We start from the raw sequence: 120639 nt of genomic DNA on the forward strand, positions 1-120639 counted from the left end.
ATGAATGTTGAATAAAGCCAATTAGATTTTCAAATTTACTCAGTTGCAGTGGAAACACACACACACCAATCCTAAGATATAGCCCCTGCCTTTGAGTTTACCAGAATTAATTCACAAGAGTGGAAAGTTAGGAGAGGAGGCCTCCTTGGCATTCAGAGTGGGGATGCGGTGGGGCCAGAGGGGTTGACCACGGGGTGTGGAGAAGAAGGGTTTTGTACTGAACTTAAAGGGAAGGTTTTTGTTGTTGTTGTTGTTGTTGTTGTTGTTGCTTTGTTTTGGGGCTTTTTCAGCTTTGTTTTTTAAACAGGAAAAAGGAGGGATGCCCGTGTGGCTCAGTCGGTTGAGCATCCAGACGACTTTGGCTCAGGTCATGATCTCATGGTTTGTGAGTTCGGGCCCTGTGTTGGGCTCTGTGCCGACAGCGTGGAGCCTGGAGCTTGCTTCAAGTTCTGTGTCTCCCTCTCTTGCTGCCCCTCCCCCCTCGTGCCCTCTCTCTCTCTCTCTCTCTCTCTCTCTCTCTCTCTCTCAAAAATAAATAAACATTAAAAAAATTTAAACAAGAAAGAGGAATGGGATTAAAGTCAGAAACTAGACTGGAGCTTGGTGTCCCGGTTCTGTCATGTGTGAACTTGATCTTGGGACAGAGCTGCTTGGGTTTGAGGGCAGTGGCCGAGCAGGGACAGCTCCAGCCCACCAGTCTCTCCACTGGGCAGCTTGGCTCTTTCCTCACTCGTGTCCAAATTTCGTGTCTCTAGAGTCCTGCCACCCTTATTGGACAGGGGCTCTCAGCCAGCAGCGTGGTGTAACCGGAGATTCTGGCAGACTCACAATTTTCATGCTTTCTGAGCTGAGTTGTTCTTGAACCTCCTTTGTAATCCCCCAGACATGGATCTACCTCCAGCCCGCCCCTCCCTTCCTTGTTCTACAGTCTTAGGCAAGTTGTTTTACCCTCTTGGGAACCTCGATCGCCTCACGTGTAAATGCGGATAATAATGCTTTACAGGGTTGTCACAAACCGTCAATCACTCAGTACAGTACTTCGGACATAGATATCCTCTGGTATGCTGTACCTGCAACATAGCTGCAAGCAACATAGGTTCCGAAATGTTATATTAGATTTATTTCTTTGTTTCAAGTTTTCAAATCCTCACAGAACCGGGTCATCATGGAAAGATTAAACAAAGAAATAGAAAAAAAATATGGCTGGTTGTGCGAAGTCGCCCCAGAGGGAGTGGAGAGAGAGAAGGAGAGGGAATAAGACCGTGTTTTCACTTTGTAAGTTACTCAGCATTTTTTTGACTGAAAGAAATAACTACAAATCCCTGTCTATACCTTTCTGATAGAGAATATAATCTTTGAGGATGAGTAACAGCTTGAATGTAGTGGTCTGTCTACTCAGGCACAGAAGGTGGCTCGTCAAAGAAGACCAATTATTGACTCCAGTCCCACACCCCTCCGACTCACATTTCTGCATCGCTACTTTCCCGAAAATGAAGGAAGGGAGGGAGATGGGGACAGAGACAAAGAGAGGGAGAGGGATTGGGCGAGGGAGAGGGACAGGAAGAAAGAGGAAAAAAGAAAGACTGCTTCGCAAGCACCTTCACCAGCCCTTGTGGCTGCTGTCAAGATGCCACCAACTCCATCACTTTGACAAGCTAATAATTAGTGTTGGTTTCTTTCCACCAAGTTTTTTCTTATGTGGGTCGGGAATCTCAAGCTAAGAGAAGTGATGGTTTGCAGGGTTTTTAAATTATTATTATTGAAGAGAGAGGAAGGACTTTCCAGTGGAATATGGGTGCCAAAGGCATGTATATATAGTCAACGTGACCAAGACTCAATGATGATTTGGGGGAGAAGTTCTTGGCAATTATTTTATTTTATTTTATTTTATTTTATTTATTTTATTTTATTTTATTTTATTTTATTTTATTTTATTTATTTTATTTTATTTTATTTTATTTATTTATTTTATTTTATTTATTTAATTTAATTTAATTTATTTTATTTTATTTTATTTATTTTATTTATTTTATTTTATTTATTTTATTTTATTTATTTTATTTTATTTATTTTATTTTATTTTATTTATTTGATTTCATTTATTTTATTTTATTTTATTTTATTTTATTTTATTTTATTGAGAGGGGGAGAGGGGCAAAGGGACAGGGAGAGAGAATCCCAAGCAGGCTCCACACTCAGCATGGAGCCCGATGCAGGGCTCAATCTCACAACCGTGAGATCGTGACCTGAACCAAAATCAAGAGTCAGACGTTTAACTGACTGAGCCACCCAGGTGCCCTGTGATTATTTCAAGATTACCAATATTCATATCGGCAGAGCTTTAAACTTACATGTCACAGTCACATACCTTGTCCCATTTAGATTCCATAAGTACCTTTGATTAAGTTTTCACTTGGGGTGACTTTAGCTGACATAACAGATGATCCAATTCAGAGTTAATAAAGAGAAGTTGGAAATTTCTTTAGCACGCGTGAAAAGGAATCTAGAGAAAGGCTTCTCTCTGCCATCCACGTTGTAAAATTGTTCCTAAGGCTGGTAGGATGGCCAATAGCGGCTAGTGGCCGCCAGTCAGCATCTTGTCTCTGACTAGGGTACAGAGCGGCTAGCTTTGTGCAGCATAATTTTTCTATGTGCAAGGATGGTGATTTCCCTGAAGCTTCCAGTAATCTTCTCCTCATATCTCGCTGGCACAGAATGGCTTCGGCATGCACCTGTCTGAACTCACATGGCCCAGGGGGTCAACACCTTAGATTAACATAGAAAACAATCAGCTGGGTTATAACAGACATCGAGCCCTCAACTATAATGGTTTTGTATGGATCATTTTCTACATTGGGGGTTGGCAGACAATAGTCCTTGGGACAAATCTGGCTGAGTGCCTGTTTTTGTAAATAAAGTTTTATTGGAACACAACCATGCTTCTTTGCTTGTATTTACAGCTGCTTTCATGATACAAAAGTAGGGTTGAATAGTTGGGACAGAGACTGTGTGGTCGATGAAACCTAAAATATTTACTATCTGGCCCTTAATAGGACCTTTGTTGACCCTTGCTCTAGAAGAAGAAAGTGGAGTTAAAGTTAGAAGACCTGTCCGAGGTCAAGGAGCTAACAAGAGGCAGAGGCTAGCTTCTAACCCATATGCCCAATCTCTCACCACCACCAGCTCTTCGGAGAGAATTTCTTGGGATAGACTTGCATTTTTTGTGATGTGTGCTATGTGGCCTTTTATACACAGCAACACTGACGACATAGGCCCAATGAAATAATGTGTTTATGATGACTAATGCAATTCTCAGAGACAATGAATGAGTTCACAGGCTACTAGATAGAGGAATAGTTTGGAGCACAAGAAAATTGAAGGCATATTTCATAATCCCATCATACTCATCTTGACACCCCACTTAAAAATACAGAAACAGTGACCGAAATCGGATGCAAAATTTTCAGTGACCATGGGTTAAAATGAACGATTTTCAAAAAATAACTTCACATGGATGAGATGTTGCTGTGTTTTTTGATGAGTTTTATTCAGAGAAGTTTTAAAATGAAGGAAAAACAGTGAAATGACTGAATAGAGTATTCCTAAGACACACCTATGATGGCTATTTTTCCTTTATTACGCCTTCAATGTCCCCTCTTCACCTTCCTCTCTGATTTTCCATAGTAACCAATCTCCAAGATGGCTCCCAGTCAACTTCACCTTCAGGCATTTGTGCTTTTTGTGTAGTTTCCATCTATAGTATATAAGGTCTGGGCACTGTGACCAAGAGAATATGGCCAGAGTGGCAGTGTGCAGCTCTAAAGCTTTGTCACAGAGGACACTGCAACATCTACCTTGGTTTCCTGCATTGCTTGTTCTGGGGGAGGACTCTTCACTGTGCCGGGAGGATGCTCAAGCAGCCCGGTGGGGAGGTCCCCATGGAGGGGAACTGGAGCCCCCCACCAATAGTCACACTGACTAGCCAGCCATGTGAGCGAACACCTTGGAAGCAGACCCACCTCGGTCAGACCTTCAGATGATGGCAACCTTAGGAGATGCTCAGCCAGAACCTCCCTGCCCACCCACAGAAAGCATGGGAGATCATAAACGCATGTTGCTATTTTAAGTTGTGAAGTTTGGGGATAATTCGCAAAGCTGCAGAAGATAACTAATATACATTTCTTCCATATTAGGTCAAAAGAGTGGTGGTGGATTGGGTACACAGGTCAGAATGAAGGATTAATCATGAAACAAAGGACAAAGAAGGAGGCAAGTAAGAAATCAAATGAAATAAAAAGAAGTATGTCCAAATTTATCGTGTGACTTTCTTTTTCTTTTCTTTCTTTCTTTCTTTCTTTCTTTCTTTCTTTCTTTCTTTCTTTCTTTCTTTCTTTCGTAATCTCTACACCCATCATGGGGCTCAAACTCACAATCCTGAGATCAAGAGTTGCATGCTCTACCGACTGAGCCAGCCAGGTGCCCCCAGGAGAAGATATGTCCAGATTTATCAGACAGGTACAAGTTCACTATTGGGATAACAACACTAGGTATTTTATGGAGCATTTAGTTGTGCCAAGCACTGTGGTGGAATCAGTAAGTACGCTTTCTCTAGGGGACCATGGGTTCTGATTCCTTGAGTTAGAAAATTTGCACCTTAGCATAAGGGAAGAGGAAAAGGGGTGGAATGGTACACAGGAGGGATAAAAAATGCGGACAATAGAGAACACTGAAAAGAAGGCTGCACAAAAATTATATTTATATGGAACTTGAAAAACTTGGTGGGGAAATGTCAAAAATGTCTATGTGTGTGTTGTAGATATAAAACAGATACCCTTCCCCTTTCGCCTATTTCATTAGGCTCCCCACCCATTCAGTAATTACCCGTTCTGGGTACTGAGCTGTCACTGTTCTGGACACTAGGAGTCACACTGCATAAAACACAGCTGCGGAGCTTGTATTCTGGGAGGATTTCCTCTTTTTCAGCAGATGGCACCACCAAATACCCTGTCATCCTACAGAAACTGGGGAGTTGTCCTAACCCTCTCTTCCACCCTCCACAAGGAGCCCCCAAATCTGATGAGTACTTCCTGCTGCCCTCTGTCCCCACAGTGGCTGCCTCACCCGAGTGGTCATTATTGTCTCCTGGTGGGTCAGTTTCCTAGGCCTCCACAGCAGACTACCACAAGGACTTGGGTGGCTTAGAGCAAATGAAGTTTTTTGTCTCCCAGTTCCGGGGGTTAGAAGTCCCAGATCAAGGTAGTGGCAGGGGTGTGCTCCCTCTGAAGGCTCTAGGCCTCTCTTCCATCCTCTGGCGGTCCCTTGGCCCATGACAGCATAACTCCAATCTTCACATGGCATTCTCCCTGTGTGCAGGTCTGCCTCCCTTTGATTCTTCCAGGTTGAGTTGGACTTAGAGGAAACTCTGTCTCCTTTTGTTTCCTGTAGGTAAGTACCTACCTACTTATTCCCCTGAGTAGGAAAATTGTTCACTTGTTCTGTTTCTTAAACCTGTGAGTCCCTTGATGCAGGAACTGTGCCTCCTTTGGCCTCTAGTGCTGAGTATCGTACCAATTATAAGTAGTCAATACAAAAATAAGTATTCAATACAAAAATACTTGAAACACAAGTATTAAGTACGTGTTTGTTGAATTCGCTTTACTGTCTTTTCTTACAATTATGCCTCTTGTAGAGAGTGAGAAGACAATGATGGTAGTCCAAAGAGTCCCCCGTTCCTGCTTATAGTTTTGTGAGAGAATGCACTCATATGGAGTCTTGCTAATATGGATCTAATGGTTTGTATATATTCATAAGCTCCTAACTCTCCTTGTAGGGGAACATTACAAACTAAAGGAATGACAGCCAGATAATGGTTTGTTTAAAAGGGCACTGTCTATTTTCCCATCTTTTCACTTCCATGAGGCTGTCTTGCTTCCTAGCAGGGGAACCTAAGGAATAGATATCTCTAATCTAAGGGCTTGACTCTTCAGCCACCAACCTAAAAGTGTCATCTTTGCGGGAGTTTCCCAGAACACAGCCACCACCATTCATTTTCATCTGAGCTTCTTGTAACTGAACTCCACACCGCTCTCAACTGGAATTTCACAGGAAATTTTCTTCCCTCTTGGTTCCTGTGAATCCCCTCTGTTCTCTTTCTACACCTCTGTTCCTTTTCTGGCATGTTCTCTCTTCCCCATAAATATGGTGCTCCCCAAGGATGGCAAGTAGCTCTATCCAAAGATGCCCACTGCTTGATATTTATCTCATTCCATTTTCCCTTCTTGTGGTGTGATTGATGCTCTCCCACTGAGAACTGGGGTCTAGGATCCCTCCCCTTGAAACTGCACAGGGGCTGGTGACTGCCCTGATCAATGGCGCATGCCCAAACCACTTTTAAATGACTCCCAAGTGGAGTCCACCTCTCTCCCTCTTCTCTCCCTTTCTTTCTCTCTGCTTGACTTGGAGCCAAGCCACCATATTTGAAAGCGCTCAGGCTGCATGTGGAGGCCACACACAGGCATTCCAGCTAAAGTCTCCGTTGACAGCCAGCACCACCCCTCAGACATGGGGATGAATGAGTGTTCAGATGACTTCAGCCTGAACCCTTGAAGCTTCCAGTTGAGGGCCAGAAGTCCTGGAGCAGAAAGGAGCCATCCCTACTGGCTCCTTCCTGACCCACAGAAAGTTGTGAGAATTAATAATGATTGTTATTTTTAGTCACTACATTGGAGGGTAATTTATCACATTTCAATAGATCTCTAATATGCCAAGAATCTCTTTTCTTTTTTGTTCTTTCCATGGGTGATTTCATTCACTTGGCTGATGTCCAGTTATCTCTCCTACCACCAATTCTCATGTCTTTGTAAGTGTCTCCCCCCCATGATTTCTTCCAGTTCCAGCTTCTTCTCCATGTTCAGTGTTGTACTTTCAGCTGCCTGCTGGGCACCTTTCTCTCTCTGGGTATTCCTCAGACTCGCTCTTGCACAGAAAGACACTTCGCATCTTTCTCCTCAAGTTCATGTCTCTTCTGTTCCCTCTTTCTGTTCTTGGAAGCACCAGCCTTCCCATCTAGAAACTTTAATCATCAGTGATGTCTTCTTCCTTGTCTGTCCTACCCAACCAGTTGCTAAATGTTGCATTGGGTCTGTTGGTATGTTTTGACTACAAGTAATACAAAAGCCAACTGAACATGGTATAGCAATCTGGGCCCAACCAGAAGACAGAAACAGGGATGTTTAATATAGAAAAATATTAGCTATGACAAGAGAGCAACTACAAGGTATGAAGAAAGTCTATAGAGTACACTAGGGCTGAGGGAGAGGACCCAAGGAAGGGCAGCCTTGAGAGGGGTTCAGATCTCATCAGAGAGGGTAGGATTCAGGTCATTGAAGAGTAGAGAAGTTCTCTGGGTTGGCCAGGCTGGTGCTGATCTGCAGCTGCAATAGGTCCCCCTTTGAAATGTGGTGGGGAGGGTAGCACATGATCAGCAACCAGTGGCATGGATGTTCTGGAAAGGATGGGAGAAGCTTGTCCCCTCGCCCAGTGCCGCTCCAGAGTTCATTCTACTCAGAAACCTGAACATTGTGCTCCCTTTCTTTCTTTCTTTCTTTCTTTCTTTCTTTCTTTCTTTCTTTCTTTCTTTCTTTCTTTCTTTCTCCTTTTTTAATTTCCTTTTTTAATTTTGAAAATTTACATCCAAATTAGTTAGCATCTAGTGCAACAATGATTTCAGGAGTAGATTCCTTAGTGCCCCTTACCCATTTAGCCTATCCCCCTCCCACAACCCCTCCAGCAGCCCTCAGTTTGTTCTCCATATTTATGAGTCTCTTCTGTTTTGTCCCCCCTCCCTGTTTTTATATTATTTTTGTTTCCCTTCCCTCATGTTCACCTGTTTTGTCTCTTAAAGTCCTCATATGAATGAAGTCATATGATTTTTGTCTTTCTCTAATTTCACTTAGCATAATACCCTCCAGTTCCATCCACATAGTTGCAAATGGCAAGATTTCATTCTTTTTGATTGCTGAGTAATACTCCATTGTGTGTATGTATATATATATATATATATGGATATATATATATCCATATATATATCCATATATATATATATATATATATATATATATATATCACACCTTCTTTATCCATTCGTCCATCAATGGACCTTTGGGCTCTTTCCATACTTTGGCTGTTGTCCATAGAGCTGCTATAAACATGGGGGTGCATATGCCCCTTCGAAACAGCACACCTGTATCCCTTGGATAAATGCCTAGTAGTGCAATTGCTGGGTCGTAGGGTAGTTCTATTTTTAGTTTTTTGAGGAACCTCTGGACTGTTTTCCAGAGTGGCTGCACCAGCTTGCATTTCCACATGCTCACTTTAAAAGGAACTTCTTTAAAAAAATTCTTTTATCACAGAACATATATTAGAGAGTGCATTTGGAGCTGAGAGGCAATAAATTATTAACTAACACACATGGCTTGAGCAAATTTATTTATTGTGTCACAAAGTAAATGATGAGATACTGGCCAGTTCCAGGGTTTCCTTGAAGTGGTCAATAATGTCATCAAAGCCCCTGATGTTTTCCATCTTTCTCCCGCTGTGTTGGCCATATATTCCCTCCAGGTAAAGCTACAGGTGCCTTATACAGAAAGTACTCCATCCAGCAAAAAAAGGGGGTGGTGAATTTCCTCCTTTGCTTCATTTTTTATTGGGGAGGAAAACATCTTGCAGAAGGTTCTAGGAGACTTCTCACCAATCTCCATTGTCAGGATTGGATCTTAGGCTCTCCCTCTGGTGGTAAGAATGGCTGGGATGCATGGTATTTAGCCTCAGTGGAAGGTGGGCTTTGCCAGCAGGGAAGGGAATGCCTACAGGAAGACAGCAACTCTACCTGCCTCACACCTCCTCCCCCACTCTCCCTCCCCCTGGGTAGTCTTAAGGAACCTAGGTGCCCTGATTAGTGACAAGTCCTGAGTTCTACTTTTGGCCAGGTGTTAACCAGTTCTTGCCAAAGGACAAAAGGGTTCCTGCTGTCCCTTTCGTCACCTTAATTTTGATGCTTTTATTGAAGTCAGTAAAACCAGACGGATTTCTTGAAGAGTTAAATGTGAACCTCTCTCTCTCAGGCTCCAAATATCTCACTGAGGAGGCAGTTTCTGAGTTAAAATCGTGGACTTTTGTACCAGATCATACAACTCACATTGAAGTTCTGTCTCTTACTAATTGCATGACCTTGGGCAAGGTATTTAATTTTTTATGCCTGAATTCCTCATATATTTTTTTAGGTTTTTTTTTGATGTTTATTTTTGAGAGAGAGAGAGAGAGAGAGAGAGAGAGAGAGAGAGAGAATCTGAAGCAGGCTCCAGGCTCTGGGCTGTCAGCACAGAGCCCGACGCGGGGCTCGAACTCACGAACCACGAGATCATGACCTGAGCTGAAGTCGGACGCTCAACTGACTGAGGCACCCAGGCACCCCATTGGGAAGGATTATATTTTATAAGGCCAGGGTCTAGCACAATCCTTGGCCAAAGTAGTTTCTCTCTATTCCCATGTGGTTTTCGCTCAAGCAAAAGGTCTTGCTCATTATAGAGCTTCTGTCTTTTTCCACCTGTGCCTTGTTCTTGCTCTCCTCCGTCTGCAATGCCCTTTCTCTATGTCCACTCTCCGTGCCGCCCCTACCACCCGCCGCCACCAACTTCCTTCCAGGCTCACCTCAGAAGCAATCGCTTCCCTGATGGGACCTCTTTCCCCACTTATGCTTGAAAAATGTCAAGCTTCCAGAAAAACTGAAAAAATAGTACAGAGCACTGATACCCCCTTCATCTACGTGCAGCAACTGTTAATATGTTGGACATCTCGTCTCTATCTATATACATATATATTTTCCTTTTGGAGCCATGTGAAAGTTGCTGACATCATGAGACTCTAGCATGTAGTTTAGCATGTGTCACGTAAGAACAAGGACATTCTTCTACAAAATGACAATATCATTATCTCACCCCCCAAAATTTAGCATTGATTCCTTAATACTATTTACCATACAATTTTTTTCTGGGAAAACAGATTACTTTGTTTATTGTTGTAGGGATCAGGAAACACCCAATAGAAATGACAACGTAACTTGAGGATCTCGTAGTACAATTTTGCCCTTTCCTGGGTATTCAGAAAAGTTTCTGGAGTTTTGTTGCATGCTTCTGCCTGAGTTTCAGAGAGACCTCTGAGCACCATCAGTTTGATAGCTTGTGGTTTATGTTCCAAAGGGGCCCCCACTGGCTTTACCTGCAGCTACTATTCTTTCAGACACCAAGCAGGGAAACCCACAGCAGTAGCATATGTTTTCCCATGGTCTGTCAGCTGAACTTGTGTTTCCAAAGCCAGGCCAAGTGTCAGGTGCAAGAAGATTGAGGCTTCATGATGGTGTCGTGTTTGGAACACCTGGATTCCAAGCCTGAATCTGTCCTGTTAGTTGCAAGGTGTATGTGTGTTCTAAGACTGCTGTGACAAACAAAACCTTAACGGAGTATATTTTTAAAGATGTTATTGGCTTTAGTTAATGATTCAGGAATTGCGTAGCATCTCTTCTGGCAGACAGAATGGAGTTCTGAGTACAAGGTGGAAGACTTTTATAGACAGAAGGGAGGAGGGGGAGTTATACTAGCAAAGAGGGAGTTACCTAGAGGGAAGTCATACTGGCAACAAGTAGGTTGGTGGTGTCAGTCAAGGTCACTTTCCTTCGGGAGACGGGAGACGGCAGGGGTCTCTCAAGCAGAGTACCTCACTCGTGTTGACCTGGTGATTCCTGACTGACGGGTTTAAGATTCCATTTCTGGGAGAGGCTCAGATTGTAATTAAGTCTCAGTTTGGTGGCATGGAGCTCAGCCCAAGTGATTCCATTTTGGGTCTGCTGTCTTGTTTTTAACACAAAGTACCGCAAAATGAAACAACAGAAATGCGTTGTCTTATAGTTCTGCAGGCTAGAAGCCCAAAATCAAGGCGTCAGCAGGGCCGTGCTCTCTCTGAAGGTTCTAGGGGAGAATGTGTTCCTTGTCTTTCTCCCAGCTTCTGGTGGTGCCACCAATTCCTGGTGTCGTTTGTTGTAGATGCTTCACTCCTCCATTTTTATGTGGCCTTCTTCCCCTCTGCGTGTCTCCATGTCTCTACTCTGCTTCTTTTTCTTTCTTTTTCTTTCTTTTTCTTTTCTTTTCTTTTCTTTTCTTTTCTTTTCTTTTCTTTTCCTTTTCTTTTCTTTTCTTTTCTTTTCTTTCTTTCTTTCCTTCTTTCTTCTTTCTTTCGCTCTCCCTTTCTTTTCTTTCTTTCTTTCTTTCTTTCTTTCTTTCTTTCTTTCTTTCTTTCTTTCTTTCCTTCCTTCCTTCCTTCCTTCCTTCCTTCCTTCCTTCCTTCCTTCCTTCCTTCTTTCTTTCTTTCTTTCTTTCTTTCTTTCTTTCTTTCTTATTCTTAGATTTTTGGGAGAGTGCAAGTGGGGGAGGAGCAGAGAGAGGGGGACAGAGGTAGCGAACCAGGCTCTGCTGACAGGCTGGCAGCAGCGAGCCCGATGCGGGGCTTGAACTCAGGAACTGCGGTATCATGACCTGAGCTGAAGTTGGACCCTCAACTGACTGAGTCACCCTGGTGCCCCTCTACTCCACTTCTTATAAGGATGCCAGTCTTAATTGATTGAGCCCACCCTACTCCGTTCTGATCTAAGGGCAACTAACTACATCTGCAAGGACTCTATTTTTAAATAAGGTCACATTCTGGAGTAATGGGGCTTAGGACTTCAACATATTTTTTCAGGGGACATAATTCAACTCATAACATGGGGTCTTGAGCTAACACCTTGGAGTTTCCATTTTCTCAAAGGTTTGCTGCTTAAACGAAATACAGGAGAATTATGCTCTATCCATTTGACTTTAGAGTTTCTAATATAAAATTTACGTTCAAGCTTTGCCAATTATCCTCAAGTGTCCCTTATGCTTTCCTTTTTTGGGGTCCAGTCTCCAATTAAGGGTCATGTATTGCATTTTGTTGTCTTGCCTCTTTATTCTCCTTTAATTCAGCACAGTGGTTCTCAAACCTTCATGTGTATGAGAATCTCCTGGAGAGCAATTATATGGGGGCCCATCAGCAAAGATTTTGAGTCAGTAGGTCAGAGTGGGGCCCATGAATTGGCATTTCTAACAAGCGGGAAGGTGATGTCCAAACTGCTGGTCCAAGGACCACACTTTTGTGAACCATTGATGTAGAATGGATATTGGAAAACTTTTCCATAGGGGGCCAGTTGGTAGAATAGGCTTTGTGGGCTCTGTTGCAACTGCTCGATGCTATTGTAGGCAAGAGCAGCTATAAACAGTATATAAACAAATGGGCATGGCTATATTCCAATAAAACTTTGTTTACGGAAGAGATCTCTGGACAGATTTGGCCCTCGGCTGTCATTCATAATCCTGATCTGGAATAGTAGTTTGACTTTTTTGGAGGGGGTTGTCTTTCAGAGCTTTGACATTTTTTAATTGTCTAGTTCAATTTTCTTACAGAATGTTCCACAATTTGGAGTCAATTGTTGTATTTTGATTAGATTTAAATTAAACATCTTAAGGGGCGCCTGGGTGGCTCAGTCGGTTAAGGGTCCAATTCTTGGTTTCGGCTCAGGTCATGATCTTGCGGTTTTGTGAGTTTGAGCCCTGTGTCAGGCTCTGTGCTGGCAGCACGGAGCCTGCTTGGGATTCTCTCTCTCTGCCCCCCCCCCCCACTCGCACTGTCTCTCTCTCTCTCTCAAAATAAATAAATAAACTTAAAACAAATTAAACACCTTGATAAGAATATCAAATAAGTGATATTGTTTACTATCAGGGAAAATTATGGAAGACCTTGAAATGGACCAAAAATAATATTGAGCAACTTCAATGGAAGGCTAGGCATCATCTAAAGCACCCTGCTGGACTTACCTGATTCTATAAGGGGTTTTGTGCCTTTCATTGTCATTGAGCTATTTCACAACTTGGAAGATTGTAGAATACCGATGGTAATATCTATGATTCTTGTCTTTAGAAATGCACATTGTGTCCATTGAATGTGCAACTGGTTTTTGCCTTATGGACATTGAACAATCCTCCACCCATTGGGCAACTTAACTTCAGCATTTCTGACAGCCTATCTATGCGTTGGACTCTCTTTGGATTCTCCTTTGAGCCAGCTGTAACACGCTATTAGTTCTCATGTTAATTAATGATTTAAATAATATCTTTGACACATGTTCATTTTATATCTGCATCTGAGTGATAATTATACTGTCTTTTAAATATCACCCTTTAGCGGTATTTTTCATCGCATCACTTTAGGACACAGAAAATGTTAGTTTCTCCAAACGTTGGTGACACTCATTTCAAGCACTCGATTAAGGTGGTTCTATCAGATCTTTCCACTGTAAAAAGAAGCTTTCCTTTTATTAGGGAAATACACTTTGAGGGTGATATTTTGAGACAAAGTGAATATTCCAGTTGTAATAATTTTTCACCTGATGGTTTTAGTATCCCCTGAAGATCTTTGCCTATATTGATCATAACACTGGAGTTGCAAAATATGAGCCCTTTCTAGATGCCCACAGTTGGATATCTGAGCTCTCCCAGATATCCACTGGAGCGTTGAGCCACTGCAACACTTTCCTTTCTTGGGTTATATTACTCTTCCAATAGTATGGTGACTAAATCACAGATTCTGGCACTCTCTGACCTGGCTCAAACCCAGGCCTGTTCTTACTAGCTGCATGACTGGCAGTTATTTAATCTCTCTCTGCCTCAGTCTCCTCATCTGTAAAATGGGTGCAATAAAAGCACCTTAAAAATAGGATTTCGTTGGGATTAATGAGCTAAATCAAAACACCAAAATGCTACTTCACACATAGTTACCCGCTTAATAAATGTTAGCTGTTATTGGGTCATGATTATTTGTATGTGTTTGAATCCCAGCGTTGCCACTTACCCAAAAGTGTTTTTGGATAAGTTACTTAACATCTTCATGCGTCTATTCCTCATGTACAACAAGGTGCCAATGTCACAATTTCCAGATTCATGCTTAAGTGCTAGCTAGCAGTGTTTGGCATGGAGTAAGCATTCAAGGAAAGACGAACGTCACCACTGTGGTTAGTCTGTAGCTTTTATTTGCTCTAAGAGGTCAGTTTTTTTAAGTTCAAATCTTCAGATTTCTTATTTTCACTGTGCACAGCTCAGAGCCATTCACAGTATGGGTTCAACAGATTACTTGAATAGAGGAATTAATAAAGTCTTGTTAAGTGGCACTCGCTTCAGTTACACTTTTGCGTCCTTCATATTCTTCGGGCCCATATTTGTGCTGCCTTCTTTAATGTAGGAAGCCCATGCTGGGGAAAAACATTGCCGGGGAAGGTCGTGTAACTCGCTCTGCCGGACAAACGCTGGAACCCCACGCAGGGCTCCGCGATCTGGCTCCGCAGAGCGGAAAAGTGCGTCTCCACTCAAGGATCCGAAGCAACGCTTGCCGAGCGATGGCATTTACGGCTGGGCACGAAAAGTCTGAGCCCTCTTACTTTCCCCTCCCCGGCCGTCGGTGGAGGTTGGGGTGCGGTGACTCCAAGTTGGGGAGCCCGCACAACGCGACCCAGAGTGTGCGCAGGGAGTTAAGGGAGGCCCGAGTCACCGGTCCCCGCCGCCACCGGGACGCAGGCCCAAGCCACGCACCTGCGCCCCGCGCCCCGCCGCGCCGCTTCCTGCCCCGCGCGTGCCGCGCTCACGTGACCGGGCCTGGGCGGAGCCGGGGCGGGCGGGGATCACCTGAACAAGGGAGTCATGTGAGCGGGGCGGGGGAGGGGGCGGTGCCGGGCGCGGTCACGTGACGCGGTTCCGGGGCCGCCGCCGCCGCCGCCGCCGCCGCCGCCGCCGAGCCCAGCCGAGCCGAGCCGTGCGCCCCTCGGGCTCCCGCTCCGCTCCCGCTCGTCTCGCGCCTCTCTCCGTCTCCACCTCAGTCTCCGCCCTGGCGGCGCGACCATGTCCCGGGCGCGGCCCCCGGCAGCCGCGCGCCGCTAGCCCCGCGCTCGCCGCGCAGCCAGGGCCGGGCGCGATGGGGGCCGCTGCCGGCCGGAGCGCCCACCTGGGGCCCGCGCCCGCCGGCTGCCCGCTGCTCTCCCTGCTCCTGCTGCAGCTTCTGCTGCTGGTGCTCCTCTTGGCCCCGGGAGCCGCGCGGGCCCAGGGCGCCGAGTTCCCCGAGCTGTGCAGGTGGGTGGCCCGCCCGGGCGCAGGCTTCGCTCGAGGTGCCCGGGGCGCGCAGCGGGGCTGGTGTGTGTGTGTGTGGGGGGGAGGGCTGGGGCGCTCTGCGGACGGGCTGGGCTTCCCGAGTCTCCTTTAGCCCGAGTTTGGGTTCCCTCGTCCCCGAGGGAAAGTTGCCCGCATAGTGGCGAAGGATGAGAGACCGAGGGGTCGCGCGGGCGGGGGGCGCGGGGTACTCGCCGTCCTGGCACTGGCCCAGGGTGGGGGGGGGGCGCTGTCTCGCCACTTGTGGCTGTCACTAAGTCCGGGCGGCTTTGTGTGCGAGCAGCCGGCCGCCCCGACTCAACCGGGTGACACGCTGCGGGCGCCCTCCGCCCAGCGCCTGCCCTCTCACAGCGGTGCGCCTGCGAAAGTTGGAGGACGCAGGAACTACAGCTTTGCTTTGTTCCCGCTGCACGTTTTTCTCAAAGTTCCACCAGCGGGACTTTGGAGAGGCCCCTTAGTGTGGAAGGACACCCACACGAATGGCCTTACTGGGGTGGGAGGGGTTGGTTTCATTTGCTGATTGATTTCCTGCTTGTAGGTTTTCCATGTTCTCTTTAAAGTAGCTTTTCTGCAGAAGGTGACTTTTTCTTTTTTTTTTTTTGATCGAGGGAATGGAGGGTGGTCATCCTGTATTGGCTTTCAAGACTTTACCCTTCACTTCTCCGAGCCTAACTTCCTGTCTAGTTGCTCACATGATGTCATTGTCTCTAGGGTGGATTATTCTAGTGGAGTCTTTTGCTCTGGGAATCATGATTGTATAATCACTAGACCCGTCGAGGGCTGTTAGTGCCCTGTGCTGGTTAGGACAGGAGTCCTGGGGGTGGGGAGCTGCCCGTTAGGAGGATTTTCTGACCAACCTTTTCTGAGCTGTTTAGGATGACAGAAAATCCAACTTTTGTTGATTTTTTAAACTTTGGTAAAAAGGGAGCAGGATGAAGAGCTCAGAAAGACCAGCAAACCGTCAAAGAGCTCCCAGTGGCACTAGGAGGTTCCTTCTCAGAATGAGTTGAACCTGCTTTCAACTGAACTTTGAGTTTGTGGTGTGGTTTATGGGATTCTGGTTTTTCCCCTGTGTCAGAGACGGTCTCATTCGTACCTCTGAGGTTAGAGCTTGTTCTAAGGAGAGTGAGGCTGAGCTCACAACAGGAATTCTGTGCAAGGGCCATGTTCTTTATTTCTCTTCCCTTTTTTTTGTGGGGTGGGGGGACAGTCGGATGGAGGGTTCACTGCACATTCATTTTCAGGCAGGCTGCCTCCTCACATACATATTACACATTAATACACATACACATTACATATTAATGAGCATGGTGCATGGTACACACAAAAGGGGGGCAGCTTCTTCAAGGTCAGGCTGCAGCTTGCGTTTAAAGAAGGTTTTGGAATAATGGCTGCTGTGAGCAGCCCTCTCCATAGGAAATTAACTCAGCTGGGCTAGTGGTATTGAAGTCTTGGACTTGTTAGCAAATTGGAATTTATCTTTTAAGAGCTAAGGTTAAAGTTGGCTTCAAGCGCAGACCCATACATAGTGGCTGAGGCAAGGGGCCCTTAGTTTTGCATTACGTTAGTCCTCACAGCCTCATCTGCGAGTGGAACATGGCCTCTGGGTCCAGTAGGCAATGGCCTTTGTATCTTTAACTTAGCAAATGCTAGAGAGTGCTCTTGGGTGATGTGCGCTGTTAGTGTGATAAATGTGTCCTCTGCAGTCTCAGAATGCCTTTAAAGTTGGCGTGTTTACTTTTTCTGCCAGAGTTCTGTAGGACAGCAAATCTCCCAGTTAATTCAGGGGTGTGCTTGCACACATTTCTTTTCCCTGTTACCGCTCTGTGGTTTTGCGTTGAGACTTCTCCAGAGCCCTGCATAATCTCAGCTTTAAACTCCATATTCTGCCAAATGAAAACGTTCCTATTTGTTCCTGTTTTAAATGAATATCTTGGCTTAAATGCTTGTTACAACTTTTGGGTGTGTGTGTGTGTGTGTAAAAAATCTGTGTATTTTTATGAGATAACACTGGCTAAAAGTTCCTTGACTCTAGCGTATATTTGAAGAGTACGAATGGGAGCTGATAATTTGTTTTTAATGTCTTTATTTTTGAGAGGGAGAGTGCTAGCAGGGGAAGGGCAGAGAGAGGACAGAGGATCTGAAGCCGGCTCTGTGCTGGCAGCAGAGAGCCCAACGCGGGGCTCCAATCCACAAGCTTTGAGATCATGACCTGAGCTGAAGTCGGACGCTTAACCGACTGAGCCACCCGGGTGCCCCAGAGCTGATGATTTTTTTAATCCAGTATGAAAAGTTCTGCTAAGTATCACCAAAGCAGAGTGTGTTCAACTGCCTTTTTATTCCATCTCTGATGTCCGTTGGCTGTCCATTGGCTGAAATGTGAATAACCCACCCAGATCTCCAGTAGGGAGTATGAAAACTAGACCGTTCCAAGTATTACTCTTTGCGTAGCTTGGTCAAGTGATAGCAGACCCTAGGTAGACGTCCCCAGTAGACTCAAGGATTACATTCCAAGTATTTGTAAATTGCTTGTTCACAACACAGAACACAGTTTTCCATTGGAAATTGTCTTGTTCGCAGTGGCTTGGTGCCTAGGGCAGTCCCCAGACACCCGCCATCCACGCCACAGGTGGGGAGTGCCCAGACACTGTACAGCTTTAACTAGAGCCCTGCAGTAAATTCTCATCATCTCGAAATAATAGAGTTGGATCCTGGGAAGCAACTTCTGTGAAGCCCAGCTCTCTAGAACCAGAGAAGGCACTTTTCATCTGCAGTCCCTTAGAACCAACACGAGGGAGGTCGAGTCTGCTTCAGGGCTGCCTGCAGGTCACCTGGTGAGGCCCCCGGGGTGAGGGCAGAGCTTGGGGCCAGCCGCGGCCCTGCTCTCTCCTGGGGTCAGGCGGTGGCAGGGGTCCTGTCCCTGGTGCAGTTAGTTACCGGGAGGGATGCCGGCAACACAGAGAGCTATTTCAGCAGGATCTGTAACTGCATCTGTGCACCTGGGGGACAGAACTGGTCTCTGTGAGTTGTGCACTAGAAAGCAGGGACGAAAAAGGCGATGTTCCCCAAGTGTGTCTGGCTCTACGCAGTGCTTAATGTGCTTCTCGTTAGAGCAAGTCAGTCGTGTGTTTCCTAAGACTCGAGAGCATTGCCGTGCCGGGTGAGTCCTGTGCTGTGGAAGAAGTTGGTGGTTTTTAGTCACTCAGCTGTTTTTTTGGGAGGCAGTGTGCTAGCAGAAAGAAGGCATTTCCCGAGGCCGGTGTGAGTGGCTGTGGGTCTGGCCATGTACAGAGGTCCTGAGGAAGGAGGAGTGTTAATGCCGGTGAGGAATGTTTGGAGGTCAGTAGGGCTGGAACAGTGAGAACAAGGGGGGGTAGGGCAGAAGCCAGGCCTTGCAGAGTCGCCAGAAGTCACCCAAAGTGACCAAAATGCTCTCTGCTCGTCAGTAGCTTTACTCATCGCTGTGGGATTTACACTTTGTAAAATGCCGTCTTGCATCGTAGGTAGTAGGTGAGTTTCCTGTTTGTTTAGGTGTTAACATCCTTAGTAAGTGAGGTCTTAATAGTTTGTACTAGTTATAAAATAATGCATTGGGTTGCATGATTTAAGTAAAATACTTTATAATTTATTCAGAACAAGTTTCCTCCCAGTTGTTTGGGTACAAATGCTGGAAAGTTTTTATTATATCAAGAACAAGAGAATAACGAGGCCAGCCGGGAGTTGGGGTTGGTTTAGTTGCTGTCTCTAAGGAGATTTTTTTTTTCCTGCGATTTTTCTGAAGGAACAATGCTTATATGCTTAATTTGGGCCACATGTTAAACCTGGACCACATGCATTTGTGTGTGTACATTTCTTGCAACAATAAGTGTGGGGAGAAGCCCAAGATGGTTAAATTATGGGTACATTAGACCTCATGCATTGATTCTTAGAGCAGCGCCCTGACAGATTCCCAGGAAATGAATTCCTGATTGGATTTCCCACCTTTTATCAGTGTTTCATAGAAAGAGTTTTAAAAGATGGGGCTGAGAAAAATGATTCAGATGTTCTCATCTGTATTTTGATCTTGGCATGTAAAACTGTATTGAGCTGGGCAGATGATTCAGTAGGGTATCAGAACTGGGACTTTGCGGCAGAAAGTACCTCATTACTTTGCTGGTTACTTCTTTTTTTGTTTTCTTCCTTTTTGTTGTCCTAGCCACAGAGGTCTACTTCTTGGTAATGCCCCCGCTGGCCAGTGATGGTGTATGCGAAGGTGGAATACCTGTGGCCCCTTTGTGCCTTCCTCATAGCTGACTCGTGACCAGTGAGGGACAGAGGCCTGGACTTATGCTGATTGTGTCTCCTCATGTTTGATCCTTGCAAGGTGACGCAGGATTCAGTTATTTTCCAGTAATTTCTTAAGCAGAGGGAAAATTAGGAGGAGCCAGAGCCGGAATGGAGACACCACAAATGGAGCGGCGCATCGGAATCCTAGAAGTTTGTGCTGGCCGCGACTGCTCTCCCTAGGGAGGCAGCAGCCATGCACACCCTTCTCTCCTTATTCTTGTGAATTTTAAATAGTGTAATCTTAGTTTTGATTTCTCTCTTTGGTTTAGGAAAAATCTAGGTGTTAACCAGTTTTTGGCTAGTATGAATACAGCTGCTGAGTATTTGCAAACGAGTCCGTGTGGACTTGTGCATTCATTTTTCTCTTGAGCAGATACACAGGCGTGGAATTGTTCAACGTATGGTGTTTCACTCTGAGAGCTGTCAAGCTGTATTCAGAAGTGAGTGTCCATTTTGCATTCCCACAAGCCACGTGTGAGAGTTCCAGTTCAGTGTCCTGGTCAACACTTGATCTTACCAGTTTTAGTTTTAGTCATTCTAGTGGGTTTGCAGTGTATCTCAGTGTGGTTTTAATTTCCGTGTCCCCGATTCATGGTGTCGGATATCTTTCCTCGTATTCATTGGAATGTCTAATGATGTTGAACATCTTCCTTGTGTTTATTGACCATTTGGACGGTCTTCAGCAATGTCTCTTTATTAAAACCAGTCTTTTGTCACCACCCTCCCCCCTGACAAAGTTTTGTGTGTGTGGGTGGGTGCGGGGGCAGTGGTCATCTTAATGAGTTTTAAGAGCTCTTTATGTATTCTGAGTACAAGTCCTTAGGTATGTGTACTGTGTACTATGAATATTTTTTCCAGTCTTTGGCTTACCTTTTCATTTTCTTAATGTACACTTTGTCAACAGATATTTTTTCATTTTGATGAACTTCAATTTATCTTTTTTGTTTGCTAATTTATTTTTATTTATTTTTTAATTCTATTTTTTATTTTTTTAAGTTTACACCCAAATTAGTTAGCATATAGTGCAACAATAATTTCAGGATTAGATTCCTTAGTGCCCCTTACCCATTTAGCCCATCCCCCCTCTCACAACGCCTCCCGTAACCCTCAGTTTGTTCTCCATATTTATGAGTCTCTTCTGTTTTGTTCCCCTCCCTGTTTTTATATTATTTTTGTTTCCCTTCCCTTATGTTCATCTGTTTTGTCTCTTAAAGTCCTCATATGAGTGAAGTCATATGATATTTGTCTTTCTCTGACTGACTAATTTCACTTAGCATAATACCCTCCAGTTCCATCCATGTAGTTGCAAATGGCAAGATTTCATTCTTTTTGATTGCTGAGTAATACTCCATTGTGTGTGTGTGTGTGTGTGTGTGTGTGTGTGTGTGTGTGTGTATGTATGTATATATATACCGCATCTTCTTTATCCATTCATCCATTGATGGACCTTTGGGCTCTTTCCATACTTTGGCTATTGTTGATAGTGCTGCTATAAGCATGGGGGTGCATGTGCCCCTTCGAAACAGCACACCTGTATCCCTTGGATAAATGCCTAGTAGTGCAGTTGCTGGGTTGTAGGGTAGTTCTATTTTTAGTTTTTTGAGGCACCTCCAGACTCGTTTCCAGAGCGGCTGCACCAGCTTGCATTCCCATTATCTTTTTTTTTTTTTTTTTAATGGTTTGTGTTTTTTGTTTTTTTTTTGCAGCTTAAGAAATTTTTACTTGCCCTAAAGTTTCGCAACCTTAACTGTATTGATGTTTAGGCTGGGTAATTCTCTGTCATGGGGGCTCTTGTACATTATAGGATGTTACATAGCATCCCTGACCTCTACTCGCTAGATGCCAGGAGGGACCCCCCTCCCTCCCCCGCCCTCCCAGTTATGACAGACAACATGTCATCAGACATTTTAAATGGCTGCTGGTGGCCAAAATTACTTCCAGTTGAGAACCATTGGTCTACTCAAAGGTCAAACAGATTTTCTCTTATGGTTGTCTGGAAGTTTTATAGTTTTAACTTCTATGTTTAGCCCTAGGATCAGTTTTTTTTTTTGGGGGGGGGTTAATTTTTATATATGATGTGAGGAGAAGGTGAACGTTTATTTCTTCCATGAATACATCTAGTTCTGTTTGCTAGTATTTTATATAGGATGCTTATAGCTGTGTTTTAGTGAGATTGGACTGTAATTTTCTTTGCCATGCTGTTCTTGGCTGAGTTTAGCATCGAGAGCATGTTTGCTTTGTGGAAAGAGCTAGGAAGCTTTTAGTATTTTATATGTTGTGGAGCAGTTTTGTGTAAGATGGGCATGTTCTCTTACTTAAATTTTGGTAGAACTCACCAGTAAAGCTCTCTGGGTCTGGTGTCTTTGAGGAGGTAGAGTACAGTGGGGGAGGAGTTTTGATTATGGTTTCAGTTTTATCCTCTTTATTTAGCTAGTTAGCTTTGCAACTTTTTCTTGAGCCAGTTGACCGAAACTCCATATTTTCTAGGAAGTTGTCATGTTAATTTCACATTCGTATATAAAAACGTAGCATGCTACCTCCTAGTTTTGACAATAACCCTTTGTATCTCTAGGTAAGTTAAAAAATATTCTGATTTTAATTGTGCACTTTTTTCTTCATACTTACTAAAGATTTGTTTACCCTTTTCAGTCTTTAAAAGAACTACCATTTTACATTCACCGTCTCTCTCACCATTTATTTTCAATTTTATTAATTTCTGCTCTCTTGGTAATTTCATTGAAAAGCTTAGATCTTTTATTTTAAATCATTTTACGTAACATGAGATGAATTTAAAGCTATATGTTTCTTTGTTCTGAGGACTGTACCACTCAGAGGTTTGTTACATAGTTTTTTTTTTATCCTTAAATTTTAAATATTTTCTTTCAGGATGCAAAAGTTTAACTATTTCAACTTCCTGGACCCACTAATTTTTTAGAATCTTTTTTCCCCTAGGTAAATGGCTCCCTCCCCCTTCCCGCCCTGCCTCCCCCTTCCCCTCCCTGTCCCCCCCTCCCTTCCCATCCCCCCCTCCCTTCCCCACTGTGGCTAGTAAACGTGGTGGAATTTAGTGACATTTCCCCTGTGGCCTAGCACCTAGTCAAGTTGGGAGTGTTCTGTGTGTTTGGAACAACTCTTCTCCCTTTGGGTCAAAGTGTCTTTTATTGTGCTGTTCAGTTTTTCTTTATTGTAACTTACTCTTTGTCTTGCTCCACTGGTCTTTTATACTTTGTATCTGGCTACTGCCATGAACAGAGTTCCAGAAGAATGTCTTGCTTCCTGTCTCCCAGTTTAGCCAATCTGTTGCTCATAGGTTCTTAAACTTTTTAATTTTTTAGTTCTTCATTTTAACAAGGTCTCCAGTTGGTATGTATCCAGAGCTGCCTGTGACCCCACCTGTCCTCACGGCCCCGCAGCTTTCATCATTTCTGGGAAGATGGGTTGGAAAGTTGTGCTTTCCTTGCTCTGTCCCTTCTCCTTCCTTGGGCCCTGGGTCTTCTGCTGGAGTTTGCCCTCTCGTCTTCATGGCGGTGCCCTTCTGATGACTGGTGATTCTTGACTGTGGTCTTTGCAGTACGTCTCCTTTGGGACATTTGTTGCTTGTCCTAGTGCAGCTGTGCAGGGTAGGGCTGGCAGCAGTTGTTGGATCTTGGCTCTGAGTGGTTTGGGGGGAGCTTGGGGGATGGGCAGGGCGGGCCTCTGGCTGCTGTATCTCCCTGTCTGCTCTTCAAATCTCGGGAATTTCTGCCTTCCCAGGTATCCCCCCCCCCCCCCCCCCCCCCCGCCCCAGCCTGAGCCTGCCAGGAGATAGCTGATAAACGCTGTGTTCACTGCAGTTGGCCAAGTGCAGTGTGTTCTCCTAGGAGCTGGATTACGGAGTTGGCTGTGGCAGATCTCTTTTCTCTGGATCTCAGTTTCCTTTGCAAGAGAGGGCCGTTCGTTCTGGAAGTGGCCATCCTGGTTTGGAAATTGGACTCCTCTCTTTACTAGTTATAAGGTCTCAGGCCAGTCACTGATCCTTACAGACCTTGATTTCCTTTTGTGCCAAATCAGGGTGCTGGACGAGTTTTCAGGGCTGGTTTGAGAATTAGAGAATTTCAGTGCCTGCCCCCTCCTCAGTGTTCAGAAACGGTGGCGGCGGTGATTACGTTTTGTCTGTTTAACGTTGCATTGTCTCCATGATGTTTTTAGCCTCTTACTCTGCACCCCCCCTCACCCCCCCACCCGCCCCGGGTTCTCCGTTAGTGCCGTGGGGTTTCTGCCTCAACCAGAGAGCATCTCTTCTGTAGCCGATTTCTACAGTGGCGCTCCACTGAAGAGTCCTTTTGAGAAAGAAATGTTTCCATCCTTTGAAGAAGTTGAAAAATCATCAGACTGTGTGATTCTCGGGGTCCATTTTGCATCCAGAATTCTGTGGTTGTGAAGTATGCATCCTTCAGGATTCCTTCAGTTGTGAGTTGGGGAAAAGCCCAACTCAGATTCCCTCGGACAAGGAGAAGCTTGATGATAGGAGGTGTGGGCTTTGGGCCGTTGCAGTTGCCATATGGCCTGCGGGCCCGGGTCCTCCCCTGCCGTTTCCTTGGCTGGTCTGCCTTCCCCGGGGGCGGCCGCAGCCGTGCAGAACCGGCCTCCCCGGCCATCTCCTGGAGGGGTGAGAGGCCCAGCTGACTCCCGCCCGCCCGGGGGGGGGGGGGGGTGTCAGCGGTCCGGAGCGGCTGGTCCTCACCCCTCCCCCAGCTCCCCCTGCAGGGGGAGTGGGCCCTGGGTCCCAGGCTGTGTGCTGTAGGTGGGGGCGGGGAGCCAGACTTCGGGCCGGGGTGGGGGAGGTGAGAGCACTTCCTGAAGTCCACTGTGCTGTACAGCTGGAAAAACGGCTGCTGCTGGCTGGGTCCTTGAGGTGCCCCGAGCCGTGTGTCATCTGCCTATTTTCGTCCTTGTGTTAGTGGGTGCGGGGGGCCACGGTGGCGGAAATGCCAGTCGCTCTCCTTCCTGCGAGCACAGAACCTACCCTTCAGATCAGCCAGAGATCTTTGGTGGGATTTTCCTGTTCACTTTTGTGTGCTTTTAGATCCCCTGGGGCAGCTGTGCCCTCGAGTAGACAGAGGGAGGGAGGGCGGCCTGCTTGGGCGGAGGGAGCAGATTCTTCTGAGTATTTCGGCTCACGGCGAGCGAGGGGACCTGTGGAAATTAGAGAGGCTGTGACCGTATCAACCTTAGTTTTGGTGCAGGGTATGGACGGAGAGATTACGAAATGTGGGAGCGGTGACAAGTGGCCTTTGAGATGTGGTTGCCGGTGGGCGGCCTGGGAGGAAGGTTGAGGAGGTGTCTTTTCAATCGGAGCCTTCGTGCTTGGGTGCCGTAAATACTCTCCGCACACACGTGCGTGTGTGGTACTAACCTGTGCGTGTGGAGAACCCACTGAGGTGTAGACGGGCCCGGCGGATTTGGACCGGGTGTGAATTTCATTTGTTGGCGTCAGACGTCAGCTTCGCTCTGAAACCAGCTCCGCCTTGTACACCGATGCCTTGTCCTGGAAACAGTCTGCCCCCCAAGACTTCCTGCTCTTCGCCCCCTGTCTGAAAACAGAAAACCAAACCACCAGAATGGAAGTCCTGAAGAAGTGAGTTCCTACGAGTGACAAGGGTGCGTCTCCACTGAGTCACCCTTGCTGTTCCTCTGACCCTCCTCCACCTGCCGCCTGCCCTGCCGCAGATGTTTACTCACCGCAGGCACAGTGGGAAGCCAGCGTGGCTTCTCTTTTCTGTCTTCTAGAGTTGGCCCTTTGGTTGTCACTTTGGTTGACACTGGGGGAGGGACGAGCTGTGGGTGGGGCCGTTTCCAAGAGGCTGTGCAAGTGGAGAGCACGGAGGAAGTGCCTTGAGCGGGGGACCCCGTGTCGGGTGCTCTGGAGGGGAGCACGGCTGACGTGGCTAGGGCGTGGCAGAGGGGCCGTTGGGGCCGGAGCAGCATGAGTGCTGGAGGCAGCAGGAGAGGACTGGAAGGAAGAAGTAGCTGGGGACCGGGTCCCATAGGCCCTTGTAGTGAGGGATGGGGGGGGGGGCTGGGAGGATTTTGAGCCCGGGAGTGACGTAGGGGATGGCCAAAAAGGGGAAGCTGGGATTTTTGATAGACCAGGTTAGAAGTTGTAGCAGGTCGGATGGGGGTTGTAGCAAAGGGTGTAGTGAGAAGTGGTGGGAGTTGGATATTTTGAAGGTGGGGCTGATGATGGCTTCAGGATGCGAAGAGAGAGAGAGAGAGGTTCGGTCTGTGCAGTTGGAAGTTGTGTTGCGGTGGAGTTGTGGAGTTGTGTTGCAGGGAAGACGGGGTGTTCGGCTTGGCCGTGTCGCTGTGGGGATGCCCCCTGGCATCCAGGGTGGAGCTCAAGTGGACCCCCGAGCTGTGCCTTCGGGGTGAGGGCAGTCCCTCGGGCTGGGGCTATCTGTTTGGGGGCCACTGCGTATCAGGAGCACTGTATCGGGAGCACTGGAGCGAGTACTTAGGCAGTGGTGGAGGCAGAGTCTGAGGTACAGATGCTGTGGGACCTGCCGGGGAGGCTGACGAAGAGATGCCAGGGGCCTGGGACGGGAACCAAGAGAGCGCAATGTCCCGGAAGGCCAGGGAAGACCGGGCTGGAGGAAGGAAGTGGTCAGGCGTGTCAGGTGGGAGCACCGACTACCACAAAGGCGGAAAAGTGACCGTTGGCTTTGGCAGCACAGAGAGAGGTCTTTGGTGGTGACGATGGAGGTGTTGGTGAAAGCCCGGTTGGCTTTGAGGGAATGTGAGAGCACAGGACATGGGGACAGTAGGTCTGGAGTTTGCTGTAAAGGGATCAGAGCGGTGGCTGGTGGCTGCTCTGGCTTGTGGGATCAAGGGAGAGTGTCATAAAAAGTGGGGTGTAGTGGTGCCTGGGTGGCTCAGTCGGTCAAGTGTCTGACTTCTGCTCAGGTCGTGATGTCACGGTGTGTGGGTTTGAGCCCCGCATCGGGCTCCCTGCTGTCAGCTCAGAGCCTGGAGCCTGCTTCGGATTCTGTGTCTCTCTTTCTCTCTCTCTGCCCCTCCCTGACTCATGCTCTGTCTCTCTCTGTCTCTCAAAAATAAATAAACATAAAAAATTTTTTTGAAAAAGTGGGGTGTAGCGCAGTAGGTTTGTACGCTGAAGGGAGTGGTCCAGCACGGAGAGGAAGGTTGGTGACCCAGGGTGAAGGGAGAGAAGGAAGGAGAAGACAGAGGAAGCAAAACTCGGGGTGCTGTCCCCAAGTAGGGGACGAGTCTGGTGGCCAGGGTGCCGTGAAGCATGGGCCTTAGTGAGGTGAGGGAAGGCACAATGTGTCCGAGGACCATGCAGGTAAGCCATCAAAGTAGACTTGATGGAAACACGGGAGTTTCCATCTTAACTTCCACAGCGAACTAAGAGCACGATCTCTGCCGAGGGTAGCAGTTAAGCAAACAGCGGCCTTTTCTCTTCAGGCCACATTTACGTTGGTGACGCTTTTACTGTGGCCCTGTGGCGGAGGTGGCCTGTGCTCCGAGGCCGGACAGGCCTCTTTGGAGGGCTGGCTCAGCCACTTCCTGAGCTGGTGATGGGAGGCAAGGTCATGGACCTCAAAGGGCCATCATGCCGTGTCTGCCGGGGGCACAGCACGGACAGGGGGCCCAGACGGATTGGGTGAAGTTGAGTGATGGTGTTTGCAGACCGGTCAGCAGAAGTGTGGGCCACAGACTTGCCCTTGTTCTTCTAAGAGCTAGTAAGGCCGAGATGAGCTAGCGTTGACCTACTTAAGTGATCTCACGGAGGCGATGCCCACCCCGGCACTGACTGAGCGCCCTGTGTGTGTGTGGTTCCTTTTCCCGGTCGGGTGTTAGGTCCTGCTGAGCTGTGTGTGCCAGTCTGACGTTGGAGCCCGACATCTTCAAAGCAGAGCCTTTTCTCCCGTGTGAACCTCACCGGCCTAGTGAAGAATGAGCGCCCGACAGTGGCCTCACTGCCGTCCCGCAGCTGAGTTGACTGCCCGGCACCCAGGAGGGCAGACCGTCCCTGTGGTTGGGGCTCAGAAGGAATGGCACGGGGTCTGGGAGGGTTTTCTGGGACACCGGTGACAGCTTACCAGGGGGCGGAACATTCGGGTTTGAATTCTATGCCATGCGCTGGTGGGTTGACTTTAAAAGCAGTCAAATTCAGATATCTGTATAATGAGGGAGGTTTAGCCCATAATCCAAGCCTCCTTTATGCATAGGAGCAACAAAGTATTCGAGCATCCAGGTGATTACTCTGATTTTTAAAGAAGTCCTCACAGAGCAGGGTTGAGGGTTGAAATACAGGCCCGCATCCTGCTACCATATGGAGTGGACCTGAGCAAAAAGGCCACAGGCGCAGCAGAGGAAAGACCGGCCGTCCTTTCTGGTAGCTTCGTGTTGCGAAGGGGCCCCTGCCAGTTTATTGAGAATCCCACACCTTGCACTGCCCTGGAACCTCCTTAGGAAGACTGTGTCCCGTCCTGTCCTTTGCCCCTGCTGCTCAGCCAGAGTTTCAGATGCATCAGGCTTCTGTTCTGGTGGCAGCTGGTGGCTCCGTGGCCTTAGCGTGAGTAGGCCCAAAGTGGCTGTCCCGTCCTGAGAGATCCTGGGAGGCAGCAGAGGGGTGTGTGTGTGTGTGTGTGTGTGTGTGTGTGTGTGCGCACGCGCGTCTTAAGGCCCCCACCCCCACCCCCCAGTCTCTGTCTTCAGCTCTGCCAGCTCTGTGGAGATGGCCCAAGACCAGGGCCTGCCCCTCTCACTTCCTGGCCAGTGTTACGTGACATTCCTTTAGGAGGGCTCCAAGCCAAAGTACCTTTTTTTGTAAACTCCATTTTTAAAGCTGCCCGAAGCCTTCTATTGACCAGATGAAAGCCTTAAATCTTCGTCTCTCAAAAGTTGTACGTTCCTCGTCATGATTTTCCTCACGGTGACTTTGTGTGGCAGCTGAGTTTTGCAGATGAGGAAGTTGGGGCTTCAGAGATCAAGCATGTCCCACACAGCTGGGCAGGGTGGGGCGGGAGTCGGAGCCAGGTCTGTGGGCTCTCTCCACTCGCCCTGGCACCTTTCCAAGTGCAGCTCACCTCCCTCCCTATTTCACATGACCTCTGTTAGTCACTCGTGGCGCTGTTTTAAAGCTCTGCCCCCCCCCCCCCCCCCCAGCCCATCCCGTGGCGCCTTAGGCTCTGGTGCCGTCTCAGAGCCTTGCTTCCAGCCGGGTGCCTCTCTAGCCAGCTGGCTTCTCGCTCCCAGACCCTGCGGAACTACCTGGGAAAACCAAAAGCTGACGTCTGGCACTTTCTTGCCTTTTTTTTTTTTTTTTTTTTTTTTTTTTTGGTGCAGGCCTCATATCTTTATCCACAGCTTTGTGGGTTTGTTAGAATAGGAAGTGAAGTACTTCCTATATAAGCTTTTGCCATGCTGTGTCAAACTCATGTGTCCCCTGGCCTTCAGACCGGGGTGCAGATTTATCGTGCCAAATCAGATCCTTCTCCCTCGGTGTCAGCCGCAGAGAGCTGTCGACGACAGTGGTTACAGCAAGCTCTTGTCCTTCTCCTGCAAATGTCCATTTTGGAAACCCTGCCTCTTTCTGCGCCCTCCTTTTCCCCTGCATCCTCCCCTCCCCCTTCTTAAATTTAGGAGACTGTTCCAGATTTTTGAAGGTTAGCGAGCTGGATATACGAGCTGAGAAACTATCTGGTAATGATAAGGGGCAGAAGTGAGCCAAACGATTTCCGGAATATTCTGCAAGAGGACTTGGATGCAGGCCAAAAGCAGGAAAATCTTTTTTTGATGTTCAGGTTGGAAAGACTTTCCCCCTCGTCCCCCAAATTTTAGATCTGCTGCTCACTCTAGATTCAGAGAAACATTCCTCAAGCCAGTTATTGTGTGCTGTGAATTTAGAACGTATATTACTGAGCTTTGTTGTTCTTTTTTAAAAAAGAAACCAAATTATAGATTTGCACATGCTTATTAATTTTATTACTGATTCCATCATACCTGTATACTGCTTTTTATACCAATAATTAATTGTAGGCCAGTAATAAAAAGTTTAATGGCTACATGACCATTACCATAACCCTGACTCATAGAGCGTGAGGGAACGAAGGTATATTTCAGGAGTGTGGCTGTGTGGCACTACGTGCGAAGAGTTGGTGAGGGTTCATGGACCTGTTTTGTGTTGGAGGGAAGGAACTCAGTTTCCTGAGATTTTTTGTTTTCTTTAAGACATTGGGCATAGCCTACATTTTATTTATTTATTAAAAAAATTTTTTAATGTTTATTTATTTTTGAAAGAGAGGGAGACAGAGTGTGAACAGGGGAGGGGCAGAGAGAGAGGAAGACACAGAATCCGAAACAGGCTCCAGGCTCCGAGCTGTCAGCACAGAGCCCGACGCGGGGCTCGAACTCACAGACCGTGAAGATTATGACCCGAGCCGAATTCGGACGGTTTACCGATTGAGCCACCCAGGCGCCACATATCCTACATTTCGTAACTGAATTTTATGTACTTGATTTTAAAATGTTAGTTGTTTTAACGTAAGGACCACGAATTCCGTTTTGCAAGATACCACGGTTTTGCAGGTATTCAGTGATGACAGATGTGAAAACTTACTTGTCCCAGTAAGATGCCAAATTCAAATAGTTTAAGCCTGCTGTCCAGGTGTACCTCTGTGGCTTTTCCTTTTGAATTTTCTTTCTTCTGGACAGACCTCAGTCAGTGGAGATGGTTCTGCGTTTGTTCATGAAGCTTCCTGAGCTCCAGGCGATTGTGTTTGGCCAGCTGGATTTGCTTCTTCGTCGCTGCCCCTAGATTGGTTTATTCTTGACCAGGATGGGCCCTGCGTGTGGCATTTGCTGGAGTGTTATTGGGAAAGTGGAAATGCCTTCCTGCTTCTGGCTTGGTTGACAGTATGCTACTTGTGTGCCTCCTTCTCACTGGTAATCTGCCAACACCTTTCAGGATATTATGAAATTCAAACCAAATGAGATTAAAATGGAGCCTCTGTCCACCGAACAGACACATGGCCTGACTGTGGTCGTCCAGGACACTTTCAGCAGGGGCGGTGGGATTGCAGTCAGGGGCAGCAGTTTGGAGCTTTCTTTAAGGGAAGGGCTTGGCCTGTGTGCTCGGTTTTTATGGTGAAATTGTCCATGTTCGCGGCACATTTCAGGAGCAGGATCCACTTTAAAATCAGAGCTGTCCAAAGTCATTTGCCTTGTGTGTGACTTCTGCCCCCTCCGCCATTCCCTGCTGGATACGAAGGAGTGATTGTAGGATATTTCCGAGTTCCTGGTGACACTGTGAGACACTTGGTTGGGGTTTCAAAGGGCAGCTCTCCGCTGAGCCAAGTACATGTTTTAAAGGAGAGTGAGTGTGAGATGCGTCTCCTTCTCAGTGGAGTCCTCACCCAGCTTGGATACGCAGGGGGGCGAGGGCAGCTGTGGGCAGGGGGCTCAGGGATCGATGCCCTTTCTTCAGGAACCACCGGGTGAGTGAGGAAAGAGGTTGCAGAAGGCACCTTTGGGGTTCGGCAGTTCAGACTGTGCAGAAGAGCAGCGGAAGCGGACGGGGGTCGAGAGCAGAAGTGCAAACCCTGGGGGGAGCTCGAGTTCGGCAAGCGCACGGTCTGTGGGCCACCGTGGCTGGGGCAGCCTGGGTCTTCCACGGGCTCACTGTGGCTTCGCTCAGTCTGGGAGCCCACGCAGTACGGACGGAATGTGTCGTTTTGGAGGCATTTATTGCGACAGGACTTCAACTAAAGTTTTGTGGAATAGTTTGTCAGTTTCAGTGTTGTAATTGAAACTATTTTCTGCGAAGTTAAAAACGCTTTTGAAAATTGAAACGAAATGAAGCAGTTCGCCGGAGTGGTTAAGCACTTGCCCTCGGAGCTCAGGTAGACCAGGCACATTTCATGGCTCTGTGGCTTTGGGCGGGGGACTTGGTCTTCTGAGCCTTGGGATCTTTGGCTCCCAGGCCAGGGTGCTCGGGACGGTGGGAGGACGGTGGCTTTGCTGGGAGAGGTGTGCAGAGCCACCGCCCTGGTCCCCCACGGCTTTGTTCCCGGTGGCCCTGGGCCTGCTCGTCATCGTTCTGGGAGGGGAGGCCGTGACCACCCTGAGGAGCCATGCGGCTGGGGACACCTACCGAGAGCCAGCGTTGCATGGTGGGCACTGCCAGTCCTGCTGGCGTCACAGCTGTGGATCGAGAGGACTTACTGTGCCTACGTGCGTATCTAGAGTCGTCAGGTTTGCATGGAAATGAATTTGGATTTTTGGAGAGTGGGAGGGGGACGTCGGCTGACTACGTTTCATGCTCTGGAAAGTGAGGTAGAACGGCAAGGGTCTTGCTTGCTTTTGCTAACTTTTCAAAGCCAAGGTTCTCGCACAGAAGACGTGTCCAGAAGAGCAGTTCTCACTGGGAATCGGCTGCGTCCTCTCCTCTGAGGATGTTGGCCGAGTGTCGCAAGGCTGGGACAGCGGGCAGGGCTGCTGGTGCTGTTTCCCATTGACCAACTGCTTCCTTGGGCCTTTGTGGTTCTCCCTTGTTACACCTCCTTGTGCCCCGTCCTTTCCCTCGGGGTGGGGGTGGGAGTGGTGTATAGGGTAGAAGCCACAGTGACCTGGAAGACTTGATGCAGATTGGGGTGTTAGAGATTCAAGGAGACGCCCACAGGCTTTCAGACCTGTCTCGTTGCGGGAGATGTTTGTATAGCAGACGTATTCAAGATGTGCGCGCAAGTGTATGTGTGTGTGTAGACTGCATTTCCGCTCAGCTTGCAAATATTTTCTTCCAGACGCTTGGTAGTGTAGATTAGAAACATGCCGTGGCCATTCCGTCATTTTTAAGTGGCGTGGCCAAGGAGTCTTCGAACCTGGGTGTTTCAGGTTGGGTTTGTGAGTGTCACTGAAGGTGCCAGCCTGGAGGGGCTGCCCTGTGGTAGGTGGCTCTGGCAACCCCCAGAAAGAAGCCAGCGCCCAAGAACTTTCATAGGGTCCTCATTGCCCCTCACTCCCATAGCCACTTACCATTTTGATAAATCTTGACAAAGCAAATAGGAAATGCAAATGGAGAAAAGAAATAAAATTGGACAGAGCCACAATTTTCTTGCTAGGGACACTGATTTCCAGATAATCAAGACAATCTTCCCCATTTTGCTTTCTCCCCCCCCCCCCATCTCTTTTCTGCTCCCTAAACACACACTTTTTACAACTACCTTATTTAAATATCACCTCTGCAAAACCAGCAGCGGAATTCTGTTTTTAAGAAAAGCGTAGCATTTTAGGCGCTGTGTGGATTGCTTTAGAGTTGATTCCTACTAGTTGATTCATTCTAAAATGATACCTTTATGTACCTCGCTCGTATACTCAGGATTGTGAAACACTTTCATGATACCACTATTAAGGTGTTAGATTTGATGTGTTAGTATCCCAGAAAAACATGGCCGTTGCTCTTGAATAAGAGATTAGCATTTTTTAAAAATCAACTGTAATTAATAGAAAAGTTTTGCTAATACTCTGCAAAATAAAAACACTAGCTTAAAATTTTAAGGAAAGATCCATAGTGTCTTTGAGTGGCCTTCCTTTGTTTCAAGTACTAGATCAAAACGACATTGTTTACTCTGCAAAGCAAAGCCCCCGTGTAGCCAGCCTCCCCATGTCCTTGACCTTACCTGCTGCTTGCTCTGCTTACCCGTCTCCCTCCAGCCTCATTGCCCTCTTTCCTTTTCTGTCGCGGTGCTAAATTCATTCCCTCCTCGGGGCCTAGCAGTGGTCCATCTGCCGGAATATTCTTCCCACCATATCTTCCCCTGAGTTGCTCCTTTTCGTTGTTCGGGTCCCAGGGAAAACACTATCTCAAGACTTTCCAGGCTCAAGTACGCCCTTGGTCATTTCCTATCCCACGCTGGTTTGTTTTGTCCTTGCACTTGGCGCACCAGCGTGTGAAATGGCTTACCTGTTCATTTTATTTTTGTTTACTGTGTATTTGTTTACCCATTTATGTTCTGTCCTCCCCTGGAGGGCAGGGGGCTTTTGGTCTCTGATCATCGCTGCACCCCTCAGTGCCTCTGCAGTGAGTACTTAAGAAATATTTGTGAAGCAAAGGAATAAAGAAAGGCTAGTGAAGGTCAAAGGAAACAGGCCTTTATTGATGACGGTCTCATGCCTGGTCATACTTGGGTTATTTTCTCTTGTCTTTAGCCCTCATGACTTTAGGAGATAACTCTAAGGGGTTACTGATAAAGACGCTGAGTTCAAAATTGGTGGATGCCAGAGGGAAGGGGGTGCCTGGGGGCGTAGATAACTTGGGTGGAGGAGAGAGGGAGGAAAAGGTTTCCAGTTACGGAATGAACAAGGCACGGGGATAAAAGGCACAGCACAGGGAATAAAGTCCACGGTATTGTAACAGGTTGTATGGTGGCCGATGGTAACTTCACTTGTGAGCACAGCCTGAGGAAGAGAGAGAATGAATTACCATGTTGCACACTTGAAACTAATTAACATTGCGTGTCAACTAAGCTTGAAAACATAAAAATACGAAATAAAAACAAGAAGCTTAGTTCAATGGTAACTGCTTCTGAGCCTGGCCTTACCTCCCGCCCGCCCAGCCTGTTTTTCAGGTTTCCAGTAGCTGGCTGTCAGAACCTCTAGGGGAGCACTCTGGGGTGTTCCTGTCCCTTTGCTTCTTGGCACGGAAATTTTGGTCAGTCCCCACACCTAGGTTCGGGAGAATGCTTGGTTCCTTGCCTGCCACCACCCCGCTCTTGGGGCTCGTCTGTTACTGGACAGGGCTGCTGGAGGTGGGGGGCGGGGAGAGGGGGCCCACATCCCTGCAGGGGAGGGCCATGTTGCCTGCTGGGTTGTGGAGTCTTTGTCCTGAGGCCCGGCGGAAGGGGGCTCTGGGAAGTGCATCGCCACTTCTGTGAGCAAGTGCCTTCTGTCATCAAGGTGCTGCTTTGGGGAGATCAGCTCTGGCTACACCTCAGTGGTCTCAGGGTTCAGCGACCTCCAGGTGTCCCCCCCCCACCCCCACCCCAACCCCAACCCCAACCCCAACAACTCCTAAGCCTTCTCTCCAGTGACTGTTGAATTAATACAGTATCTTTGCATTTTGCAAGGAACTTTTTCGTTGCTTTCCTCATTTCCTGTCTTTAGCCTTGCTGAGGAAATGACCCCTGTTTTACAAAAACGACAAAACATTCTCCCCAGGAAGAGTAGAGAATGGAGAATAATTGCTTTGACAGAACGGACAAGCCATCATTTTGTCCCACGTATGCAGATTGACTCCTTAACAAGTACTCGGTGTTTACTTGGCAGAGGTTTGAACGGAGAGTGTTTTAATGCCTGTGAAATGCTTGATGTAGTGGGTCCAGCTTAAGTAAAGTTTGTCTGATTTTGAAGCCAATAGTTGATTCATTGCACCACTTTGTCTTGTCCCTTTGGATGTGAACTGTAGCCGTAAAAGGTAAAACCCGAGACTGTCTTTCATGCCATCGCTAGTGTTTATATAGAATAACCAAAGTTTAAACCAATTCTTTGGCTCTTCAGCATTCCAGTGCTGATTGGAAAGGTTGCGATCTTATATTCAACATGATTCTGGGGCAGTTACTTATGTGAGTTGATACTGTTTAATGGTAGAGTTTTAAGTATTTTGATGATGGTCAGTCTGGTGGCAGCTTCAGGGCGGACTGAACCAGCGCGAGGTGGTATTTAGTGGTTTCTGCCCTGGCTTCTGTTCAACTTAACATAGTTTGACTTTAGTATTTTTTGGCTAACGAAAGTGTGTCTTTTAGGTTGTGGCAGTCTTAAGTAAATGTGGCTTGCATGTGAAGCCAGGGAGAAGCTTAATTATTGGCAGATCAGTGACAGTGACAAATTGTTTTTCTTCCTTTCTAGTTATACATGGGAAGCTGTTGATACCAAAAATAACATGCTTTATAAGATCAGCATCTGTGGAAATCTGGATATTGCCCAGTGTGGGCAAGCAAGTGCTGTTTGTATGTACGACTCCAAGACAAGCAGCTATCACTCTGTGGGTAAGTAGAAAGTTCTCCTTCTTTACTGGTTGTGTGGGATCCCAGTTTTGCAAAAATGACTATGTACATAGAGCTGTCTACACGTATGCTTATATGTGCTTATATACATTTTTTATCTTTTATAATAAAGTGGTAACAATTTTAGATGTCCAGTGTGAGATCAGATTAGCTTACTTCCATCTAGTGGATACTGTTGGCCAATCACGAAGAATTGTGCACATTTGTATCTATTGATACAGAAGGATGTTTCTTATATGGCTCTGCCTTCTTATGTTTTTCTTAAACCCCATCTTTACTTTCTCCCTGCTTCACACTTACTTCTTCCAGCTGGTGCCCAGCCCCTGACCCGCTTCTACCCTTCCGGTTGTCCGTATTCACATGGGACAAGAGGTGGTCACCAGTTTTCAGCTTCTATTAAAAATGAAATAGTCCTGAGAACCACCAATCCAGGAGAAAGGAGTGCAGACTTTTCTTTCCCAGGACTCATTTCATTTCCCCAAATGCCCTCCTCTGGGGTTAGGATCCCTTTCTTACTGGTGAGGATGAGGGGCCCAAGGTGGCCAACAGCAGCCGCCCTACCAAGTTACATGGAACAGCAAAGGGCGGGGGGGGGGGGGGCTTAAAGGAAGAGACGCAGGGCAGAGCTAAACATGGCAGCCCTTTCTCTCGGTTGGTCCACGGATGTCCGTAGTGACCTCCGACCAACACAGTTTGAACAGTGCAATGTGACCGTGAAGGACCGTCATGAAACGAAGGCCTGCATGTGACTGGGGACAGGGTGGTCGCTGGGAGAGGGCACTCAGGTGTTTACAGTTGGGAGCGTCAGCTTGCCATGGTAGCTCTGTCTGTCATTTTTAATGAAAACGCCTAAACACAGTTAAAAGGGCTTTTTAGAAAGTAATGGTTAGAGTGATAAGAGTAAGGTCTGTGAGGTCTACTGGTGGAGGCAGCTTCTCTTAGTTTCCTTCTCTTCCGACAGGGACACTGTCTAGATTGAAAACACTGGTAAGAGGGGGTTGAGGCTCAGGACAGAGGTCTGAGAAAGCGCCATGTTATTGTGAAGTCGTGGGTTGGACAAATTGCATTTTCTCATAGATTGAAGAACTTGCAAATGATATGGCCAACTTCCTGCTGTTCTGTTTTGATGCTTCATGAAGGAGGGCACTAGTGGGCCTGTTGGTCAGTGTTACTCAGGTTTCCAGAAAAAGGAAAGGTAGTTTTCCTCTTGACTTCACTATAATATTTGACTACAGTGTTTCCGACTGATGAAATACAGTGCAGCGGATGGATATTGGATACATACAAGTAAATCGCTAGAGGTATGATTTGTGAAGTTAGGTTGGCTGGACAGAATTTGACAATGACCAAGTTGAGTTGGCTTTGAAAACCAGGCGGGAGAGTCGATCTTTGCTGAGATGTTGGTAGTGGATCCATCATAGATTCTGTGTGACAGTAATGGGGGAGGTGATCTGATAAAATGCATTTTTAGGAAGCTGGGCCCAATGGAATAGGAGAGGTTGGTTAAAGGGGAGAAGCCAGAGGTAACTAGATGACTTGAAAGCCAAGTTACAGGTTGATTAAGAGACAAACTAGCAGTTTCTGGTCTCATTTTACTCCCATACACACACGACAGATACTTTCCCCTGAACTTCACACTCCCAGAAGGAGAGGACATATGCTGGATAATGGAGACTTTCAGCATCGCCCTGTCCTTCACCTCAAGAAAGCAAACTAGTAAAAGCGGGTGCAAATGACTTTCACACTAGCACAGAGATAATCTTGAGTCAGATCTAGTTCCGCTAATTTGTATTTTATAATAGAAATAACCGACTGTGTTATTATAAATTTGGTTTTGGGGCACCTGGGTGGCTCAGTCAGTTGAGTGTCCGACTTCTCAAGTCATGATCTCATGGTTCATGGGTTCAAGCCCCACATTGTGCTCTTTGCTGACAGCTCAGAGCCTGGAGCCTGCTTCCGATTCTCTGTCTCCTTTTTTCTCTCTGGCCCTCCCCCACTCACACTCTGTCTCTCTCAAAAATAAATATGAAAAAAATTTAAAAAAAATTTGGTTTCATAACTAAATAATAACTAAACTTGTTATGCGCTTATGTGCCAGGCATTATGTTTTTAAGTAAAATATCTTCTTTAGCTCTTTCAGCAACTTTTTGAAGTAGGTGACTCCATTTCCCTGATTTTATAAATGAAGAAACTGAAGCACAAAATAGATACAGGAGCTTGTCAGAGGTTGCATGATTATGGACGTGAATGCTGACAGGCAAGCTCCGGAGCCCGTGTCCTTATTTGAGGCCATGTTGCTTTGTGAGTTATAGGGTCACATCGGACGGTTCGAGAGGTAATATGCGGAACCACGGTGGGAAGTCTGAACTCCCGGCTCTGAGAGGGCAGCTGAGAAACTAACTCCCTATGAACTTGTTAGAAAGGAAAAAAAAAAAATGTGACTTCTGAAAACAGCTACAAAAACTGGAGCTCCCAATAGGTAGGAGAACAGAAAAGCTAGGAAAGCAATAGATCAAAATATATATGAGAAGTTAATGTATAACCAAAAGTTTGGGTGTAATTTAGCAATTTATCTGTTAGGAAACAGCTTTAGACCTCTCCTTCGTACCCTATAACAGAAATTACAGATCAGTTAAAATAAAACGATTAGAACATCGGGAAGAAATGTAGCAAAATAGATATATAATCTAGGGGTGGTAGGAGCTTCTCTTAATAAATGATTAGAAAAACATACAGCCTGGGGCACCTGGGTGGCTCAATCACCGAGGTGACTCTTGGTGTCCTGTCTGACTCTTGGTATTGGCTCAGGTCATGATTTCACAGTTTGTGAGATCAAGCCCCGTGTCAGGCTCTCCACTGATAGTGCAGAGCCCGCTTGGGATTCTCTCTCTCCCTCTCTCTGCCCCTCCCTGCCTCAAAATAAGTAAATAAACTTAAAAAAAGGTCAGGGGCGGGGGCGGGGTGCAGGCGAAGGACCAAGAACCCAAGGAAAAATGGCAGTCTGAAGACTGGCGGTTTACAATAGAAGAAATCCAAGATGCTCAGTACAACTTCATTCGTAAGCCAGGTATAAATGCAAATCAAAGCAATAATGAAATCTCATTTTTCTTCTATCAAATGTGCAGAAGTTTAAACGGGAAGATGGTGGTTCTGTAACCCTTTGGGAAGGTAACCATCGATGTGCGTTAGTGCCCACAAAGGCCGTTTCTGTTCTTAGAAACGGATAGTAAGACCTCAACTTTGGTTTAAACAACACTACATCAGTTTTGATTTAAAAAATCTTGAATTAGTTCTTTCTTAGGCAAACGGTACTGCTACGTATATAAATCTAGCAGAGTTCAGCAGCCATTTTTAGGGGACCCGTGAACAACATTTGGTTCTGTTTACGACCTAGTTGAACCACCTTCACCACAATTTAAAACGATGTATACGTTTCACCTATTTGATTTCCTTTTAAAGTACTTCAGATGTCTGATCTGAAAGTTAGAACTTAGACAGTAACAATAATTATAAATTTAATAGTTGAAACTTCTCATAAGCCTGAAATTCTCTTAGAATTTCTAAGTTCTAGTACTGTGTCACCCGTCTCAATCAGTTGCGACTCAGTTGTAACCTGTGGGTTGGAGTCATAACATTGAACATTGCAAGTAGGTAGAAATACTATGCTCACATTCCTCCTGACATCCCAAATGTTAATTCTTTGGCCTTAATTGAGTTAATCTTTCTGAGGGCTAAAAAACTATGTATATCTACTTCAGGAAACCTGTTAGCACATGTAGCTGAAGTAACATACCCACCAGGGAAGGGTGGTAATTGCGGTTACTTACCGTCAAAGCCTCGGATTCTGACCGGCTTCTTGCTGGTGACCTGGGTAGGACACAGTGAATCCGGTTGTAGTTGCCGCATCAAGTGACTTCCTTTACTCTCAGGAGGCTGGCCCCTGACTTCAGATGCTAGTTGGATGGTTTGATTCTTGTGCGCACTGGGGGAAATCTATGACAGTCATTCAGGTTGATCGCTGCACTGAATTTTGCATCTCTGACTCCTAAGATGTGAAAATCTCTTTTCCTCTTAAGCCCTGTATTCTTTCCTTTTTAAAAAAAAAAAACATATAATTCTACTGGATATTTAAGATGATATCTGGGAGAGTTTTAGATAGAACTCCTGTTTCTGTCTTATGGCCTCTCCTGAGAGTCTGGCAATAATATCTGTTAGACTTCAAAACCCAGATTCCCATAACCTACTTTTGTAAATCTTAACCAGTAGAGGAATTAGTACTGTATACAGATTTTTTGTACAAGTTTTTTTTTTTTTTTTTTTTTTTTGTAGCATTGTTAACTGTGGCAAATGTGCTGGCCCACCCTAACTATATGGGGATAGTTGAACAAGTTGTATATTTTATTCTGATTTACTTGGTTAAGTCACATCTGAAAAGATATATGTATAAATTATATTTTGAAACAGCCAACACTTAATATTCATTTATTTATTTGTAACAAATACTTGAATGACTCAGTCACTAAAACAGACAAAAATCCCTTTTTTTGTGGAGCTTACATACTAGTAGTTGAGTGGGAGACAAACACAAACACTGGCTAGGTAGCGTATTAGAGTATGATGGATGTAAAAAAGAAAAGGAGGGACAGTCAGGAGTGCTGGAGGTCTCGGGAGTGTGTGTGTTCAAGAATATTAAACGGGGTAAGTGTCGCTGAGAAGGTGACATTTAAGCAAAGACTTGGAGCTGAGGGAGTCAGGTGGCTCTGGGGGAGCAGCCAGTGCAAGGGATGGAGGGGGGAGTATTAGAGAGGGGAGGGTAATTGGTGGTAGCAAGAATAGAAATCTCTTTTGAAGAGTGTTAATACAAAGAGGGGCAGAAAAATGAGGCAGCAGCTGGAGGGACAAATTGGGCAGCTAGGAGGATTCTTCGTTTGGTGAAAGGACACGTGAATAGTACACGTTGAAGGACACGACACGATAAAGAAGGGAAAGTGGGTAACGGGGGAAGCCTTGCTGGAGCACATTGGTGACTAGCACGGGGAGGGCTGTCTGCCTGTCTGACAGGCCCTGATCGAGGTGTTGGGGAGGCCCGGTGGCCGTGCGGTGGGCCCTGAGGCTGCCTGCGAAGTTGGGACCGCTGGGGCTTGCGGCCTCAGCGAGGCCGAGTTGCGAGCTCGGCTGGGCTCGGCCGGGGGCGCCGAGGGTTGCAGGCGAGGCCTGGTAGGCCTGGAGCGCGGCCTGGTCTGGCGGGCTCTGGTGAGCGCGGCCTGGCGCGCAGGGTCTGCAGGACCCGGCGCGGCCTGGCCTGTAGAGCGTGGCCTGGTCTGGCGGGTACGGGCGAGCGTGGCCTGGCGGGCCTGGCGCGCAGGGTCTGCAGGACCCGGCGCGGCCTGGCCTGTAGAGCGTGGCCTGGTCTGGCGGGTACGGGCGAGCGTGGCCTGGCGGGCCCCCTGGTGCGCAGGGTCGGGAGGACCGGACGCGGCCTGGCCGGTAGAGCGTGGCCTGGTCTGGCGGGTCCGGGTGAGTGCGGCCTGGTCTGGCGGGCCCGGGCGAGCGCGGCCTGGAGGGCCCGGCCTGGAGAGCGCTGTCTGGCGGACCCAGCGCGTGGTCTGGCGGACCCGGCGCGGTCTGGGGGACCTGGCCTGGAGACCGAGGTCTGGCAGACTCGCCACGGCCTGGCGGGCCCGGCAAGCACGGTTTGGTCTGGCGGGCCCAGGCGAGCGCGGCCTGGTCTGGCGGGCCCGGCCTGGGGACCGCGGTCTGGCGGGCCTGGCGCGCGCAGCCTGGTCTGGAGGACCCGGCCTGGAGAGCGCGGCCTGGAGGACCCGGCGCGGTCTAGTCTGGTGGGGCCTCGCCAGCGCGGTCTGGTCTGGTGGGCCCGGGCGAGCTCGGCCTGGTCTGGCGGACCTGGCCTGGAGAGCGCGGTCTGGAGGACCCGGCGCGGTCTGGCGGGCCCTGGTGAGCGTGGCCTGGCGGGCCTGGTACGCAGGGTCTGTAGGACCCGGCGCGGCCTGGCCTGGAGAGCGCGGCCTGGTCTGGCGGACCCGGCTTGGAGAGCGCCGTCTGGTGGGCCTGGCGCGCGTGGCCTGGTTTGGAGGACCCGGCCTGGAGACCGTGGTCTGGAGGACCTGGCGCGCGCGGCCCGGCGCGGTCCGGAGGACCCGGCGCGATCTGGCGGGCCCGGCGAGCGCGGCCTGGTCTGGCGGGCCCAGCGAGCGCGGCCTGGTCTGGCGGACCCGGCTTGGAGAGCGCGGTCTGGAGGACCTGGCGCGCGCGGTCTGGCGGGCCTGGCGCGGTCCGGCGGGCCCAGCGCGCGGTCTGGAGGACCCAGCGCGCGGTCTGGCGGGCCCAGCGCGCGGTCTGGCGGACCCAGCGCGGTCTGGCGGACCCGGCCTGGAGAGCGCGGTCTGGAGGACCCGGCGCGGCCTGGCGGGCCCGGGCGAGCGCGGCCTGGTCTGGCGGGCCCGGCCTGGAGACCGCGGTCTGGCGGGCCTGGCGCGCGCAGCCTGGTCTGGAGGACCCGGCCTGGAGAGCGCGGCCTGGAGGACCCGGCGCGGTCTGGTCTGGTGGGGCCCCGCCAGTGCGGTCTGGTCTGGCGGACCCGGCCTGGAGAGCGTGGTCTGGCGGGCCCGGCGCGCGGTCTGGAGGACCCGGCGCGGTCTGGCGGGCCCGGCGAGCGCGGCCCAGCCCATTTGGCGCCGTCCTCGGGAGCTGGCCGTGGGCCTGGCGTGCTGGCCGCGGCCCCGCAGTCCTCACCCGGCTCTCGTCCGGGGAGGACGGCCAGGCTGGCCGGTTGCCGCGGTTGTCTGCCGCGGTTCGCTGCGGCCTCTCCCCGAGTGCCCCGGTTGGCAGCCGGTCCCGGCCACCGGGTGGAGTGGGCAGAGGAAGAAGGCGAGGTGGACAGGCGGGTGCGATGCTGATGGGGGCCTGGCGCTTAGGGATGCTGGTGCCCAGTGCCGCGGCGGCAGAGGTTGGCTGGATCCCTCCCAGCCCGAGGCCAGGGCCCTCCGCGTTTCCTTTTCAGGGCGGACCCAGCTGTTATGAGGAGCCCCCGGGAGCTCTGGGCACAGGGCCGGAAGGGGCCGCTGTGTGGGGGGACAGGAGGCGCGGGGGAGGGTCTTCAAGGTGGGGGGGCTGCGGCCTGTGAGCGCCCCCTTCTGGCCACAGAGCTTGCCGCTTCCTGTGGTCCTTGCCCGCCCTCCGTGTCTCCTGGAGCGCAGCGCTGCAGGGGCGCGTAGAAGCCCCGCCCCGTCTCCCGGCCCTAGGCCCGCCTGCCGTAGGCGGGGCTTACGGGCGCTGTCCACGGGGCGCTGTCCTCGGTCCCGGAGACGACTCTGGCCTTGTGTGCTCTTTTGGTCGAGGAAAAAGATTTTCGGACGGATCCCGGGAATTTTAGGGGAGAGAGCGATTCAGGTGGACCTTTGCACAAAGACAGGCGGGCAGGCAGTCAGGAGAAAGAACCAATATACTGTGAGCCTGGTGCTCTGGGGGCAGCTCTGAAATCCATTATCCTCTCTCCACTGGCATCTTAATTTTGACCCTCCCCCTCTTCTTCCTCCTTTATTTCTTTTCACAAAAAGATATCAGGTATTTGTATCGAAATGGACCAGTTATAATCCTGAGTTTATGATACGCAGTCATAACTAATCCGTGGGCTAACCTTTCTCTGTTTTTTAATTAATTAATTAATTTCTGTTTTGGATAATGTAATGAACCCCATCTCTAACAGAATCTAGGAACCTGAGAATAACCACTGTCTCTATGTTTTCCTCACCACCCCTCCCCCCCCGCCACCGTTTCCCTTCCCTGGGAGTAATAATTAGCCTATATTTAAATTTTTCTTCCTTTTCTTTGTCTCTGTGTCTCTGCCTCTCAAAAGTGTGTGTGTGTGTGTGTGTGTACGTGCCCAATATTTTTAACTCTATACAAAGCATAGATCATGCTATATGTAATTTTGGGGGCCTTAAAGTGGTAACAACAATATTATGTTTCTAAAGATGGAGCGTATTGTTATCTTTCACCATGGTTTGTTCCTACTAACACTTTTGTGATATTATGTGGCTCTCCCAAAGGTAAGTTATCCATGGTTCTATTGATGGGCATTTGGGTGGTTTCCACGGTTTTGCTAGTGTGAGGAACATGAGATGTTCTTTCATTTGTTTCTTGTTATACGTATATGTGTATGGTTTTCTTCTGTGTATATACATAAGAGTTGAATATGTAGGTCACAGGATACACGGATATTAGGACATAATGCCATGCGGAGGCAACAAAGGCATGCTAGGCCATCTCTTTTCCAACACTTGGTATTCAACTTTTGTCAATGGGATGGTTGTAATCAGTATGCCATGTGTTCTCAATATGTAATTCCTTGATCAGTAGGGGTGTTGTACATCTCTTCGTGTATTTACTGACATGGTTTTCTTCCCTTTGGTCATATCTGGTTCATTTTATATTGGGTTATTTATTGCATGTGACCTATTCTACCTTTCTAGAAGCTTTAGAATTTTTACGTTTGATATTAAAATTTACCACGACATGACTAGGTGTGGGTCTTTCCTCATTGTCTTCTTTTTGTATGTTCTTTCAGTTAGAGGTTATTTTGTTTCATTTTCTAGGATTATAAAATTTTTTTCCTTTCCTTTTTTTTGGGGGGGGGAGTGTGTGAATGTATATATTTTTGATGCCAATTCTTTGCCAGTTTGCCAGTTCTGTGTATCTCCCAGTTTAAAACTTGTTTCTGTTTTCCTTAAGCTATTTTTTTTTTTTTTGGTGAATGTAAACTTTTAAATTTACTAAGTCAAATATATTGACATTTTAGAGTTAATGCTTTTGAGTCTTACATATTTTTCCTACATTAAGATCTAAAAGGTAATTATGTTTTCTACCAAGAGTTCTATCTAAAGTTTGGTGTTTGATGTTATTTAATTCCTTTAGAGTTGATTTTCATGTACAGTGGTAGGTAGGGGTCCAGTTTTTATCTTTTTTCCATTTTGTTTTCAGTTCCATTTATTGAAAGTCTCTTCTTTGCCCACTGATCTATTACTCTGTCACATATCAAGGTTTGATTCACACATATCTGTCTGTGCTCTTTGTCCTAATCTGCTTATACCAATTATCAGTATTTGGTATGGAATAGACATTTTATTCTGGATTATTACAGTAATATACCAGGAAAACTGAAATGTAATCACTCCACTTGTTGGCCATTCTAAAGAATTTTGATTTTTGAGGCTGGCACTTGTGTTGAGCACTGGGTGTTCTGTGTAAGTAATGAACCGCTAAATTCTACTCCTGAACCCAATGTTACACTATACATTAACTAGCTAGAATTTAAATAAAAATTTGAAAGAAAAAAATTTTGTTTTGATAGTATATATGATGGGAATTTATTGAAGAACTTGAGCAGTTGAGTTATACGTATATTCTGACTTATGTTTTTGGAGATTGTATCTGTCGAGGTGGATGGGGAGGGAGGATGGTGAGGGTCAGGAGTGGAGCAAGGGGACCAATTCTATGCTGCTGCCAGAGTGTAGGTGAGGGATGGTAGTGATTTTAGTCGCAGCAGTAGTAGAGGTGGAGAGTAGCGGATGGATTTGAGATGGAGGGAAAACCATTAGAGTTTTTCAACTTATTCAATGTGATAGATGAGAGAAAGTTGGGACTCATGTAATGTATTTGGGTCTTGAACAGCTGGGTGGATGGAGATGCCATTCCTCAGCTGGAGAATTCTGGGGAAGGGACAGCCTGTAAGTTTATGAATTTTCAGATGAATTATGGTACCACTTTTAATTTGCTTATGCTCGGAAATGGCTTTATGGTCATGAATGTTTTATAGCTTGTTCATGCTCTTTCCTTTCCAAATAGGTGATTCTTCTTTGAAAACTGCAACCAGATCTCTTCTGGAATTCAATACAACAGAGACCTGTAAGCAAAACACAAATCACAAAATCCAGACTAGCATCACCTTCTTATGTGGGAAAACTTTGGTGAGTCCGCACAGTCACTTTATAATGTTCTTTCCTTTTGTTAAAAATGTTTGTCTGTTGGACATTCTCACCACAGTGTCATTCCAGGAAGAATAAGTGAGCAAAATTAAAAACTCAAACTGAAAACCCCAACCAAAACGCCATCGCCATTAAGAACCAATACATAAACAAACCCTAGCCTGTAGTTACAACTTTTAAGTGAAACTTGACCTACATCCTGTATAAAACTACAATTCAAGGTGATTAGCATGTTTAAACTCGAAACACTGTGGAACATTTACATTGCAGGCATAATTTTTTTTCTAAAACTTATTTTCATAGCATTTTATTATGGTAGTTTTTAGGGCAATGCACTTATTTTTTTAAAAAAGGTTTTTGTTTTCTCATTTACATTAAATTGGAGAGGCCAACATCTATCTAGGAGAAGCCTTGGCCAGCAGACAATGGCCACTAATATCACTTTTTCAAGTATTGCTAGTATCGAAAGGGGACATAAATAATTATTTAAAGCATGATGTTTGTTCTTATCCTCTGTATATTGCATGCGAGTTTTTGCTGTTAATCTCTAGTGTTCAGAAAGGGACTGTCAGTGAATAATTGCTAGCTTTTAGGAGAAGCAATTTATTTTTTATTTTTATTATTTATTTTTTTAAATGAAAGTTATTGTCAAATTGGTTTCTATACAACACCCAGTACTCATCCTAGGAGAAGCAATTTATATACAAGTCTTATGAATGTTCTCTGATCCGAGTAAGAATGCAAGTATTTAGAAAAATAAGGTTGAGTGAAACTCAATGTGGGTATCAGTTTGCTTTAAAGTATCATTTTAGAATTTGGTGCTGTGACTTCCTGCATCTTCAGACCTATAATGTCTCCTCTGAAGAACTTTAAAAATAGAACTTACATGGTTAATTTTGGACCAGCCTGTCAGTTGCACTGTTGTCTATGTTGAAACCTTGGAAAAAGATCTGTTTGCAGTGATATGAAATATGGAGGTCTGTGCTACAGAATAAGCTAGCTGCTGCTTTAATTTTAACTAACTTCCCTCAAGAATTCTGCGTTCACTGTACGAGAACCAGAATTGCGAAGAACTCCCTAGATTTGCATGTGGGCTTATGGAGGTAAATTCAGTATCGCGTATCACCCAGCAGCGCTGTGGTTGGCCATTTTGGAGTCCACCTTGGTTGCAGTCTGTTAGGAGGGGCTGCCCTTGAGTGTGGGGTGTCTGAAACGAGGCTGGTGTGTGAACTCAGTCGGGTCCAGATGGGCGTCCGTCCTCAGCTTACAGGAAGTATGAGGTCACATTTTCTGGCTTTGATTTTGTTGGCATTTGGTTAAGAGAACATTTGGAGTTTGAGAGTGGAAGGGCTCTGAGGATTGCATCCCATGAGTTTACTGTGCTTTGCATAGTTGGGGCAGTAGAACAGTTTTGGACCGATTATACCAAAATTCCAGCATGATTTCATGAAGCTTTTGTCTCATAATTTTTGCGTTTGGGAACTTCTTGATGACCTTGATTAACTAAAACAGTTGTGTCCTCCCTCCTCCCCTTCTTCTTTCTGCTTTCAAATTTTCATTAGCCTTTACTGTTTCTAACTTTAAGGGAGAAAAAAAAAACCCTTACATCATGCAGTATCGTAACTTATTTTTAATTTTTTTAAAAATAGGGAACTCCTGAATTTGTAACTGCGACAGACTGTGTGCATTACTTCGAGTGGAGGACCACTGCAGCCTGCAAGAAAGACATATTTAAAGCTAATAAAGAGGTAACGAGGGGGCTCAAGGTCACGTGCTTGACATTCTGGGGCCTTTAAGAGTTGAAATATTGGCGCAAACCTTTTGGGGTCAAAATCTTTTTTAGTTTTCAGATTCCATTTGAGCAAAGATAACCGTATGATTTAATTGTTAAAATGAGGCTGGGTGGTTCTTATTTTTAGAACGGGGCATTTAAAACATCACAGGATATGATTAGAAATGGACTGGCTCAGCGTCTACTCAGTTAGTTAGTTCTTGGTTTCTGGTGCTGCGCAACTTGGTGACTAACGTGGTTGAGCTTGTGTTCAGCGGATTCCCTCTTCCTACCGGCCCCATCTCTCCCCCACCGTGGGGCGGCTTCTGGACGCTTTCCGAGTCCAGGCCAGGCGTTCCTAGCCCCTCAGTTCTCTGCCAGTTCACCTCAGAGACTTAGATGGCTCCTGTCGCTCCCTCCACTCTTTTCCTGGTGTTTGCTCAAGTCATTTTTGGTGATTAATGAAACATCCTCTCCCTGAGCCCAGAGACTCTGAAGCTGGCTCCGCTGAGAGCAGACAGCACTCCCCTGCTGCTCCTCCCCTCTCACCATCCCGCGTCCGAAAGGTGGTGTCCTGTGCTCACCTAGACGACAGCCTTCGTGGGTTGTTACTCTCACGTGTCTCCGTTAGTTGTGTGTTCCAAAGGATTCGGTTCACAGACTCTCTCAGGTTCTAGGAACTGACAGATGGGGGGCCATCTGTTATTTTCTGTGATGGCCTAAGATAGTGCCGTTGAAGGAGGGTGAAAAGAGAGATGTTTGTTTTTTGAAAATAAAGCCAAATTAAGTTAAAGAGAATAAGTTATCAGTGGTCTTTCGAATATGGCAGTCTTTATTTTATTTTATTTTTTTTTAATTTTTTTTTCAACATTTATTTATTTTTGGGACAGAGAGAGACAGAGCATGAACGGGGGAGGGGCAGAGAGAGAGGGAGACACAGAATCGGAAACAGGCTCCAGGCTCCGAGCCATCAGCCCAGAGCCCGACGTGGGGCTCGAACTCACGGACCGCGAGATCCTGACCTGGCTGAAGTCGGACGCTTAACCGACTGCGCCACCCAGGCGCCCCTAAATATGGCAGTCTTTAAAAGAAAAGACAGTCTGATAGGAAAGTGGCAGAGGGAAAATGTTGCCTCCCGGAGAGGAGCGTAAGGAATACTCAACGAGAAAGCAGTTTCCATTGTGGAAAGAATGAATGCCTAAGAAAATGACACTGACGTTGAGGAGACCGGGTCACATTTAAACCTCGAACTTTAACACTTAGGTTAAGCTCTTTGCCAATATATATCGGTGAGTGGCAGGAAAAACGTCTCCGGGACACGGAGACACATGCCTCCTGCTCTCTTTGGGGCCTCAGACCTCTCTGGGCCCCGCACATGTCCTCTGGGGCTCCCATGTTTCCAGTGTTACCTGTGCGTCCTGTTACCTCGCCTTGCTGAGCTGACAGTTGTGTCTCCCACCACCTGGGGAAAAATCGCTTCTCAAAATAAATACATAAATAGCAACCTATTTTCTGTTTTCTTCATGGTGCAGGTCAGCAGTCACAGGCTGCAGACCCTGGACCAACTCCTGCCCCCTGGCCTGTGTTTGTGCAGCCCCAGAACTAAGAACAGGTTCTACATTTTTATAGGATTAAAAAAAAAAAAAAAAAAAAAAGCAAAGAACAACAGAGACCTACGTGACTTACGGAGCTTAAAATAACGTGCTCTGTCGCCCTTTATGGGAAATTGAGTGGGCCCCTGTTCTAAATTAGATTTTGGTATGTTAAGGGAGAGGTATAGCCCTCTTTTTTTCTCAAAACGGTGACATTTCATTTCTCTTGGAAGCTGACGTAAAGATCATGAGCACCATACAGTTTGTCCTCAGTGATACTCTCTTTAGGTCTGGTTGGTAGCTGGGGCTTTATTCGTTCAGTTTTCATTTATCGACGCCCTGTCATGGGCCAAGAAGTAAGAATTTCATTAAATTTTGAAAGGGTTCTTGCTTTCAGAGAACCCATAGACCTATGGTGCGGAGGGCGTGTCTTCATTCACGACCCGGGTTCATCCTGCCTCAGGTACAGGTAAACTGAGGCAGGAAGCATGGAAGAGGACGGTGGCCACCAAAAAGCAGTGCCGTTGCTGTTAGTAAATCATAATCAAGTAGATTTCCTCTTCTCTGTTTTTGGTAAGATTTGATTACACCTTACGGGCTGTGGTATCACTTCAAAAACTAGTAGATGTTTCATGTAAACAAACCAACCAGATTTGGTTTTCACATTTCATTTCTGCTGTCAGTTTTGCTTTGTCAAGTTTAGAAGAATTTGGTGGGCAAATATCATGGAGTTCCAGACACTGGCTCTACAGGCTGGCGGAATAATGCTTGTCTAGTGGATCCTGGTTGGTTTTTTTTTTTAAGATAATTTCTTTAAAATATCGCGGACGGACGTCCCCTTACCGTGGCACTCTTGGGAACACAGGAAATTCAGAACTGGCATGCCAGTGTTCTTACCAGAGTTACATAAATACAGCTAATATACGTATGGTGCTAACAAGGTTGATTCACTGTGTGGTGTTTGCAGCTGGCAAGCGACCTCCTTCCCGGCGGCTACATTCCTGCTCTTATGAATGTCTCCATTGCTCTGCTCAGTGGAGCAGGAAGTGGGGAGGACTTTCCCCAGGAGCCTTCACTGTTTTTCCGATGCACGCTCCAATTCTGTGGGGCGCTGTGTTAGGCGTGTCTTCTGTTCCTTCCTGGAGTAGCGAGCCGGCCAGAAGTTGCTAAAACTGCCTTGAGCTGGGTGTCTGTGGACCTCGCTTCCTGGAATCTCTCGAGTCTGTTGGTGAAACCGAGCTAGTTTGGAACTACGAGTTCTTTCACACGTGGCCCCGGCTTTCCTTCCCGCCGTGTTCCAGGCTGCTCCCTTCGTTCCCAGGCCTTCCTTTGGTCACTAGAGAGGTGCTCCCTGTCTCCCGTTCCCACCCACTCACCAGCCGGCTCGCTCCCTGCTCGAGTTCTGTTTCTGTGTTAACCTGCCGGAGGATGACGGGCTGTCGGTTTGTAGGATTCTGGACACCGTGGTCGCTCTCGCGGGAACCTAGTCCCTGTCTGCAGCAGTACCTTTCTTTTTGGCCGCTTTTGTGCAGGATGCAGCGTTAGGCTTGGCATCTGGCCTGCCGACCCTGCTGCTGGCTTGGTGTGCCTGTGTCCCCGGAGCGGAGGCGCCGGCCCCCTCAGTCATCAGAGAGACCCCCGATCAATGCTGTGGGCGTTGGGGGAGTTCGCTTTCGGGGTCTGGCTGAAGGGAATTCTTGTGTCCCCTGAGGTTGTTTGATTTGATCCATTAGATCTCCCTGAATCTCTGAGAACAGGACTGGGAAAAAGGGTTAGTAGGTCAGAGTATTCCTGCGGGTTTGATAGCATCTTTCTAAGAATAATTTTTTAGCTAAATAGTAAGCAGTTAGTTTTTGTTATAGAGATCTGCCTGTGAATAGCTTCAGTCTTTTTTTCAGTCAATTTTAGGAAAACCATCCTTTGAGAGTGATGCAGCAGATGACTTTGAAATGATCACCGAGGGGCACCTAGGTGGCTCAGTTGGTTGAGCATCCAACTTTGGCTTAGGTCGTAATCTTGTGGTTCGTTGAGTTCTAGGCCTGCACTGGGCTCACTGCTTTCAGCCTGGAGCCTGCTTCAGATTCTGTGTCTCCCTCTCCCCCTGCCCCTCTCCCTCCCCGCCCCCTCCCAGAAATAAACATTAGAAAAATGATTGCCAAGAATGTGAATTTTTGGGCATTCTTTGGCAGGGCGATTAAAGGGGTATTTCCGTAAAGACGACGTGGAGGTACATGATGTCAGTTAGATGACCAGGGCCTGTTTTATTCTTGGGCGCATCTCTGGGCTTGAATGCTCTGCCTTCAGAAATAGGTAGACCTTGTAAAGCGCAGGGTCTTCTAGTGGGTTCCTTGAAATTTTAAAAATAAGAGGACATTAGTTCCTAGAGATGAGCGAGAGGGCCTAGGTTAGAATCCAGGAAGCGTTGCATTAGATGCGCAGAGGAGGAACGTGTCTTCATACGTTCCTGAACAGGTGTTTCGGGAGGCCCCGTTAGGTTCCAGGCGTCATCCTAAGCCTCCCGCTTAGGACCACAGCAGTGACAGAGTCCCTGTCTTCAGGGAGCTTCCTCTCTCGTGGGAGAAAGCTGGCGAGTCAGCAGATGGCAGTGCCCGGAAATACACGTTAGCGTTAGGAAGAAAAAGGAAGCGGGAGGCTTCTGGCAGCGTGCTGCTGGGATTGGGCAGTAGTAGGGAAAGTTGGTGGTGCTAAATGTACAGCCGCTGAAGCTCTTGTCGACCTTTGCTCTGTTCCTGTTGTCGCCGGGGACCCCGACAGTGGAGACGTTGGCCACAGGCCCCACCCAGCCGGTAGCGGAAGAAGCTGTGTGTCCAAGACCCTTTCTCTTCCTCTCTTCTAGGTGCCGTGCTACGTTTTTGATGGAGAGTTCAAGAAGCACGATTTAAATCCACTGATCAAGATTAGCGGAGGTTACTTGGTGGATGACTCTGACCCGGACACTTCTCTGTTCATCAACGTTTGTAGAGACATAGGTAGGTTTGGGGGGGTGGTGGTGAAGGATTTCTCAGAAGGCCTCGGTATCTTTGCGCTTCTGCCGTTCTTCCTAGTTGGAATATCCGTGTCACTGAGTAGGCCCCCTGAGGAACCTACCGGAAAGATGTTGTGCATAACCTCACCCCCGGGCTCCCACTCGGTTCTGATTCCGTTGCAGATCTTGTCCAGACTGTTGGTCCATCCCAGTGTGTTCTCTCTGACAGACGTGTTGGTTCCAGGATTCTCCCATAGCTGACTTCCAGGGAGATGGTGGGGAGGGCGGATAGGGTGGGTGTGCCGGGCGCCCCGAGACCTGCTGGAGCAGGATGAGTCAGCCCTCCTGGGAGGGCTGTGGGGAGGAGGGTCTCTAGCCGGCTGTGTGTACCCCAGTCTGTCGGCTTTGTGTTGCAGGCTGGGCAAAAGGGACAGACGGACAGCCAAGTGACCTGGGGAACTTGCTCGTGACGCGTATCTTAGCCCAAGCCGGCTTCTTGCCCGGCTTTCTCTACAGGTGCCAGAAGCGCTGTGAGAAGCATGGGTGTCTTTGCTCAGTTAACTGAAGGCTGTAAATGGCCTTTATCTAACTGGGGCCCTGAGAACTGTTACTAATAAACCTTTGTTCTGTCAGCAATTTCTAAACTCCAGCTCTGTGCGTTCTTCAGGGGCGAGGAGGCGTTAGTCCCGAAGGCCGAGACTTGTCTTCCTGCTGTGCCAGCAGTAGTTGTGCCCCCGTAAATCTTGCTGGTAATTAGCTAATAAAATTAAGATCGTTTTTAGTGTTTTAAGTTCCTGTTTCTCACATAGTACGTGGGACTTTGACCTTAGGAAAGCTCGGGACAAAATTTTTAGTTGTTTTGAATTTTCGAAAAATGTTTTAAGTTTGAGAGAGAGAGAGAGAGAGAGAGAGCACGTGCGTGTATGGTGGAGGGGCAGAGAGAGGAGGAGAGAGAGAACCCCAGGCAGGCTCCGCACTGTCAGCACGGAGCCCGGTGTGGGACCCGATCCCACAAACTGAGATCCTGACTTGAGTTGAAACCAAGAGTCTTCCGCTTAACTTGACTGAGCCACCACTCAGGTGCCCCTACGTTTGGGAAAAAATTTAAAAATAAACTCCGAACATGAGGGTGTGGCTGGGTGGTCGGTACGTGAGTTTACAGTTATTCTTTGAAATGTACAAATACGTTATATACCATTTTGATTTTTTTTTAAGTTTATTTTGAAAGAGAGAGAGGGAGGGGGAGGAGGAGCAGAGAGAGAGGGAGAGAGAAAGAATTCAGCACTGTCAGCACAGAGCCGATGTGAGGGATCGAACTCACAAACCACGAGATCATGACCGGAGCCGAAATTAAAGAGTTGGACGCTTAACCGGCTGATCCTCCCAGGTGCCCCCCCCATTTTGATTATTTTCAAACAGTTTTAAAAAGTGAGTATACCACATACATGGTTCACTAGAAGTGACTAGTGATAATTTTAGATTTTTTTATGTCAGGCTCTTTACATCATTCTTTTGTTTTCTGAAGACAGCTTTTAATGTTCTTTTGGAAAAAGCCAGATAGACAGAGTCTTTGTCTTAAATGGATCTGTAACTCAAATTTGATTATAAAGCTGACGAGCCTTGCAGATTATTGAATTCTGAAATAATATGCCATCTTAGTTTAGAAAACATTTAGATTCCTGGTCTTTTTATCATTTTGAGGATTCTCTGAATTCGGTAGAGATATTCTTATGAAAGGGTTTTTTTTTTTTTTTTTTTTTTTTTTTTAAAGTTGGCTCCCCACTGGCCGTGGAGCCCAGCGTGGGTCTTGAACTCATGACCCTGAGATCAAGATCTGAGCTGAGATCAAGAGTCGGACACTTACTGACTGAGCCACCCAGGTGCCCCAAAAGTTTGTTTTTCTTTTTGATTACTGGCAGCTTGAATTGGCCTTCAGTGACTTTGACTCACAGTAGTTTTTTGAATTTAAAATTTAAAAATGAAAAAAAAAATTGATTTGCCAGTTATTGTCCAGACGCCCTCCATCCCCAGGAAGTTGCCCTGGGCCCCAAGCCTCGTTTGACAGTGACCCTGAAAAGCTCATGAGCAGCCGTAGCTTTGCTGCCGTGTGCCTGCCTGTGCACACTCAGGGTACCTGCGTCCCGTCTTGCCTTCAGTAGACCAGCGGGTCTGCTGATGCGGGGTGGGCAGGGAGCCCGCCACACCACGGGGACTTGACGTGGACTAAAACCGTCCCCTCGCCAGGTTTCATGGTACAGCCTGACGATGCGCTTACCTTTTCCTCAGCCGCCGCCACCTCCCGTCACGCTGGAGAAGAAGGGGCAAGGGCCCCCCCCTCTGGTTGATCAGGCTTTAGTTAAAGACCAGGCTGGGCCTTATTTACTCCTTCACGGGGGAAATTTGAACCCCTGTCCTGTGCTGGGCACTGAGTCCCAGCCTTGGATGGAGCTTATAGTCAGGGGCACGTGTGAGGTAAGCATGTAAACCCGATGCCGTGTGAGATGCCCGTGGCGGTGAAGGAAAAGCTGTAGGATGGGAAAGGGTGGTGGCAGTAGCCGCTGAAGTCTGGGCGGTGGTCTAGGTACATCGGGGCGTTTTTTAATCCTCCCCAGACCTGTGGGAGATGCCCCAGCAGTTGGACAGTTGTGTGATGAGAGCAAAGTTAGAGACAGCAAGTGGTGGATCTAAGAGTTGAACCAGAACTGTCTGTAGGTTCTTTCCACCAGTGTCCTCATCTTCCCACTGATCCTTGGGGTGTCTGCATTTTCTGCATTGTTTGTAGCTTGGAGGAGGGGATGACGCTGCAGTCGGTGTGTCTTTAGGAAAGGGTGGGGGTGGGGGGGTGTTCCTTAAGTACAGATTACACAATAGTCCCCGTTCCTCGGGCACCTCTTCCCTGCCAGGTGCAGCGTGAGTGCCTTCCCTGCACGTCCCGGCAGCCATGCCGGGCGGGCGATGCTGTTCTCACTCCACGTGTCCAGAGTGGTCAGTGGCACGCCCACGGTCTCCGGACGGGGTTCGGTCCTAGCTCTTTTTTGTTTCCAGACCTCTACTACTTTATGTTACTTTGGGGATTTTCAAAAATTTGATAATTTTTTTTTTAAAGGGACCCTGTGCCTAAGGTTAAGCGTGATCATCAGTCCTGACGCACAGCCTGATTCAGCGTCACGTGTGATGTTTTACAGACTCCCTACGGGACTCGAGTCCACAGTTGCGTGGCTGTCCCCGTGGCACTGCTGCCTGCCTGGTGAGGGGGGACCGGGCGTTTGATGTCGGCCAGCCCAAGGAGGGCCTGAAGCTCGTGAGCAAGGACAGGTGAGTGTGCTCTCGGTGCTCGTAACCCCCGCAGGTCCCTGCGAGATTGCTACTTCGTGTGTGCTCGTAGAGCCGTTGGTCATGGCTGTGCATCACGCAGGCTGGTCTGCTTGCCGATTTTCTGGTCATTTGTCTCTGTGGTCGTTCAAAACGTGTTTCACGATGCGGCACACATCCATACGTGTATTCAGTTCACGAAATAACCCCTACCTTAACGCATGTTCTGATGTTCCGGTATTCTCCATGTCACATCACTCATGACGTTGCTTTTGCGCCCACAGTCCTCTGTTCCCCAGAGAGGAGGTTTGCTGGTGTCCTTGTAGGGTGCGGAGCTTGCTTCCTGACCAGGGTGCGGCGAGCACCCTAGTTCCCGTGGGGGTGGTTTGTTTCTCGTAAGAAGCCGTGCTCTCTGCACGTGGGCTTCTACTGCCCTCGTAGCCTTGAATTAGCAGAGAGAGGCTTTTCTCCAGTGTGTCCCACATGACCACGGCTTAGATCACGTCTTGGCTTCCAGGGGCCTTTGGTAGATGGCTCATCGTGGCTGTTCTAGCATGGAACTGATGGTGCGTCAGGGCGGGCGCTTCTGTCCACAGAAAATGTCGGAGCATCACCTAAGTTTAAGAACATTTGGGAGGTTTCTGTACATGTGTCTGTGTTAGTTTGCCAGGGCTGCCATGACAGCGTGCCATAGGCTGGCTTCAACCACAGAAACCGGTTTCCTTTCAGTTCTGGAGGCTGGGAGATCCAAGGTGCAGGGAGGCCGGGTTTCTTCTGAGACCTTTCTCCTTGACTCGTAGACGGCCGCCTTCTCCCTGTGTCCTCACCTGGTCGTTTCCTCTTTGTGTCCGTGTTCTGGTCTCTCCTTCTGATACTGACACCAGTCGTGTCTGATTAGCTCCTCACATCCCCCCTGTGGCCTCGTTGTAACTTACTCACCCTGTCTTCAAATACAGTCACATGCCAAGGCACTGGGGGATTAGGGCTTCAGCATATGAATTTTAGAGGGACACAGTTCAGCCCGTCCCGTTGTCCTAAGTGACAGGTGGGTGACTCCTCATGCAGGAGAGGGGACTTTGTAAAACGTGGGCATCGAATGAAAGCTGGAACTTTTCAGAGAAGAGGAAGGTCAGGTTTTCGGGTGTTCTGTGACCATCAGCCCTGGAGCCGCGGGCACATCCCGCGGGGAGGCCAGCACGCAGACCGGTGGCCCAGGCTCGCCTGGCCACGGGAGGGCAGGACGGCTGTGGCACTTGGCCGTCTTCAGGTTAGAGGAGAAGAGACCTTGGCCTGCACTGACAAGCCGCTGTGTAGAGAAGTGGTCGTGCAGCCTCGTGGACAGAGATGCACTCGGCCGCTCCGCTGTGTTTGTTTTGTTTTCTCAGATCGTTTATAGTCTCGTCTTGTTTGTCTTACTCAAGCGGCTTTTCTTAGTATTTAAATTTACACGTCAGTCGTTTTATTTATTTTTAAAAAGAGAACAGTATTCACTGAAGTTTACTTAAGTAAAACAGTTTTTTAGAATGGAGATTGGAGTTATTTTGCGCTGCGGTTTCCTTTATATTTCAGTGTTTCTTCTGTTCCCCCCTCCCCCAAAGGAGCGTGCCGAATACTCAGGGAAGCAGATTAATGTGAATCTAATTCATACTTTCACAACCCTCTTTTCCAAACGTGTGTCATCCAGGCTTGTCCTGAGTTACATGAAAGAAGAGGCCGGGGAGCTAGACTTCTGTGATGGTCACAGCCCGGCGGTGACGATCACGTTTGTCTGCCCGTCGGAGCGCAGAGAGGTGAGTGGCTTGCCTCGGAGGGCTTCCTGGCAGCGCGCATCAGTGGGGACCGGCCGAGCGAGCACATCTCGGGGCGGGCCAGGGCGGCGGGTCCGGGGGCAGGAGACGGCCGGCCGGGAAAAGATGCATCAGTGGAATATCTGGGAAGACGCGCCTGTGGGGACAGACTCTCGTCTGCACGTGCGAGGGTCTCAGGGGGACAACGGCTTGGTGTTTGCTTTTTCTCGACAGCCCTGGAGGGGCCTATGCGTATGTCGACGTAGGATGGCATGTTGATGTAGGGAGGCGTCTTGTTCTAGTTTGTGTGAGATGATTTTAAGCGGTTCGTGGAGAGATTTCTTAAGTTTATATAGCAACGCTGATTGGAACGAGTATTTGAAAGGCCATATGTATGGTCTCAAACCTGTGACTCCCTGGCTATTATCTGTTAGGCTGAGACAAGGTGAAAGTAGCTAATTGGTTTGTAGAAACAGTCAAAGCATGAGAACAGATGCTCTGCAGACGTGGCGGAGGCCGTGCAGGCCAGAGGCTGGAGTTGCGGGGCTAAGGAGGTAGGAGGCTCGTGGCCAGAAGGAAGGTTCTTATTCCTAGGGCCTCGCAGCGAAGCCTTCCATCCCCTCCTCCCCCACTCTCACGCGGCCCATGACCCCGTCATCCGGTCCTCAATTCTGGCACACTCGTAAACTCCTTGAGGGTAGGGCCCGCGTCTGCTTGTCCTTGGGCCCGTGCCCGGTGGCGTTGCACGCGTCCGTTGCCGTTCAAGTGTCCTAGCAGGTGCGGGGTGCTGATGGAGGGAGATAGCCCCCGGGGAGGAAGGGTAGGGCTTTCCTCTCATTTATTTCTGTCTCCTCATAATAGAATGAAGGGGGAGGAGCTGAATTCTTTCGCGAGGGAACCGTACTCCCCCCCTCCCCACAAACGAACGTGGAATTTGGTCTGGTTTCGGGCTGGCAGCCGGCCCGTTTTGTGTGTGTGGGATTTGGAGACAAAAGTGGAGTCCGGGCCAGCTTTCCATTTTGTGTCCCCAGACTTCTAGGGCCACGTGGTGTCAGCTTGGGAGAGCCCTGCCTGGCCGGCAGCGGACCTTGGTGCTGGAGGCGAACGCTGGGGAATAGTGTGTGCGCTTTCCACTGGCGCCTGCGGGTGTGAAGTGGAGTCTAAGCTGGCAGGGGTCTTCGTGGTTCCCCTTCCTGCTGGGGCTTCCAGTGAGAAATGGTTCCCTCCACCATAGCGGAGGGAAGCGGGAGTGTCCCTCCTTTCTTCTCCGTGGATACGGATACGTGCCTCCATGGATACGAGGCACTCCGTGGCCTTCGGAAAGGAGGCCAATTTGTTATTAGTGGAGGGAGAGTCCGTTCCCGGCTGCACCGTTCACCGCACAGAACCGGGTGACATCTGACACCTTTGCTCTTGAAGGTCTCTTTAAGTGTTTACGCAGGCTCACGGAATGTACCTAGGAGCTGGACTTTTAGTAAATGTTCACCCTGTCATATGGATCTTTAAAAAAAAAAGGCTTTACTGAGTTTGCTTAGCATAAAATTAACCTGTTTCAAGGACAGCGTAACGGCTATTAGCACATTAACAGAATTGTGCAGTCTCTGGCACGGTGGGACGTGAGGACATCTCCGTCATCCCAGAAGAAAGCCTGGGCCTGGCGGGTGTTCAGTCCCCATTCCTCCCCCAGCCCTGGCAGCCGCTAGTCGACTTTCTGCCTCCGTGATTGGCCCTTTCTGCGCCTGTCCGATGCGCGAACCTTGCACGCTGGGGCCTTTTGCGTCCGTCTTCGTTCACTTAGCCCTCGGCACCCCGTCACGAGTGTCCGGCTTCCCCAGGCCAGGTGGTGGGAGCCTCGATTTTGAGTCGGACGGACAGAGCTGGACTCACAGCTCTCCGCGTCTGATGGAGTTGCGACCCGCGTGTGTAGCCCCAGCCCTTCGCGCGGTGCCTGGCACGTGACAGGCGCTCGGGAAACGTTCGTGGGGTGGTGTTGCCTGGAAGGAGCGTGGCAGCCTTCCGCGTCACTCCAAAGAGAGCGGCTGAGGTTACGCTTGTGAAAGCAGCTCTTGGGCTGCAAAGTGGCAGACTTCAGGCTTGTGGGGGTGATGCCCTGGCTTCCCCCCGGGGACGGGAGCCGACTCGTGTGCAGGTGAGGTGTGCCCAAGACCACTTGGACAACCTGAGGGCAGGGGTCACGGATCGTCTGCCCAGACACGCGCATCCACGGCGGTTTCCGCTCGGCTCGGGGGTTCCTCTGGCCTGCTCCTTTCAGCTCCGATCGAGAGGAGCGAACAGACCGCGTGCCTTCGCAAGTCACGGCCGCCTGTGGAGGTTGTGGCTGTCAGGCGACCTTGAGTTCGGGGCGGTCGCGGTGGCCGAACCTTGAGCGTGGCTCTGAGAGGGACAAGAATGGTCGCAGGTAGACAGTTATTACTCGCCAAGTGATCGGACTGTTCAGAAACAGTAACAGAAGAATGTAGAAACCCAACACCATAACATACGTTTGGGTTTTTGAGAAGCATGGGAAGTCGACATGTAAAAACGTTAATTTTGCTCTTTTCAAACCGTTCCTGATAGGGCACCATTCCCAAGCTCACAGCAAAATCCAATTGCCGCTACGAAGTCGAGTGGGTCACTGAGTACGCATGCCACAGAGATTATCTGGAAAGCAGAACGTGTTCTCTGAGCAGCGAGCAGCACGAGGTCACCGTCGACCTCCAGCCACTCAGACAGGACAGAGGTGAGGGTGCTCTGAAGAGAAGCCGGAGGGGGACCGTGAGCCGAGCGGCCGGGGTAGCCTCCGCCGCTGGGGTGGGTGTGTGAGGAAGGGATGAGGCCTGCCTCGGGTAGCGCCCCTGCTTTCTGGCACCTGCTCACGTAACAGCGTCTCTCCTCCTCTCGTCCCCTTTCCTTAGCTTCATCCTCCTCTTACTACGCTTCCGACGGCAAGGAATATATGTTTTACTTGAACGTCTGTGGAGAAGTTGAATTGTCTTTCTGTAGTAAGAAAGAAGCTGCCGTTTGCCAAGTGAAAAAGTCCGAATCCAGTCAAGTCAAAGTAGCAGGAAAATACCAGAATCAGACCCTCCGGTGTGTAAACAGCCTTCACGTCATTTTCGAGTGCATTGTGTCTACTCTTGTGAGACCGAGCTGACTCGCCTTATCTTCTTCCTCCTTCCATTTTCTGTAAAGTACACACAGGCCCGTTAAGCCAGCGTTCCTTCCCGTTTGACTTAGGAGAGCTGCCATCTGTCAGCGATCCTGGCTTTCCAATAAGGCCGTTTCTGTTAATGCTGTTCGATTTATCGTCTGTTGTTTGTAAGGGACCACCCTGTCGGAGAGGCGTTGAATTCGGTTACTGTTGCTCTGGCCTTTGCATTTTACAACGCGTGTTTCTGAGGAGTTCTGATTTTTCTCTCGCAGCTCGAGAGTCTGTAATGCCGTTAGCATTAGTAAAAGTTTGAAACCACTAAGAAAATGCATTCAGTACGATTCCCGTGGCCCTTAACTTGGTAGTTACCCTCGCAAAAGCATTACGAAAATGTAGCTCTCTGCAAAGAAGTATGGTCAAGGATCCCTCAGGTAAGACTGTGCCGTGGCAGTCGCTAGACAAACCGCGTGCTCCTCGGGCCTTATTTATTTTGTACAAAATCCGAAACAAGAGCGGAAGAGTTTTCGTGCTCACAGCAAAACCTTCAGTGCTTTCTTCCAGCCAGCTATTGCTTTGAAGTGAGAGGACAGGCCCATACATTTGGAACTCATTTCCTTTAGATGTTTTTTTCCCAGCTGCCCGGAGAGCTGGCTGTTCTGTCAGGACTGATTTGTTGATGGTGTGCAGAAGGCCTAACGTGGAAACGTGTAACGATTCAGGTTTCTTTCTTGGTTCTACCAAACCTGTGTGTGTTTCTCGCAAACCTCTAGATACTCCGATGGAGACCTCACCTTGATATATTTTGGAGGTGACGAATGCAGCTCAGGCTTCCAGCGGATGACTGTCATAAACTTTGAGTGCAATAAAACTGCAGGTGAGTGCCGGGGGCGGGGGCGGGGGCGGGGGGTCGTCCTTGCTCGTCGTAGTGCCTGGGACATATGTGTTCTTGGGAGCCGAATGCCGAACGGACCAGCCAGGCGTTCTCCTTCGGACGTGGCCACCGCTGGTCCCCGGACTGGGGTTTTCTGTTGTAGCGGGCAGGAGTACCCCTTCCATCCCATGCCGCCAGTGACACACACATCCTGTTTCCATTTTCCTCTGCTCTCTGTTTGTTTTGGGAATGGGCCCAGCACGGGGCCTGCTGGGAAGGCGTTTCTGTCCTGACTTCTGGCTCGCACCGAAGCGTGTGCAGGTCTGGCAGGGGTGGGTCTGCTCACCACCCTCGGGGGGTTGTCACAAAGAGCTCTTCTCTTGGGAAGTAAGATTCAAGGCGACCCTTTCTGCAAATAGTGGCTCTGCGGTAGAGGCTGGATGTGGGGGTGGCGAAAGGTCCCGGGGCGAGTTTAAACAGAATGTCTGGTTTTCCTGAGAGGTTAGGATGAGCTTTCTTTTTTTTTTTTTTTTTTTTTTTTTAATTTTTTTTTTAACATTTATTTATTTTTGAGACAGAGAGAGACAGAGCGTGAACGGGGGAGGGGCAGAGAGAGAGGGAGACACAGAATCGGAAGCAGGCTCCAGGCTCTGAGCCATCAGCCCAGAGCCTGACGCGGGGCTCAAACTCATGGACCGTGAGATCGTGACCTGAGCCGAAGTCGGACGCTCAACCGACTGAGCCACCCAGGCGCCCCAGGATGAGCTTTCTTGAAGTCACAATGGCATTGGCATTTCAAAAAGTTGTGCTCCTATCGGTTTTTTTTCTTAAATTAAAAAAAACGTTATTTTCCATTTTTTAAAAATGTGTATTTTGGAGAGAGCGAGTGAGAGCAAGAGAGCGCGCCCACGCAAGTGGGTGAGGGACAGACAGGGGACAGAGGATCCGAAACGGACTCCGTGCTGACAGCAGCAAGCCCGATGTGGGGCTCGAACTCATGAACTGCGAGATCATGACTTGAGCTGAAGTCAGATGCTCAACTGACCAAACCACCCAGGCGCCCCCCAAAATGTGCCTATTTTTGAGAGAGAGGGTGCGCACAAGGGAGGGGCAGAGAGAGAAGGGAACAGGGGATCCAAAACGGGCTCTGCACTGACAGCAGAGAGCCTGATGTGGGGCTCGAACTCACAAACTGTGAGATCATGACATGAGCTGATGTCAGATGCTTAACTGACTGAGCCACTGAGGCGCCCCTCTGCTGTCTATATCTTGGAGATCTTGGACATGGTTTGCATCTGTAGGGAGTTGATGGGATGCCATCACCATCGAAGAGCCGTCCTATCCATTGACCTCCGGGCTGTGACCCAGGTGCACGCAGGCAGACTGAGCCCCCGCACAGAGCTCTCATTCTGGACCTGGCCTGGTTCCAGTCGGCTTACAGCCGCAGAAGCTCTCGAGGCCGTTCCACCCCCAAGGGTCTTTCTGGCTCTTTGTTCTGTTTGTTTTGTGTGTTTCTATGGCAGAGTTGTGACCGTTGGTCACGAGGCAGGCTCCTGTGTGATTCAGCAAGGGCTCTGGGAGAGGCAGCTGTGCCCGACGTAAATTGTGCTCCAGAAGCTTGTGTCTGCAATGGTGATGGAGGTCGGCGGGGAGACTGTGATCGGCACCAGGCTCTCGCAGGCCGCCGCGGGCGCAGCGGAGAGGGAGCCCGGGGTAGAGCAGATGGGAAGGCTTCAAATCAAAGTGCCACCCTGTCCCCTCGCCGCGAACTCTCTTGTCTTCCCGTGCCCCTCGGTCTCGCCCAGGAATCTCTTTGCTGTCCCTTTTGAGAACTTCCATATTCAAGTGGATTTGTTCAACACACGTTTCGTCCTTATCATATGCCTAGACCCCGCGAGGCCTGCGGTGCCGTGATGGCCACACATTTGCCTGGCGTTGAGGCTGGAAATGCAGCGGGAGTGAGCACGGTGCCCATGGTACAGGTCGTGTAGGCTGGACCTGGGCTGCGTGCACGCACTGTGCCTGAGACCTTGTCAGAGCGGCCTGGGGTGCGGGCAGCTGTGAGGATCAGGGCGGCTAGGGAGAGAGGAGGCACTGCTTGGTGAGCCCCACAGGGTGCGCAGGAGGAGTCAGCCGGGCGCAGCAGTAGGGTGGCCGTGGGGACCAGAGAGAGAGGGAGCAGCTCTGCTGGGGGCTGGATGTGGGCAGGTGTAAGCAGGTCAGAGCTGCCGCCTCAGAACACCGCTACAGATGACCCCAGAGAGGAGAGTGAGAAGCTCATATGTCCTGCAGAGGAGTTGGGTTTTCTCCGGAAGTCAGCATGGAGTCCCAAGGACCGGAGGTGCGGGGTGGACGAGCCTGGTTTGGGTGTGGCCTGTGGGTACGTCTCCCGTGTGGTTTGAATGCCCCACTGCTCTCGCCGGATTCCCGACTTCCTTCCATTGTCTTCACCTCTCCACAGATTCCGGTCTTTCTTCCATCGTCTTTACCTCTTCCAAGCTCTTAGGACCTGTCTCTGAAGTCCAGCCCTCCTTACTCTGTGTCCCAGGGCCTGGAAACACATCCTGTTTCTTCCTCCGTGTCCCCAGGCCCGCAGGCCTCCAGGGCGCCCGCCCTCCCCGGCTGGCCGACTCCAGTAGTCCCAGCCTCCCTCCGACCTCGTTCTGTTCTGGGCTTTGTATAAACGACTTGGCTGAGATCTTTATGCGCGCACTGATGTCACTTGGGTGTGCTGGGAGGAGAGTCGTGATCTGAAAAGATCCCAGCAGGTGAGGAGGATGTTGAGAAGGGCACGTAGTCTGGAGCTGCTGGGGAGGGACTCGCGCCCGAGCGCCAGTGCCCCAACGAGTCGGGCTCGAAAAGAATACTAGTGGCCATTTTCTCCTCTCTGTCTTCTTCTTCTATTTTCTTCACTTCCAAATGTGAAAGTAGAAAGAATATTGCAGTGAGAACTCATACAGTCGCCACTTTTTATTGAACAGTTGCTAACATTTTGCCAAATTTGCTTTGTGCGTTGCTGATGGATCCTAGCATGCCACCCACCTCCCTCCCTTCGCGTGACCTCACAGCCTTTATCAGAGCCGACAGGGTCGACGGAGATGCCCTGATGCCCAAGACCCAGTGTCTTACGAGCCTGTGTTGGTTAGGCTGGTGGTGGAAAGACCAGAGGGGGAGATGCCAGATGTTTTGTGAGGGGTTTTGAGTCTGTTCTCGTGCTGGAGTTGGATTATAAAGTATTTCCGATTCCTTTCAGCTCTGTGATTCGGTGCTTCAAACTTCAGAGCAAACTGTGGACCGTATGGTTACTTCGTTATTGCTTCATTCAAATTTAAATGTGGAGTTTTCAGAGAAAAATTCCTTTGTGGATTTTATTTGGATAGATGTCACATCATTTTTGCATGCGAATGGGTGTTAATGGGTTACGTCTTACAATGTGGTTTCTGGTTTAACTGGGATCTCCAAGAATCGTTTATGCTCATGACACATGGGTGCATAAATTTATTCTTTTATCCTCTATGTGTGTACGCTCACACACACGCATACGCACAACCATTTGTTTTCGTAACTTACATCTCGTTTGCTGCAGTGTGCTCCTTATTATCAGTGATCTTGTCAGGTAAGAACATTACATCTTTTTTTTCGAAGGGCAATATCTTGGAATAGCTACTCACGAATTTAACTGACTCATTACAGTAAAGGTGGATTTTCTTCCGTTCAGAGCAGGTCATCGGAGGGGCTGGATGTGGGACTCTGCTCCACACGGTCGTCTTGTGTCTCCCATCCGGTTGTTGCTGTCTGTACACTTGGCCTTGAAGGACTCTGCAGAATGGGAGCAGCATTTGTTATGGGCCAGAACTAAGTGGCATGGCCCGACCTCAGAAGCAAGGGGGGGCTGGGAAATGTAGCTCAGTTGTGCACCTGGGAGGAAAACTAAGCCAGTTTGGTGAGCAGGTAGCTTTGTCTCTGCGATAGTGTGATGTGAAATGGAGCTGCAGGCAGAGCACAACTCGGCACCGCTGGAGAAATCCACTTTCCTTGAGCTGGGGAGTCGCAGCTTCCTGTTCTTCTGAAATTCACTGAGCAATTAATAAGAATACAGGTACGATGCAGGCCGGTGGTCGTGTAAAACTGACTCTCCCTCGTTATTAGTAAGTTTCAGAGGCAGAACCAGCTCCAGAGTAGGGATGGATACCGGAACCATTCCTAGTATTATTTAACGATTTGTAAACTTACCTGGTAAAAGAGAAATGTGGGAAACACGAATCTTTTCCAGACAGTGAAATACAAATCCCGTAGGAGTAAGCTGTGCGGCAGTCTTGTGGGTGGGGTGAAGAGACAAAGGAGTTTCACTGCTGGGTGGGCCGCACGATGGAGGGAGGGAAGGCACCGTGGTGCTGACTAGAGGGGGTGGGCTCCTCGTCGAAAGGGAAGCTGGGAGCGCTGCTGCTCAAAGTGTGTACGTTTCAAAGAGAAGGAAAAAAAAAAACCCACAGGAGTGTGGGGAAGTATTGCCTTGTGGTTATGGTTATGAGCCTGGCTCTGGGGCCAGACTGTCTGGGTTTGAATCCTGGCTCCTCTGCTTTCTAGCTATGAAACCATAGGCAAATTATTTAGCCCCCCTTAACCTGTAGAAACGGGGCTACAACCGTACCTGTGCCACAGGGTTTCAGGATTAAACATGCCGACGTATATAAAGTACTTAACCCGGAACTTGTTTTCTGCAGCCATCCCCCCGTAGCACTTAAATGCTCAGTGCCTGGCTCAGATTGTGCTCAGTACAGGTTAGCTGCTCCTGCTGGTATTATAATTATAATGTTTATAATAGTGAAGATTTAAGAGAAATTGCAATCAAAACATCATTTGCCCTTGGTACAAAATATTATTTCCCTTTCCTTTAGAACATTGTGCACTTCAGGGCACCCCAAACCTCAAGAAAGGCACATCATGTAGGAGGTCCAGAGGAAGATTATTAAACCATCAAGGGGTGGAAAACAGAGCTCTGTGCCAGCGGTTGACCAGCCTGGAAAGGCGAGGGGATAGTATTTCTAGTAAGGGAAAAATTACCAAAGTTCACCGAATCCCAGGCTACGTGGATCAGAGAAGTGGCCCACGGAGAGCCGGCTTTCAGACCGGAGCTGACCTGTCGGAGCTCCCTGGAGCTGTGGGGACCAGAGCACCGGTTAGGGTAGGGTGTTGGAGGCATACACATGTGATGGGGGCCTGAGGGCCGAGGATACTGGGGCGTCTGGACGCGTGCCTCTGAGCCGTGAGGCTGCGTAGGCCTCGCACGCTTCCGTGGGGCGGCTGTCCGTTGTGACTCTTTCCTTTCGGTCTAGGGCTGGATCGCAGGGAACTCCCCCTGCCCGAAACCACATCAGAAAGCCCGTGGTGCTCGTAGAGCCCGCAGGATGTTCATGAGCCCGTTGGGGGCTGACCACAGCCCGTGCGCAGCAAGCCCTGCCTGGTGGCTTACATGGTCCTCATCAGCACCCCTTTCATGTCCTTGGTGGATGTGCTGTCAACAGCCTACTGGCCCGTTGAGGGGCTGATGATGGAAACTCCAGAGAAGCCTCTCGAATCTCCGGCGCCTCTGATGTGTGGGCTTGGGGACTGGAGTTTAACTGCCCAGCTGGTGCTGGTGTCCTTGTCGGCTGACATCCCTGGGTTTTGGTCACGTAATCGGGTGGCTTTTCTTCCTTATCCAATGGCACAGGTAATGACGGGAAAGGAGCGCCCATCTTCACTGGGGAGGTAGACTGCACCTACTTCTTCACGTGGGACACCAAGTACGCCTGCATCAAGGAGAAGGAGGACCTCCTCTGCAGTGTGACCGAGGACAAGAAGCGCTATGACCTGTCTGCGCTGGCTCGGCACTCAGGTAGGGCTCCCGTGCGCCCTGGAGGCCAGTCCGCGTGCTGGCGGGGGCGTTCTCTCGTCTCTTAACCGTGAACGCATTCTGAGAGGCTCCTACTGTTTTCTTCAACGGTCAACTAATCGTATCCTGGCCTTTCTCCCCTTCTCGCGCAGCGGCACGAATTGTTAGATGTGACGCTGAACGAATGAGGAGGCAGACGATCTCAGCTCGAGGTTGGCATTGCTCCTCCAGTTGGGAGAGTTGAGGCAGAACCGCCAAGGGCCAGGCCTTGTGCTTTGTGATTAGAACGTCTTTTATTTTAGATTTCTATTCTTGTTGCTAAGGAAGTAGATGTTGAAAGTTGCCATCACACGTGCACGCGTCTGTGCGTGTGGTGCTGGATGTTAATGCAACGCAGTGATGCTCTCATAGCAGATGCACACTGTGTTCACGCAGAACAAGTACAAGGTTGTGTGTCGATTATGTCTCTGGAAAAAAAATAAAAGCAGAATTTAGAGTCTTAAAGCAGCCTTCAAGTAGGTAGTGTTTCCGCCTCGCACCTGGACTGTCGGGTTTGCGGGCTTGAACACCGCGTGTGAGGGCCGGTAGGGCCGGGGTCAGCTGTACTTTGACCATGCTTTCCTGTCTCTAAAGTGGGGTCGGCAATCCCCATCCACCCCCAGATGCTCTTGTAAGGCTGAAGGGAGAAAGGGTGCGGGAGCCTGTGGATGCCATGTCTCTTGCTCCATCAGTGTGATGAGCTTTGTCACCGAGGCCTGGCTTCACCGTAAACACCGGCCAAGATGGGTGTTACGAGTCTGCACAGCAGGTGTTGTTGAGCGTTAGTTACGTGGCAGGTGCCAGACAGGGTCCTGGGGTCACAGGAGCAAACCTGGTGAGCATGCCTCAGGCCTGCCCCAGGCCTTCTAACTTCCCATAACTTCCCAGAGGGCCGGGAGATTGAGGACTAAGAATGGGGGTTCCCATCAGGGAGACGGAGTCCAGTGGGGACATTTTTAGTTTTACCCTTTTAGCAGCCCTGGAATTCAGTATCTGTAGAAGCAAACAGCATAGAGAGAATACCTAACGGAGAGAGAACGGCTTGCCTCAAGTCCCAGAATCGCCCATGCAGTAGGAGCGATGACTCATGTGTTCCGAGTCCCCATCTGGTTTGGGCAGTATAATATTAGAAAAAGGGATTCCTCTCTTGTGGAGTGCCGGAGAGCTTCTTTTTGAACACGAGATGTCTATAAATGTTCAGTGTCGGCGCGTTTGCCTCGGAAGCAGACGTCCTTTGTGCGTTAGTAGCTCGGCACCCGTTAAGCTGGGAAGGGTGCCATGGGGAAGTTGTGGTGCGTGTGTGTTCGGGAAGAGACAGGCTTTGTGCGGTGGAAGGAGAGCATCCAGCTGTGTGTACGCGAGCGGTTTGCCTGCCTCCTCGGGCCTCACTTGTGTTGCGGTAAACTGAGCGGTGCCGTCAGATCCCTCTGTTCAGCCTTGTTGTTGTGTGCGGGATGCACATGGGGCCAGGGGCCTGTGCGGGACGCAGAGATACGTGCACTCTGGCCCCCAGCGTGGGCCGCCACGCGGGCTCTCCCGGGACACGGGTATTTCTGGGGAGTTCATGCAGACCGCTAAGGATTGCCTCGAGCAAGAGCCGAGCTCCTTCCTTGCCGGCTTCAAACTGTCCTCCCGTCTTCTGGCTTGTCAGCCCACTTCGCTCCCTGTGTCCTTGTCCTCATTTGTGTTTTTGCAAGCATCTGTGGGTTCTTCTGGGTTGTCGACAGCGGCACGTAGAGCTTCAGAGTAACTGTGTTACTTCCGACCGGCGGCGGGCTTCCCCCTCTGAACCCCGGTGTCTGTACGCCCTTCACACGCAGCTCTCCTTCACCCCTTCGGCGGCTGTTCTGGGAACACCGTCGGTTTGTGGTCTTGCTCTCAGCACTCACGTGTGCTCCCTCGACCTTCCGTGGAGTCCTGATCCTGCTCATAAAGGATCCTGCTCCTGTTTGAGCTCCGGGACCTCGGTGTCCTGTGATCTCCCAGAAGGCAAGCATGCCCCACGCTCGGTCCGCTGGTGTGGGAGACGTGGCAGCTTTCTTGAGCCTTCCTGGGGGTCGGAGGAGGGCACGTTACCAGTGGCATGGCGTTCTGCCTTCCAAGGCATGGTGTGCCGTCCTGATTTGCTTTTGTGTGTGTGTGTGTGTGTGTGTGTGTGTGTGTGTGTTTATTTTTGAGAGAGAGGGAGGGAGACAGACCAGAATGTGAGTTGGGGAGGGACAGAGCGAGAGGGAGACACAGAATCCGAAACAGGCTCCAGGCTCTGAGCTATCACCACAGAGCTTGATGCGGGGCTTGAACCCACAAACCCTGAGATCACGACCTGAGCCAAAGTCGGACGCCCAACCGACTGAGCCACCCAGGCGCCCCTGCTCTTCCGTTTCTGATTTCACACTCTCTGCCTGCTTCTGTTGAACCTGCTCTTCCGAGGAGGTTTGTTTCCGTCACATTAAGTGAGAAGCCTGAGAATCTCGGTGAGTCTCTGTGTCTCCGTCTGCCCGCGTCCAGAAACGTGAGTTTCATGTCCGGTGAGCTTTGGGCCTTTTCCTTTGGCTTAATCACCATTTACGGTGTGACTTTTAGCCTTTGGCTAAAAGCAGATTCTTTTTTTTCTTTTTAAATTACAGAACTGGAACGGAATTGGGAAGCCGTGGATGGCAGCCAGAGAGAAACAGACAAGAAGCATTTCTTCATCAACATCTGCCACAAAGTGCTGCAGGAAGGCCAGGCCAGAGGCTGTCCCGAGGACGCGGCCGTGTGCTCTGTGGGTGAGTGTGCCCGGAGCAGGGGTCGCGGTGGCGGTTTCCCTGCAGGCGTGTGGAGCTCGGCGGCATCCAGTTAGGAGATCTTCCTGTGGTTTATGCAGATCTCCTCTGTCTCAGTTCAGCGTCCACAGGGTGATAAAAAGAGGTGATGATTCAAATGTAGGTAACTGCTCGCTGTGCTCTGGCAGCTACAGCACTTCCGTGTCCTGACGTCGGCCAGGGCCTCCTGATGTCGGCTAACACCACAGCCGGGAACAGAAGGAACCACGCTGGGAGTTACTGGGTTATCTCTTCACTTTGCAGCCTGAAGAGTAACCTTGCCAGTACTTGTGTAAAACTGATTTTGAGGCTTTTTTTTTTTTTTTATTTAACAGCTTGACTGCCTGTAATTGTTAATAAGTTAGGCCTTAAGGCAAGTGAGCTCTCATTGTTCTCTTCATGTGAGTACTTGTATCCCCGAGGGTTCTTTCTGCAGTAGTTTTGTTGGTCCTCCGGCTTTCCCGAGGAGACTTCTCAGTGTGATACAGATCTTCAGCATGTTCGTTGTCCCTTAAGACTCGCCCCGAAGATGAGAGGCAGGGAGAGGGATCAAAATCTGTTACTAACAGACAAGGAATTGTGAACTCAGGTCGGGTGTTCGGGATTGCCCCAGTTTCCAGAAGTGGTGATGTGTCCTTGGGAGCAGGTCCGGGTGTGCCCCTGCTTAAGAAGGACGGGGGACAATTTCAATGCTTCCTAGTCAAAGTCAACTGAACCAGGAATGAAATAGTCCCCTGCCTGGCTTGCTGAACGGGTTCAGTTAGTTTCCGCTTTGGTCACGGGACAGACTCTAGTCTCTTGGCTGTGCTTCCAAAAGGCCTTGTGTCTCGGGGGGAGCCGAGGCCCTGAAAATAGGGGAACGGTGTTGCTTCATTGGATGGTGTGACACGAGAGCTTGCTGTCCTCCTTGCCGGCCCCTGGAGGACGTTGTTTATCGTTGCTGCACTTTTCCTACTCAGCCCGGAGGTGGCCTTGGCATCCCCCGTGTGGCTGCCATTGCCTGGCCAAACGTGTCACTCAAGAAAAACCCACCGACCATGGGGCCAGGTTATGCGGTTGGGGAATGGACCACGGCGCACCTGCTGGTGGTTCCTGGCTGATTTTTATATACCTCTTCATCGGCATCATTATCATTTTTAATCACGTGTCCTGTTTTTTTTTTTTTTTTTCCGTTTCTCTTTTCCAGATAAGAGTGGATTTAAAAATCTAGGCAAATTTACTTCTTCTCCCACCAAAGAGAAAGGAAACATTCAACTCTCGTATTCAGACGGTGATGATTGTGGCCATAAGAAAATAACAACCAACATAACACTTGTGTGCAAGCCAGGTAAAACATTTTGAAAAATGGGAAAAGGCGGGATGTTTTAGTGGCTTTTGCCACAGGTGTGCCTGCGTTCTTTGTTTCTCTTGGGCCGCTGCCAAGAGGGGAGGTAGAAAGGGGTTGTGCTGAGCGTTTCAGGTTCTAGAACCTCTAGTGGTGGTCTCTTGGATTTGATCCCCCACCCCCACCCCAAACCAGTCCAGAAATGGAGAAACCATATGGTGTCGAGAGAGTTGTGTTGCAGCGTTCCAAATGAGTTATGGGTCTCGGCTCAGCCTCCTCTTCCTGAGGACTGATACCGAGAGTCGCCATGCTGGCTGTTGACCTTCTTCCATAGGCGGGGGACCGTACGGGGTTTAAAAGTGTTGTCCAGGATCTCACATCTAAATACAATGCTCTCCTTCGCCTGCCTGTATTTATATAGGTTTACGTTGTTTTTACGGGGTCAAATCTATATGTAGTCATGCGTTTTTGGAAAATGTTCCTCAAAACATGTATTTTGTGAATGCTCTTCTGTGTCTCACAGTTTATATTACTAATTTTTAGGGACTCCCTTGTTGATAATGGTTTGGTCTTAATATTTTTAAGCATTTCCCCTATTGTTGGGTTAATTGCATGTTTCCAGTGTGGGTGATGGTGCTGTTGCGTATCCCTGTCTACCTCCTGCTGCAATATTTTCTTTGGATAAATGCCCAGCTGTGGGATAAGGTCAAGGGCTAGGACTATTTTTTGGTTTTGAGTGTTTTTTAAATTGTGATAGAATATACATAATGTGAAATTTAGCATTTTTAAGAAACTATAGTAAAATACATGATGTGAAATTCAACTTTTTTAAAGTTAAAAAAAATTTTTTTAACGTTTATTTATTTTTTGAGAGAGAGAGAGAGAGAGAGTGTGTGAGCACGTGTGAGTGGGGGAGGGGCAGAGAGAGAGAGAGACACAGAATCTGAAGCAGGCTCCAGGCTCTAAGCTGTCAGCACAGAGCCTGACGCGGGGCTTGAACTCATGAGCTGTGAGAGCATGACCTGAGCTGAAGTCGGACGCTGAACCAATGGAGCCGCCCAGGCACCCGTTAACATTTATTAAAGTGTATATAGTCCAGTGGCATGGAGGACATTCAGTGTTGTGCAGCCATCACCATTGTCCGTCTCCAGAACATTCTCATCTTCTTGAGTGAACTCTGCCCCCGCTGGACACTAATGCCCCCCCTCCTGCCCCAGCCCTTGGTAACCCCCCTTCTTTCTGCCTCTGTAGGTTTGACCGCTCTCAGGACCTCAAGGAAGCAGAATCACGGTGTTCGTGGGACTGTTTTTAGACTAGGAATGATTAGCGATGTCATTCTTCTTCCTCGTTGACAGGTGATCTAGAAAGCGCTCCGGTGTTGACAACCTCTGGGGATGGCGGCTGCTTCTATGAGTTTGAGTGGCACACAGCTGCTGCCTGTGTACTGTCCAAGACAGAGGGCGAGAACTGCACGGTCTTTGATTCCCAGGCAGGTGCGTGTGCCCACGTAATACCTTTGGTGGTTTGGTGTCACCTGGAACCGCTTAGGTTTTGTTTGTTTGTTTTTTAACTTAAATATTTTCTTTTCTTTTTTTTAAAGTTTATTTTTGAGAGAGAGAGAGAGAGAGAGAGAGAGACAGAGTATGAGTGGAGGAGGGGCAGAGAGAGAGGAAGACGCAGAATCTGAAGCAGGCTCCGGGCTCTGAGCTGTCAGCACAGAGCCCGACGCGGGGCTCGAACTCACCGTGAGATCATGACCTGAGCCAAAGTCAGACGCTCAACCGCCTGAGCCACCCAGGCGCCCCTTCCTTAAATATTTCCTAGGAAAGTTTTAGAGATAACCTGCTTCAGGATTACATTAATGCTTAAAATTTTGAAAATTGGACATTTGAGGTTGAGATCGTGAAAAACCTACCTCTTAAATCATGGTGCAGGTAGGTTTGCCGAATGCAAAACTTGAAGATCCCAAGAAAAGAACCGTGTTTGTGAAGGCTTTTTGCAGAAGTTTAGTGACCCAGAAACCTACCTTAGACTTTTCAAGAAGGTCACACTGTGTTGTGGTCATACAGCTTTGAACACACTGGTGGTTTATTCAGCCAGCATTTGAGGCCAGCCAGGGGCTTCAAATTGGGTTTTTAGGTTAATGCAGTAAAAGGGGCTTGGTGGTGGTGAATCCATGTGCAGGGGAAATGTCCGTAGGTGCAGCTCTGGTGGCCTGCCATTTTGCATCTCCCTGCCCTCATCAGATGGTTCCTGGGGAGACTTTCTTTGAAGCTGCGGGCTTGGGGCCCAACTTGGGGCCCCTGTGGTCCAACTGACCTTCTTTTTTTTTAAATTTTTTTTTTTTAGTGTTTATTTATTTTTGAGACAGAGGGAGAGTGCGAGCAGGGGAGGGGCAGAGAGAGAGGGAGATACAGAATCTGAAACAGGCTCCAGGCTCTGAGCTGTCAGCACAGAGGGGCTCAAACCCATGAACCGTGAGATCATGACCTGAGCCGAAGTCGGACGCTTAACCAACTGAGCCACCCAGGAGCTCCCCAGCTGACCTTCTTGACTGTGGTCCAACTGACCTTACATATTGGCATTGTTTTTACTCTTCCTTAGGGTTTTCTTTTGATTTATCACCTCTCACGAAGAAAAATGGTGCCTATAAAGTTGAGACCGAGAAGTACGACTTCTACATAAATGTTTGTGGTGCGGTGTCTGTGAGTTTCTGCCAGCCGGACTCTGGAGCCTGTCAAGTTTCAAAAAGGCAAGTGTAACTATTTTTAGTTACGGGTTTTCCTTAGGTATCTTGCGCTAACAAATATTCAGGGACAGGTGTGTTCTCTACTGACATCATTGCTTTGCAAGGAACAGTAAACACTGAGAAGCCCTGGCCTAAAAACCTAAACACCAGACGATGCTAGGAGGTTGAGATCCTGGATAAGGAGGAGCAGGCCACACCCTTGGAATTTACATAATTCCTTCTGAGTCGCCTGCATTTCTGGGTTGTGAGATAGTTAGCACACGGTTCTCCCTTGGGCGTGGTATCGGTTCAGGTGAGGCGTCGTACGTTAAACCAAGCGTGCTGAGCATGGCCCTGGGTCCTGGTGTGGGGGTGGGGCTGCCCTCTGCCCCACCGCCGACCCTGGTGATCTGCAGCCCTGGAACATGGACATTGCCCCCACCACGCTGCTCGGTGGCCGTTTCGCCCGTGTTCCAGCACTGCAGTGCTTCTGGCCTTGGTATCCTTTCTGAGAGACCTTTGTTTGCTTGTTTTAGTGATAACAAGGCTTGGAACTTGGGACTGAGTAATGCTAAACTTTCCTATTACAACGGGATGATCCAGTTGAACTACAGAGACGGCACACCCTATAACAACGAAAAGCATACACCGAGAGCCACGTTGATCACCTTCCTTTGTGACCGGGACGCGGGAGTCGGTCTCCCTGAGTATCAGGTAGGAACTGTGCGGTGTGTGGGCGAGCCGAGAGGGAGAGAGTGGCAGTCCCGTCGAGGTGGGGGAAAGGAAGACGGTGGGTGGGACAGGGCTGCTGACTTTCCTGGAGTGGGATGAGGCTCTAACCACAGGTGAGGTGTGAGCTCTGGGCTTTCCTGGGGATAAACCATCACGTCGTCTGGCTCCCTGATGCCTACACAGGAGCCTATCGTGGGCCCTTTATTTAGATGCAGAGCTATTATTAGTCTGGTGTCCTGGCCGAATCATCATCTCCTGTGATTTTAATTGATCCTTTTAGATTTGCCAGGGTACGTAGGCAGTATTCATTTTCTGAGCTGTTTATTCGTTCAGTGGGCTGTGTACCTCAGTGGTAACCCACCACCCGGTTGGCTTTGGGGACAAAACTCGTATCAAAAATCAGCCCTCAGTGCCACTTAGCAGAGGGTAGATTTCCATCTTAATTTATTCCTGGGAGATCTTCACGTCAGTAAGACAGACGTAGATGGACAAAGTAGACCGTCTTTCCTATAGTTCTTACCGACGGAAAATGCCAGTCATTTTGTAAATGCTGGCTTTAATAACATTCCCTTTTTTCTTTGCCATCCCATGTCTCTCCCTGTCATGTGACCAGGAGGAAGACAACTCTACCTACAACTTCCGGTGGTACACCAGTTACGCCTGCCCGGAGGAGCCCCTGGAGTGTGTGGTGACCGACCCCTCTACGCTGGAGCAGTATGATCTCTCCAGGTGAGGCCAGGGTCAGCCTGGCCTTGGCCTTAGCCCTGGCCCGGGTCCAGCGTAGTGCTAAGCTGGCTTAGGCTTTGCTGGTGAGCACGTAGCTGAGTTGGTAACGGGGAGTCAAGTAGGTTGTGGGGGTGCAGGACCAAGATGGAGAGTTTTAAACAGAAAGAATTCTAACAGTGGTGTGGTAGGCTTTGTGACATCCACTGCTCCTTGCCACAGCAAAGCCTCAGTCTTCAGCTGCATGGTTTGAAACAGGGATTGTCAGTACAGAGGTGCGGGGGAAGGGGGCAGTGCACGGTCTGCTGAATACTGACTTCAGTGAAAGTCGAGATACTCGTGGGTGTTATGAGTCACGGTGAGCTAAATTCCATAGTTTGAATGGCAGGGCATGTTTCATTCTGTGTGTCCTCAACCACTTAGAAATGAATTGTCAGGCTGAAATCCGTTAGCATTAAAAGCGTGCATTTTGCTTTGAAATTTTAGCCTGGCAAAATCCGAAGGTGGTCGTGGAGGAAACTGGTACGCCATGGACAATGCAGGCGAGCGCAGCACGTGGCGGAAATACTACATCAATGTGTGTCGACCCCTGAACCCGGTGCCGGGCTGTGATCGATATGCGTCGGCTTGCCAGATGAAATACAAGAACGATCAGGTGAGCCTGCCCTCCCCAGTAGTCTCGTTTTCCCCGCCGCCCCCAGCACATGACTCAGTGGGCGGAGGTGGTTATTTTGGGACTTCCAGATCAAAGTAGGCCTGGCTGCTGAAGTGAAGCCCTGTGAGCAGGAGTGGGGCCCCAGCGTAAACTCATCCGCCCCCCCACCGATGTGGTCGTGCTTGAGTCATTGTTCAGATTTAGAACTGCACGAAATGCCCAGTGCTGGTGACCTCTGATCTCCATACAGGGCAGAGGACGCTCCTAATGGTATGTCCAGCCTGAGTTCAAAAGTGTCTTTGAGGCCAGTAGATGTCTGTAAAGAATAGTTTTGCTTCCAAAAGCTCACGAGGGGGAAGCCGGCTTGGGAGAGCTGCCGTGGCCGAATAGATCCACACGTGAGCTCTCACTTGGGGCGCCAGGCTGTGCTGCATCATCGATTGAATGCAGTTACTGCCAGAGTTTCAGTACGTTTCCCTGTGCTCCTCGGACATGGCGAATCTTGGAATAAAGATGTACGTGTGCTTCCTTAAAAATAGCACATCGGGAATGGGCTTTTCCTGGCACATGTTACATGGCCGCTTGGAGGGGTTTTCCAGGAAGCTGGTGAGCGCACTCTGGTGGTCGAGAGTGAAGTTCCCTGCTGTGTTCACACGTGTGCATATGTGTGTGCGCGCTTTGTTGGAGCAGTGACTTCAGGGGATAGTCGGTCCTCCTCGTTCGCGGGTTCTGTATTTGAGATTCACTCACTTGCCTGCACGGATTTGTGGCCCACGCTCAAATCTGGCCGTGCGTCTGGTCATCCATGGACATGTCCACCGTCTCCTGTTGGCTCTCCTGCTGAGACAACAGTGGAGCGGAGACACGAGGGGCGGGGGCTGGTGGGAAGGGCAGCGCCAGAGCTCCTGGTTCTGGGCCAGGTGGACAAGGGTTGAGTCCTGCCTTGGATGCCTGTTAGCCGGGCAGCCTCAGACAAGTCACTTAGCACGTCTGAACCTCCTTTCCCTTTTTGTAAAATGAGGAAAATAGAACCTGCCAGCATGAGTTGTTTTCAGGATTTGAGATCGTCATCTCTGTGGGATATGTGTACGTAAAGGTACGTGATCCCTTTGGAATGATGGTTCAGCGTCTGTGGTGACTTTACAGACATGAGAATCACATGTACCAGCAGTGAAGTCCTGTGTTCTCTTTGGAGGGGAAAGCCCAATAGACACGTTTGTTTGCAGGGTTCCTTTTCTGAGACTGTCTCCATCAGCAACTTGGGGGTCGCAAAGACGGGTCCCATGGTGGAGGACAGCGGCAGCCTCCTTTTAGAGTACGTGAACGGCTCAGCGTGCACCACCAGCGACGGGAGGCTCACCACCTACACCACCAGGATCCATCTCGTCTGTTCCAGGGGCAGCCTGGTAAGGCGCTGTGTGTTGCCCACGACCTTGGTTCCTTTGGGTCTTTTGTGACTGAGGACCAGCAGACGTGTCTCTTGTGGAGATGAGCGAGTCTCGAGTTTTCTCTCTGGCTTGTGTGGACTCCATTCTGTCCCTTACTTCTTGCCAGCTGGTGATCTGAGAATCCTGGCGGCAGAAAGGGTCTTTGAGACAATTTCACCCAAACCCCAGCATTCATAGATGAGGAAGCTGGGGCACGATGCCACTCTGATTCACAGATAAATGATGAAGATTATATGTGTGAAACGTGGGCAATCAAGGATAAAAAATTAAGGCTAGGAAGTAGAGAAAGTGATAGAGATTGCTTTCGGCCCTGAGTTCCTTAGCCAGGGTAGAATAGAAGAGAAACCCCAAATAAAGATGCTTATGTACCGTCCCAATTGCTTTTCTAAAAAAAAAAGTTGGTAAAAAATGTATAACATAATTGGGGCGCCTGGGTGGCTCAGTCGGTGGACGTCCGACTTCGGCTCAGGTTCAAGAGTTCAAGCCCTGCATCATCAGGCTCCATGCTCACAGCTTGGAGCCTGCAGCCTGCTTTGGATTCTGTGTCTCCCTCTCTCTCTGTCTCTCCCCCACTCATGCTCTCTCTCTGTCTCAAAAATAAAGAAACATTAAAAAAAATTTAAAGCGTATAACATAAAAGGTACCATTTAAACCACCTTTAGGTATACAGTTCGGTGGCATTAGATACATGCACGACGTTATGCACCATCCCTGGCACTCATTTCCAGAACGTGGCTATCCCAAATCCAATTGCTTTTTTACCTGGAGTTTTTACATTTATATCTGGGTCACGTGTTTTTTGAGTAATTATTCAAAGTCTTAGGTGAATGCACAGTGGAGGTAATAGAATTCACGTTTGTTATCAAATAACTTAAAGGGTCAGGTATACATTTTAAGGGTCTGTTCCAGCTTCCTGTAGTTTCTATGGAACGAACGGCAAAATGTGTTCAGTCCTCAGCAGTCTGTTGGACTTTGTCACATACATTCCAGTTGCCTCGCAGACCCCAAGTTCTCAGTGTCATTTGCCAACACGTGATTTTTTTCCGAGAGACGATTTCTTCAGAGGTCAAGGAGGGGGTCTCTGATAAGGGGATGAAATCCCTAGCTGGACGAGCATGGGCCCACGTCGTGCAAGGTGTTCCATGACTGAACTGTAAGCGTGCTCCTTGAGTAGCCTGGGGATGGGTTGGCTGTTTCCTTCCTCAGTCTCAGGAAGAACTCCTGGCTGCCCAGCCCAGCCCTCGCCACCTCCTGGGCATGTCTGTGTCCCCTCCTTGGAGCCTTGCCCACCTCCCCTTCTCACTGCGGTTTCTTGTTCCCACGGAGATACTGGACTGTTCCAGAAGGTTCTCTGGGATCCTTAGTTTTTCAGCTTCCCTGTGACACCTCATGCGGGCAGCGTTCTGCAGTCCTCAGAACAGCTTCGCGTCGTCACTGTATCTCTGAGTACTTGTGTGGGGCTTGGTACACACGGTGGGCCCCAGACACCATGAACGGAGGTCGTGTCGCAGAGTTCTGCAAGCCACAGAACTTTCAGGACTTTCACCGTTAAAGCAGCACCTTTTCACAACCACAGTGTAGGGCAGAAGGCACAGTTTTTTTTTTTTTTTTTTTTTTAAGGATTTTTAAAACTTCATTTATTTTGAGAGAGGGGGTAGGGCAGGGAGAGAATCCCAAGCAAGCTCCACACTGTCAGCACAGAGCCTGAGGCGGGGCTTGAACCCACCAACTGTGAGATCGAGAGTCAGACGCTTAACGCCTGAGCCACCCAGGCGCCCCAGGACAGATGTGTTTTTATCTTACTGTTAGAGATGCTGAGGCTGAGGGGGGCGGGGAGGGGGGGCATTTCCAGGCCAGAGGGTGCTTGGTGGGTAAGGTGTGGGCTCGCCATCAGGTGCCCAATGTGTCCTCCTGTGAGCCTGGGCAGGTGTCCTGACTCTCTGTGCCTCTGTTTGCTCACCTGTGTATGGATGGTAGGTGATTACAGAACCTGGTTCCCAGGTCATTATGAGGCTCGGTTGAGAAATGCTAATAAAACAGCACAGTGGTAAATGCTCTCTCAGCACAAGCTGCTGTGCCCTGTAACGAGGCAGAGCTCCCACAGGAGGTGGTGCGGCGCGTGTTTGGGCAACATTTCACTGAAACACACCCAGGACAGCGCACACATTGTAAGTTACCGGCAGACGGTGAACCCTCACGCGTTGAGCAGGACTTAGCAGCCAGACCCCACACGGTGGCAGTGCTCACAGCGCCCGCGAGGCTCCCTGTGACCCTTCCAGGCTCCTCTGTACCCTCGGTCCCCAGTTCTGAGCTTCTGTCAGTAAAATCTCCCACGCCGGGGTCTTTTGTGTCTTTCTTACGTTCCATACTCTTGCTTGGTGTGGAGTGTTTTTCAACAGCGTGGACTTAAACCCAGATCTGGACCCCAATTCTGCCATTCACTGCCACGTGACCTCGGGTAAACTTCTTGACATCTGAGCACGAGAGGTAGTATGTCCTTAGTGGGAATAATAGGACATGAAATTGTAATTAGGGAGTGCGCACTGAGCACCTAGTCTGTCGCTGACGCATAATTAAACTAAGTTCAGTAGACTTTAGCGCTTTGTATGTGGTAGGCTAGTAGTCCCTTGGTGAGATCGAGTTCCATCTCCTTATACTGACTGTTACTCTGCATTTAACCTTTCAGAATACCCACCCCATATTTTCTCTCAGTTGGGAGTGTGTGGTTAGTTTCCTGTGGAACACAGAGGCCGCCTGTCCCATCCAAATCATGACAGACACAAAACAGGTATGCGTGCTGTCCCGGGTTGTCTCGCTGCCCTGCTCCTGCATATGCCCACCCCGGTGCCCCCGCTCTGCGCCCACCCCTTCCCTCGTGCTTCCAAACCTGTTCCTGGCTTCTCCATTTCCCGCGCCTTGGCATCAGGCATCTGGGCGTCCCCCCGCATTGCTCTCCCGGAGACCCCGGCTCGCAGATGCTGGGCTGAGAACCAGACCCTGGGCTTTACTCCCCTATTACTATAGATTCCTTCCTTTTTCTCCATTGCCCTGTCCCTTCTGTGTTGTGGTGGCACCCTAGCGGGCTCTGGGGGTTCTCCATCACCATAGAGATGTGGGGGGTTGTCACTGCAGCACCTAAAACGTTCCAGTGCCCTGTCATCTGCGGGATCTGGCCTGTTTCAGTGTGATGCTCACAGTTTTCAAGCTCCGATCCTGGCCCTGTTACTGCCGTTGCTCCTACGTGCCTGTTGCCGTCCTGGCTTATCCTGCTCTTTGGCCTTGGCCTGTGTTCTTGCCCTTGGGTGGCCCCCCCCCCCCCCCCCCCCCGAGCCGTGAGCTGGTGACCTGTTGTTTTCACGGCGCTGGCTGTGTTCCTTGTGCTCAGTCTTCCTCCTTTCCCTCTCCTTCTAAAAGTTCTGCTTTCACAGTAGAGCCCAGGCCCACCTAAACGAAGGTTCCCACAGGGTCCTGGGCCTGTGGTGCCGGGGAAGGGTAGGGATGGCGGGATGCCGCCCTGCGTCCTCAGTCATGCTCTCTGGGGTTGGGACCCCTGATGCTTCCCCTGAACTGCCGGACTGTGCAGAAGAAAGATGTGGGGGGAGGGTAAGGTTTATGATGTCTCCTAGAGGAGAAGGGATGGTGAGGTACCTCATCATGCCTCCCGTTATCATGGTTTTTAAGTGAATGCCTGAAATAGAAAAAGGAACACTTAAACCAACTTTCTAAAGTTTTTCTTTTTCTTTTTTTAAATTATTTATGGGTTACGTATGGTTTCTAACTAACTTTTCCCTTGAGGGTCAGCGGTGGTCTCCTTATTTAGGTAAATATCGTAGCCTTGAGAGCTTTCAGGTAAGTTTAATATTTGTCAGCCTGGTATCACACCTGGGCAGACCGCAGGGGCCGTATCTGAAGGGGTTGGTGCGGACGGATGTATGGGGCCGCTTTTCTGACAGGGGTTTCAGGTCAATGGAGAAGCACATGTTTTGTGAGGTCCATACACGCAGGTTTGCGAGGGCGCTCCATATTGGCCGTGTTCTTGTGGGATTGGTTTGAATGTATCTCTTCCCCTGTTGTTTCTGCAGGCCTGTTCTATAAGGGACCCGAACAGTGGGTTTGTGTTTGATCTTAACCCATTGAACAATACCCAAGGATACGTGCTCTTAGGCATTGGAAAGACTTTTGTGGTAAGAGTTACATGATGAATTTCTAGTTTGCTTTGAAACAAGGAGAACGAGCGTGTAAGTCATCTGCCGCTGGTGCATGCTGGTGGCAGGTGTCTTTAGGAATGGTCCAGGGCAGTGTGATGGCAGCTGTACCCAGGAAGAGGTGAAAGAATCCAGATTTGAGGGGAGAGGGAGGTAAAACTTCTACTCACTGCTGTAGTACAGACATGAGGGTGACATTTTTCAGAAAAGAAATTCTTAATCTGTTGCTGTGTGTCTAGAGCAGTGGTCCTGGGCCAGCAGCATTGGCGTCACCCCGGAATTTGTTAGAAATATAAATTCTTGTGGGGTGGGTTCATCAGTTTCTTTTGACCAGCTGCCAGGTGATTCTGATGCCCACTGGAGTCAGAACCACCAGTCAGGAGGAAATGGTACTTACGTTACCCTGTAAAAGGGAAACAACCTGGGGTGGCTGTGTTCTGGATTCTTCTGAGAGCACTTCCTTCAGTGATAGCCCTGATATTCTGTCCGGAGCAGCAAGGTGGAAAACCCCCACGTAATGCTGTTCTGTTATGAACTAAGTATTGCTAGAAAGAAAGAACACACGCGTACGTGTATATATATACACGCATATATGTATACGTATGTGTGTATATACGTGTGTATATATGTTAGCTTGTGTATATGCATATATGTACATAGATATATTTGTTTAAATTTTTGCAGCACAGCCACATGGGAAGGAGAGAATACCCTTTGAGAACAGGAAGTTGGGATAAGAATGTCTTACGTGAATTTGACACAGAGGGGAATTTGTCGGTGTAGAAGAGCATACAGCTTGTCCCACAGGCTGGGGGGGATACCCGAACAGGGTTTGTCCCTCAGCAGCACTTTGGCTGGTCATCTACCCACCCCCAGTCCCCAAACTGCTGCTATAGGGTTCGGTTAATAATAGGTTTATAATAGGTGCGAGTGTATATGGCCACCTGTAAGTGTGAGAAGCAGACAAGAACGTTGTCGACCCACATAGAGGACACGCTGGAAGATAGTAACCCTTATAAAGAACACACTAGAAGCAGCCCAGAGAGCCTCTGCCTTGTGTGCGCTAGCAGGGGCATTGGGTGGTGCCAGCTGTGTCTGGGCTCCTGGGTGCCACCAGGAGAACCATCTGCTTAGGCCAGCGCCACCCACCAGCCGCCTAGCCAGCTTTGTCCCCTTGCCACCCGGTCCTCCCGGGCTCGGTAGCCCCCGGATATGCCCAGCGGCCTCCCCACGCTGCTGAAGCTGCCGACATCTCCGAGGGTGCCTGAACCCCGATCAGAGGGGCCTACAGATGCAGGCCCGCAGGACAGCCGGTGCCCACAGCCTGGCAGAGCAAGCCCAAGCTTCTCTCAGCTCTGTGGTTCACTTGCAGGCAAGTCCACGGAAAGGAAAGGGAACCTACATCCAAGTTTCGTTAACCACGGCCTCCCACACACGGCCCGCACGGCTGCTGAGCACCTGCGTTGGCTGTAGTCCCGATGGGCCGTTTCCCGAGTAGGAAGCTTTGGTCTTTTAAGAAAAGCTGACCTTGATTTTGTGCACGTTGTCCGTGAACACTTAACAGATGTAGAGAAGTCTTTCCTTTCTGCGTCTTCGTACCACAGAACATATTTAGCTTCATTTGCATGATAGAATGATACCGGTGTCTTTAGGAAGTACAGGGGATGTTTGCTCCTGGTTCCTTGTAACTGACATTTCAACTCTACACAGTTTCTCTAATATTGAAAATGGTGTCATAGTCTGCTCTACGTACATGTTCCCTCTTGTAGATGGGGCATTGTTCTATGTAATGCATCTTCGGCATTTAGAGATACGGGGCTGTGTAAATAAATACGTGTTTATTATTCCCTAGAAGCAGTTTGTGTGTGTTGCCATTTGGATTTTGAATTTTGCATTGTGTACTAACTTCTGGATTTAAGTGCCCAAACGTGTAAATTGGTAACTTGAATACTAACTAGTTAGCCTCTCAGGGTTTGAGTTGCTAGGGCTCTTGTTTGTGCTGAGTTACATGGCCTGTGTTAACGCGTGTGGCTCTTGCTGTCTGGCCTGCAGTTCAACGTGTGTGGCACAATGCCAGCCTGTGGCACCTTCGATGGAAAACCAGCCTCTGGCTGTGAGGCGAAAACCGAGACAAAAGACCTGAAGAATCTGAAGCCAGAAAGGCAGGTTGGACTCGAGAAAACCCTCCAGCTGTCTACCGAGGGCTTTATAACTCTGACCTACAAGGGGCCTCTTTACCCTTCCACAGGTGAGCTCAGAACCAGGTTATTTTGCCACTAACGCGTGTCCTGGTGGCTCTGTGCGTGTCTGTGAACCTCCTGAGCGTGTAGGGTACGCGACCATGCAGCACTCCCCTGCCCTCCAGCCTCTGGGCCATGGCATCGCACACACGAGTCCTCTGTGCTCTGCCAGGCCCCTCGCGTGTGATCCTGTTAAGTGTCGGGACCACACTGTTGACGGTCCCTGTGCCTGTCCTTCCCCCAGGCTCCTAACGTTAGGCCCCTTGGCGGTTCTGGGATGTAAAGCCGTGTGACCTCAGGCTTGTCGTGTAGCCTCTTTGCTTCGGTCTCCTCCTGTCTCAGATGGGGATGATGACATTACCTGCCACCTCTGTGGATGGCTGCAAGAGATGACGTGCTGGTGGCTGTGGGGTCTTCACCCATTGCGGCCGCTGAGCCTGCACGCTTCCTCGGTCCCCCTCGCTGCAGGAGCCCTTTGGTGGTCGTCCTGTTTTTTCCCTCGCCCGCCCTCCACCCCCGAGCGCTCTGTGTTCAACAGAGTGATGGTTCAAGTGTTTAGATCGTGCCATTCCCAGCCACTTGTGCCCGGACTAGAGGCCAGTGCTGTCACAGAGGCTGCGGGACGGGATTCCCCCTTCTTGCTCAGTCCTGCCGACCTCCTGCTTCTGAAACCAGTGAGACTCCCTCTCACCCACCCTCCCCTCCTGAGCTTCTGTCTCTGCTCTTGCCCCTGCCCAAGGTGCTCCCCCCTTAAGATGGCCCTGGGGTCCCTTTCTTCACCTTCTTCGGGTATCAGCTCAGGTGTCCCTTTCCCAGGGAGGCCAGCCCCCTCCTTAAAACCCCCACCACCTGGGGGTCTCTCATGTCTGGGCCTGCTGCATTTCCCTTCCATCAACTTCCCGCCGTCTGGCGAGCCCTAGACTTCATTCCGCGTGCTTCGTGTTGGGGCCGCCGGGCTGGAGTGTAAGCTCCTAGGAGGGCAGGGATCGCTTCTGGTTCTTTCACTCCTGCGTGTGGAAGGAACTTAGCGAGTGGTGTTGAATAAGCCGGTGATGTTAGCCGGCGTTGGGGTTGAGGAAAGGATGTTGCATGTGCATATTTTCTAAAATATGAGACCGCAGGACTGTCAGGCTCACCCTGTAAACCCATTGTCGTGTGGGTCAGTGTGGCAGTGAACACGGCCACTCTGTAGTTGACATCAGCCCCCTTGAGACAGACCCAGTGCTGTGATGTCATCATTTTAGAGGGTGGCTGTGAGGTTTGTTCCCAGTGGGGGCATTGTCCTGTTGCTCTGTTTCTTAAAACCTGGCCCCCCTTGTTCCCCAGGGACTGCTGATGCTTTTATCATCCGCTTTGTTTGCAACGATGATGCCTACCCAGGAATCCCCAAGTTCCTGCATCAGGACATTGACTCTGGCCGGGGAATCCGAGATACTTTCTTTGAGTTTGAGACCGCACTGGCCTGTGTCCCTTCTCCAGTGGATTGCCAGGTCACGGGTAAGGCCGAGAGGACCAGGATCAAGGGTGTGTGTATGTGTGTGTAAGTGTAATCACGTGTGCGTGTGTGGTGTGTTTTATAGGCAGCATGTTTGTGTTCTGTGCTTCTTTGATACCCACACTTGCGGTGTTTCTCTGAAAGAGAATCTGGGTATATAATTAAGAGTTTTAAGCTACGTTTTGTAATCAGAAGCTGCTCAAGAACAGAAGAAAACGCAGGGGAAGAAAGTAAAATACATTCAGAGCTTCTTACTTGAGGACCTAAAAGGCATTAAAGCTCTGTGAGCTGAGCAGTGTCCCCAGGACGCCTCGTGCTCTGCGGGGTCCCTGCACCTCCACGTCAGTGGTACTTTGTTGTGAAGGGCAGTTCCGAGGGCCAGAGCCAGTGTATGTGTCTGTAGGAAAAGCCTTGTAGCTTCCTGGGCCCTTCTGATTCCTTAGTTAACGATGTCAGGTTCGTGCATCATTGGTCTTCAGTGTGCCGGTGTGCTAACGCTGGCAAGAGAGCAGGGGTAGCTCGTGTGTTTCCGTGTATTTCAGACCTCGCTGGAAACGAGTACGATCTGAGTGGCTTAAGCCAAGTCAGGAAGCCCTGGGCGGCTGTAGACACCTCCGCGGATGGGAGAAAGAGAACTTTCTATTTGAGCGTTTGCACTCCCCTCCCTTATATTCCTGAATGTCATGGTGAGTAGTGAGCATTTGACTCGAGTCGCATCTGCCTTCCTGCTGTCCCCCGCCCCAGACGGATGAACTCCCGGCTCTTTCAGGCAGCGCAGTGGGGTCTTGCCTGGTATCAGAAGACAACAGCCAGAACCTGGGCGTGGTACAGATCAGCCCTCAGGCCGCAGCCAACGGGTCTCTGAGTATCGTCTACGTCAATGGCGACAGGTGTGGGAACCAGCGCTTCTCGACCAGGATAATGTTCGAGTGTGCTCAGACTTCGGTGCGTGAGCTCGTCAGTGAGGACTGGGCCTGCTTGTCAGTGGCTCCATTTCCTGTTTCCCTTCACCCTCTGAACCTTCTCTCTGATTTCACCCTTGGCTGTGTTTTCATGGGTTGTAGGCCTTCAGTAGCATTTGACTAGAACGTACTGTTTTTCTCTGGGTCTTAACACGTTTAATAAGGCTCATGTATTTTTCTCACGGAGATTGAAGGTTGGATATTAATTGTGGCTATCTTTGGCTTAAAAAAAAGATAAAAACAGAAGTTGTTGGTTTCTGTTACAGGGATCACCAACATTTCAGCTTCTGGATGATTGTGAGTACGTGTTCGTCTGGAGAACGGTGGAAGCCTGTCCTGTCGTCAGAGTGGAAGGTAAGACCTGGGGCCTGGCTCACTGATGCTGCAAAGGGATGAAGGGGCAGACATTCCAACCAGCATCTGGGTACAAAACTCCGTAGTAATGGCAACACGCACGGTCGTGAGATGCTTGTTAGTAGATGGATAATTTCTTATCCTAGAGTTTTTTTTTTTTTTTTTAATTTTTTTTTTTTCAACGTTTATTTATTTTGGGGACAGAGAGAGACAGAGCATGAACGGGGGAGGGGCAGAGAGAGAGGGAGACACAATCAGAAACAGGCTCCGGGCTCTGAGCCATCAGCCCAGAGCCCGACGCGGGGCTCGAACTCACGGACCGCGAGATCGTGACCTGGCTGAAGTCGGACGCTTAACCGACTGCGCCACCCAGGCGCCCCTATCCTAGAGTTTTTTACTCCACTGCCTTGCCACCTTTACCAGGGACATCTTCCCTCACCTACTCGGAGTGATGGCTTATTGGCTTCTCACCTGTGAGAACCGTAACTTGAGGTTTTGTGTGGTTAAGTGGACCTTCACCCTGTGACCCAGGCTTTTCTAGAACGCTGTTTGACAGGCAGTTTGTGTAATGTTACAAGCATGATGGGATGATGTGGAAATGGCATTTAATGCTTATTTTAAGACCGTATTCACATGATTAAAAATTGTAAGACTTTTTGCCCGAGAGAGTGAGTGCGTGTGGAACTGCAATGGTCCTTCGCTTCCCGTGTGTTCTTGAAGGAGACAACTGTGAGGTGAAGGACCCGAGACATGGCAACTTGTACGACCTGAAGCCTCTGGCCGTCAATGACACGGTCGTGAGTGCTGGGGAGTACACCTATTATTTCCGGGTCTGTGGAAAGCTGTCCTCAGACGTCTGCTCCACGGATGACAAGTCCAAGGTGATCTCATCGTGTCAGGAAAAGCGGGGAGCCCTGGGATTTCACAAAGTGGCAGGTACCGTGGGTTTTTCTTATGCTTTTGTGCAAGAATGGAATCGCATATTAAGGTTCATGCTGAAGGTTTTTTCTTTCCAGAGTAGGAAGAAAGCTGCCTTTGGGTGAAATATTCACGTTTCTGATTTCACTTGATTTTCTTAAGCAGAATGCATCGTGACAGATGTCGCTAGAGCTTATTTTGTTCTTACTTAGCAATTCCAGCTGTCGATTCTTTATTGCAACCCAGGGGCACGCTGAAGTAGCCAGTACTTTCTAGAATCAAGTTAGCGGAGATGCACTTAGTATAGGGTGTGGCTATAACTTACAGGGTAGGCCGTTGGTCGTGATGCCGTCTCAGCAGCTGGCCAAGTAATACTAGTTTGAGAACTTTTAAATAGGAGTAGCTGGGGCGCCTGGGTGGCTCAGTCGGTTGAATGTCCGACTTCAGATCATGGTGTCACTTGTGAGTTCAAGCCCCACATAGGGCTCTGTTCTGTCAGCCTCTTCGTATCCTCTGTCACCCCCTCTCTGCCTCTCCTCTGCTTACACGCTCGCTCTCTCTCAAATCATAAAAAAAAGAAGAAGAAGAAGTATGCGATGTGGTGGTGAGTGCGTGGGCAGCCCCTAGGGCCATCCTCTTAGTGATGAAAGCCTGTGCTGCTTGTGCCCACCATGAGACCAGAACACTGTAACCGTGGACAAGAGGGGGCCGGGTTTTATTCCTCCTGCGGGGCAGTGGGGCAGGGAGTAGGCTCCGGTGCTGGGAGGCTAGACACACGTGCTCTTGTGGCGATTTATTTGGGGGACGTGACGTGGCTGGGAGACTTTGGGCCCCGAACCTTGTTTTAATCTGGTCATTTCCGAACAGGCCTCCTCACCCAGAAGTTGACTTACGAGAACGGCTTGTTGAAAATGAACTACACCGGGGGGGACACTTGCCACAAGGTGTACCAGCGCTCCACAACCATCTTCTTCTACTGCGACCGTAGCACGCAGAGGGTGAGTGTGGTCACGGCCCACGGGCGTGGCTGCCCCGCTCTTCGAGAGATGCCTCCGCTCCGGCGTTTCAGAGGCCCCTGGTCAGCTGACCGCAAATGCAGTAGTTACGGAAGATGGGTCGAAACCTTGATCAGCGTGTATGGATTTTAACGGACATCACCTCCTTTACTATTTCCATTCTGAAGATTCAAAGTGTGATAAACTACGTGAAGTGTCCCACGTGACATATATGTCGCTCTTCCCTTTTCCAGCCGGTATTTCTCAGGGAGACCTCGGATTGCTCCTACGTGTTCGAGTGGCGAACGCAATATGCCTGCGCACCTTTTGACGTGACCGAGTGTTCATTCAAGTAAGTCTGTGCGTCTCTTGACTCCTTTGGACAGGCTGGTGAACTGCGCGCAGTTTTAACAGTTCATGGTCAGGGGACAGGGTGTTGGCTTAGGTGGTTTCTCCAAGCCTTCATTTCTTCATATTCAAACAAGTACTTGGATCAGGTTAACTCCTGAACCCTTCACAGCTTTGGGTTTCAGTGATCATTTTGTGCTAAGATGCGTACAGGGAAGTGATTGCGATTGGAACAGAAGAAAAACCTTGCATGATTCACGGTGTGAGCGGAGTAGAGTGAGCGGGACGTCACCTGGCCTGTGCTCCACCCTGGCACGCTGCTTGTGTGGCGGGGAGAAGGCGTGGAGAGGACAAGGGCGGAGGTGCAGAGGCCGGGGCGTCGGAGACAGTCGGGGGTGCCCAGACAGCAGGTTCTCAGGGGCTGTCAGTGGCTCTTTTGATCTCTGTCGCCTGTGGCTCCTGGACTGGGTGACTGGCAGCTCCTGAGGTGAAGTAGAGGCCTCTACTGTGTGTGCATTTCAGCGGTTGCCCTTGGAACTATTGCAAAATAGGCATCTTGTGTCCCGTCCCTGGAGGTTTCATCTGTGGTTCTCAACGGTTGGGGGACGTGCTGTCACTTCTGCTCTGTGATGATCCACCTGAAAAGGGTCACAGACTTACAGCATCCAGCCCTACGGGAAAGTGTAGTCATTTCCAGGTTTTCCTTCCCTGTTTTGTTGTGTTCTCTCCTTTTATCTGGGTAAAGTGACAACTTTTTAAGTTTTAGTAATGTGGGAAAGCATACATTCAGTAATATGTGTTTAGCGACTTTGAATCAGAATTTGTTTTGTAATGTTACCTTTTCCAGCTAATGTTTCTTAAGCATTTTCACATGAAACAAATGCATTTCTCATTTCTTTTTTTTTTTTAATTTTTTTTTTTTAACGTTTATTTATTTTTGGGACAGAGAGAGACAGAGCATGAACGGGGGAGGGGCAGAGAGAGAGGGAGACACAGAATCAGAAGCAGGCTCCGGGCTCTGAGCCATCAGCCCAGAGCCCGACGCGCGGCTCGAACTCCCGGACCGCGAGATCATGACCTGAGCTGAAGTCGGACGCTCAACCGACTGAGCCCCCCAGGCGCCCCTGCATTTCTCATTTCTAATGGGCGTGAACTATCCTTCTGATAGGCCTAATTCATTCAGCTATTCTCTTTGTGCCCCTGGAGACTGTTTTCTGCTTTCTGAGATTTGTGTACAGAGTCTTATTTTTGTGCATGAAACCTTTCCCACCAAATATTTTTATGCTCAGTTTTTATTTTTATTATTTTTTTTGTTTATTTCGAAAGAGCGAGAGTGCCTGAGTGTGGGAGGGGCAGAGAGAGAGAATCCCAGGCAGGCTCTGTGTTGTGAGTGCAGAGCCCAACGCGGGGCTTGGTCCCACGCACCGTGAGATCGTGGCCTGAGCTGAAACCAAGAGCCAGACGCTCAACCAGCTGAGCCACCCAGCTGCCCCAATGCACAGTTTTTAAGAGAATTAATGAAATCAAAGGAAAATGGAATCGCCGGTTAAAATGGAAGTTTATACGTGCATATTGTAATGAATTTATAGGAGCACAAACGTGTGCAAAAGGAGGTCACCTTGTCAATAAGGTTTTCTCTGACCGTGCTATCTAAAACCTCAGTCTTTCTCTGCCACCGGCCCCAAAGCTCACATCGCCCTTCCCTGCCTCATTTTTCTCTTCGGCTTTAATTGCCATCTGATATACTGTGTACTTAAAAAAAATTTTTTTTTAATTCTATTTATCGTGTTTTCCTTCTACTGGTAATTTCTGTGTCATAAGACAGGTGGTTTTCATCCATTTTGCTCAGTACAGTACCCTCAGTTTTAGCACCTGTCTTGTGAACGAATGAATGAATGCTTCCATTCTCTTATCTCCTGAGTCCTCGTCAAGTGCCATCTGTGACCACGTCTCTGTCTTCACCCAGACCTGGTGTGTCCCAGGGACAGAGCGTGTGTCTTGCTCACCATTAACACCTCACCGGTGTGGGGCTGGCCCTCAGTAACGGTTCTATTTGGGATTTGTGTAGTAAGTAAACGTTCAGCCCGAGAAGCGTCGACACCAGTTCATTTTTATTTCAGTGGCCGTTGGTCTCCTCGGGGTCCAATAGCAGGTAGCTGGCCCCGAGGGAGCTCTGAGTGGCCTGCTCTTTGCTCTTGTCCTCTCACTGGCTTGAGCGTGGGGAGCACTTCTCAGGCTTGGTCTCTGCTCTTTTCTGGGTGAATACAGACTTTTGCTGAACGAGGTGGTGGGAGAGGTCCAGGGTGAAGTTCTGTCCCGGGGTGAGATCGGAGTCCTGGGACGTCAGCCATAGACTGCACCTTGGATCCTGGGTCCTTTCCAGACCGAGTGCTCAGTGCGCACCCTGAATACACGTGAGCCTAATGGCAGTGCTCTCTTCCCTCCAGAGACGGGGCTGGCAACACCTTCGACCTCTCGTCGCTGGCAAGGTACAGTGACAACTGGGAAGCCGTCACGAGGACAGGGGCCACTGAGCACTACCTCATCAACGTTTGCAAGTCTCTGTCTCCCCAGGCTGGCTCGGGTGAGAGAGGACTCTTGGTGGGCTGTTGGCCTGTGGTCAGTTTGGGGGAAGATCAAGTGGGAGCAGGAATCTTTGAAAGTGCATCCCCCGTTGACATCACGCGAGTGCTTTGACCGTGGGGCGGCAGGAGGAATTATTTAAGGGCTAATGACTGATCCCTGGGGTGGTCCAGGATAAATCAGCATTGGAGACTCTGCTGGGAACACTGTAATTGTGTTTGATCGTGAAGGGTTAGAGGTAGGTGGAGATGGTCATGGTGGCGGATATTTCCTAGCGGGGTAGGAGACACAGGGTGTGAAACAGAGATCGGGTGTGTGCTTTCTGTGTTTCTTGAGAGGAATGTGGGTGGGTGGTCCTTACATCTAAGGCCATGGGTCCCCTTCTCACTTTGTGTGGCTCCCAGTCCGGGAAGTGGGACTAGTTCTTTACCTGGGCAGATGGCACAGACATTTTGGGGACCGGGACATTGGCAGAGTTCTTGGTAACTCTTAAAGATGGTATATGAGTGCCGGCTGTCAAAAATGTTCTGTTGGCTTCATGTAGGTAGTTCAGCTGCATCGTATCTGGGGTTCAGAAATAATTTAGGCTGTCGAACCTTGGAATCTCCCTGCACCCCATGCCCCCCCCATTCCATCTATGGTAAAACAGCGTTTAACTGAGAAGTCCTGTGATATCACTGTCGTGTCACTCACGTGAAAGAGAAAGAGCTATTCTGGAGTCACCGTTAGCATCAAATACGTGGCGTGTCTGACGTTACCTGCCTGATAAATTCTAGACGGGAGAATCACGGGAGAATCATGTGTCTTGTCTCACAGAGCCATGCCCTCCGGAAGCGGCCGTGTGTCTCCTGGGCAGCTCCAAGCCCGTGAACCTCGGCCGGGTGAGGGACGGGCCGCAGTGGAAAGACGGCAGCACCATCCTGAAGTACGTTGATGGGGACTTGTGTCCAGACCAGATTCGGAAGAAGTCGACCACCATCCGATTCACCTGCAGTGAGAGCCAAGTCGTAAGTGACATGGCTTTCTCAGTCCCTGGTGCTCTGCGGGCAGCGTGAATCCAAGGGCCACTGAGACTGTCTTGTTGCCCTTGGGATGCGAGCAGAGGGCCCAGGCTGCCCCCGCACAACAGCCCTGCCCCAGCCCTGCGGCTCGTGGGGCGCCTCTCTTCTCTGGCTTCTGGCATGCCTGACCTGGCATTTCTAGTTTCAGAGTTGGTTGGTTCTGTTTAAAGTGTGGTTCCCCAAAGGTCCCCCAAAGGCTGTGGAGAAAACTAGTATTCGAGAGCCCGCCCTGTGTCTTCACGGACGTGGCTCGGGAGAAGCAGAAGGTTGGACAAACTCTGCTCAGGGCAGCTCGCCCGCTTCCTGCCCGTGCAGCTTGCTTGATTACTTAACCATCCTAAGCTGTTTACCCATTAATATTGTGAGCTATGCCCATCTTGCCAAACCGAAGTGGGCTGGAGGGGGTAAGAGGGCGCCGCGCGTCATTGCCGGGGTGCGGTAGGGGCACGGCAGAGGGGGGCCGGCCTCGTTTCTGCCGATCGTGCCCGTCTCCGATGGGCTGCTGTGTGTAGGTAAGCAGGTGTGGGCTGAATGAACGGTTTCTCGGGACTGTTTCTCGCCACGGGAACGTCTCCACTCGTGAGCTCAAGATGAAGCCCCGTGTGCTGTTGTGTGAGACTAGGGTTGTAGACAGTTTAGGAATAAGGACAGGCGGGACCAGCACACTCCGTGTTAGGACAGGGCGCCCGCTCTCTCAGCTGTTCGGCCGGCAGCGATAGGAGGAGCCCAGGGAGCCCCAGGAGCCAGAGGTCGGCCCTCTTGAGGGAGCAGCAGCCGAGGCTTCCTCCTCGGGAAACTAGGCACGTGAGCCACCGGGGCTGGACCCCCGGGCCCCGATAGATACTCTCAGCTCCGTAACCGGGCAGAGGCTCAGGGCAGAGAAGAGAGCCGATGGACGCGGGGTGGGGACGCGGGGGTGGCCCGCGAGGGGCTGTGCACCCGGTGGCCCAGGCCGTGCCCTGTGCTGCACGTGGGCTGTGGCCAGGCGGCAGAAGCGTTGGGATGCGCGGAGGGTCGGTCGGTAGAATAAATGGCTCGTTCTTTGGCGGGCTTTTTTGCCTCCAGTAGCAGATTTTGAGGTCCTTTGTTTTTCACAATGTTATCAGCTATTTACTCTTTCCTGACGCACCTCCTCGCCCGCCGAGGCCTCCGCCCCTCCTTCCCAGCCCGAGCTGTGGGGAAGTGTCCGTGGGCGCCCTAGCAGATTTCCAGCCCTGGGTCCGTCTCACCTGCCCTGCACGTGTTAAGCCCCCGGTGAAACACCAGGAACGGGTCTCCACCCTCGGCTTTCCGAAATGTGCCCTCACCCCACGCAGACGCTGCCGCGCGTCCTGCGTGGTGCTGCGGAGAAGCTGCTGCTTGGCGTAGGGTGACGTCCCGTAGAAAACCTGCCCTGTTGGCAACGCTCTGTCCTTTGCTCGCAGAACTCCAGGCCCATGTTCATCAGCGCGGTGGAGGACTGTGAGTACACCTTCTCCTGGCCCACAGCCGCCGCCTGTCCTGTGAGGAGCAACGTGCACGACAACTGCCAGGTCACCAACCCTGCCACAGGTGAGGGACGCCGCCCGTCGGCCACCCGCCCCCACAGGGAGGGACGCCGCCCATCGGCCACCCGCCCCCACAGGGAGGGACGCCGCCCGTCGGCCACCCGCCCCCACAGGGAGGGACGCCGCCCGTCAGTCACCAACCCCCCCACAGGGAGGGATGCCTCTTGTCACCTACCCCCACAGGGAGGGACGCCGCCCGTTGGTCACCTACCCCCACACGGAGGGACGCTGCCAGTGGGTCACCTACCCCCACAGGGAGGGACGCCGCCTGTTGGCCACCCGCCCCCACAGGGAGGGACGCCGCCCGTCGGTCACCCGCCCCCACAGGGAGGGATGCCGCCAGTCACCAACCCCCCCACAGGGAGGGACGCCGCCCGTCGGTCACCTACCCACACAGGGAGGGATGCCACGCCGCCCGTCGGTCACCTACCCCACAGGGAGGGACGCCCCCCGTCAGTCACCTACCCCCACAGGGAGGGACGCCGCCCGTTGGTCACCTACCCACACAGGGAGGGACACCGCCTGTCAGTCACCTACCCCCACACGGAGGGACGCCACTCTTCGGTCACCTACCCACACAGGGAGAGACGCCACCCGTCAGTCACCTACCCCACAGGGAGGGACACCGCCCGTCAGTCACCTACCCCCATAGGGAGGGACACCGCCAGTCACCAACCCCCCCCACAGGGAGGGATGCCGCTTGTCACCTACCCCCATCAGGAGGACACCACCCGTCAGTCACCTACCCCCACAGGGAGGGACACCGCCTGTCAGTCACCTACCTCCACAGAGAGGGACACCGCCAGTTACCAACCCCCCTACAGTGAGGGACGCCGCCTGTCAGTCACCTACCTCCACAGGGAGGGACACCGCTGTCAGTCACCTACCCCCACAGGGAGGGACACCGCCAGTCACCAACCCCCCCACAGGGAGGGACACCGTCTGTCAGTCACCTGCCCCCACAGGGAGAGACACCGCCAGTCACCAACCCCCACACAGGGAGGGACGCCGCCCGTCAGTCACCTGCCCCCACAGGGAGGGATGCCGCTTGTCACCTACCCCATCAGGAGGGACACCACCCGTCAGTCACCTACCCCCACAGGGAGGGACACCGCCCGTCAGTCACCTACTCCACAGGGAGGGATGCTGACAGTCACCCACCCCCACAATGAGGGACACTGCCAGTCACCAGTGCCCCATAGTGGGGGACCCAACCTGAAGCCGGGGAGCCAGACAGCCTTGGGCAGCTGCATTCTGTTGTGTGCGTACCCGTTGGCATCTGGGCCCCCCCCCTCGGGTCTACTTGGAGCTCTCCTTCGGTGAGGAGATCAGCCCCTCTCCCTGAGAGCCATGCTTCGGTCTGTGACTCCTGTTTCCCAGGATGCCAGTCACAGCAGCTGTAGGCTTGTGGATTTGTCAGAGTCAGTCTCCTTGTTAACCTTCCAGTGGTAACGTGGGGACAGCTAGGAGACCTCGAACGAATGTCCGTGCCTGGGCCCCAGAGAGGTGTGGGTTCATTGGCAGGGGAGGGGTGCCATCAGGTCCCCCCGCATCCCGCCACAACCCTACTGGCTGCTGTGGCCCAGCTCAGGGGGAGGAGGGGGAGGCTGTGGAGCCGCTATCTTCTGGGTCAAGAGGAGCCATCCCATAAACATGGGGACTGCAGCCTCATGATCTAGCCTAGCTGGCCACGGGCACTTTTAGGGCCACGTCTGTGATTGAGGAGGGGGGCGGAGGGGACTCCTGGAGAGACGTCAGAAGCCCCGATGGCCACCGTGATGTGTGTGTGAGGATGCTGGCAGCGGGCCTCCTGAGTCCACGCGACCTGGCGTCACTGCGTCCGTCCCCTCTCTCCCTCGTAGGACATCTGTTTGACCTGAGCTCTTTAAGCGGCAAATCCGGGTACACGGCCGCATACAGCGAGAAGGGGCTCGTGTACATCAGTGTGTGCGGGGAGAACGAGAACTGCTCTCCTGGTGTGGGTAAGTGCCGCGGCGTCCCGCTGTGGCCCGGCTGTCCCCGCCCGGAGGTTGTCCCGACCTCCGCACTCCTGTGCCGGAAGAGAGGAGTAGATCCGAAGGTCGATCACCTTCTCTGCCATAACAGTCCGCTCACGTGGGGGAAACGCGTGGCCACGTGACAACATGTTAGAGACGTGACACCTGTCGAACCCACATTAGACGCTCAGAATTCTGAGCGTTAGCTCCGACTTAAGCATCTGCGTTTGCAGAGAGCGGTCCTCGGAAGGCCGGTCATCTGAATCCCTAATGGTGTGTTTTTCCTCCCCCTCTGCGTCCGGTGCAGGGGCCTGCTTTGGGCAGACCAGGATCAGCGTGGGCAAGGCGAACAAGAGGCTGACGTACGTGGACCAGGTCTTACAGCTGGTGTACGAGGACGGGTCGCCCTGTCCGTCCAAGTCCGGCCTCACCTACAAGAGCGTCATCAGCTTCGTGTGCAGGCCTGAGGCCGGGCCCACCAACCGGCCCATGCTCATCTCTCTCGACAAGCAGACGTGCACGCTCTTCCTTTCCTGGCACACGCCTCTGGCCTGCGAGCAGGTGGTGAGTCTGGGGCGGGGCACGTGTGGCCTCTGAGAAGTGCCTGCCTGACGCCTGGGGCTGCCCGCAGCCCGGGGGACCCCGGTTCTGTCACGGGTTCCACTGCAGCTCACCGACCCCGGCCCCCCTCCCACCCGTGGGTACCCAGCATCTTTTACCCAGCCGTGGTCGTCGTGACAGTGAACGGTTGAAGGTGCCCAGTGTCCTATAACCGAGAATTCGGGGACATCGATCCATCTTCCGTGCTTTTTCTGTTCAGTTTTTAAATTCCCGTGGGTAACTGAGTGGAGATTAGGAGAATGCCGCTGTAGACTCCAGCGAGGTCTTCCCTGTGTGACAGACGGAATGCTCCGTGAGGAACGGAAGCTCCATTATTGACCTGTCCCCACTCATCCACCGTACGGGGGGCTACGAGGCGTATGACGAGAGCGAGGACGACACCTCTGACACCGGCCCCGATTTCTACATCAACATCTGCCAGCCTCTGAACCCCATGCACGGGGTGCCTTGTCCTGCCGGGGCAGCTGTGTGCAAGGTTCCCGTTGACGGTGCCCCCATAGTGAGTATGGGAAACTCAAGGTGGAGACAAGCTTTGCGAGAGTTTTAACCGTAACTGCTGCGTCGTGTTTCTTGCGTTCAGTGGAGGGTTACGCACAAAGAATGGAGAGACGAGCTGGGGCTGTGTGTGTTCTGGGACCAGCAGGGGAAGAGTGATGTCAGGATGTGGGCACTGAGCTGGCGGCTGCTGACCGCGGCCAGAGAGTCTCTGAGCTGTGGAAGACAGCGTGAACATGGGGATACACGGGCTGCTCGTATTGTGTTGGGAGTCTCCGGGTTGACCCTGGTCCAGAAACTTTTATGTAAAGTGGCAAGAAAGAACATGGAGCAGGCGTGGCTTCTTTCTTTGAAGTGCACGTCTTGTGTGAAGAACATGCTTATGACCTGTGAGTGCTTTTTTTGGAAAATGAATTATTCAGGGCAAGAGCAGATTTGCTAATTGCTGGATACCACCCTGCCTTGAAAGTTTTGGTCTCAAACTAGCCCTTGTTAGTATTGCTTTGGCTTTTTAAAAATTACTTGCATGAATTATCTTCGGGTTTTATCAAATCCTTGCTACCTTTTTTGGTGCTTGTTTATTTTTGAGAGAGAGCAAGTGGGAGATGGGCAGAGAGACAGGGAGACAGAGAATCCCAAGCAGGCTCTGTGCTGTGAGCACAGAGCCCGACACGGGGCTCAAACTCACCAACTGTGAGATCATGACCTGAGTCAAGATCAAAAGTCGAACACTCAACTGACTGAGCCACCCAGGAGCCCTTATTGCTACATTTTTTTTTTTTTATTTGAGATGCATCTCAAAAGGGTCAATTTCTATACTTTTATCTGTATGCTTTCCATAGTCTTGTTGTAAGAAACATAAATGTGCTTTTAAAAATGGATGGTATCTGCAGCATTTGGGAAGAAATGTCGGGAGCGGGTGGGGGAAATTGGCCGTGATACGAATTTAACACAAAGTCCGTAGCTCTGTGAGAAACGTTGGGCCTGGGTGAACCAAATCTTAGATCGGTACAGATCGGTACCCTTGTGTGAATCACTTTCTGAGAGGTCGGATCTGCTGTGTTTTCCTGCTTGGCTACCCTTTTTCAAATATTAAAAATTGTAGTGAGTTCTCTACGTGGAGCAGGAGTTGTGGCCTGAGTGTGCTCCATGGTGGTGAACGAGAGCATCGCGGCTCGCTCACACACACACTCATCACGCACACACACACCGTTCCTGGCTGTTCAGCTTTCCTTCGTTCATGTGTTTATTTGCTCAGAACTATTTATTGAGCAGCCAGTGTGTGTCAGATGCTGTGCTAAACAGTATCGTGTCATGAGGCACACTCCTGTGCCCTCCCCGAGGATGTACCGAGGGGCACTGCCGAGGAAACGGGCAATCCCAGTGTAGTGGTGGGCATGAGATGAACCAGCTGGGGGCAGAGATGTGGGTTTCTGCCTTACACCATCAGGTGATAGAAGACGGTGCAGCATTCTTGATTTGACTGGAGAGAGAAATTCTTGTTGCCTGGAGTCTTTGAAAATTGACCGTGATTAGAAGTAGAATCGTTGTGGGGCACCTGGGTGGCTCCGTTGCTTGGGTGTCTGACTTCAGCTCAGGTCATGTCGTGATTCGTGGGTTCGAGCCCCACTTCGGGCTGTGTGCGGACAGCTTGGAACTTGGAGCCTGCTTCGAAGTCTGTGTCTCCCTCTCTCTCTGTCCCTCCCCTGCTGGCCCTGTCTTTCTCTTTCTCTCTCAAAAATAAAACATTAAAAAAAAAGAAGAAATAGAATCATGTTATAAACTATAGGATGGAAACTGATAACCGCTGGCCAACTGAAGTTTCTGCCAAGCAGCTTATTATCAAGACTTGTCAAGTGAGTTGCCGTTAACCGAGTTTCTTTAGATGCTACTCGGTTTCAAAACAGATGAGCTTGTATATTTGCGGTTCTGTATTAGCTCTTATTCCGCTAACACGGGGAACAATTTCCTGAAATGTTGTTTGCTTTTTTTTCTTTGCTTAGGATATCGGTCGAGTCACAGGACCTCCGATACTCAACCCCATAGCTAATGAAGTTTACTTGAATTTTGAAAGTAGTACTCCCTGCCTAGCAGACAAGCATTTCAACTACACCTCCCTGATCGCATTTCACTGTAAGAGAGGCGTGAGCATGGTAAGTGTGCACCTGTTCACAATTTGGGGGCTGAAGCTTGGACCAGTGAACCAGAGCTGCGAGTCCCGAAAGCGTGCTGCAGAGCTAAGGACGTCCCTACTGAAAATGGGTGCTGTCATAGGTTAGTCAGTGATGCCTTGAATAATTTAAAACCGTTAATTTAACAGTGAGTAAGCCCATCCTGAATGAACGGGGCAGACTGCCCAGCGAGCTCACTGTGATGTAAAAACATGAAGTGCATGTGAGCCGAGGTGTGGCGTTCAACTTGGCCCACCAGCGTGTAAAAGTGTCAGCTTCTTTTTCCTTCTTAAAAACTGTAACATTAGTGATTTTGTTCTCATTGGGAAGTCAGACAGACTTTTAGTGGCTATAATCATTCAGGACGCGACCCCAAATTTAGAAGTTAGCAAACATAAGATCTCCGGAATCACAACAGCTGTAACAGAGTTGTAGGTGTTACTTCTAAGGAGGTTATTGATTTGTTTTACATGCATTTAAAAATGAGACTGGCTTCCACCCCGAGTACCATTTTGTTGCACAGGGTTTTTGCATACATTTATCCTTGACTTCTACCTGCGAATAGGAGATAGATGGATGGATCATGGCTCCATCATAGTGACTCAGAGCTGCCTGACTCCCGCAGCCCTGCAGTGGCCGCTGGGACCCCCGCCTTCTGCTCAGGTGGAGAGCTCTTTGCTGTAGGCAGCCCGGCCTCACAGCCCCTTATCTGTGCTTCTGAAGTCTGTAAAGCTCAGAAAACTCCCAATCCTCTCACGTGAAGGGGGGGAGGCTACTTGTGGTATTTGTTCCACATAAGGAGAATATTCATACATTTTGCTGCAGAAATATTCACGTGCTTGATTCTAGTACTCTGTGTGTATGTGTGGGGGGTAGGTAATAGAAACAAAGGTCTCAAATCGCTTTTTAACATCTTGAAGCCGATGAATTATAGCTCATCTGCCCCAAGGAACTCAGGTAATGGATTATGGTTCTGGAATGCGTCTTGTAAATTCAGTAGGTTTCTACTGATTTCTCAGCCTGTCGCAGGTTTGTAAGGGAAAGAGAGCTCTGGCTGCCACATAGGTATTTTGACAGCGGTAGGAAGTGACGTGGCCGGGGCCTGATGCCTGATGAGGAGGGACAGTGTGGTAACTGAGAGGGAAGAAGCAAACCTTGCCGCCTGGGCCGTCTCCATGTGGTGCCGCAAAGCATCGCGGGGCCCTGGGACACGTCACTGTTCACAGATTGTCCCTCGACTGTCAGGGTAATCCTGAGTTCTCAAGGCAGGGCGGAGCTCGGATCAACCAAGTCTTCTTATCTCTTCATACTGTGTGCGTTTACGAGGGCGTGTGGGCGTGTCTCAACGGGCACCCGCCATGAAGGCAGTGTGGCTTACTCTGTAGAAAGGCTTCCAGTTTTGGTATTTCATTCTTCAGAGGGGATTGGTCTTTTGAAGATCCACCTCTCCTGAGGAGCCCTGGTTATCTCACACGCCACGTAGAGAATGTGTGACGGCTAAGTGCTGAAGCTGAATGCACGTGGTCCGGTGCACACACGAGGGTCTCTCCGATTCTCAGAGCAGCAGCGGGTTGAAAGTGAGCAGTGTTTACCGGGTTTTAGAAACAAGGCATCTCACACGAAATGTGCATTCGATTTTGGAAAGATCTTTAAGAGATTTTCTTCCCCCGTGGTTTTTATCTTTCACGGGAATATTTTCTCCACTTATGTTCATAGAAAAACAGATGCTCGGCAGCAACTAAAACCGAGGTTCCTGACCAGCTGCCCCATCTGTGTTTTCGTGGCTGTTGCTGAGCGAGAGAGGGCATAGACACGTCAGTTCAGGACACTTGGCCTGTGGAAAGTCGGGCCGAGTTGCGTGTGGCCCTCATGATGAAAACTGTCAGTTGCTACACACGGAGCAGAGACCCTGCTCGCGAGCGAACTGGAGCGCCTCCCGGCCTCCTCTGCGCAGGCAGAGTCTGTTTCACACCCTCCTCTGCCGTGACATTGGAAGAACTGCTAGTGGGGACACGGAGACTGTCTCCAAGTGCGGGGCGACTGGAGGTCGTGAGGGGGCCTGGGTGTGTGGGCACGGCTGCCCGGTGGTGCTGTGAGGGCAGAGTCGTGGTCCCTTGCAGCTGGTGGTGGCGACTGTCCCTCCCCCCGGAGCGAAGCCCCTGTGGGTCATTGAGAGCACCCAGTGGCCTCACAGCCGCGTCTGCGGCTGGGGTGGGGGGCAGGGGTGGCGCCTGCAGCCCCCGGAAGCAGGAGTCTCTCTCTGGCGCTGGCTGGGGCACAGAGCCGTGTGGGGGATGCTGTACTTAACTCTCGTGGCTTTCCTTTTGAACAGGGAGTTCCCATGCTGCTGAGGACCAGTGACTGTGACTTTGTGTTTGGGTGGGAGACCCCACTGGTCTGTCCCGATGAAGTGCGGGTAGACGGCTGCTCCCTGACGGACGAGCAGCTGCATTACAGCTTCAACCTGTCCAGCCTTTCCAAGGTCCCCTTCAAGGTGAGGCGGCTCAGCCAGAGCCCGGCGGCCCTGGGGACACGGCGGCCGGGGTTCTTTCTGACAGCCACTTGTGTTTTAAGTAACAGGACACCTGTGACCACCGAGGCACAGTGTGTTGGGGGGTGGGGGTGGTAGTGGGTTCAGCGCCGCTCGTGGATGCACAGGATTAGCCTGTCAGGGATTCCGGATCGTGTAGCGAACCAGTCACGGCTAACGCTTGAGTTGTGCTCCATGGTTCAGAGTTTCATTCCTTACGGCTTTGTCAAGATGAAAGGACACAACGGAGATCAGGAGGCTGCTTGGGGATGGGCGTGTGACCACGTGCCCCATAAGGGCCAGGGCCGGGGCCAGGTGTAGCGTACCTGGCAGAGGCCACGTGGAATTTTCCTCGTGTCTCCCTGCAACCTGGCTGCAAGATAAAGAGGCAGCTATTTCACTGATGGCAGAGGTAATGGACGGAGGGAGCTAGGATGTCCCCCTGATTTAGATGCATTTGCGTGGGGGCGGGGAGGGGGTGGCTTATCTTACTCTTGGCCTGTGTGTCGTGGGCCTGATGTTGACGAGGCCATGGGCATCTTGGATCACTGGTGTTTGGAGGACCGTGCATCTCTAGGCCTGTGATCTAGATGTTACCGAGTCATACACTGCCGACCATGCCGACCAAATCCCAGCACCTCCCAGGCGATGGATGGTCGCTGGTGAGCAGTGAGCCCAGGGCCCTGGCTCCTGTGATGGAGACCTTGCACGGGTGTGACAGGTGTGCAGGTGGGGGCCAGGCAGGGAAGGCAAGATATATATTTAATTACGCCGTGTCCACTTAGTGACCATCAACTCAGTCCTCACCATTCCCGCATTGTGGGCAGGGAGCTGGGGCTTCGGGAGGGGGATGAACAGCCCGCGGTCTTGCGGATGGCTCCCTGCCAGAGGCCCGGCTGCGGAGCACAGCCAGCCGTGTGCGGGAGGAGGAGGAAGGCTGGGCCTGGGAGAGGAGGGAGATGTGGGTCCTTCCAGTGGCTGGAGGGAAACGTCCAGACAGCGGGTAAGGCATTGCCCTGTGCGGGGAGGTCAGGATTGGAGAGAAGGAAGGTTAGCCCTGAGGCACCCATGCAGAGCCCACAGGCAGCCCCTGCTTTCCTGCACGAGTGCACCTCCCCGCAGCGATGGCTCCTCTCTGTCTTGAGAGCCACTGACAGCCACACGTGGTGTTGTCTGTCCAGGTGACTCGGGACTCACGCACCTACAGCGTGGGGGTATGCACCGCGGCGGCGGGCCCGGAGCAAGGAGGCTGTAAAGACGGAGGTGTCTGCCTGCTCTCTGGGACCAAGGGGGCATCTTTTGGACGGCTGGCGTCGATGAGACTGGATTATAGGCACCAGGACGAAGCTGTCATTTTAAGTTACGCCAATGGAGATAATTGTCCTCCAGGTAAATCTTCGTAGCGGGATGCATTTGACGGTCCTGGGAGATGTGGTGTTAGACCTGGCAGCAGGAGGAAACTGAGGCACGAAGCTCCAGATGCTGTGAATGCTGACCCCTGGCCCGGACCACGCAGTGTTCCACCCGGGCAGCCCCGGGTGTGAGCGCTTGGGCTCTGAACACACTCTGGCCTGCGAGCCGCTTGTCACCTTGTGGTCCTCGTGTTGGTTTAGGGTGACTGCTCCCGTCAGAGATCCTTTTGAGCATCCCCAGGTGATCGTGCCCAGCGAGGAGAGCGGAGCCGAGGTCGTGCCGGTCATCAGGGTCTCACAGGTGTTCTTTGTTCCAGAAACCGAGGAAGGTGACCCCTGTGTGTTCCCCTTCATATTCAACGGGAAGAGCTACGACGAGTGCGTTCTGGAGGGCAGGGCGAGGCTCTGGTGCTCCACCACCGCGGACTACGACAGAGACCACGAGTGGGGCTTCTGCAGACATTGTACGTAGCGGAGCACGCGTCTGGGCCCAGGCTGCCCTGTAGCCAGTGTCCTTCCCAGGCTCGCGTCGTGCCTGCGCCTTTGTGGGTGTCCAAGTTAATGCAGAAATTTTGTTGCGTGTAGATTTTCCACATCGGGCCTATTTCCCATAGAGAAAGGACATGTCTCATTGCTCCAGGGGCATGTTATGTGACCGTGCATGTGGACCTCAGTAGAGCACAGTTGACGTGCAGGTGTCAGGGGGCCAGCGGGGCCCGCTCGCTCCAGGGATCTGTGTCCGTGGACCGGGTCTCAGCACTGATGATGCACATCCGTGCTTATTAGAATCCCACTTGTCACAAGTCTGCAGGGTGGCAGTAATCAGAAAGGGTGGGGGCGGAGGGGGGGATCCTCCACTGGCTGTCTGCTGGGGGTGGGGGCAGGCTCAGGACAGGGGCGGGGGGTTCAGCATGAGCCGGACATCACGGCCTTGCTCTGGCGATGCTTGGAGACAAGGGATGTGGGAACCCTGCTCACGTGTGTGGCACAGATGTGAGCTCTCAAAGGAAGTGATGAGAAAATGCATAAAAAATCAGTTGTCGTGAGTGATCAGGGACAAGATGCTACAAGGAGAGCGTTAAGTGTTAAATTCACAAGGGGACTGATACAGTTTTGTTTGGAGGCTTGTTGTGACAGGATCTTTCTCCTGGTCTGTTGGATGACACGTTTTTAGGTGATTAGAGGTATCTTGTTGCTGTTTTAATTTGTTGTTCTCACCCACGTGTGATCGAATGTGGAGTGTCCATCCACGGGGAATTGAGCTCGGGCCGCGGGGTCACGAAGCCCAGGAAGGGACCCTGTGCCCTGAGGGGTCTTGGTCTTTTTCGGGTTAGGATCTGGGTGAACGGAACAGGACGGGCTCTGCCCCTACCGTGTGGGCAGCGGCCGGCCAACGCAGCTGAGGGGAGGAGGGGAGGAGCCCGTGCGGGACCAGGCCACGGTCTGACTTTTCCCGCATGCTGCGCCCCCAGCAAACAGCCACCGGACGTCCGCGATCATCTTCAAGTGTGATGAGGACGCTGATATCGGGAGGCCACAAGTCTTCAGTGAAGTTCGTGGCTGTGAGGTGACATTTGAATGGAAGACGAAAGTTGTGTGCCCCCCAAAGAAGATGGAGTGCAAGTTCATCCAGAAGCACAAAACCTATGACTTAAGGCTGCTGTCCTCGCTCACCGGCTCCTGGTTCTTTGTCCACGAAGGAGTCTCGTGAGTACCCGCCACCTCTTGTCAGCCGTGACCTTCTCTCGGGCCTGATGGCGATGGGCACATGGCAGTCCACCTTCGTGTCCCCCCAGAGCTGGGGCTGTCATGGAAATCCGGTGCTTGTGGTGGCTTGAATGCCCCTGGGCTCTAGGGAGCAGCCCGCTGGTGTCTGGCCTAGTGGGCGTGGCCACTTTGGAAGGCAGAGGAAGACAGAAAGGGAGCCTTTGGAACCAGAAGCTGGCGATCAGCAGTTGGCCGGACACAGAGTCTCGATTGGCATCATGTTTGGACGGGGCTTCTGTCTGCTGCTGGGGGTGTGTGTGTGCGGGGTGGGGGGGGGAGCGGGGGTGCATTGATTTTCTCAACTCTTTGGCACAAACCCCTTGGGCTGTGTGGTTCGGGGTTCATGAGCCATGGTGGCTGCTCTGTGCACGGCCCCCACTCTGCCCGGCACCCCCAGATCAGGAAGTCCTCAGCCTGGGGCGGGGGCGTGGACTTGGGCCGCAGCTGGTCCCGACCCGAAAGCCCTTCTAAACCGCACCGTCTCAGGGTCCACCCCCACTGGCCTGGTTGACGCGCTCCCGTTTTCAGTAACCGGATAGTCTCTGTCTCAGTGCCGTCTTCAGAGGTGCTCTGGCATACCTGGTTGTCACAACGATTACTGTTTCTGAAAGTGACGGATGGAGCTGCACCCCAGTGTGCCAGGGCAGACTAACCTTGCGCCCCTCCCCCATCCCTTTGTGTTGTTCTACAGGTACTATATAAATCTGTGCCAGAAAATATATAAAGGGCCCCTCGACTGCTCAGACCGAGCCAGCATCTGCAAAAAGAGTGCGTCTGGTGTCGTCCAGGTCTTGGGGCTCGTTCACACGCAGAAGCTGGACGTCATAGGTGAGGCCCTGGGTCCTTGTGCATGGTTACAGGTGTCTCATCAGAATTGGGAAGGAAAAGGCGTCCTCATAGGCCAGGAGGCTCAGCACGGGCTTCAGTTGAAACTGCCAGATAGAATTCCCAATGGTTGTCCAGCGTTCCAGTAACTCCTGGAACATGAGAGTAAGCACCGCTTTGCATTCTCTGAGGTGGCACGTCCTGGCGGGTGTGTTCAAGAGGGTTCGGCTCTCTTGCGAATGTCCTTCCCCACCCAAGAGGGTCACAGTGGTTAAGGTTCTGCTGAATCCCTGCTCCAGCTCTGGGCTGAGCACAGAGTCTGCATAAACACGTGCAAGCATTTATTCGGGAGAGCTGAATGGTTGCACAAGAACTTGGCAAAGATAATTCAGGGGTACGTTTTTGTAATATCTTAACAGTTTAGAAAAATAGTAACAAATAATAACAATGAAGCTTTTTTTAATAGCGTTTTTAGAAAATTCATCTTGCAACTGGTTGTTTAGTGAAAGATTCTATCTTTCGTTATTTAAAAGAGGAAGGTAGCTGGGGTGCCTGGGTGGCTCAGTGGGTTAAGCGTCCGACTTCGGCTCAGGTCGCCAACTTCGGCTCAGGTCATGATCTTGCGGTTTGTGAATTCGAGCCCTGCTTTGGGCTCTGTGCTGACAGCTCAGAGCCTGGAGACTGCTTCGGATTCTGTGTCTCCCTCTCCCTCTGTCCCTCCCCTGCTCACGCTCTGACTCTCTCATTGACTTTCAATAATAAATAAACATTAAAAAAAAAATTTAAAAGAGGAAGGTAGGGCCATCTGGGTGGCTCAGTTGGTCAAGCATCCGACTCTTGATTTCAGCTCAGGTATGACCTCACAGTTGTGGGTTTGTGGGGATTGGGCCCCACGTGGGGGGCCCTGTGCTGAAAATGCAGAGTCTCCTTGGGACTCTCTCTCTCTGCCCCTCCCCCATGGGTGCACGTGTGTGTTCTCTAAATAAATCAACATTTAAATAAAAATAAAAGGAGAAGGTAGATTTTTCTTAGGTAGATACAGTTGGGGTGTGTTAGGGGGACCAGTAAAGAAAAATACCTTTATCTTGTTGGACTAGAGAGGGGTCCCCGGGTTGTCCTGATTAAATCACAGGGTGACTCGAGTTTGTGTGAGCTGTTGAAAAAGAGGCAGGGAATTCTGCGGGAGCCACTGTGAGTCTTAGAAGCAAACCAGATTCTGCAGGTTGGTGGAGTCCCCTGGAGTGGCCAGCCGTCCCATGACTCACTGCTGTTTCCCCACGGCTCCCGAAGGGGGCCGAGGGTGGCTCATTGCTCTGCGGTCTCGCGGTTGTACGCGGATATCGGAGCAGCCTTCGCCTGAGTTTCCCGCAGCTGGCTGACAGGTTTGAATAGTTAAGCCCTCACTGAAGGTTCAGCTAGTAGACGCGTCCTGGTCCCCAGCCTGCCAGGTAAGACCTTCCCTTTTGGTCCCAACAGGATAGCTGTCCAAGGGCAGACACAGTGATTGCCACCCTCATTTAGGGGCTGCACCCATCTGGGGCGGGGAGATGGGCCGTCTGTCCCAGGAGCTAACAGTTACCTACAACTGTGCTGTCTGCAGGTGTAGTTCTCAGCAGCTTCGTGGGGTTGGGGTTAGAGTTCGTGTCACCGGTTGGGCAATGAGGTGTGGGAGGTCTAGTGTACCACCCAGTAGTGTGGGGTGTCTACAGTAAGATGTGCATTTGTTTGGCCTCATGCTCGGCAGTTTAAGAATGTCTCTTCAAGGGGCGCCTGGGCAGCTCAGTCAGCTAAGCATCTGACTCTTGATTTCAGCTCAGGTCAAGATCCCAGGGTTGTAGGATCGAGCCCTGTGTTGGGCTCTGTGCTGAGCGTGGAACCTGCTTAGGGCTCGCTCGCTTGCTCTCTCCACCGCCCCCACCCCCACCCCGCTTGCGTGCGTGTGTACTCTTGCGTTTTTTTTTTTCCTCTCTCTCAAATAAAAAAATTAAGAAAGAAAAAAAGAATTTCTCTTTAAAGCAGTACTCTTTCTTCCAAAATTTTACACAGGAGCCCACTATTTAGCACAGAAGCTCAGTGTTTAATACAAGTCCATCCAGTAACAGCTCTGAATCGGGGCAGGGCTGAGGGCCCTGGGCTTTCGGCCGAGCGGTTGGGCCGCTGCGTGTGGAAGAGCCGGGGGCGGGGGGAAGCTGGTGCCGAGGCCCACGTTTCCTCCGTGTCCTCCCCTGCCTCGTGTGGGTGAGGGTCCGGGGCTACAGCGTGTGTGGTGCCCCTGTGAGGGCCCCGCCCTGTGCTCCTGAGCCACAGTCTGCCTGCCGAGCCAGGCTGGGCTCGGGCGCCACCCCGAGCTGCACTGGGCAGCCACACGTGGTAGCTGGCAGCAGCATGGGACTTGAACTGGCGGCCACGCTGGCTTCCGTGCGACTGGCAGCTGGATGCAAGCGCTCGCTTCCTCTTAGACCCTGCTCGTCAAGGTCTCGTCACTTTCTTTATCCGCGATCCTTTCAGCAGTCGAAAGATTGGACACAGAGCCGGAAGACCCGAGAAGAACAGAGTTGTTCTGGGTCTGGTTTTCCTCGTTGTGCTTGTCGGTCCGGCACCTGCCCCGTTACTACTGGGGTGCTGAGACGGGGGGATGTGTCGGGAAGGCACCTAGAACAACCCTGCAGTGGTACAGAACTGGAGCAGTGGCGAACACTGCCCCTGGGGTCCTGCTCTGTGAGCACGTGGCACCCGGCACTCGGCTGCTCGTTGGAAGGTGTTCCCGTGGCGCAGGTGAGGAGACAGGCTCAGAGGCTCAGCAGCCCGGAGTCAGGCAGCCAGTGAGCAGGAAGGCTAGGGTTTGGACCCAGGTCTTCTTTAGCCACACAAGGTGTGTCGTGAGCCGGGAGGCGGTCACCGAGCTTGGCAGAGCTGGGAACCCGGGGTGGAGGACTCAGGAGTCTTCAGAGAGCCGGACGTTCGTTCTTTATAACCAGGAACGACGTCACTTCCGTTATTTTTGTGTTTCAGGTGACAAAGTCATCGTAACTTATTCAAAAGGTTATCAGTGTGGGGAGAATAAGACCGCCTCTGCCGTCATCGAGTTGACCTGTGCAAAGACAGTGGGCAGACCTTCATTCAAGAGGTGAGAGAGAGGGTCGGGGCCTCACGGGGGAGCTGTGCAGAGAGTGCACTGGGGGCCCATCAGCATCTTTCCCCATGGTTTTCACTTGCAGGCGTGCAGGGAGAGGGTGTTCGGGTGGCCACGGTGGGGAGGGAGGGGGCTGTTCGATGTCCTGTAGCGTGCAGGGCTGTTCTGCACCAGGAGGGATTTCCCGGAAAGGGGGCTGGGGCACACGGTCACTTGACTGAAGCCACAAGGTAAGGTGGCATCCGGCCTCCACCCTGAGCATCGTCATAGGACCAGAGGGGCAGTGATTGGCGCCACCTTAAGTCCAGCTGTCCAGGTGGCCTGTCTGAGATCCCCAGGCAGGTGGGGCTGGCACAGGGGATGCTCTTGGATGACACTAGAATTTTCCGGGCAACTCTGCAACTAGCATTAGGAGGAGTTGGCCAACAGAGGGAGCGTATGAGCTGCTGTTTGTGAACAAATGATTCTTCCGGAAGCTGGGCTTGAAAAAGGCAGGACCTAGGAATCGTACGAGGATCGAATCAACGTATGAGTTGAAAAAGCTTGCAAAGTAAAGTTCAGAAATTTATGAGCAAATTTTTCCAGTTTTTGGATGTTGCACAGTTTCTGAATTTAACAACACCAAAAAAACGTGCTGAACGGTGCCCAACATTATCACGTTGCCAAAGGGCCACACAACATCTTCCTCACTAGGCTGGTGTTCCCGGATCTTTCCTGTGAGGCTGCTGAGAAAAGTCCTGTGAGCCTCGCTAGCCCAGAGCTGCCTGCACCCATCGTGGGGGCGGCAAGGGCTCGGTGGCATGGTGCTTCTGCAGGGACCCAGGGCTCAGGACTGACCGGAGCCCTGAAAGCCAGTGAGCCTCTTCCCGGCACGAGACGCCTGGTGTCGCAGCCGCCCCCGCGTGTGGCTGGGCGTGACCGCAGCCCGTGCTCCCTCCTTCCAGGTTCGACTTGGACAGTTGCACTTACTACTTCAGCTGGGACTCTCGGGCTGCCTGTGCCGTGAAGCCCCAGGAGGTGCGGATGGTGAACGGGACCATCACCAACCCTAGAAATGGCAAGAGCTTCAGCCTCGGAGATATTTATTTTAAGTAAGTGAAATTTCATTTTCCTTTTGAGCACTGAACTGTATTCAAAATTAAACCAATTTAGATCTTTCCCGGTGCGGGGGCAGGGCGGGGGGGGGGGGAGTGGAGGAGGGGAGCCGCAAGATAAATGGGCCTGTGTGTGTTAGTTACTGTTTCTAGGTAGATGTCCTATTTTGCTTAAAACTGGGGGACAGCATTACTCAACTATGTAGTTTTAACACCAAAGATGGTGAATTCTGTTGAGTGTAAAAATAAAGTCACCCCTTCTCCTTCACTTCATGATAAGCCCAGGGGGCAAAGCTGAAACCCGAAAGAGTTTTTGATCAGGAATCCCTGGGCTTACTGGTTTGTGAAAATAGGGTGTCCCAGCAGTGTCCCCGGAGCTGTTCCTGAGGTCAGGTGGCCGTATGTGCTGGCTGCACCCGCGGCAAGCGAAGCAGGCGTGCTGTGGGAACAGCGCATTTTGAGGAGGGCGCACCGGCGCTCAGAGCACGGGGCGGGAGGCAAGTTGGTGCCCTCGGGGGTCTTCGTGGGCTCCCAGGCCGGCCAAGGTGGAGAAGGGCAGTGTCCTGCGGCCCTGTGCTTGTTCACAGGTGTCTGGGTCTCTAGTAAAGTAAATGGGTTTCCTGAAGGACTGGAGCCATTGCTGTCTTTTCCGTTTCTTCAGGCTGTTCAGTGCCTCTGGGGACATGAGGACAAATGGGGACAAGTACCTGTATGAAATCCAGCTTTCCTCCATCACGAGCTCCAAAAACCCGGCGTGCTCTGGGGCCAACATCTGCCAGGTTAAACCAAATGACCAACACTTCAGCAGGAAAGTTGGAACTTCTGATAAAACCAAATACTACGTTCAAGGTAATTGCTTTCCATTAACGTTCCGTGTCCCGCTTCCTTGGAAGGGCCTTACGCTTTCCCTGAACTAACACCCTTCCGTTGAAATGCCACATTTTAAAGCAGAAGCCCTGGTCTGATCCTGTGTCTTGATACGTGTTCGTCAAGACGGATCGAACAGGTGTAAGATGAACGTTTCACTGTAGGTAAAATTCACCTTAGACTTGGTCTGCGCCAGGGGGTATGAGGTGGGGGTGTAGAAGGTGAAGTGTGCGCATCCAGAACTGCCTTTGATGTGGTTTTAGTCGTGTTCTTTACTTCACAATTTCAGATGTTATTACACAAGGATGAGAAATTTTACATTTGTCAGAAGGACGAAAAGAAAGGATAAACACTCTTTAAAAGGTCAAGTGCATGTTTCCGCGCTCAGACGCTGAGCGCACGCGTCACCGCACTTGGCCGTGCCCGACGAGCAAGGCAGAGGTACCTGTCACGTCAGCCTGATTTGCTTTCATGATTCCACACCAAGTAGCAGTAACCCCCGCGGTTCTCTTTTCTAGCAATTCTGGGTTGGATTTACTCGTACCTGTGCGCGTCGTGCGCATTTACTTATTCGGGGTTAATTAAACCCCTTTTAGACCTTGTCGCTTTCTGCATTCACCAGCCCTAGAAAGTAAGTTTAGTTTTAAGACCACTTGTTGCGTTGCATGAAGAAGTGCAGATTGAATCTCTTCCCGAGTCTTCATTCATTCGAGACGGCAAGAGTAGGAAGCTGCCACGGGCTCCCCCATCAGCTCGTGGACATGGGCCCGCGTGCCGGCCTCATGGGACGGTCCGTTCAGGCCTTGCCTCAGCCAGTTATGCGTGAGAACATGTGGGGCCTCCCGAGCCCAGCCCGCACGGGCCGGGGCTCAGGGCTCCCTGTGTGTGGACGTGACCGCCTCGCACACGGAACTCGGTGGCTCTCCGGCGGTGGCTCGCTGTGAAGTTTGAGCCACCTGCAAAGTTTGGGGAGGGCAGCGTCCGCACAAGGCTCCCTCACCTCTGACACCAAGTGGGAGTTTTGGGGGGCTTCCCCCGCCACCCTCAGGTCTGGTCCTTCGCTGGGACTCAGAACTCACTGAGAGCTGTTACTGCCACCGTTAAGGGTGACAATTGGCGGAGGGAAGAAGCACGCAGGGTGACATCCAGGAGGGAGCCAGATGCTTCCGTCACCCTCTCCCTGTGGAATCGGGCTTGACCGTACGCACAGAGTGTCGCCAACCGGGGAAGCTCGCGTCTCCGTGTCCAGGGGTTTTATTGCGGTTCCGTCACAGAGGCTTGTTTGGTTGGCCCGCCGGTTGCTTGGTTCCCCATCTGGTCCATTTCGGTCTCCGGATGAGCGGGTACCATGTGGCCAGTCACCATTCTGAATCCGACTGTGAACTGAGGACAAAGGCCGGACCTCTCCTGGGGTCAAGGTTCAAGTCTTTCCTGCTCCCGGACTTCAGGCGGGGGGCCCTGTAAGGAGTGCGAGGTGGCCTGTGAGAACACGCACATGTGAGACCTTTGAAGAAGGGCCCTTTACGTAAGATCTTAAGTCTGTGCGGGCGTTTTACAGACCACGAGGACATTATTGAAACGTCGATGGTAATGTTGTGTGGTTGTGTCATACTTCCTTTTTGACAGACGGGGATCTAGATGTGGTGTTTGCCTCGTCCTCTAAGTGCGGAAAAGACAAGACGAAGTCTGTGTCTTCCACCATCTTCTTTCACTGCGACCCTCTGGTGAAGGACGGGATCCCCGAGTTCAGCCACGAGACCGCCGACTGCCAGTATCTCTTCTCTTGGTACACCTCTGCCGTGTGTCCCCTAGGGTGAGTGCGCGGGCCGGGCCACTTTCCCCTTTCTGCGCACGCTCACCAGCCGCACGCCGACCCGCTCTCCCCTGACTCAGCTCGAGCACGTGTTTGTGTGTGTTCTGCCCCACCTGGTGTGGGGATATTCAAGCGTGCACAAACACCGGAGAGGCAAGCCCCACGCGGCCAGCACGCGGCCTCACTGGCTGTCCAAGCGTCGCCCCTCGTCTGCTCCCCCACCGCCACCGCCCACCATTCCCAGGGCACCCCCATCTGCCGGCAGGCACGCACGAGGCCTCAGTGCGCCCGCTTTCTTTCCGGCCTCCCCCATGCTGCCTCACGGCAGGCCGATGCTGAGCCTCGTCTTTGTGTTCCTAGCGCATTTTTTCTTGGGTTCCAGTGCAGATTATTATATGGTAAAGGTCGATTTACCTTGAGCGAGGTAGTGTTTATGTTTGGACGAAGGAAAACTTGTTCTACAGAGTTTGAAGATCAGGCATAGGCCAGGTTTTGCGTGCGCATATGGGAATGTGCATTTCTGTGCCGAGGGAAGGGTGATCTTGGCCTCTGTGTGGCCTCAGGGAACTCTCTCTTCTTGTGCCCCAGGGCCTTTCCTCCTCTGCCCGGTTCACTGTCAGGTTTAGAGACCTTCATCTAGAACAAAGTGCTACAGCTTGCTTTCCTCTTTGGACTTGTTTTCTTCCCATTTCATCCAGGTCCTTCTCTTACAGAAGCGTTTTCAGTCTCTGTCTGAGACTGCGATCGAGAGAAAAAGGAGTTCTTGCAATGCACTGGTTTCCTTTGTGTCCTGAAGGAATGTTTCTCTGCAGTCCCTAGAAACCGTGGTAGGAACAGTGGGAGGAGCCCCAGATCACATCTGTTAGATCTTAAATGAGTTTTCATTTTTAAAAAGAGTCAGCTATGTCTGAAGTTTTCCAGGAATGTGAACGCAAGGCAAGTCTTAAATTTCTAGACGTTGGTGCCGTATAAACAACACACACAAAGTTGTGCTGTTAAGCATCTGACTTCGGCTCAGGTCGTGATCTTGAGATTCTTGAGTTCAAGCCCTGCATCTGGCTCTGTGCTGACAGCTCAGAGCCTGGAGCCTGCTTCAGATTCTGTGCCTCCCTCTCTGTCTCTGCCCCTCCCCCACTCATGCTCTGTCTCTTTCTCTCTCTCTCTCTCTCTCTCTCTCAAAAATAAACATTAAAAAATTAAAACGCGAAACACACAGTGAAGTTAAGAACCAGTAATGAGAAATTACCTGAAAAATAGAAATACATTTGCAAACTAAAACACACTTGAAAATGATTCCTGGCTCCCAGGAGAACCCAAAAGTAGCAGTGAGGACAGGCCTAGAAGTGAGTGACGATGCGCCTCTCCCATTGGGACGCGGAGGTGTGTCCCAGGTGCTCCTGAACGAACTCCTGTCCCTCGGGGTCCACAGAGCACGTGTGGGGGCGTCCCCGCTCGAGCACACAGCGACCAGTGCCTCCACGCTGGAATAGAGCACTGAGGTCGTCGTCCAGTTTGGAACCGGATTATTTGGCTCAGGCTGAATGCTGATGGGCGCAGTTATCCTCACGCAGTTGGGTTGCCCTCCGACCCAGTCTGAATCAAGAAGTTTTCTGAACCAGTATCTACACTTGTAGCCTCCAGTTCATCATGGGTGTGGCCCATCAGTTGTCCTCTCTCCTCCTGAGCAGCCCATACAGTCCCTGTAGCCTGCCTCTCTGCCTTCCCAGGGCAGGAAGAACTTTGTTAGCAGATTCTGTTACTGTAGGTGCCCTGAGCGCAGGCACGAATTGTCGGAAGTGTCCAGTCACTACACGGACATCTGGTTCTCTGAGCAGAAGGTCCGTCGTGGTTTTTCTAGCTTTGTGTTTGTTAATTTGTACTACTTTCCTTGAGCGTTTAAGGTCATAGAAATACGCTGCTCTTTCCCACACGTGGGCGGGACTCCTGCCGTCCTAGCTGCTCGAGGGGCGGTTGTGTTGGTCCAGGGACGTGCCTCCCGGACGCGGCAGCCCGGATGGAGCGTCTGTGCCGTGTCCAGCCGTGTCCCGTGCGTGTTCCCTCAGCCCTCATGAGGCACCGACGGTGTGTCCTGAGACCAGGTGGAGGGGACAGAAGCCTGCCCCCGGCGGTGACTGCTTGTCCCCAGGGAGGGGAGTTGTGGTCCTGGGAAGATGAGTGTTGCCGGCTTATCCCTGCTGTGGCCTCCCAGGTGCCTCTGTGCCCTGCAGCCATCCAGGGGGGGCTGGCCGCCACGGAGTAGGCCACGCTCCTCCGTAAGAGCTGACCGCGCGGCTCCAGGCGGTGCCTTCCACCTGTTCTCCGGTCCCGCCGCCGTGTCGTTGAGGACCCCGTCCTGCTGTTCTCCACACCCTGGGCTGGGAACTGCTCCGGCTGTGGCTGCCGTGGCACGCCACCAAAGGACGTGCTTCCTTTCAGGGTGGGCCTTGATGGTGACGGTGCGGGCGAGGACACGCAGGAGCACAAGGGGCTGTCGGAGAGAAGCCAGGCGGTCGGGGCTGTGCTGAGCCTGCTGCTCGTGGCGCTCACTGGCTGTCTGCTGACCCTGCTGCTTTACAAGAAGGAAAGGAGGTAAGGAGAGGGGAGCAGGTGTGCCCCGAGGCCAGTGCTTCAAGGTCGCGTCCTGGGATGTGTGTGTGTGTGTGTGTGTGTGTGTGTGTGTGTGTTGCAACCACGGAAACGGTCTCCGAAGTCACATAAACGTCCACGTTTCTGGGACGAGGTGACCGTCTGACTCCCAGGCATGCAAGTCAGGCCCTGGTGGTCGTGTCGTGTAGGAGATGCTGCGCAGGCACTAAGCCTGGCCTGTTTCTAGGATGTTGGTCTCTGAATGTGTCCAAAGAGACAGCAAATGAGCACCTTTTATGAGCAGGCTTCCTTCTGATCAGCTGACCCCTCTACATGGTCCTCCCCTTGCCCCTTCCTCCCGTTTACTAGATGCCTACCATGTGCCAGGCATGACACCATCTTCTTGGCTCACGGTTTCTGGGTAAAAGGGCTTGTCACCACATTTCCGTGTGGTGTGTGAATGAGGCACGGGGCCCATGAGCCCTGTGCGTGGTCCTCCCTGGCAGGTGGGAGAGGGCATCCAGAAGTCCTGGGTGTGGCCGGCCCGGCCCGGAGAGGCAGGTACTGGAACGAAGAATCCGGGCCGAGGGTCTGGGCATGAGTTTTAGCACACGTCTCTGTGCAGCCCTGGGGTGGGAGGAATATGTGCTCTTGTCATAGTCACACGGGACAAAGCAGAAGCCCACGGTGGGTAACTTGCACTTGCCTTTGCTAGACCACTGAGAGAGGAAGCAGGTTTCGAATCCACTTCCGTCTGGTTCCAAAGTGTTCTTTTCACTGAACTCGTGTATAACCCAGCTGCTGTGGGTAGCGTGCCCGTGCCATGGAGGGATGTGCCTGTGGGGGCTGCAGGCTTCTCTGTGAGCAGATGAGCAAGGTGCCAGGACTGTGGAGGGGCGGGTGTGCGAGGGGCCGGGGCCCAGAGGACTGGCACGCGAGATGCCAGGGCTGCGGAGGGGCGGGTGGGCGAGGGGCTGGGGCCGAGAGGACTGGCACGCAAGATGCCAGGACCACGGAGGGGCGGGTGGGCGAGGGGCCGGGGCCAGGGAGGGCCGGGAGGACTGGCACGCGAGACACCAGGGCTGCGGAGGGGCGGGTGGGCGAGGGGCTGGGGCCGGGAGGACTGGCACACGAGACGCCAGGGCCGTGGAGGGGCGGGTGGGCGAGGGGCCGGGGCCGAGAGGACTGGCACGCGAGATGCCAGGGCTGTGGAGGGGCGGGTGGGCGAGGGGCCGGGGCCGAGAGGACTGGCATGTGAGACGCCAGGGTCGCGGAGGGGCGGGTGGGCGAGGGGCCGGGGCCAGGGAGGGCCGGGAGGACTGGCACGCGAGATGCCAGGGCTGCGGAGGGGGTGGGGAGGGCCGGCCGGGCGGTTCTCCTGCCCGGCTGGTCCCGCCCGCAGTGACCGCTCGCCCCGCAGGGAGACGGTGGTTAGCAGGCTGAGCAGCTGCTGCAGGAGGAGTGCCAGCGTGTCCTACAAATACTCGAAGGTAACGTCCCATCACCCCCGTCGCCCCCGCCCCCCCCACTGTTGAGCTCTCTGTGCCCTGATGGTGTCAGCCTGTGACGAGGAAGACGCCACCACAGGCCTTTTGAAGGAGAGAAGGGAAAGGTCAGCCGTCGCTCTGAACCCGAGCGCACTCCGTGTCCTTTCTGCCTTCAGGTTTTATCATCGCGGCTGCGGCTGGTTTTCTCCGAACGTTTAATAGTTCAGTTGCTTCTACTTTGGGGGCTATTCTGAAAACTAAATAAATAACGAACGTGTCTGTGCATCTGGCACCTGGATGAGTCCCTTCAGATAAACTTCCCCCGGACAGGCGTTGTTCGGGTAATGGGCACACGCGTGCTCGTGGCTCTCGGTCCTCCAGCCAGATTGCGTCCTCAAAGGTTTCGCTCAGACACAGTCACGTCCAGCCCCTGCGGCTTCTCGTACCGCACGGCCCCTCCCGTCCCCCCGGTGCCGCTGACCTGCCAGCCTGACACCAGCTGCCTCGTGGGGTCCAAGCGGGAGCCGACGGTCGCCAGCCTTGCCTTCCTCTCCGGGTGGGGGACCCAGGAAGCAGGGAAGGGGTTCCCCAACTCAGGCAGGTCATGGAAGGGAGGGTCACAGAGGAGCGGCGTGGTCTGGGGCCTCAGAGGGGCTCCAGGGTCTGGCCTCGTCCCTGGCAGGTGAACAAGGAGGAGGAGGCGGATGAGAATGAAACCGAGTGGTTGATGGAAGAGATCCAGGTGCCGACCCCAAGGCCCGGGAAGGAAGGGCAGGAAAACGGCCACATTACCACGAAGTCCGTGAAGGCCGAAGCCCTCACCTCCCTGCACGGGGACGACCAGGACAGCGAGGACGAGGTCCTGACCATCCCGGAGGTGAAAGTGCAGGCGGGCAGGGGGACCGGGGCAGCGAGCGTGCAGCACGGGAGGAACGTGCAGAGGAAGGGGCTTCGGGAGAGCGCGGATGGCGCGGGGGTGCTGGTGAGAGGGGACAGGGCCCGCAGAGGGAGGCCCAGGCCCGCACAGCAGAAGCCCGCACAGCCCGGCAGCCTGGCGTCCTTCCACGACGACAGCGACGAGGACCTCTTACACATCTAGTCTCCTGGCGCCTACAGGGGATGTGGGTCCGTGGCGTCGCCGAGCACCTCCAACCAAATAAGACTTCAGTTCGATGATGCTTCTATCATTTTTGCCTTTAACAAGAACTGTCTCAAAAGGGAAGAGTTTTTGTGATGGGGGAGAGGGTGAGGAGGTCAGGTTTACGGTCCTCGGAACGTGGCTCTGCCCCTGTCGTGGGGGTGGTGCAGGGCCCCGGGTTTTGTCCCCAGTCCTCAGAAGCATGGCTGCCGTGCGCTTCGTAACGTGCGCCCGGGCCAGACGCATCTTGGAACAGAGGGCTGTGTATTCGAGAAAAACCCTTGCTGCTTTAGGCCCTGTGGGGTATTTGACCATTATATTTTAGCATTTAATTCTCTCCTCCTATTTATTGACTTTGACAATTACTCAGGTTTGCAAAAAAGGAAAAACGAAAAAAAAAAACACAAAAAACAAAAAAACAAAACAAAAAAAAACACAACCCAACAGTTTCTTCGTGACAGTGGGGGTGACTGTGGTTCATCCCCGGTCGGAAGAGGAAGCTGTCGGTGTGCTAAGAAAGTCCATATGAGATTTTGAACTGGTCAATAATGTAGCCTGTAAGTTAGAATGCTCCAATCTGTCCCTTCCTTTTTGCTTCCTGTTTCTTAAGGGAACACGCACGTGCGCGCGCACACACACGTGCATGCGCACACGCATGTGCAGGGTCCCCGAGTGCCTAGGCTTTGGAGGGTTCGCCTGCTCTCTGCCCTTAGTCAGTAACGGCTGCAGCGTTTTGCATGACATCTTCAATCCTAGGTGCACAGAGCACACTTATCAGTATTTCTTTCGCCGGCTGGTGAATTCAAACAACCCACCCAAAGATTATTTTTGTGTGTGTGTGAGGATGGAGTTGAGATGTCAGAGAAAATAACTTTCCTCCACATTTGGGGGATAGGTCTCACCTCTTCAGGTTCTCATGATACCACCTTTACTGTGCTTATTTTTTTAAGAAAAAAAAAAAGTGTTTATCAACCATCCGACCTATAAGAAGCCTTAATTTGCACAGTGCGTGACTTACGGAAATTGCATGAAAGCCGATGGGCCAGCATCTCGCCCTAGCGTTGCACTTGGGGATCCCGCTCTGGGGGTGCTGGGTCGGCCTCTCGGTGCTGCGGGACTGGAGGGCGGGGCCGCTGTCCTTCCCTCGCTGTTGGCACCTTTCTCGAAGTGTTTAATGAATGACTTTCCTCGAATTCTAGAATTGTACATAGACTCAGTGGTATTCATGTACTGAGAAAACCACCCTATGGTGGTTCCTTGGTTTGTACTCCGTTTGGCTGGCTAATTTGATTTCAACATGAGTGTATTTTTTAAAATTGATTTCTTTCCTCATTTTTTTTCAATCAAATTTACTGTAATATAAAGTATTCAACAATTTCAATAAAAGATAAATTATTAGTCGGGTGTTACTGCTTTCTCCTTACGAGTTGCCCAGCGCGTTGCCGAGCCTGGCCGCCCGTCTGTTCTTCTGTGCTGTTGGGGGAGATTCCCGCGTTTGGGCTCCTGCCGCGGGGCCCCCCTGGCCCTTCGTGTGCAGCACCACCGTGCGCTCGCTGGCGTCCTTCCGGTGGGCAGGTCTCGTTTCCTCCTTCCTTGCGAGAAAGCGCACCTCCGGCTAGTCCCAGGTTCCCGGAGCGAGCACGTGGGAGTGCAGGTTCCGGCACTGCAGGCAGGCACGGGGGGGCGGGGGGGGGGGGGCCCTGTGTGTCGTGGAGGGGGGGTGGCTTCTCTTTGGTCAGTCGTCACCCCAACTAGTGACGAGAGCTTCCTAGACGCTAGTGGGAAAGCGGACAAAGCAGAAAGTTGCAGCGGCAAGCGGACGTCTCGGAGTCAACGTCTGTCCCTCCCTCCCTTCCCCTCATTTGTTCATCGACGTCGTTTCTTCTGCCACCGACACTTGGGTCTTACAAAAGTGTGCGTTACCACCCAGGAGTCACGGGTGCTCAGGCACTGTGTCCGGAGGGCTGTTCTCCCAGCACCCCCTCCCTCTAAGACACAGGAAGCCCACTTCGGGCAGGGGGCAGGAGGTCAGGAAGGCCACTTGCAGTCATGCGCTGGCCCTGTTGGTGAACTTGACCGCAGGGGTCTTTGTACCCCTGGCTGCCTGCCGAGCACGCGGCTCGTGGCCGGCAGGTGGAGGGTGACAGGTGGCCCCGTGTGTATGAGGGCATTCGCTCTGACCCTTAGGAACCTGGACTAGAGCTAGCCCTGGGCTTGGAAGACAGTCCCCGTCCTTGCGGTGGCATGTAGTTGCGGGAAAACGCGCCCTGATGGCAGATAGGAACTGTGATGTCTTCAGAAGTGACTTTATTGATAAGAGTACAGCCCTGATACTCAGTGTCCTTTCAGCCAACTTTTCTGTGCCCTTTGGAGACTGTCCAAGGATGGTAGAGAAGTGGAGTAAGTGGGGGATGAGCACGATGTAGGCAAACCTTGTGTCGAGGAAGATCCGTGGTCTAGAAGTCTGTTCTTACTCGGAATGTTTAAAAACAGTTGAAACCAGCTCTCCTCCGCCAACCACTGAG

General features: G+C 50.9%; 1 protein-coding gene and 1 long non-coding RNA gene across 2 annotated transcripts; one reads left to right on the plus strand and one right to left on the minus strand.

The window, feature by feature from the left end:
• Positions 1–14883: 14883 nt before the first annotated feature.
• Positions 14884–119512, plus strand: IGF2R (insulin like growth factor 2 receptor). Its single transcript, XM_023254553.2, has 48 exons — positions 14884–15242; positions 35511–35650; positions 45533–45654; positions 47322–47420; positions 51893–52025; positions 55207–55336; positions 57018–57123; positions 59698–59860; positions 60036–60210; positions 61042–61145; positions 66856–67020; positions 69684–69824; positions 71047–71187; positions 72540–72677; positions 73789–73936; positions 74449–74626; positions 75258–75373; positions 75854–76022; positions 77249–77428; positions 80157–80258; positions 81553–81654; positions 83728–83923; positions 85242–85412; positions 85953–86096; positions 86180–86355; positions 86639–86726; positions 87447–87662; positions 88512–88642; positions 88894–88991; positions 91435–91571; positions 92387–92577; positions 94056–94182; positions 96041–96160; positions 96483–96739; positions 97077–97295; positions 99295–99444; positions 101795–101956; positions 103174–103381; positions 103722–103868; positions 104877–105111; positions 105863–105999; positions 109009–109123; positions 110074–110220; positions 110885–111072; positions 112717–112903; positions 115340–115492; positions 116910–116979; positions 117659–119512. The coding sequence occupies exons 1-48, from the start codon at positions 15088–15090 to the stop codon at positions 118073–118075; spliced, it is 7494 nt and encodes a 2497-aa protein (XP_023110321.2). The 5' UTR covers positions 14884–15087; the 3' UTR covers positions 118076–119512.
• LOC109500019 lies at positions 33737–37623 on the minus strand. Its single transcript, XR_006598464.1, has 2 exons — positions 35969–37623; positions 33737–34064 (listed from the first exon to the last, which is right to left on the minus strand). It is a non-coding gene; the product is annotated as an uncharacterized LOC109500019 (long non-coding RNA).
• Positions 119513–120639: the final 1127 nt, after the last annotated feature.

This window comes from Felis catus, chromosome B2, assembly GCF_018350175.1.
Source record: "Felis catus isolate Fca126 chromosome B2, F.catus_Fca126_mat1.0, whole genome shotgun sequence".
Taxonomy (NCBI): Eukaryota; Metazoa; Chordata; class Mammalia; order Carnivora; family Felidae; genus Felis; species Felis catus.

Coding starts and splice junctions, on each gene's coding strand:
- IGF2R (XM_023254553.2), top strand. CDS start 15,088: ATGGGGGCCGCTGCCGGCCGGAGCGCCCACCTGGGGCCCGCGCCCGCC. Junction 61,146..66,855: donor TGAGTGCAATAAAACTGCAG/GTGAGTGCCGGG, acceptor CCAATGGCACAG/GTAATGACGGGAAAGGAGCG. Junction 96,161..96,482: donor GAACTGCTCTCCTGGTGTGG/GTAAGTGCCGCG, acceptor CGTCCGGTGCAG/GGGCCTGCTTTGGGCAGACC.